This window comes from Typopeltis vanoorti, chromosome 24 (assembly GCF_054136105.1).
Source record: "Typopeltis vanoorti isolate ZY-2024b chromosome 24, IOZ_Tvanoo_1.0, whole genome shotgun sequence".
Lineage (NCBI taxonomy): Eukaryota > Metazoa > Arthropoda > Arachnida > Uropygi > Thelyphonidae > Typopeltis > Typopeltis vanoorti.
Window position 1 is genome coordinate 35,286,241 of NC_143572.1, and position 120,135 is coordinate 35,406,375.

The window sequence follows — 120,135 nt, forward strand, 5'->3', positions numbered from 1 at the left end:
ACTGTCAGCATGGGGATTCCCAATGCTGTGCTGAGTCTCCGCCAGATGCGTTGGGCTGGTGGGCAAAAATAAAAGAAGTGGTCCACCGTTTCCACGTCCCGGCAGACATCGCAGAATGGGTCGCACGGGTTAGGTACATGCCGGGATTTCACCAGTTTCACCGGGAGCCGCCCGTAGGCTATTCTCCAGGCTAGATCCCGATGAAAAGGCTGTCCCCAGCTATTTTTGATGTTTCTGAAGAGAATTTCATTATTTGTACTAAGATTGGGTGTATCACGCCTGGAAAGTTGGAAGAAATCCCAGTATACTGCTTTGGGTTTGTGTGTGAGGATTGCTATTCCTCTGTCTCTGAGTGTTGTGATCGATTTCACTACTGTACGGTACCACTTGGGCACCCCCCTTGCGCGGGGTCCAGCATAGTCCGTGATCCCAAAGAGGGGGAGGAAAAGTCCTATAAAATATCTAATTAGTAGGCCAGAAATGTGGTTGGAGTTTAAGGCCTTCCGTACGGTTTTGAACGTGTTTGCTTGTAGCAAGCTTCTGTGATCGGGCAGAGCATAACCCCCTTCTTCCTGTTTGAGTTGTAAGTATTCTTTCTTTACTTCGCGTTTTCTCCCATTCCAGAAGAAATCCAGGAGTTCTTTGGTTAATTTATTTTCTTGTGCCAGTGTGATGCCTGTGATATTGACAGTGTGCATCAGCATTGGGGTGACGATTGTTTTTATTACTGTCGCTCTGCCATAAAAGGAGAAGAAGGTTGGTTTGAACAGCCTTATCCTTTCCCTGCTTGTCTCCTGCAATTTTTGGATTGGTAGTGCTAGGGTGTCTGAAAAGGGCACGCCTAGTATAGTTAGAGGCTGTGTCTGTAGCGTTAAACCGTAGGGAAGTCCAGTGCTATGGAAATTTCCGAAACTTTTGATTTTGGTTTTTTGTGCGTTAACGCGAAGACCACTGACTATGCTGAATTTTTGCAGCGTGTGCAGATAGATATAGATGGACTCAGAGTCTCTGAGTGTAGCCACTACATCGTCTGCATATGCCACTATTTTGCATTGTCTGGAGCCTTGGGGCAGTGGAATACCGTTAATTGCGGGGGTGTTATCAATTCTTTTGATTAGGGGTTCTAATACTAGGGAGAAGAGGAGGGGGCTTAGCGGGCAGCCTTGCCTAACCCCTCTCTTTATGCGGATTGGTTCTGTTAGAAACCCATTAATAGATAGTTGGGTCGTGGCTTCCGCATACATGTTTTTAATTGTACGCCGAAGTCTCGGGCCCACGCCTGTTTTTTGTAGGATGTTCTGCAAGTACCTGTGGTTGACGCTGTCAAACGCTTTCTCCAGGTCGGTGGAGAGAAGTGCCAGGGGGTATTTTTTCTCTTTGGCCAGTTTGATCAAGTCTCTTAACAAAAAGAGATTGAATTCCATAGATCTACCAGGGATCCCGTAGACCTGTGAGCTTGTTATTATTTTTTCGACACCGCCCTTAAGGCGCGTACAGATAATTTTTGCAAAAATCTTGTAGTCTACGTTGGTTAGGGAGATTGGACGCCAGTTGTTCGACAAAGTCCGATCTCGGTCTTTCTTGGGGATAAAGATGGTGTGGCTCTTAACGAATTCCTCGGGGATGTTTCCCGAAGTGAGGAATTCGTTAAAGATGTTTATTAACGCTGCCAATGCAAATTCCCAGATAGATCTATAGAATTCTATCCCCAGTCCGTCTGGCCCTGGGGTCTTCTTTGTTTTCATCATTCTGCACGTGGCCTTTAATTCGGCTGCAGTTATCGGCCTGTCCTGCAGGGCACTAAGATGATCGGGAAAACGTGTTGCGTCCCACTCACTGAAGTCATCCGTGCCCTGCCGGTCAGAGAAGATACCGATATACTGCTGATGAAAGTGACGGAGTATTTCGTGGGTTGAGCGTAAAATCTGGCCCTTCTCCTCGATCTGGTGAATCGTTTTCTCATCATTAGCCGCCACCCGTTGTTGGTTGTAGAATACGGCGGAAGGTGTTTCCAAATGTCTGAGATAGAGTCTCGTTCGAAATCGAGGTCCTCGACTCTACTCTGCCGCTCTTGCTGCAGTTCTATTTCTACTTGTCTGATGAGATCTCCGCAGGGAACTCCGCTCCGTTCGTTTGTCCGGTACCAGCCGAGTTCCCTGTAGAGATCCCTCAGCCGTTTGCGTTTTTGGTAGGCCCTTTCGCGTCCACATTTTTGGAACAGTTCCCTAGCCTGCCTCTTGAAGGTCAGCCAGTTTTCCCAGTCCCAGTTGGTGTTTGTCCATCTGTCACAGAGGTTCTGTAGCTGGTCGCTGAAAAGACTGGGGAAGGTGGGAGGGAGCCTCCAAGGACCTCTGGCTGTTTCCATCACCTCTGGGAGCGTGATATTTAGAATGACCATCTTGTGGTCGGTTGTCAAGTTATGCACTGCGGTGTGACGTATCCTCTGAACATATTGTTCCAGGTTTTGGGACACGTACACCCTGTCTAGTCTTGTCGATATCTTGCCGCGGCCCCACGTAGTTCCTACTTTGGCGGGGTTATTCCGCCTCCAGATATCGACGAGGTCAAAATTTATACAGCATCGATTTAAAGCGGCAATGCCGCCAGTTCCGTTGTTTGCGTTCCCGCCTATTTTGTCTAGACGTGTGTCTTCCACACAGTTCCAGTCTCCTGCAACTATTAGGTGTTCTGCTCCCAGGAGATAGTTTTCAAGGGCAGAGAAGAAACCACTTCTGTGGTATGGATTGTTCGGGGCGTAAACTGCAGCAAGTCGGATGGTACGGCCACCGTACTTCCAGTCCACCGTTACTAGGCGTCCTGCGGCGTCTTTTTGGACGTTGAAGAACCCCCCCGCGATTGGGGGGAGAATTAGTATCCCCACCCCTCGCGAGTGAGCGTCCCCGAAGCACCAGTAGCTGGTGACCGGATAGCTTCTTGAGAAGTTCTCCACGTCCCAATGCTTATAGAAATGGGTTTCTTGTATCAGGAGGATATTAATTTTGTGTGTTAACATTAGCCTCCAGACAGCGCTTTGCGCAAAGGGGTTGCGTAGTCCGTTAGTGTTTAAAGTTGCGATTTTAACTTGTGCCACTTGATCCATTACTGGGGGTAGGCTCTCTAACATTGTAACGTCATTGTCGAGGGGCTTTGCGCCTATTGTTCGACGTTGACCTGTGTTCTCTGTGTGCTCTGTTTCGTCCTCCGATGACATCATGCTGCTTTGTTTCGCTTTTTTCTTTTCCTGTGATTCCGTTTCTCTTGCGCGCTTTGTTGGGGCGCTAGGTGTGACCTCTTCCTCTTTCCTGCAAGCTTCATGGTTTGCCACATTGATGCTGGTGATGTTCTGTGTGTGGCGGCTTGCCTTGGGTATCTTTGGGGTTTTCGTTTCCGTTGCTGCTTCCTTTTCAGCCTGCTAGCCGAGCTCCGAAAAATTGCTCCTTGATATTTTCTCAGGGTTCCCGATGGGCGTTGCCCTAATCGGTGTTATGGTCCCTCCTATTGCTTCTGAGTGTGTCTTGTTCGGACATGTGTCCAATTTGTGGGTCAGAGCCCCACACTTAATACAGGGTTCTGTACAGCTTTCCATTTTATGCTTTGACGATTTGCAATTTCTGCATTGTATTCGAGGGCAATCTGCCCCAAGGTGTTCCTCCGAATTGCATCTAAAGCACCTTTTTTTCACACCTGGGTAGTTCACCATTACCCTCGTTCTCCCAAAAAAAACAAAATTGGGGACTTCTTTTTTCATGTCAATCAGGATTTCAACGTCTCCTGTTTTCCATCCTTTATAGTCGGCGTGCTCAAGTGCTTTAATCTCATGGATTTCCCCCCATTGACTGAAGAATTTCTTGACTTCAGGTTCATTCTCTAGGTATTCTAGAGGAAACCTAGTTATTTTTAGCACCCCCCCCCCCCCCCACCCCCCCCCCCCCCCACCCCCCCCCCCCCCCACCCCCCCCCCCCCCCACCCCCCCCCCCCCCCACCCCCCCCCCCCCCCACCCCCCCCCCCCCCCACCCCCCCCCCCCCCCACCCCCCCCCCCCCCCACCCCCCCCCCCCCCCACCCCCCCCCCCCCCCACCCCCCCCCCCCCCCACCCCCCCCCCCCCCCACCCCCCCCCCCCCCCACCCCCCCCCCCCCCCACCCCCCCCCCCCCCCACCCCCCCCCCCCCCCACCCCCCCCCCCCCCCACCCCCCCCCCCCCCCACCCCCCCCCCCCCCCACCCCCCCCCCCCCCCACCCCCCCCCCCCCCCACCCCCCCCCCCCCCCACCCCCCCCCCCCCCCACCCCCCCCCCCCCCCACCCCCCCCCCCCCCCACCCCCCCCCCCCCCCACCCCCCCCCCCCCCCACCCCCCCCCCCCCCCACCCCCCCCCCCCCCCACCCCCCCCCCCCCCCACCACTATTGGATGGAAGCTTTATGAATTTTAAGAAGTCTATAAATCTGAGAGTAATAGGATCTCAAAATTTGTTTAATTTTTTATAAACTAAGTATACGGGCAATAAGATCATTAGTTTTAGTATATTATGCCAAGGCAAGATCATTGTCCATCTTTAAATTGGTAGAAGGGTCAGATAAAATAACAGATTTTGACATCCTAGACAGATGTGTCCATGATAACTGGGGTACCATGATAAACAAATAACCATCATTTAAGGATGACCAACTTTTTTGCACACACACACACACACACACATATATATATATATATATATATTTAGCCATGAAATATGGAGCCATATGGAGCCATATGGAGCTCAATATTTCATAGCTCTTTCAACATTTACCACAACATCAATTTTAGGAATGCTACAAGTGTTACTGCAAATCCAATGCTTATCAAGAATAGCAGTCTGGGTAGTTAAGTTGGTACCTGGAAAAATAATAGTGGTATCTCTCGCTAATCCAAACTAATAAAAACCGTGCTCGTTCGGATTAACGAAAAGTTCGAATTAGCAAAATTTTCACCCAAGAGACAACAATAACTAGTGTTTAAGACAAAAATAATCAGATTCTAATGGTACATCAATTTAATTCTGTAAATAAATGTAGTATCTGATAGAAAAAAAGCTACTATACTGTAATGTAATGTAATGTAAAACTTATTATTATTATTAAACAAGACCTCATGGAGTCAAAGACTCATCTAGGAGGTCCTTTTATCTCACACACATCTCATCATACCGGGCCTTAAACACATTCAAACTCCTTGCAGACAAGGCATTCCAATCATTCACAACTCTGCACGAAAAAAACCTGCCTCTCACTCCCCTACTCACACCCTCTTTATACAGTTTCCAGGGATGACCTCTGGTTCTCCCCTGATCTCCCACTATTCTCTGTAGAACTTCTCCACCATTGATCCTATAACAACCCCTTACCAACTTGTAGGTCTCTATCATATCTCCCCTCTTCCTTCTCTATACTAGACTCTGCAAATTACATCTTTTCAATCTTTCCTCATACTCGACATTCCAGAGGTCAGAAACTACCTTAGTCAGTCGCCTTTGGACCCTTTCCAACATCTCTTCATCCTTCTGAAAACCAGGTGACCAAATCTGGGCACAATAGTCCATGTGTGGCCTAATCAAAGCCTTATACAATGGAACAAGAATCTCCCTACTTCTACATGTCAGTGTCCTCCTCATCATTCCCAGAAGTCTTTGTGTTGTCTTCACAATTTTGGCGATGTGTCCCCTCAATTTTAGATCTTATCCACTATCACCCCCAGATCTCTTATTTCCTCTACCTCCAACAATATATTCTCACCAAGCATAAATTCTGCATCCCATCTTTGTTTTCCATGTTTTAAAACCTTACATTTTGCAACATTGAACTCACATCCCCATTTGCTTGCCCAATCACTCAATTTATTCAACTCTTCTTGCAAGGCCACAACATCTTCACTACTCTTTATGGTTCGTCCCAACTTTGCATCATCTGCAAACAACTGAATATCTCCATCCAAATCTTCGCCAATATCATTAATATACAAGTTAAATAGTAATGGCCCTAAAACAGATCCCTGAGGCACTCCACTAGTGACTTTCCTTTTCCTGGATATTGCACCCCCATACACAACTTGCTGATACCTATCAGATAGCCAGTCTCCAATCCAATGCACTAATCTAATATCCAACCCCATCTGCTCTAGTTTGACTGTCAACTTATCATGAGGTACTCTATCAAAAGCTTTTGCAAAATCCAAGTATATTGCTGTGTATCCTTCTCCTCTGTCCAAGGAAGCAGTCACTTTATTGTAATAAGTAAGTAGATTACTAAAACACGACCTCCCTTTAGCAAATCCATGCTGTCCATCAAAGATTATACCATTGTTGTCAACCTAACTCTGGATCCTAGTTCTCACAAGCTTCTCCAACAACTTAACCACAACACCTGACACACAGATAGGCCTATAGTTTGATGCTTGAGTTTGATCACCTCCTTTATGAAGTGGCACAATCTTGCCCTCCTTCCACTCTTTAGGGACTTGACCAAGTGCAAGACTCGTATTAAAAAAATATGTCAAGGCAAGTGTCAACTCTCTGGCACATTCCTTCAGAATACGCGGTGATATATTATCAAGTCCCACAGCCTTATTTACATCTAGTTTACTCAACTCCCCAAACACCTCTTGCTCACTTACAGTCAGTCTCTCCTCCCCATCATCAACTGCTCTTAATCTCTCCATGAAGTCACATTCACAAGATTGAAAGATCTTTATGAACTGCTCATTAACCACCACACATTCTGCAACAGCTGTCTTTATACCATTTCCTCCAATCAATGTCATCCTTCCATAATCATTCTTTCTTTTGCTGGCTACATATCGAAAGAACTCCCTAAGATTCTTTTTAGCTTCATTAGCTAACTGCTGTTCATACCTCTCTTTAGCTACTCTCACCAACCAAGTCACTCTCCTTGCCTGGTCTTTGTAGAACTCATGAAATTGGTTACTTCCACTTCTCTTATGCTGCCTCCACAATGCCCTTTTTCTCTGTATTGCATGCTTAATCTCTTTATTCATCCATCTCACACCTAACTTATTTAACCTTCTCACCCGTGGTATACATTTAGACATTGCATCCACTAAATATTTTTTGAAAATCCCCCAAGCTGCATTGATCTCTTTTCCAGCTAACTCCTCATTCCATGCTACACCTGCAAGCTGTCTCCTGAGCTCTTCATAATCACCCCCCTTGTATTTCCACATATACCGTTTTTTCACAGGGGTCCTTGCTCTGCTGGCAACCACCCAAGTAATCACCTCATGGTCACTTTCACCAATTGGTGGATGATTTGATACCTCATTGATAATTACATCCTCCGATGAGATGACCAAATCCAAGACCCTTAATCCTCTTGTGCCCTCTGTTACATACTGTCTGAGGTAGTTATCCCTCAAAAACTCAAGAAACTCATTTTCTTTACTTCCAGTTGCTATCTCTTCATTCCAGTCTATATTGCCATAATTAAAATCACCCATAATGATCACCCTTTTCTTATTTGCTTGGCTTATTTGACTATACATTTCACTATCACCACCATCCACATTACCAGGTCTATAACAACATCCCACCAAGTATTTGATTCTATTCACCTCTATCTCACACCATACTGCCTCAAAACCACTGGCCCCATTTCCCTCTTGCATCTCTACCTTGTATGGACATAACTCTTTCTCTATCATCAATAGCACTCCCCCTCCCTTTTTACCCCTTCTATCCTCACGAAACACATCATACCTTTCCATCTCTATTCCTGTCAGGATGTCATCCTCATCTAACCATGTCTCACTTATTCCGACAATCTCTGGGTGCACAGACGCAATTAGTGCAACCATTTCATCCGCCTTGTTTCTTATACTTCTAGCATTGGTATACAAACACAACAACTCATTTCTGGATCTACAACTAGTTCCACTGATACCACTCACTCGATGTGATCTCTCCATGCTGGACTGGGGCCATTTCCCTTTCTGCTTCTTCATTTTAGAACCCTTTGCAATTCCATCTGTTTCCTTTTGATTCCTGATCATCCCATTACTTTCCTGCTTACACATTCTCTCACCTCCTCTTGGAGCATCCACCTTTCTCACGCTGTGTATCCCTGTCCACCCTGAGCCTCGCCGTTTCCCTGCTCCTCTTGCACACCCATTCTCTCATTATCTATACTCATACCACTCACTTCCACATTCATTTCCACTCCTTCAATCTCTCCTGTCTTACTCTCCTGCTCTTCCACATCACTCTCCTCTCGATCTGATTCATTCTCTCTATTCACTTCTCTACCTTCCAGCAGTAGTCTCTCCAAGCGACTCACACCATAACCACTCCAATGCAGTCCATCGCTCCCATACAGTTCACTTCGTCCCTCAAACTCATTCCACACATTAACAAACTGTACTCCCATCTCCTCACACATTTCAGCCAGAATATCATTCATAATCCTTGCTCTCCACCTCATTTCACCACAATCATACCTAGGCAACACACTGACCACCCTTCCTGTCACACTATTCTCCTTTATCTTTCCAAGCAGTCTCCTGACATTCATTTTGACATGCTCTTTGTTCTCTATCAAATCATTCGTACCAATTAATACAATTAACTCTTTTGCTCGTTCCCGCCTCATATTCAATGCCTCAATCACTCTACTCATTTTACCGCCTGGAAAACATACCTTGTGCATTTTATCCTCTAGCACACCTTTAATAATAGAGTCGCCATACAACGCCACTCGCTCATCTTTTGTTATCTCTTTCTTGCCATCATGATTTATTTTAATAGTTTTGACCTGAATTCTCTTAATTTCATTCCGCATCCATTTCATTTCTTGCTTCATCCAATCCAATTCACCTTCTGAACCTCGCGACACATTCACTCTATCATTAAATCTTTCTAACTTTCTAACTCTCGACCCCCTCTTCTCACTTTCCCTCTCATTCATCCTTCTTTGTTTCCGTACTTTCGGTCCAACATACTTCCAACTTTCACTATCATTCTTCTCACTTTCACTCTCACATATCTTTCTTTGTTTCCGTACTTTCGGACTAACATGCGTCCAACTTTCGCTATCATTCTTCTCACTTTTACTGTCATTCATCTTTCTTTGGTTCAGTACTTTCGTTCCAACATGCGTCCAACTTTCGCTATCATTCTTCTCACTTTTACTGTCATTCATCTTTCTTTGGTTCAGTACTTTCGTTCCAACATGCGTCCAACTTTCGCCATCAGTCATTCTTTTTTCGCTATCATTCATTCTTTCGATTTTTTTTACTTGCTATTTCTACTTTCATTCGTTCTCTCAATTTCGTTTCTTTCCGCCTCACTTTCGTCCCTTTTAACATCCGTTACGGTTGTCAAATCGCTCTTTTTCTTTTTTCCTGATTTTTTAACATTTTTTCTCCTGTCTTTCTCGCCATCCACTCTTTCAAACGTGCACTCGCGACACAATCGGTACTAGCACTTTCTGTCATCAACTTCATATTCGTATTCATCAATTCCTCGTTCAGGTCACATTTCGCACACACCCTTCTTCCATCCGCACTAAACATCCACAAATCATTTATGTAGTCGAAGGAATACATATAACAGACCTCACACTTAACGAACCGACTGAAATCCAAATTAAAATCATGGAATGACAATGCCGCCGCCATTTTTTTTTTTTTTTCTCTGCAGGTTACTAGGTCTAATATTAACGTTTTCGTATTTAGTTTAAGCAAGAAAAAAAAAAACCCACACTAATAATATCGGTAGCGTACAACGTTTACAGCCGCTCTTACTTAAACAATTACGCGTATATACTTAATTATTCCTAGTAAAACTTATCTGAATCAGGAGCTCTTCCAAACACGTTCGTAGCGCTTGACCCACTAGCTTGACCCAAAATAATACAGTACACAAGTTTATTTTAGTAAAAAATTTAGTTTGTATGTACCTGTATTGTTGAGGATTCTGATTTAATAAAACTGCAATAAAAAACTTTCAGTACATAACTTAATTTGTTTAAAAAATATTACTTTCTTGTACACAACCCACAAAATAAAGTTTCAAAAAATAACACAAAAAATTTTTTTTTAATTTCTTTGTAAAAAAAGTGGGGTGCTTAAGGGTCAAAGCTGTATAACGGAGAGGAGACCTCCACATAGCCTTTAAAGGAATGCGGAGCACCGACCAGGGCTTCTGACCTAATGTCCAATCCTCACCTTCTCGTGGTGCACCCTGTTGGGTATCTACTTTGATACTGAACGAACGAGGATGGGCTGGCAATTTGGGATTTAGCCGACCAAATTGTATTCTTATTGGTTAAACCAAAATAAAAAATGATGGTACAACATGACAAAATTTCATGCCGGCTGGGGCGTCGCCTGGTTAAACAAGGCCCCCGTTGTTTTCGCCAGGGAACCAGGGCGAACAGCGAAAAGTCAGCTACTGGAACAAATCTGAAAACAAACCCCAACTCAACATCACCAGAGTTAAAGATCGGTACTATCAACGTAAGAAGCCTGAATGGCAAAGAAATGGAGCTAGCTGAGGAATTAGATAACTACCAGATCGACATAATAGGGGTGACTGAAACAAAAAAGACCAAAACTGGTGAGATCTTTCTGAGCAATAAATACAAAATGTTATATTCAGGCAATGACAATCAAGGAAAAGAAGGAGTAGCCATAGTATTCAACACAAAATACGAGGCTAATCTTCTTGAATGGCAGTCAGTCTCAAGTAGAGTAATGTGGGCAAATATGAGCATGGGGAACTGGACAATGAGACTTATTTGTGCCTATGGTCCCACAGAAGGTTCTACTAAGGTAGAAGTGGAGGAATTTTTTGAGGCTTTAGAAAAAGCAACTGACACAACAATGAAAAAGGAAAAGTTGGTCCTTGTTGGGGATCTAAATAGTAGAGTAGGAAATGATTGTGAGACATACAAAAATATTTTGGGAAAATTTGGAGAAAAGAGCAAAACTAATAATAATGGCAAATATCTGTTGGATTTCTGCTCAGGACATGGACTGGTTATTACTAACACCATGTTCCAACATAAAAATGTGCACAAATTCACATGGAGAGAAGAGGCTAGGAATAAGAAAAGTCTCATTGACTATGTTATTGTTGATAGTGATGTTTTCTCCCTGGTGCAGGACACCAGAGTGTACAGAGGATTTGAAATTGGAAGTGATCACTATTTAGTCTTGAGCAGGATAAAATTGAATTTCATATTGAAAAGAATAACATGTAAGAAAGTTTTAAAGCGAATAAAAGTTGAGCAGCTCTCAGATGTGAACTGTAGACTAAAATACAGAAATATTATTGAAAAGAAAATGAAAGAGTTTGAGAACAGGAATCAAACCTTGGAGATTCAGTGGCAAACTCTGAAGGAAACATTGATTGATTCTGCCAGAGAGGCATGTGGTGAGGTTGTATGCAAGGATAAAAAAATCAGAACTCCTTGGTGGACACAGGAAGTTAAAGAGGCAGTGAAGGAAAAGAAGAAAGCATATCAAAAGTTCCTGGCAAATAAGTCAGCTTTTACTCTTACAGAATACAGAGACAAATGTAAGAAAGCTAAACAGTGTGTAAAACTAGCTAAACAAAAGTCATGGGAGGACTTTGGCAAGAATATAGAAAATAAATATCAAGAAGGTGGCAAAATATTCTGGAGGTTGTTGAAGAAGCTTAGGAATGGAGGAAAGAGTGCTGTAAAAGGAATTAGAGATGATAAAGGTGAAATGAAAACGGTAGAAAAAGATATCCTTGAAGTATGGAGTAATTACTTTGAAAAACTGCTAAATGAAACAAGCAGTGATGACAGCACAGTGATAAAAAACACTGACCAGGCATGCAGTCAGGAATACATATTCATACTTGAAGTAGAAAAAGCCATCAAAGGCTTGAAATGTGGAAAGGCAGCAGGAGTAGATGATATTCGACCAGAAATGCTGAAGTATGGTGGTATAAGAGTCTTACAGTGGCTGCACTGCATAGTTCAGAAAGCCTGGACAGAGGGACAAATTCCCGATGATTGGAGTAGAGCTCTCATAGTACCCATATATAAAAAGGGAAATAAAACTGAATGTGAGAATTACAGAGGTATTTCCCTACTGAGTGTTCCTGGCAAGATCTATGCAAGTATACTTGAGAAACGGTTGAGAAGAATTGTGGAAGAAAAGCTTGGTGAAGAACAAGCTGGATTCAGGCCAAATAGAGGCTGTCAGGATCAGATCTTCACTTTACGACAAATAGTCGAGAAAGCATGGGAATATAACAAAGATCTGTATTTAAGTTTTGTCGATTTGGAAAAGGCATATGACAAGGTGCCAACAGAGAAGCTATTCAATACGCTGCAGTTATATGGTGTCAATGGGGCATTATATCAAGCAATACTTAGTCTTTATTTGAGTTGTGAGTCAGCAGTTAGAATTGAAGGAAGTACAGGAAGATGGTTTAATGTTAAATCTGGTGTGAGACAAGGATGTACATTATCCCCTCTGTTATTCATTATCTATATGGATCACATTATGAAGGAATGTGGTATTAAACCTGATATCAAAATTGGAGATGTTAATGTCAGCTCTTTGCTTTATGCAGATGATGTTATACTTCTAAATAAATCCGCTACAAGTCTGCAAGATTCTCTGACCAAATTGAATAGCTGTTGTAATAGATATGGTATGAGGGTCAGCAATAAAAAGACAAAGACAATGAAAATAGGCAGAATCATTGAAAATGTCAACTGTGTTGTGAATGGAGAACCTGTGGAACAAGTAAAACATTTCAGCTACTTAGGCACAATTTTTACTGAAGATGGTAAACTAAATATAGAAATAGACAACAGAATCAGCAAAGCTGGTATGGTGGGAAGTCAATTGAATAAATTCATATGGAATAAGAAAGAAATTAGTCGGAACACTAAATTAGCTGTATACAAGACTGTGTTCAAACCAATTTTAACTTATGGATCTGAGAGCTGGGTCAGAAGTAAAACACTTGACCAAAGACTAGAGACCGCAGATATGAGAGTCCTGAGAAAGATTAGAGGCATGAACAGATGGCATCAATGGCAATATCATATTAAAAATGAGGATATTAGGAAAGAACTTGACATTGTCAGCATCCAGGAATGCGTTAGCAGAGCTAATCTCAGATGGTATGGTCACTTAAATAGAATGGGAGAGGAAAGATTAGCAAAACAAGTGTTCTCTGCCAGGTTGGCAGGAAAACGACCCAGAGGAAGACCAAGATATAGGTGGATTGATACGGTACAAAGTGCCTTAGACGATAGAAATATCAGATCTGATAATGTTGGACTCTTGACAAGTAACAGACTGATTTGGAGGAAAATTGTAGATAGGAAGTTAGTAATGATGTAATTTTCATGTAGTACTGTCATATCCTGTACACCCCTTGAGGGTACATGGCAGGAATTTGATGATGATGATGATGATGTAAAAAAAGTCACTGCTTTTCTTTTGCTTCTTGGAAGCTAAACTTTTTTCGAATGCTTCTTCTCGGAGCTGCATTAGCAATAAAATTTTGTGGAATGGCATATCATTCTGCTTAGCCCATTCTATACACATATTAAAACTGTTAACTGCCTCTTTGTGTGTTACTTTTTTCCATTCCGTAACATCTATTTGTGAAATTTCAACATCCGGATTTATATTTTTAACCAAATTATGCACGTTTTGAATTTCCTCTTTTTGTGTATCACCATAGTTATCTTGGTAAATTCAAGAAGGCCACAGTTTTTTCCATGATGCTCGAATTGCTCCAGGTTCGATGGCTTCCCATGCAAACGTGAACACACAATAAATCAAAATATACCTACTGTATAACCGTACAATCGACAACGTGAAAAAATACTCTACTGTAATAATAATAGTACACAATATAATAATACGTAATAAATAAAACTTTTTTTCTTTCAAACCCAAGTTCGGCTTACTGGAGGGTTCGGACTAAAGAGGTTCGGATTAGCGCGATACCACTGCATTTTCATCTTTGGTATATGAAGCATACTTTTTTTTTTTTAAATAATTTTCTTAATTAATGATTTTATACACGCACACCCACAATGGACAAAACATTAGAGATACCTACCTAATAGTGTGTCGGTCCTCCTCCTCTAGAGCGAATAACATCCCATACTTTCTGAGGCATCGACTCCACCAGATGCCAGAGGGTTGCTAGAGCTAATTCCAGCCATGCCTGTTGCAGCATTTGTCAACAACTGTGCCTCAGATGGTCTCAGATACATGGATCTGATGTCTCACTCTATGGCATCCCAGGAGATTCTATTGGATTTAAATCTGGGGACCTTGGGGCAAGTGGATGGTCCCAAACTTAGATGAGTGTTCCTCGAGCCATGCCTGGGTGACTGCAACCTGGTGGGGAAGCAGTGAAAGAGCCCATCGGCTGCAGGATGCGTGAAGGCCATGAAAGTGTGTAGGTGATCAGCCACACATTCCAGCAGCTTGCAGCATTTAACGACCTCTCCAGGCACAATAAGAGACCTAATGTGTCACATGAAAAGACTCCCCCAAACCATCACATAGCCAACCTGGCATGGCAGGGCCATGGCCTTATGCTGTCGATGCCACATCCGTCAGCTCAGTAAAACTGATAACAGGATTCATCAGACCACACAACTCTGGTCCACTCTCTGCAGAGGTTCAGTTTTGATGTCCTGACATCAGATGAAGCACAATGACTGATGACGAGCTGTCAACAGTGGTACACAATTAGGGCATCAGCTCCAATAGACCATACCATTCCCTTGCTGATGCTGCTTGGACCTTCAACATTGAAACTGGATGTGATTTGAGCCACTGTTGTTCTACTGCAGCTGGTCTAGACAGTCTACATCGACTCCGGTCATCAATGGCATGTGGTCGGCCACCACTTGCTTGCTGGTCATTGGTACATCCATTGATGGTATCATGGTAGACCCTTGAAACGGTTGCCCTCGAGAACCCTAAGAGTTTAGAAGGGTTCTTGGGCAATAGAAATGACCCATCAGTCTTGCACAGATAACACATTTACGATGAAAGTTGCTAAAATCGCCACATTTACTCATGTTTGTCGATTGCAACGCACCGTTGGGAAGCCCTGATTTCTGCCTTTTACTATCCGTGTTCGGTTTGGGCATGTTTCACTCTGCATGAGGGATGCCAGTGTCAACTTCCCATAACCCCTATCTCTAATGTTTTGTCCATTGAGTGTGTGTATTTGATTTAATATATATATATATATATATATATATATTGATAGCCTATCTTTTACAGCACTTTTCTATATTCCTTCTCCTTTTACATCAGAGGCTGTTCCTGACATATATAGCTCACATTTCACAAAATGTCAATATTGCATCCTTCAAAACTTCTGATGGTCCCCTAAGACAATGTGCCATTCCAAAAATATCCCTACCTCAGAATTTTGCACATGAGTAATGGCAAATATTTGGAAGGGAAATCCAAAATGATTTTACTCCTGACATTCAGAATATTTTTTCAATTCAGCTTATTGAAATGTGAACACCTTGGCAACAACAGACAAAAGGAAAGATAAATTAAGCCATATACTCCACAGACCACAGCAGCATAAATTGGCATAATCTACTATAATGCCTTACATGAAAGACAATCTCCTATGAAGGACTTGAAGTCGTTCATACAATTAAGCATAATATCAAATCTTCATTACACAAGCAACCATATAAAAGCTAGACATAACAATGGACTGCTATGCTGAATGGACTAATATGCTGAAATTCAAGTGGTTAAGTATTTACTATTGTATTTAAACCACTTTTAAGTTGGAATGCCATTCACATCTCTCTTCCAGTCAGTTACAGCAACTATGATTTCGACTCCAAATTTTTAAATACAAAGCAGTTATAGTGTAATTCAGCTCATTGAAATTACTGGCACTCAGGTGTATGCAGTCTTTACAAAACCATTACTTGTTATCGATAAACTGATCCCACAGGAATTCAGAAGGTCAGATTTTTTTTAACAGAATAACATCACCAGCATACAGTTAAGAGTTAAACTTAATATCTTCAATTTTTATATCAGGTACTTTCGACTTTGCTACTTTCCTTCATGAGCAGATGAACAGTGGGAATAGAATACACTCATCTTACATCTCAGATTTTACTCGTGACATCCAGAATATTTTTATCTTCAGTATTTGTTATCACTATCATCTCCAATTCGTCTGATTCTCTCCGCATTTAAATGCTTTTTCAATAGTTTTTCCAGTGCATTCTGGAGGATATTGAATATACATGGCAAATCTCACTTTGTAATATTTGCCTTCTATATTTTCCTTTTGGTTTTCCCAACTTTTGTTTAGCAACTTTTACACATTGCTTTTTTCCCCCCCATTCTTCTTTCTATTCTCTAAGGGCACTATTGACTTACTTGCTATATACTTTATTCATTTATAGACCTTCTAACTTCCTGAGTCCACCATGAAGATCTGATATTTCCATCCTTGAAAAGATTTTGCTTCGCAATTCTGCAATGGAGTCTAGGGTTTTGTTCTTGCTTTCAAACCTTTTCATTTTTTCTCGAATAATATTGTGTGTTTATATATATATATATATATATATATTTATATATATATATATATATATATACATACACACAATATATATATATATATATATATATATATACAGGGTGTTCGGGATAAATTTGACATATTTATAATTAATTATATTTTTCCGTAAGTTACATGTATTAACACACACTTCTCTTCATTTAAAAGTTTGGACCCTTCTTCATTCATATACAAGATGTCAGAAAGGATGGATAGCTGGAACCCACCTGAATCATGGAAGAGAATAACTTGTATCATGATGATTCGTGCCCGCCATCAAAATAAGGATATTACGACTGCTGCCCAATGCTCCCTGAATACAGTAAAAACAATCAGGCATGAACTAGAGACTTGCAATGGTGACTACGAGGATGTAGCAAGAAGAAAGATCCCTAGCAGACGATCTGATTGCGTTCGTACAGCAGAATTCCTCACAAATCTGCAGGAACAGGTGTTGAAGAACCCTGGCATTGGAATTCGGGCTTTGTTCGTGGAGTTGCTAACTGTAGTCAAGCCCTGGATAACAAGGGTAGCCAATGGTAGGCCGTATGTATGGCAGCAGGATTCGGCCCCTTGCCACACCTCTGGGAAAAGTCAAAAATGGTTGTCTGAAAATTTCTACGACTTCACCAGTCCAAATGTTTGGCCTCCAAACTCCCCAGACCTTAACCCCATGGATTATTTTGTATGGGGCGCAGTTGAAAAAGACACCAATCGCACTTCCAGTAATACAAAAGCCCAGTTAATGGATAAAATTAAAACAGTTTTTGCGGCCCTTCCCAGGGAGACTGTAGCATCAGCTTGTTCGAGGTTCCGAAGCAGAATTGAAGCTGTGATCGATGCTAATGGTGGTTATTTTGAGTAAATCTTGTTGATAGCATTGTAATTAACTCTGCCTGTAATGTTTTTTTGTCAATTCATTAAATTTAATAGATACAAAGAAGATTTTCTTTTTCCTTACGAAACTGTCAAATTTATTCCGAACACCCTGTATATATATATAAATATAAATAAATATATATAAATCTATATAATTATATTATAATATATATATATAAATATAATATATAAATATAAAAAATATATAAATATATATATATATATATATATATATATATATATATATATATATATATATATATATATATATATATATATATATATATATGTTAAAGATACCAAGCTATTTTAAACCTGGTTTTACTCCATTTCCCAAGTAAGCAAACAGACAAACAAGTCGAGTTTGCGCCTTCAAGTGTTGCAAGTCTAGCTGACCCTGCACATAGTGCAAGACCAAGGCAACTCATGGTAAAAGTATCTTTGGAAGTGGAGTGAACAAGGATCCGTTCCTTAATTAGCCACCCAAAACCTTGTCATCATCAACTCAAATACCCTGGCGTATATAAAATATTATGTGACTGCGATATTCCTTATTTCGGGCAGACAGACAAATCTGTCGAAATGCGTATGGAAGAACACATGAGAGACATTACTTACAAGAGACAGCGAGCAAGTGCATTATCAAGTCATATCCTCTTCTCGGCTAATCCTAATGATGATAACCAAAGTCACAAAGTCTGCTGGGAAAAATCTACAAACATCTTCCGTTGCAGTGACGTAATAGAGAGAAAAATTGTGGAATCGAGAGAAATCATCTTCAATCCTGTTCATTTAAATAATAGTCATTCAGCTGTAATCATGTACTGGCGTTCACGTGATGCAGCAAGCACGCACTCTCCCAACAATGCAACAAATGATGTAGTTTCATAAAACTGTATATATATCAAAAAACGCTTTATTATTTCCATATATTAGTATATTATATATACTAATAAAACGCCTCCGTAGCGCAATTGGAAGAATGATGGTATGTGCCCTTCGATTGGAATAGGCCTAAGTTCGATTCTCGTCGCAACGGGAGGAATCTTTATCTGGACAATTTCAATCGAAGGTGAGTTAGCCGATTTTATACGGAGTTAGCAGGTTTTTTTTCTCCCAGAAGCTCGGGTTTTTCATCCCGCATACAGACAAATCGGCCCTTCAGAACACACGCAATTTACAGACAAAAAATACTAGTTGTGGTGGCGGGGGAGGTGGACGGTAGATGGCGTTGATAGAGATGATTCGTAGTAGAGGTCCGGTGTAGCGGTTGAAACAGTTGTAGGTGTCTTCCCACGATGAGTCTTCGGACTCCTTGGAGGTATCAGGAATAATAATAATTATTATTATTATGTGGCACCTCCGTGACAGGACTCAACCTGGACGGTCATTTTCTGCACTTGCTTCCTATTCTTATGAGAGAGAGAAAAAAAGAAAAATCGAGTTTCCGCAATAGGGAAAAACCTCCTATCTCCATAAGTAAAACCGAGTGTTTATATCACAGATATCCCCCCCCCCCTCGAAAAAAAAAAAAAAAGAAGAAGTACTTCACACTGCTCAATCTGATAGCGACAAGGTTAATAAACCCAAAAGTCAGGCTGTAAAACGATTTGGATTTATTTATCGGATGGCAATGGCCAGAATGGCTTAAAAGTTGCAGAATTTGCCATACATCCATAGTTAATTATATGTCACAAAAATAATTATATTTAATTCTGTATATCTAATAAAAGAGCTTATTCTTGATAGCAAAATGACATGCGTATTGTTTATATTTGAACACTTTAGAATTTTTTAATTAGTGTTAGAATGAATGTAGAAAATCGTATGATGCCTGACCTTCACCTTAAGAATTAGAACTTGGACATACGAGTATATCAGCAAAGTGAATGGCTAAAAAGCTGCAAAGCAATGTACCACAAATGACTGGTTCAAAAAGTTTAAGGTTGGCGACATCGCTCTCGATGACCTGCTTCGTTCCCGACGACTATTCTTAACAGATCCCGAAGTATTTCTTCAAACAGTCAAAGCAGATCAGCCAGAAATATTCATAGATTGTCAGCTTAGTTCAGTACTCACTCTGAGGGAAGCTGTTTGAAGTCATCTTCACTTGCTTGAAAATTTCATCAACAGGTGTTGTCGAGATATTCTGCGAGAACTGACACCAGAATATGCTCAGTATCACAATAATGTTTTTTTAGGGAATCGATTGCTAATCCTAATCCTCGCGACAAATATTTCACGAAACTGATATCGCCATAAAAAACATAATAAAGAAATAAAGAAATGGGTCCATAAGAAAGATTCCGGTAATTGGACCACATGTTTATTACGATAAATAACAATAAAAAACAACCCGACAAGTTTCGTAAGACTTACATCTTCAGGGGTCAAAGGTAATTAAAAGTTAAAACACACGAAATGAGAAATTACTCAAAATAGTTTTCATTCTATGCAGTTGTCTAACTGTTCATTAAATTGAATATCCGAATGTAGATTCAGTGCAATGCTAAATTTGAACAATGCTGGATGCTGTCACGTTCTGTTGTTCATATTGTCCGAGGTCTGACTTGGGTATAATTTTTATCAATGCTGACCAAACTTGGTGTAGAATTAGGCCCTGGCTTTTGTTGTATTGCGTTGGAATTCTAAGCATGTTTATAGCTTTTTTAAATTTCATTATGAAGCAATTTTTTTCAATGTAAGACATGTTTGTTTTTTGCCAGAGTACATTATGGCCAGTGGAAGTTGTATGGTATACTAGGCCTGATTTGTGTTCTCTTCTTTTTTACACGTGTTTTTGGTGTTCGTTCATGCGAATTTCCCCTGATCTTCCCGTCTGACCTACATAGCAGATGCCACAGGAACAATGAATATTATATATATATATACTTGGTTTTTTTTAATGGATGATGTGGAGGTGTTGAGATGTAGAGATCTTGAAATTTTTTCTAACGGTAGAAAAACCACTTTGATGTTATGTTTGTTTAGTAATTTGGCCATTTTGTCTGTAACATTCTTGATGTATGGAAGCGTGATTGTTCTTGAAATCTTGCTTTTGTGAGATGATTGTAGGAGGTGTTCAGGATTTTTTTTTGATAGTTTTCAGGTTCATAACCATTTTTTTTTTGAGGATCTGTGTTAAATGTTGAAGTTCTTCATTTCTTTGTTTTTCTGGGCTTGAAATATTATAAGCTCTGTCCCTTAAGGTTTTAATTAAACCTATCTTTTGCGAGGGGTGGTGGTGTGAGGCTGCATTAAGAAATCTTTCTGTGTTGGTGGGTTTTCTATAGATGGAGAAAGATAATTTATTATCTTTTTCATTGATTTTTTCTATTAGGATATCAAGAAAGGGGAGTTTTTTATGCTCTTCTTGTTCCAAAGTAAATTTTATGTTATTGTGTATATTATTCAGGTAATCTTTGAAAGCAGTTAGTTCCTCTGTTGTTCCTGGCCATATGATGAACATATCGTCTACATAGGGTAGCCATATTTTCTGTTTTTTATGATAATTGTTTAAAGCATTATTTTCAAAATGTTCCATATATAGGTTAGCTAAAGCCGAGGAGAGAGGGGGGAGCCCATAGCCAGTCCTTCTTTTTGTTCCCAAAATTTATTTTGATACATGAAAAAAGTATTTTTATGCAATATTTATAAAGTTCTACGATGTCCAAAGGAAAAAGGTCTTCAAGGAGATTCACTGTTTCATTTCTAGGAACATTTTTAAACAGGTTGATTACATCCAAACTTGCTAAAATGTCTGAAGGTGCCATGCATATATCCTTTACCTTCTCAATAAAATGTGTACTGTTCTTAATGAAAGATGTTGTTTTTCTTATGTGTGGTAAGATCATGCTGGTGATGTGTTTTGCCAGAAATGGGTGTTTAACAATATGAACACAAATTCAATCATCAACATGATGATTGAACGTTCCATGGGGTTTGCCATCGACATTGGCCTCACCCCCTACTTTGCGTGATTGGTATCCTAACGATACATAATTGTTTGCAAAATATGAAAACAGACCACAAATTATAATGACATATTTTTATGAATCATGTTTTCAGGTGGAATTTCATAAAGCTTTAGGAAAAAAAATTTCTAACATTTTAAAGTTTCCTTTTGTATCATCATTATGTATAAATAGATGTTGTTTGAGATGCGATTTCCGAGATTGAAACGTTTTAAAAACATGTATAGCCACTCGAAAATGCAACGAACGAACTTCTTGGTCCTTTTATTGATGCTAATTATGATTAGTGATAAGTATTACATGCAGTTCTGCTGGTGAATTGAATTCTTCTGAAAAGAAATTTCTGAAGATGTGAAACCTAATTTAATTTTGAGAACGGAATGTAAGAAAAATGATCCGCATTTATCACCTCTCTCCGTCAATCCTACAGTGCTACCTCATCGTGCTGAGAGTGTGAACAGGCAATATGAACGATGTATGCTGGTAATATTAACTTCCAAAAGGGCCACCCTTGGTATGAAGATCACACCAAACCAACACGCACGGCTAAAGCAGGAGTCATTAACAAGTTGGGCCACAACCAGCTTGTATGATGTGAAAATTAAATATTTGAAACGGAACACAGTAAAGATTGGAAGTTGGAACATTCGTTCCTTAAATCAAAAACAAGACTTAACAGAACTATTACATATGGAAAATATAAAAATAGCATGCATATCAGAAACCGAACAAAACAACAACAAGAAAATGAGAAAGGAATGATTAAATTAACTAAATATCACAATTTTTCAGTAGAGTAGAAAAACAACAGAGAGCTAAAGAAGGTGTAGGAATAATAATACATGGGGATTTTCAAAATTAAATAAAAGAACTGGATTATGTATCTGAAAGGATCTTCTTCTTCTTCTTCGCGTTATTCCCGCTTCCTATGCAGGGTCCGCGTGTTACTTAGATGCGACTACTTGTTAGTACTACTCCCAACCGACCCGTCGCCTGGTCTGCCGTTGGGGGGGGGTATATTTTTGACTGTAGAGGTGTATGTTCACGGGGCCGGTTTTGCCTGTTTGCGGGATGAAAAACGCCAGATAAACTGGCGGAAAAAACCCTACTGACCACGCCCAAGACCGGCTAACTTGGCTATGCCTGAGGAAGATCCTCAAATTCCTCACGTCTACAACGGGAATCGAACTTGGGACACTCCTTCCCCAGTCATATGGTTGCGAAGCGCAAAGCCACTAGGCTAACCGCGCGGTCATGTATCTGAAAGGATACTGAGAATAAAAATAAAACTCTAGATATAATCGGTACCCATAGCCAAGAAGAAGGAAAATGTCAAAACAGAAATTGAAGAATTTTATGAAACGTTACATAGAACTGTTACAAAAACCTGTTATATATATAACAGTGTGTGTGTGTGTGTGTGTGTGTGTGTGTGTGTGTGTGTGTGTGTGTGTGTGTGTGTGTGTGTGTGTGTGTGTGTGTGTGTGTGTAAGAGTCAACACAAAATTACGAGGAGAGATAACAGATCACAGATGTCTATCACAGATTATATGATAACAAATAGAACAGTAAAACCAGATGAAATATTTGATATTATAGAGTTCTAAAATGCACAGACATTGGAAGTGATCGTGGACTATTGATGGGAAAAATTTGACTCCAACAGAATATAAAAAAAGTGAAAAAACGAAAAAGAAAAAAAAAGGAAATCAATTTAAGATGGAATTATTACAAGAAGACAGCATATAAATATTTTACGAAATCAGAGGAAAAGAACAGTATCAAGAAAATTATATAAGTATAGGGGAAGATATAGATTCTCATTAGGATAAAGTGAAAACCAACATTAAACAAACGGCATAAGAACCAATTAGGACAGTAACAAACTTGAACAAAACAAGATGAACTGCTTTGTATACCGAAGAAATAAAAGCACTATCAGAAACCATAAATAATAGAATTTAATAAATATTTCCAAGATAAGACTAATATAGCCCAATATGAAGAGTACAGAATAATAATAAATTGAATAAATAACAAAATAAGACTTGAAAAGCAAAACTATTGGTAAGCTTCTCTAAACAACTGGAATGTGACTTTTATGGAGTACAGAAACAAATACACTTTTTTTATTTGATTTTTATGGCGCAAAAGACATCGAAGGTCATACTGCGCCAGGACACAGGTCACAACAGTACATAGAATAATTGCTTAGTCGTATAATCACAAGGATCCATGCCCTTGGAAGGATTCGAGCCCACAGCCTTTGACTGGAGAACGGATACGCTAAGCTGGCGAAACAACTATAGAGTGATCCGAAATCGAAGGAAAAAAATCTGTGAATACATAAATATACTGAGGGGGGGGGGAAGCTCCTTCACTCTGCACAAAAATGCATGCTTTAGTTAGAACTAAAAAACGGCCTCGCCTACTCCCTAAGAATAAAAGGCGTTTACGGATTTATTTTTCATTAATTTTATTTTATAAATATACCAGTCAAAGAAAGAGAACAGTGGGAGAAACTACTTTAGTAAAGTAGTTTACTAAGTTACATGAAGGCGAAAAAGAAATAAAAAAAATCTCAGAAGTACTACAAGCAGAAAACACAGATGAAATTGAAATAAATAATAATTTAAGAAAGCAGTCATCTCAAAATGGAAAAGCAGAAACTCGGATAAAATTAATGAAGTTCTCGGTAATTTAATAGATTTGAACACATAACTGGATGCTTTTGGAACGTCCCTAGGGATAATAACTAAAGACTTTGCTTAAAACTGAAGAGTAGGTTTTCAGTAATATTATAGTTTGAAAATTTTAATACAAATTTCTTAATGGCAATAAAATCAAAATAATATCTTCACTTAAACACTTCACGAACTGTCTTAGAATAAAATCTTAGCTCATTCATTACTTTTTAATTTATTTAAATCATTAATTTATTTTTTAAGTATTTCCAACTATGCAGAACCCAGTAGTTAAAGCATTATAAATTGTCTGGGTGTTAAGGGGGATAAAAATCCCTTATTGTTTTTCAGCCAGTAAGCGAAACTAAGATCGAAAACTACTATCTGAACGTTTCATGCCGACGAACTGTCGGCGGATCCAAGCGAAAGTGACCACTTTACCCCCCCCCCCCCCCACCCCCCCCCCCCCCCACCCCCCCCCCCCCCCACCCCCCCCCCCCCCCACCCCCCCCCCCCCCCACCCCCCCCCCCCCCCACCCCCCCCCCCCCCCACCCCCCCCCCCCCCCACCCCCCCCCCCCCCCACCCCCCCCCCCCCCCACCCCCCCCCCCCCCCACCCCCCCCCCCCCCCACCCCCCCCCCCCCCCACCCCCCCCCCCCCCCACCCCCCCCCCCCCCCACCCCCCCCCCCCCCCACCCCCCCCCCCCCCCACCCCCCCCCCCCCCCACCCCCCCCCCCCCCCACCCCCCCCCCCCCCCACCCCCCCCCCCCCCCACCCCCCCCCCCCCCCACCCCCCCCCCCCCCCACCCCCCCCCCCCCCCACCCCCCCCCCCCCCCACCCCCCCCCCCCCCCACCCCCCCCCCCCCCCACCCCCCCCCCCCCCCACCCCCCCCCCCCCCCACCCCCCCCCCCCCCCACCCCCCCCCCCCCCCACCAGATAGTAATTTAAGCTGGAAACTGCATATCACCGATGTCGTAAATAAAGTAAGGATTATATTAAGCAGACTTTACTACCTAAAAAGATTCTTAAATTTAAATATGCTAAAAATATATTCTGCCTGGATTCAAAGCACACTACAATATAGTATATTCAGTTTGGGAGGAATCTCTTGCACTACACTGAAACCTTTAGTCTCGTCTCAGAATAAAGTAATTAAAATCATAACTAGAAACAAATATAAGGATACTGCAATGCGTAATAAATACACCATACTAAACATACTACCCGTTAGATATTTATACGTCTATATGATACTATTATTCATAAAAAAAACGACAACGAATACGTAAATATCAAAAAAGATACTTTCCTTAGTAGACATAAAGGCTTAAAATATTTAATTTTCCAAAAGCAAATAAAGAAGCAATACAATTTAGCGCCAAAAGTATTTTCAACACACTACCTTTAACAATAAGAAATGAAACTAACCAAAACAAATACAAAACTCTAATCAAAGAGTATTTATTTTCCCACAGAAATGAGGAAGCTCCGTTCAAAATACTTGTACAAATTATTGGCTTTTAGCATATTTGTATTCAAAGATTCAGTCTTATGTGTAAAATTTAAATGCTATTAACTGCTTTGTTTTATTTTGTTCCTAATTAATTGTTATGCAACTTTCTCCGTATGATGAAATTTTATTTTATCTGCGATTTTATTATGTAATTATATTATAATAATATGTAATATGTATATTCATATATGAATGTACATATGTATATATAATGAAAATGCATTACATAAATTTTTGTAACTTTATGCATATCGTAACCTGGATGATCTGTTGCTCTTAGATTACACATATGATTGTTCAACATATTGTACTATTATGGGAAGCTTACAAATAAACATGATTTTTTGATTTGAAAAAAAAAAAAAAAAAAAAACGCTTTTTGCAATAAAATCTTGTGCTGGAGTTTTCTTTTTTCGAGTTACTAATTCGTTGGGTGTATATATGTATATATAATGAAAATGCATTACATACATTTTTGTAACTTTATGCATATCGTAACCTGGATGATCTGTTGTTCTTAGATTACACATATGATTGTTCAACATATTGTACTATTATGGGAAGCTTACAAATAAACATGATTTTTTGATTTGAAAAAAAAAAAAAAAAAAACGCTTTTTGCAATAAAATCTTGTGCTGGAGTTTTCTTTTTTCGAGTTACTAATTCGTTGGGTGTAGCCCATGTTTGCTTCATGTTGTCGTTATATTCCATGAATTTTTGGAAATAGTATCTTTTTGCCCTTTTTGTTGTAGTTGATTTCTTGTGTTTTTGTATAAGGTTTGTAATTATTATTATTATTATTATTGTTATTATTTTAACGGTGTCTCCATGGAGTCAAAAGACTCATCTCGGGAGACCCGACATTGACACACTAACCATTATTTACACAATACCTGTCATACCTATCCTTAAATTCATTCACAGTTGAAGCATTCACAACCAGTTCTGGCAAAGCATTCCACCCATTCACAACCCTCCAAGTAAAAAATCTAGTCCTAACACCCTTGTTAACCACACTCTTACACAATCTCCAGGGAAGGCCCCTCGTTCTCTCACATCCTGCATTGGTCTTAAGAATATCATCAGTATCAATCCTGTAAAATCCCTTTAACAATTTAAATACCTCTATCATGTCTCCTCTCCTACGTCTATCAGCTAGTTTTTGGAGCCCACAGATCATCAATCTATCCTCATAGGGAACATCCCACAGACCTGCAACAATCTTTGTAACCCGCCTCTGAATCCTCTCTACCACTTCCGCATCACCAAGAAATCCTGGCGACCAGATCTGTGCACAATAGTCCAAATGCGGCCTTATAGAGTGGAACAATAACTTCCCTATCCCTGCTTGTTAGTGACCATGTAATTTGATGTGATGTTTTGGCAATCTTAGCAATATGCCCTTTAAACGTAAGTTCTCTGTCCACAATAACTCCCAAGTCTCTTGTCTCATCAACTTCCTGCAGTTCAGTTCCGTTAATATAGTAAACAGCATGCGATGTCATCCTCCCGAAGTGCATCACCTTACACTTAGCCACGTTGAACTGACAGCCATTTACCTCAGTCCATAGCGTCCGCCTATTTGTCATCCTGTAAAATATCCACATCATTTGAATTGATTATCGCTCTTCCCAATTTTGCATCATCAGCAAACAAGTGGATATTTCCATTCAAGGTATTTCCAATATCATTGATGTACAAATTAAACAATAGAGGACCAAGAACTGAGCCCTGAGGTACACCACTAGTCACTTGCCTTTTCCTGGACTCAGCTCCTCCGTAAACCACTCTTTGATATCTGTCCGCCAGCCATCCTTTAATCCAAATCACCATCTTCGGATACAAACCCATTTGCTCTAATTTATGTAACAGAGTTCCATGTGGAATCCTGTCAACAGCCTTTGCAAATCAAGCAGTATCACTGAGTAAGGATTTCCTTTATCCAACTCCACTGTTACTTTATTATAGAACGTAAGCAAATTACTTAGGCAAGACCTACCCTTCACAAAACCATGTTGCCCCTTATAAAGTATCATATTGCTGTCCACCCAGTCCTGAATTCTAATTTTAACTAATTTCTCCAAAATCTTAACCACCACTCCAGATATATTGATTGGTCTATAATTTGCAACATCAGTCTTAGAGCCTCCCTTGTGCAATGGAACTATTTTCCCCTCTTTCCACTCTGTTGGCACTTTACCAGAACTGAGGCTTAAATTAAACATCCTGGTCAGAGGAGTTGCTAATTCTCTTGCACATTCTCGTAACACATGGGCCGATATGCCATCTAACCCAATGGCAGTGTTAGCATTAAGGTTCTTTAATATATTAAGCACCTCAATTTCATCTATCTCTATACTCTCATCAGTCAATGGCACATCTGACACTGCACTATCACTACGAAGATGGTACACTTTTGCGAAATGAACACTAAGCAACTCAACTATTTGAATAGCTTCAGTAATTTCCTTACCGTCAACACTTTTTAAAGTAATCTTTCCATGGATATTCTTCCTTTTGCTAACCACATAGCGAAAGAACTCTTTAGGGTTTCTTTTGGATTCATCAGCTAGCGTCCTCTCATAATTAGCTTTGGCTTTCCTTACCATACAGGTTACTCTCTTTGCCTGTACCTTATATTGCTCATTGGAACGCTCATCACCTTTTTCTTTATATGTCTTCCACAACCTTTTCTTTATCTGCAACTCTTGTTTAATAGTATTAGTCATCCATTTTACTCCTACTTGATTTCTCCTTCTGACTCTGGGAATACAGTCTGATACAGCTTTCTTCAAATACTCCTTGAGAATCTCCCACGCACCATCAACATCTCTCCCCTTGAATTTCTCATGCCATAATACAGCTGAAAGCTGACTTCTCAGCTTGCCATAATCACCAGCCTTGTAATTCCACATATACCCATTCTTAATAGAATATTCAGTACGTCTTTCAATCTCCCAGGTCAAGACCACATGATCGCTTTTCCCAAGTGGAGACATTGTAACTAAATTACTTATTGATATGTTCCCCGATGTTATGACCAGATCTATCACTCTAGAATCTCTTGTCCCTTCCATCACATGCTGTCTCAGGTAATTATCTCTTAGCAATTGTATAAACTCCATTTCCTTTGTTCCTTGTGACCATTCCTTCCCCCAATCTATGTCCCCAAAGTTAAAATCCCCCATAATAATTACTTGACCTTTACTCATCGTGCTAATTTTCCAATACATGCTATCTACATTCTCCCTTATTCCCCTTGGATTATAGCAACAACCGATTACATATTTCGCCTTGTTAATCTCTATCTCACACCAAACAGCCTCTAATGAACTGCCCTCTACATACCTGTCACAGTGAGGTACTTCTATCTTTTTTGGCTTTAAGGTTTAGTATATCATTAATAAAACCCCTCCCCCATTCTGTCATCTCTGTCCTGCCTGAAAATACTGTACCCCTTACATTCAATCCCAATAACTATATCATTCTTGGATAACCAAGTTTCGCTAATCCCTATAATTTTTGGCCATGTTGTACTAAGTAATGACAGACATTCTTCACACTTATTCCTAATACTTCGAGCATTGGTATACATAAACTGCAATCTCCCTTCCTCCCATAATATCCCTGTGTACGAATTACCCCACTCTGTATACTGTTAACATTCTGCGAACAATTAATTGTGTGACTTTTTTTAGTTTTTTTCCATACATTTTCTTTTACAGTAATACTGTTTAGTATGTCGCCATTTATTCATGGATTGTTGTCTGTTTATCGCCTCGTTTGTGTAGGCTTTGTTGCATATTTCTGTGACCTTTAGATGAAAATTCTCATTTAATGTTACAGGGTCATTTATTTTAAGTAGGCAATTCCAGTCTGTATTTTTTTACATGGTTATCGACAATGCTCTTTAATATGATCGAGTTTTGTCGCCTTTTGTGGTTTGTTGAGGAGGGGGGGTAGGTAACGTAATTAAACGAAGTAGTGATCAGCAATTTTGACGTTAATTACTGATGATGTGTATGTATGGATGGGAGTCCGTATGTCGAGATGATCAATGCATGATTGTGTTAGGTGAAATGTTGTGTATTTCTTCGCGTGTTGGTGAGTTAATGGTAGAGTTTATGTTGCACTGACTTAGTATATCAAGGTATATGTTAGTAGTTGAAGAAGAATCCATTTGGCATTCCCTACTGATAACAAAAAATAAGCTAAATATAATTTGTAAATTAAAATGAACTGCAGATTGAAATATAAATGGAAATTATAAAATACAAAAAAGAATTATATGTATATTAATATAAAAGTATTCCACATCCAATATTGTTAATATGAAAAATAATAAAAATAATAATAAATATTATTTTCTTTTATTCCTTTTTAGGGAGTAGGCGAGGCTTTTAAGCCATATCTAACCTCTGGAGTCTGAGTGGGCAGTTCACTCTCTACCGGTAGCCAATCAGAGATAGTTGGTCCATGTCTCTCATTAATTATAGGCAGCCACCGATGAAGAGACCAGCAAACACGTTTTGCCATCTCTTGGTACCAAAGCCTAACAGGACATGTTACTCTCTGAAATAATGTGGGTTCTACGGTCGATTTTCTTGAGTTTTCGGGGTTAAAAAACTAGTTTCTGGGAGAAAAATCCCTCTTAGAAAAAGATCTTCCAGTCGGCGACTAGACTCGAACCATAAGTCTATCTTCGTGCGGCCTAGCGCAGAGGATGCAAGCGGCACTGCCACATATTTTAGACACATATTTTTCATATGAAAAATATCACTCTCTATTAACGCATTAAATGAATGGGAAAAAATGTAAAATACATTGTTAGTATTATTATTGACACACATTTAATTTACTTAATATTACATTTAATTCACTTAACATTAAGTACTGAATATTTGTAGTGAACAAAAATGTAATAGTAACTCTTCAAATGAATATTTGTAAATAACCTGCATATGTGAAGATGATAATAAACTTTTTCAAAAATTATTATTATTATTATACGGGAATAAAAAAAAATCAGCCAACGCCTTTTTATTCCCGTATACGGGAGTAGGCGAGGCCATTTAGCTCTATCTAACTTTTGGAAATTGAGTGGGCAGTTCAATCTCCACTGGTACCCAATCAGAGACAGATGGTCCAAAGCTATCACTAATTAAGCGGTACGCAGTGAAGGGAGACGGCTCAAATGTGCCGCCATCTTGGTCCCTAACCCTAACACAATATATTTAATGTCTGAAATAATGTGGGTTCTACGGTCGATTTTGTTGAGTTTACAGGACGAAAAACCCGAGTTTCCGGGAGGAAAAACCTGCTTGCCCGTGCCAGAGATCGACTAACACGGGAACCGGTCGAAAAAAGGCTTAGAAAAATTTCCTCTAGTCGCCGACTAGACTCGAAACCAAGACTTCCTTCGTGCGGCATAGCGCGATGGTGTGCAAACGCCACATTCACTGAGCTACACAGGCTCTCTCGAAACGAAGTCTTCCTTCGTTATACGGAAATAAAAAAAGGCGTTAGCTGATTATTATTATTATTATTATTATTATTATTATTATTATTATTATTATATGTAATTTATCTGAGACATAATAAAGTGTTAAAAATATTTTTAAAAAATATTATTGCCAACAAACTTTTATGGCGTCAAGAGTCGCATCATAGGAGGTACCACTCTCACGTGCATAGCTCATCATACCTCGACTTAAATGCATTCACTGTTCCATGCACTCACCACATTCCTAGGCAATGCATTCCAATCACTCACCACTCTCTATGAAAAAAAAAATTTACTTTCACCCCCTTGCTCACACCCACATTATTCAGCTTTCAGAGATGACCTCTTCTTCTCACCCTTTCTCTAGATATTCTATAAAAAATCTCATCCAAGTTAATCTGGTATTGCCAACTTGTATGTCTCCCCTCTTCCTTCTATCCACTATGCGCTGTAATTTGCATCCTCTCAACCTAGTCTCATATTCCACATTCCAGAGGCCAGAGACCAACTTAATCAATCGTCTCCCAACCCTCTCCTACATCTCATCATCCTTTTGAAAATCTGGAGGCCGAATCTGTGCACAGTAATCCATGTGCGGCCTGATCCAAGTCTCGTACAATGGATTCAAAACATTCCTACTTTTACAAGTCAGTGTTCTCCACATAATTCCCATAATCCGCTGTGGTGTCCCCACAATTTTAGCAAAATGCTTAATTTTATAATTTCTTTGTTTGTTTTCTTACATAATTTTTGTTTATTATTTTTCATTGGGGGCTACATAAAAGTTACATTTTCATTATAGTCATCATCAATAACCATGGGTCCAATGCCCGTAGGTGTCTGATGCCATCTTGATATGATTCATCTATTTGCATTCTATTTTGTGCAAGATGACTCAGTTTGTGTATAGAGTTTCTGCACCATTTGACAATGTCATTCCCCCCATTCCCTGTTTGGTCTTCCTTTTTTGTTCTTTCCTTCAATCATCCCAAACAGCAGCAGCATTTTTATTTTCCTATCATCGTTCAATCTACATATATGGCCAAAGAGGCGTAGTTTTCCTTTGATTATTTTCTGAATCAGGTTTTCTTTTGGTTGTATCCGTCTGTAGATTTACTCATTCTTCACATTCTGGATCCAGCTTATTCTCAAGATCTTTCTATAGCACTTCCTCTCAAATGCTAATGTCCTCCTTTCAGATTCTCTCAGGAGTATCCAGGCTCCACATCCATAGAGCATGCTGCTGAAGATACAGGTTTTTACAATGCGCAGTTTAGTTTGCATCTTTCTCTTCCATGGTTTTTAAAATAGTTGTTGCTCTGACTATTCTAATTTTTATCTCTTTTTTTTTGGGGGGGGTCCAAGTCATGCGTCATGTGTCATCCAAGATATATGAAGTGTTCCACATTTTGCAGTTGAAATCTGTCTATGGTAACTCTGTTCAGTAACTCCTGTTGTCCAAATATCATTGTTTTAGTTTTTTCAAAGTTGACATTTAGTCCATATCTGTTTCCTTTTATGTATAGTGTTTGCAATGTCTGTTCCAGCCTTGCTGCATCTTCTTCAATCAGGACAAAGCAGAGGAAGTTTATTCTCATGCCATTTATTGAAATGCCCTCCCCTTCTTTAATCCTATCTAGTGTTCTTCCCAGATGTGCGATGAAGATGATAGGTGATATTGGGTCCCCTTGTCTTGTGCCTTGACTAGTGGCAAACCAATCTCCAGTCACACCTGATATACTGATTTTTGCTTGTGCTTGGCCGTTTATATCTTTCAGCAGGTGGATCAATTTATTGTCCACACCATAGAATTCCAAGACAGCCCATGTTATATTTTGATCAATATTATCAAATGCTTTTTGAAAGTCCACGAAACAGCAGTATATATCTTTTTGTTCTTTCTTCGAGCATTCTCTGCTATTAGTCTTAGTGCGAGTATTTGTTGCACTAGTTCGATCTTTTCGAAATCCGGCTTGCTCATCAAAAAGACGTGCCTCCATATGATCCTTCAGGCGTTCTGTTAGTATTTTCATTAGCACTTTGCCAAGATGACTTCTGTAATTGGTGCATCCTTAAGCACTGCCTTTCTTATGAACAACCAAGATCGATTTTTTCCACTCTTTGAAGGCATACCCCTAATCATCATATTTCATTACATAGCACTTTTGCAACTGATTCTCCCCCATATTTTAGCATCTCGCCTATTTTGTTTTCATCCCCAGAACTCTTGCTGTTCTTGAGATGTTTTATAGCCTTATTCACCTCCTCTTCCAAGATGTCATTTTCAAAGATCTCTGCTGGTGGAGAGATTGCTTTTAGTTCTTTGATTACTTCTGTTGCAGTATTATTTAGTTGATTTTTATTTAGTTAGCTGCAATATCTTGTCCATCTGTGTATGATTTCGGTCTTGTCCATCAATACTTTACCATCTTCATCTTTGACTGCTACTGATCTTGTCTGCCACTTCCTATTGACATTTCTAATAAGTTTGTAGACCGCTCTAGTTTTGTGTTCTCCGTAGTACTGTTCAATATCTTTGCACTGGTCCTCCAACCATTTGTCTTTATCAGATCCTGGTGCTTTTCGTACTTCATTGCACTTTTAACGATATAACTCATCTGCTGCCTCTGAATTATCTCTTTTAAGTTTCAGTTCTCTTTTCTCTTGTACCAATTTTAGGATTTCCTGAGTTATCCATTTCTTGTTGATCTTTTCTCTTTTAGGAATTACTTCCTCTAGTGCTTTTTTTAGCACTATAGTCAGTCGTTCTGCTCTTGTATTTATATTTTGTTTTTCACTTGGGATCTTAAGCTTAGTTTCCAATATGTTCTGATATGCTGTTCTTAGCCTGTCTTCATTTACTTTTGAAATGTCTCTAGCTTTTTGGAACTTTCCTTTGTATTTCTGTTTCAGTTTTAGTGTTACATTCACAATTTCTAAGCTGTGGTCCGAATTAATACCAGCTCCTTGGAATGAACTGCACTGTTGAACTGAGGTTCTCCATTTCTGGTCTATTAATATCAAGTCGATCAATTCCTGTGTTTTCAATCGAAGGAGCGGCGTGTCCATTTACGACAATCTTTTTGTTGGAATTTGGTATTGAAAATCATCAGGTTGTTTTCCGTGGCAAATTCCAGAAGCATCTCTCTACGTTCGTTCCTTTCTTCATATCCAAATTTTCCCATCCTATGTTATTTTTACCAATCTTTGCATTACAGTCTCCTCCAATGATGAATATATCCTGTTTCGGCAATCCATCAATTTCTAGTTGTAGATCCCTGTAAATTCTCTCAATGCTTTCATCTGCACTCTCTGCAGTGGACGCATATATTTGAATGGTAGTGATATTAAATGGTTGGGCAGGGCACTGAATCTTGCAACCATTATTCTTTCACTAACTGGCTTGTATCCTATCATTGCCTGACAGGCCTTGTTACTTAGCAGGAAACCTACTCCTGCTTCATACTTACTTTCATTTCCTGACCAGAGAACTCTTCCACCATTTGATTCTCCTGACAATGTCCTTCTCATTTCTGAAATACCCAATATATCATATCTGTATTTCTTCTTAAAGCAACTGCAATTTTCCAGTTGCCCAGAGTGTACGGACATTCCATGTACCAATTGATATTCCATCCTTTACAGGCCTGAGTTTGATTTTTTTGTCTTTGTTTTCAGTAACTCATTTTTCGATTCAACCCTGATTACTCGATTAGGGACGCGGACCTTGTTTGACCAGGCGACCTCCAAGCTAGCATCAGTCTTTTCTCTTGTTACTTGACATCAGATTTCAATTGTGTTTTCTTTTTACTGTCGGCACATCGACATTTATCTGACAAACCCTTAGTCTTCCTTGAAGAGCTTGGGAGAGATGCAAGAAGGAGCATATAGATTAGGCTTAGGGCAGCCTAAGGTCGCCTTGACGCAGTAATGTCATTGGGCTTCTGTGGCATTTTATAGAGTTACTGGAGTCCACTAACCCACCACGTCTTGTTAGTACTGCCGCTTCTTGTACGGGACTGCTTATTGGCTATTCGCCAATAAGTTATGTTTTAGATTTTAGAATATTCCTAATATTATATTTATTTTTATTTTTTTTACTTGTTTGTTTTGGATACCATGGGTTGTGTGATGGCGCTTTAGTATCTCAGAGTTAAAGACAGAAACATGCTCGTTTACCGTTGATCTTGTGGTGATCAAAATGAAGTGGTGTGTTGATTGTTATGGAAAATATGGTGAAGTATTAGTGTTATTAGCATTGTTTATCCTGTGCGATCGCGGGGTCGGAAATGATATATTAGGATGTGGAGGTTTCGTGAAATCGGACGTTGGAGTTAATTATTCAAGAGTAGAAATTAAATTGTAAGTATCCGAAGCTGAAGTTTCTTTAAATACCTGTTATTCAACTGGAATTGTAATAGGGAAATGATTTTGGTAAATCGGATTACATTCCCATATCTAATAAATTCCAAGAGATCACTGCAATTTGTTTTGAGAAATGTTATGGCCGGCCTGGTAGGGTAGGACGAGTGGTTAGCGTATCCACTCTCCAGCTAAAAGGCTGTGGGTTCGAATCCCGCCGTGCGCATGAATGTTTGTGATTGTCTGTGAACATACTAGTGGTGGTGGTGGGAAGTAGATGGCGTTGGTGTAGATGATGCGGTTAGCTGTAGTTGGTGGAGACGGAGAGTTGTAGAGTAGGTGCCCTCCCTCCATGAGTCTGAGGATTCCTTGGAAGCAGTGGTGTAGCTAGAGCTTTCGTCGTCCCTCTCAATACACACCAAAAATACTATAAAAAGTCAAAACGACATATAGGGAAATAAATTAAAACGCTATGTTTATTTTTGAAGTAAAACTTTAATTTCAACATTCTGAAATGTTATATTCTTGCTTTTCTGTTAGCGAAATCATTGATGGCATTGGCGAAGTCTATTTCATAGTAATGTAGGTAATTCTTAATCCATATCATTTAGAAAAACTCCTCTCACAACTAGCAACACTTACAACAAATATGAGGGAAATTCGCAGTTGTATTACGATATTTGGAACTGAGTTCTCGAGACTGTATTTTAGAATTAACTGCAAAAGTTTAAAAAGGTTCCAAGTGCTGCCCGGGACAAACCTTCCCCCCCCCCCTCTAACTACACCACTACTTAGAAGTGTCACATAACAATAATGATAGTGAAAATAGTTTTAAATGCATTCATGTGCACTGTTAACTGAAATTGCACCCCATATGAAAAGAGCCTAAATTTTAATTTTTCAATTTCACCTAAGAGATTTATCAATCGACTGCTGTTTTATATAGCATAGTAAGCAAGTGATGTTTGCCTTTGAAACTTAATATCAATCATGGTAGGCATGATCCATGTCTTTTAAGCATGCAGTAACCAGACAGCACATACAATTTATGTACATAAATCGTGGTATCCCGTTTGGCCAATAACTGCCCATGCATGCATCTTGTAATAACCAACCCATTCACACTCAAAATCTGAGAAAAATTGAGTAGAAAGTGGGTAGACATTCAAATTTACTTGCAAAGGGTCATATGGTAGCACTTAACAGGATAAAAGGCAGCACTAAGCAAATTGTGTTTGAAGGGAGCTGTGGTCTTCCTGCCACCCTCTGTAATTGTAGAGCCAGCTTTCACTCAGGTCATTCTCTGGGAGTCATGGTGCATGTCTCCTCTTCATGTTTCACTACCAATGCTGGAGTGCCTGAAGGCTCTGTCCTATCACTCATTCTCTTTCTCCTATGCATAAATGCTGGTCTGGTTGACAGAATTGTTAGAGTATCTACTCTCCAGCCATAAGGCCACAGGTTCAAATCCTGCCATGGTGGTGGTGGGCAGTAGATGGCCTTGATATAGATGATGATTGTAGTTGGTTGGTGAATTGAGTCGTGGAGGCAGAGAGTTGTAGAGTAAGTGATGAGTCATTTAACTTCCTGGAGGTGTCATGTAATAATAATAATAAATGACCTACTTACAGTCACCACTAATCTTATCCATAGCTTTGTAGATGATAGTACTCTCCTCATCCTACTTATTTGACAAACCGTGCAGTACTCTGACATCCCAAGCTACAAGATCATCTATGACTAACATATTAAACGTTGATCTACGTACTATCTTCAATTGAGCAAGAACAATCTCGTCATATTACTTCCACCAGAACACAGTCTTGCCTTCTCTCTCAAAGGAGATCTCCGCCCACCTACCCTTACCCTCAGTAATACACAACCAGACAAGATCAGATCTCTCTGCTTTGACTAATGTTTACCTCCAAGGGTAGGTGGGCGGAGATCTCCTTCGAGAGAGAAGGCAAGACTGCGTTCTGGTGGAAGTAATATGACGAGATTGTTCTTGCTCAATTGAAGATAGTACGTAGATCAACGTTTAATATGTTAGTCGTAGATGATCTTTTAGCTTGGGATGTCAGAGTACTGCACGGTTTGTCAAATGAGTAGGATGAGGAGAGTACTATCATCTGCAAAGCTATGGATAGGATTAGTGGTGACTATAAGTAGGTCATTTATTATTATTATTACATGACACCTCCAGGGAGTTAAATGACTCATCACTTACTCTACAACTCTCTGCCTCCACGACTCAATTCACCAACCAACTACAATCATCATCTATATCAAATAGCCTCATCAGCATCCAAGAAACTAGGCTATCATTTAATATTTCATTTCAAGAGGCTGTTTTATACCAACTAAACTCTTAACTATATACAAATCAAAATTCCACCCATGCTTAGAATACTGCTTGCATGTTTGGAGTTGTTCACCTGAAACTTCCCTGATGTTCTTCAGAAGCAAGCATTTAGGTTCATAATAGAAGATCCCTCTTTTACAAATTCACTTCCACATCTGTATCACAGATTTGTTTCAGCACTGTATCCATTGTTGCAGGTACTTCCATGGTCACTTGTCTACTGAATTGGTAACCATCATTCCACCACTTTCTGTTTCACTTGATAATACAAGAGTGAGCTGCCCACCATCCCAAACGCGACAATCCTGCTTCTCCTCTTCCTCTTTTATTCTCCACCTGTGTCCTCTGGAACAGCCATCCTTATGAAGTACTCCCAAACAACTATAATCTGCTGCTGTTCAAAAAAAAAATCAATTAAACTATCTCGGTCATCATCTTCATCCCATACATGGCACTGATTGACATTTACGTGTAAACCTGCTCTTCACCGTGTAGGTATTCAAAACTAAATCTGTTGGAATAGATTAGTTAATCCTTATTCCCAAAATGTCCTAGCTGTAGGTAAACACATGCAGTATAGCTGTATATTGCATGTTCTGCCAGTCCTTTTTGCCCATTTTGACAGTTGAAAAACTCAATTCCGGGAGAGAAAAATCTCTCCATCTCCATATGAGACTGGGTAACTCGCCATTTAATTGAAAACACCTAGTAACACTTTCCCATGTACTAGACAAGATTCAAACCTAGGTCTTTCCATCCAAAGTTCTCGTCTATACCAACTAAGCTATGGATGGATGCTCTATGAAATCAATATTAAAAAATTCCCTAACATCATGTGTTATGTATTCCAGCTTTTCATGAGTGAAATTGCCTTAAAAATTGGAAAAAAGAAAAATGTTAATTTTGCATATTCCCAGACTACCCTGTATGCAGAAAAATTGTCATCCCCCCCTCCATCTCCTTAATGCTATTAAGGAGATGGAGGGGGAATTTGATAGATAGCCTCAGATAAGGACTTTTACCTTATCTCAGACTATCTAGTAAAGTTCTTCTCCTCTCTTCTCTCCTTCAACTTCTTTTAATAATCTTCCTAGACTACTCTGATGAAATCCAGTCACTAACTTAAATGTTTCTTATCATATCACCTCTTTTCCTCCTATCTACCAAACTCTGCAATCCACATTTCTTCAATCTCCCTCTTCATAGTCCCATTATTGTCCTAGTCACTCTTCTCTGGATCCGTTCCAATATTTTCACACCACATTGACAACCAGTTGACCAGATCTGAACACAGTAGTCCATTTGGTCTGACAGTGCTTTATACAGTGACATAACCACCTTATTCCTATATGTGAGAGTACTTCTTATCATAGTGGCCAGTACAATAACGAGGGTATGAAGTGCCCGTGGCAAGTGTCTAACTTGCACCCCCCCCCCACACACACAACCCAAAAATGACAAAAATTTTGAAAAATTCAAATGTAACAAGTTAAATTTTACTAAATGCAATATGTTAAATACTTACTATTAATCCAATCAAAATGAGTTGCAGTGTGTCGCAGAATTTGTGTGTCTAAAGCAGTGTATTGCCAAAATTTAAAAATACAATATAAAATAGTGGACTTTTATATCTATTTATTTATTTTAATTTTTTACATTTTGCGCCACATCCCCTTCTTGGAGATGTGTTTTGGCATTAAGGGTAAATATTAAGATTAGTGATCAGAACTTGCTCCACCTTTACCACGAGTTGCCTTGGTTTTGCACTACCTGTGGGATCAGCTAGTCTTGCATCAATTGCAGGTGCAAACTTGACATTTTGTCTGTTTGCTTACTTGGGAAAAATGGAGTAAAACCAGGTTTAAAATTGCTTGGTATCTTTAACATAACTATACCAAAGTTAAAAATACTTTCTACAGTAATAATTATTATTATTATTTGACACCTCCAAGGAGTCCAAAGACTCATCAAGGGAGACAACTTGCTCTACAAATTCTGTTTCAACCACTCAATCCACCAACTGACCACAACTACACAAATGCCATCTACCTCCAATCACCACCACCACTAGTATTTCCACAGACAAGCACAAATATCCAAGCCCATTCGAACCCATATCCTTTTGGCAGGAGAGTGGATACGCTAACCACTCGGCCAGCCTGGTTGGCCGAGAGGATAATGATCTGAAAAACTGTAAACATATACATCTCTCACATATGAAGCTAACTTCTGATTAGTAATGATATAATCAATTACAGATCTTGTTCCTCTTCCATTCCAAGTATATTTATTTATATTCCTTTTTTGAAAAAAAAAAGTATTGGGTATTTTAAAATTATTGAACGTATAGAAGTCTAATAGTTCTTGATCATTGTTATTCATGCAAATTGCTCCATATTTTCCTAAGATATTTGGGATTGGATTATTTCCAATTTTAGCATTATTCCTGCTATTAATATATAGTCATTTTTATTACATTTATTTAACTGTTTTTTATAGTTCCTCATAAAATTGTTCAGAATCCTCTTTCCTACCTTCTACAGGAGCATATACTCCTATGATATTTAAGTAGTTTCTATTTGTTTTTAATTTAACTGTTATAATTCGATCATATACAAGATTATACTTTTGTATTATATTTTTCCATTTATTATCGATTAAAATGGCCAGACTACTAGACGCTCTAATTATGTTGATCCACTTTACTATATAGCATAGTAAAACCATCTATATCATTCGTTCCCTTTAATTTCTTTTTTGCTTCTGTTATCATGGCTATATTAATGTTTTTAGTTGTTCATGTGGCTACTTTTAAAATGTCATGATTCCTAATTATTATTATTATTTATTATTATTATTATTATTATTCGTGACACCTCCAAGGAGTCCGAAGACTCATCGCGGGAGGACACCTATTGTACAACTCTCTGTCTCCACCACTACATCGAACCTCTACTACCAATCATCACCTTCAGCGCCATCTACTGCCCACCACCACCACAGTTAGTAATTTTTTTGTCTGTAAATTGCATGTTCTAATCGTTCACCTTTGTTCTTTCTTGGTTGTTTTCCATTGTTTCAGTCTGAATTTTGATATCGGGTTTAATTCCACTTTTCTGAATGTTATCCATATAGATATATAATAATAGGGATTATGTCCAACATGTCTTACATTGACTTCACATCAGCTGCCTTTCAACTTAAGTACAAGCTATATACAGGGTGGTTCAAAATTCCACGTACAAACTTTGAGTGGGAGGTAGAGAACATCAAAATCAACCATATTCACATAGGAAAGCATGACCGGAAACGCCACCGGAAGGTATTAACAGGGACACAAAGATACAGAAATAACACAAGGCAGTAAGTAGTGTAAAAAAACTTTATTAGGCGTAACTGAACAGTTCAGTAGTTGGATACACAATATGGTTTCACATCAGGTGCTCAAAGTTACGACCATTAGCAGTGATGCATGCCTGACACCGACGACTCATTGATTGCCGTACATTTTCAAAAATACCTAGAGTTTCCTGGATATTAGCAGCTGCGATGGCGATTCTTGCCATGAGGTCCAACAGGCGTTTCATACACCATGGCTTTAAGGCCCCCCCCATAGAAAGAAATCAATGCTCGATAAATCAGGTGAGCATGGGGGCCATGTGACAGATCCACCATGCCCAATCCATCGAGCTCCAAAGGACCTGTCCAAAGTACTGATGCACAGAAATGCCAAAATGGGCTGGAGCCCCATCGGGTTGGAACCACATCTGTCAAAGCATAGTCATTGGAACATTGTTCAATAAATCCGGCAGAACTTCTTCCAGAAAGGTCTGATACTTCTGGGAGTCCAGTCGGGGTGGTAACAGGGGTGGGCCAACTAAACAGTCAGCGGCGATACTGCCCATACATTAATGGTGAAGCGTTGTTGTGCAGCATGTAATCTCACAGCGTGTGGGTTCTCATGGGGCTCACACATGAGCATTGTGGTGATTGAAGACCCCTTCACAGGTAAATGAAGCTTCATCCGTGAACAAAACACAAGTTGGAAAATCAGGCTCTACAGCACTTTTCTGCAGAATCCACTGGGCAAATTCCACACGTTGAGGATAATCTTCGGCCATCAGTAACTGGACCTGTTGCAGATGAAATGGAAGTAAGGACTCAGAGTTCAAAATGCGCAATGCAGTTGTCCATCGCATGCAACACCTCTTCCATGGTGGGATTTCATGTTGATTGTGGCTGCCCACTATCATGCCTCCGATTCCTGAATGATCCATAGTCTCACAAATTCTGATGCAAATGCGCAAACATTTGATGATGCTGTACACATCTGTTTGGGTACCTTTCATGATACTTCGTATAGCAGCTTGTCCATTACCGTCAGCTAACCCATAAACGAGGTGCATGTCTGCCATCTCAGTGTTCATAAAACGATGCATGTTCTTCGACCAACATCGAATGCTTGAGTGAGGAAGCCCCAGTTGTTCACCTGGAGCACTGGCGAACAGCACCACCTATCACTTTCGGGTGGCGTTTCCAGTCATGCTTTCCTATATGAATATGGTTGATTTTGATGTTCTCTACCTCCCCTCAAAGTTTGTACATGGAATTTTGAAGCACTGTGTGTGTGTGTGTGTGTGTGTGTGTATACACACATTGCTCTGTATAATTTATACCATGCAATTGTAACATTCTGAAATCTCTTCTCTTAGCACCTGATATGCTTTTCCTACTAAAACTAATTGCAGATAACATAATCCTGCAATAAAAGTTGGAAGTTAGTTGCAACTACCAGTGTTATTGGTTGAAATGCTTTAAGAAAAAAAACATAGTGCTGTATCTTAGATGTTCAATAGAACATTAATAGTACAAGAAAGTGAAAACATATCTCTCTTGTGGAAAATTAAAACAGATTTAAGGATCTTTGGAGGAGAATGTGAATAATGGATATAATCATTGAATCTATATGACTATAATCCTTGAAGCAGTTAGGAAATCATTAATAATCATTTTCTGTGTGCCAGCTTGATCTAGGGACATCTAAGGGACTTCTGCATGTTGCTTGAAAAGGGTCTCTGAATGACTGTAAATTAGCAGAAATTCTAGACAGAAGATTTTGCTGCATATTACCTTCAGATCAGTACATAAACTGTCAACTTTTTTTTTGCCTACCCTGAAGGATAAATCACTGGCTCTTTCCTTTCATGAAGTCTTCCAGATTCCAGCCCTTGCTGGTTGTCTTATTTCAGCTAAACAGGATGCTCAGCCTGACATGTGAATCATAGGAATCAATCATTCAGTAAAAGAATTGATCAATAATCATATCCAATTCCAACCATATTGTATCCCTAAAACTGACACTCAGATTCAAGGCTGTTTGCTTCAATTTTATCTGTGGCAATTTATATTATATAATTTTATATAATTTGAAGATAGTAGCAGTACTGAAATATTGTCCTAATCAAAATAATGATTGCTGTATTATTAACCAAAAATTTAGAAATCTATTTCATGATTATTTTCATCTCAACAGACATGTAGCTCTAGTCCTAGTTGAACAGTTACAATGACTTCTTGCTTTTTTACAACAATTTGAATTATTTTTCCATCACTATATAATAGGCTGTAATGCTTAGATTTTTGACAGGCACTTTTCCGCTTAGTGATGTGGTTTAAATTCTGTGAAATATCAGTAGTAAAATATTTTGTTTTAATGTGGTGTTGAGTTAATATGGTTAAAATAGCTAATGATAGTGAAAATCCAAGCTTTTCTACATGTTCATTCATTAGAAATAGTGATATTCTTGTAAACTATAATAATGAGTTTTCAGCTTGATGGTTATTTAAATATTTCTTAAGTAATCTTTGATTCTCGAGGAAAGCAAAACACATCTCATAATGAAATGTTTTGTTTCTATCAAATATTTTTATATTTGTAATATATAATTATTGTTTTACAGATATACAAAACAGGGAAGCCTGAAATATCAAACAGATTGTGCTCCAAATAATGGCTATTATTTAATTCCTCTTTATGATAAAGGAGACTACATTCTTAAAGTTGAGCCACCTAATGGTTGGAGTTTTGAGCCTAGTAGTGTGTCATTACATGTAGATGGAAGTACAGATCCATGTAGTCTGGGTCAAGATATTAATTTTACATTTAAAGGATTTTCAGTAACTGGAAAGGTATAGTATTTACACTGTTCTGTATTTAACCATGTGGAGGTCGCGGCTGATCTGACAGATACAAACAAATTGTTTAATATAAATATTCTTACACATATCCGGTGCCCAGCTTGAAGGTCATGAGAAGCTACGCATGCATATATTACGAGTGATATTCCACACTGTTTATGCGGTCAGTTTTGGTTTAACTTGTGTTATGTAAAGGTGTGTGATATTTCATAGTAAATTGTATCTGAGAGATACCGCGACCTCTGATGTCAGTATAGTATTGGTTTAGGTTTTTTTTTTAATTTACTTTGAAAATGGCTGGAAAAATATATCGATTGGATAATCCATCAGATGTTGAAGAGATTCAGTGATTTTGTTACTCGAGTCCAATGATGAGAATGATCAGAGTCGAATGCGAAAATGAAATCATCATCAAATTCCTGATATATACCCTCAAGGGGTGTACAGGATATGATAGTACTACATCATTACTAACTTCCTATCTACAATTTTTCTCCAAATCAGTCTGTTACCTGTCAAGACTCCAATATTATCAGGTATTATATTTCTGTCTTCTAAGGTACTTTTTACTGTATTAATCCACCTCTATCTTGGTCTTCCTCTGGGTTTTTTTCCTGCCAACTCGACAGAGAAAACTTGTTTTGCTAATCTTTCCTTTTCCATTCTGCTTAAGTGACTATACCACCTGAGATTAGCTCTGCTAATGCATTCCTGGATGCTGACAATATCAAGTTCTTTCCTAATATCCTCATTTTTAATATGATATTGCCATTGATGCCATCTGTTCACGCCCCTAATCTTTCTCAGAACTCTCATGTCTGCGGGCTCTAGTCTTTGGTCAGATGTTTTACTTCTAACCCAGCTCTCAGATCCATAAGTTAAAATTGGTTTGAAAACTGTCTTGTACACAGCTAATTTTGGCTAATTTCTCTCTTATTCCATATAAATTTATTCAGTTAGCTTCCTACATACCAATTTTGTTGATTCTGTTGTCTATTTCAATATTTAATTTACCATCTTCACTAAAAATCGTCCCTAAGCAGTTGAAATTTACTTGTTCTATAAGTTCTCCATTCACAATGCAGTTGATATTTTCAATGTTTCTGCCTATTTTCATTGTCTTTGTCTTTTTAATGCGGACCTTCATACCATATCTATTACAACATTTATTCAATTTAGTCAGGGAATCTTGCAGACTTGTGGATTTATTTAGAAGAATAACATCATCCACATAAAGCAAAGAGCTGATATTAACACCTCCAATTTTGATATCAGGTTTAATACCACTTTCCTTCATAATGTGATTTATATAGATAATGAATAACAGAGGGGATAATGTACATCCTTGTCTGACACCAGATTTAACATTAAACCACCTTCCTGTACTTCCTTCAATTCTAACTACTGACTTACAACCCAAATAAAGACTAAGTATTGCTTCATATAATGCCCCATTAACACCATATAACTGTAGTGTTTTGAATAGCTTCTCTCTTCGCACCTTGTCATATTCCAGATGCCTTTTCCAGATCGACAAAACTTAAATACAGATCTTTGTTATATTCCCATGCTTTCTCAACTATTTGTCGTCAAGTGAAGATCTGATCCTGACAGCCTCTATTTGGCCTGAATCCAGCTTGTTCTTCACTAAGCTTCTCTTTTCTCAACCGTTTCTCAAGTATACTTGCATATATCTTACCAGGAACACTCAGTAATGAAATACCTCTGTAATTCTCACATTCAGTTTTATTTCCCTTTTTTATATATGGGTAATATGAGAGCTCTACTCCAATCATCTGGAATTCGTCCCTCTGTACAGGCCTTCTGAACTATGCAGTGCAGCCACTGTAAGAATTCCAGACTTTCGCACACTCTTTCATTTTATAGCTTGAGCATTTCTGGTCGAATATCATCTACTCCTGCTGCCTTTCTGCATTTCAGGCTTTTGATGGCTTTTTCTAGGATATTATTATTATTATTATTATTATTATTACCACGGGCTACTCCAGGAGTCCTTAGACTCATCGAGGGAGGCCCTAAACATCATGTTCACACAGCTGTTCAACATTCTCACAGTATCTATCATACCTTGCCTTGAACTCGCTCACTGTCATAGCACCCACAACAGACTCTGGCAGCTTATTCCACTCATTTACCACTCTAAAAGTAAAGAACCCAGCTCTAACACCCCTGCTAACCACGCTCTTGCCCAGCTTCCATGGGTGTCCCCTAGTTCTCCCACCACCAGTCCTGATCTCAAAAATATCATCTGAATTAATCCTATAGAATCCTTTTAGCAATTTGAATGTCTCAATCATATCTCCCCTTTTTCGCCTATCAACTAGTTTCTGCAACCCACAAATCTTCAACCTGTTCTCATATGGTTCATTCCATAGACCTGCTATCATCTTAGTCACTCACCTCTGGATCCTCTCAACCTCCTCCCCATCAAGAAGGAACCGAGGTGACCAAATCTGGGCACAGTAGTCGAGATGAGGTCTTATCAGGGCTCGGTACAGAGGTACAATAACTTGTTTTTCTCTGCTCGTCAAGGTATTTTTCAACAACCAAGTGAGTTGATGAGCTGATTTAGCTACTTTCGCAATGTGCCCCCTAAACTTCATCTCCCTATCCACCAACACTCCCAAGTCCCTGGCCTCATCAATCTCTTGGAGTACAGTTCCACCAATGTGGTATACTGCTGCTAATCTTTTCACTCCGAAATGCATAACCTTACATTTTGTCACATTAAATTGACATCCATTCTCCTTAGTCCAGAACTCCAATCTATCTAAGTCATCTTGCAAGACTTTGACATCTTCTGCATTCACTATCGCCCTACCCAACTTTGCATCATCAGCGAACAAATGAACTGTCCCACTTAGACCATTCCCTATATCGTTAATGAACAGATTAAACAGCAGTGGTCCAAGAACAGAACCCTGTGGCACACCACTAGTCACAGGCCGTTTTTTGGACTCTACTCCTGAATAAACTACTCTTTGATATCTCTCCATCAACCACCCAGCTATCCATCTCACCAACCCTATATCCATTCCCATATGTTGTAGTTTACGGATTAGAATTCCATGTGGTATCCTGTCAAACGCCTTTGCCAGGTCCAGCAGTATCACTGTAAACCCATTTCCCTTATCCAGTTCAGCCGTCACCCTGTTATAAAACTTGAGCAAGTTACTGAGGCATGATCTACCCTTCACAAAGCCATGCTGTCCTCTGTACAGTATCTCATTTTCATCAATCCATTCCTGTATTTTTCCCTTGACTACTTTCTCCAAGACCTTGACAACGACTCCTGATATGCTGATCGGTCGGTAATTTGCAACCATAGTCTTGGATCTTCCTTTATGCAGTGGAACTATTTTCCCCTCTTTCCACGCCTTCGGGTCTAAGCCAGACCTGAGACTCAGATTAAACAACATGGTCAAGGGCACTGATAATTCATTAGCCGCTTCATGCAAGACCCGTGCCGGTATACCATCCAATCCCACAGATGTATTCACATTAAGGTTCTGTAATAGACTATTCACCTCCACTTCATTCATCACAATTCCCATATAAACTAATGGTTCCTTAATTTTTTCAACGTCACCACCTGGATGATATACTTTTGCAAAGTGCGCGCTCAGTAACTCCACTATATCGACTGGTTCAGTGAACTCTTTACCATCGTCATTCCTTAAAATCATTTTGCCATGTACAGTTTTTCTCTTGCTTGCAGCATATTGAAAGAACTGTTTGGGATTCTCTTTTGCTTGCATAGCTAGTTTCCTTTCATAATCGGCTTTTGCTGTTTTTACCACACTCGTTACCCTTCTAGCCTGTACTTTATACCGTTCGTGTGCCTGCAGGTCACCCCTTTCTTTAAATTCCTTCCATAGTTGTTTCTTTTTTTGCAGCTCAAGCTTAATGGTGTTATTCATCCATTTAACCCCTCCCCAGGAGAGTTGAGAAAGAGAGTGCCAGGGGAACGGTCGTATTTTCAGGGAGCTCCCGAAAGCTAAGTACAATTTTGAATGGAAATTAGAATAAATGTTAAAAATCATAACGTAATATTGTCTAAATTTGGTAGCTTGTTGTGTCTGTGTGATTTTGGTGTAAATTCCGTAAATTAATTTAGTCTTTAACGATACGTTTCATATATTTGAATATGGCACCAATGCGACGTAAGATATTGGCATCCAAAAATACGACGCCATTGTTCAAAAACTGTAGTGTCAGAGAGTTTGTCCGGTGTGATGTGTGTGGAATGTATGCATTCCCGAATGAGTCTGGAGTATGGGTTGAAAGTGATAGTGGTGGGAGAATGTGTAGAAAGTGTATGCAAAGTGAGGAGTCTCACTTTCTCACACCAATCCGAAACCAACCTTCCCAATATTTACTCCTGACTGCATGCCTGGTCAGTGTGTTTTACCACTGTGCTGTTATCACTGCTTGTTTCATTTTGCATTTCTTCGAAGTTATTATTCCATACTTCAAGGATATCTTTTTCTCCTGTTTTCATGTCACCTTTATCATCTCTAATTCTTTTTACAGCACTCTTTCCTCCATTTCTGAGCTTCTTCAACAACCTCCAGAATATCTTGCCACCTTCTTAATATGTATTTTCTATGTTCTTGCCAAAGTCCTCCCATGACTTTTGTTTAGCCTTTTTTACGTAGTGTCTGGCTAAGCAGAGATCGGAGTTTAATACACAGTGGTAATGGAAGATCTTGAAGCTTGTAATGATTATGCACTTACAAGGTTTGCTAACTGGAAAGAGGAATGAAGCACATTTTCATCAGCAAAGCTATGAATAGGATTTTAGGTTAGGTCATTTATACAGTGTGATTCAGAATTTTTGGGCCAAACTTTAAGGGGTGATAGAACACACATAAGCAAGCACTTTCCGTCATACAATGCATGGTCCGAACTCAAGCGGTGAAGCACTAGAGGGTGCTTTCCAGTGAACACTTATAAGTGCTGGTTTTTGCGGTCATCGTTACTTCTACCGTGGAGTGTAAAAAGGATGGATTCTTTCACAAATCAGGAGAAGGCTGACATGCATTTCATTTACAGAGCTGCGGACGGGAATGCGAGGGAAGCACAAAGACTGTACCGAGAGTGCTTTCGTACCAGACGCGTGCCTGATCGTAAAACCTTTCAGCAATTGCACCGGTATCTGTGCGAAATGGGCTCCTTTGTCAGCAGCATACAGGATACATCGCATACAAGGAGTGTGAGGATGCCACGTGTTACAGAGGAAATTCTACGTAGGGTTGTAGATCGTCCCGAATGTAGCACACTAGCAATTTCTCGTGCTGTACGTGTGCCCCAATCGACAGTGTGGCGAGTTCTACGAGACGAACGATTACACCCCTACCATGCACAGAGGGTGCACGTTTTGACACCTGCAGATTACCGGCTTCGTGTGGATTTTGCACAGTGGTTCCTGCAGCAGACTGCAGTGCAGCCAGACTTTGCACATGTCTTATTCACTGACGAATGCACCTTTACACGTGAGGGCATTTTTAATACCCACGATTATCATGTGTGGGCGAGCAGAAATCTGCACGCCACACATCCACATTCATACCATTTGCGTTTCTCCATAAATGTTTGGGCTGGAATCCTACATGACCATTTGATGGGCCCATACTTTCTGCCAGCATGATTGAATGGGAGAATGCACCACGTATTTTTACAAGAGGTCTTGCCAGAATTACTGAACACTGTTCCAGCAAACATTCAAACACGTATGTGGTTCCAACTCGACAGAGCGCCACCCCATTTCAGTGTAGATGTGCAGAATGCCTTGGATGCAACATTTCCAGGACGATGGATTGGTTGGGGTGGTCCCATCGCTTGCCTGCCACGATCCCCCCATCTCTCATGTCTAGACTTTTCCCTATGGAGCCATATGAAAAGCTTGATCTACCATAGCCCCATCGATTCCAATGAGGACCTTATTTCCAGGATTTCTATTGCCGCTGTGCGAGAAATGCCTGGTGTTTTCGCCAATGTACACCAATTACTACGTCGAAGGTGTGAAACCTGCATTAATGTTGGTGGTCGCTTTTTTGAGCAGTTTCTGTAATTTGTTCAATAAAATTCTTTAATTTATGTTCTGTAATTTCTGCAATTGTTTCAAATCTCCTCTGTCATTCTCGTGTTTCTTCATTTCCTGACACAGTAGTTGCTAACCCCCTAGGTGCTTCACCGCTCGAGTTCAGACCATGCATTGTATGACGAAAAGTGCTTGTTTAGGTGTGTTCTATCACCCCTTAAAGTTTGGCCCAAGAGTTCTGAATCACCCTGTATACACAAGGAAGAGGCAAATGAAAGTAACAGAGCTAGTACTCTCTCCAAGAACTGTGGAAATCTGAGAGGATAGAATAGATTAAAGATGGTAGTCCATTGAGCAGGCATCAGTGCCAAGCCTAATCAGATGTCCTTAAAATGTCAAGAGTGACCTTGTCAGTTTCTCTAAACCTGTTAATGGCCTGTCTCCAGAATCAGGGGGAAGATAGCTTATACCTGTGGATGGCAAAATACATATTGCTGGTCCTTAATTATCAGGATTTTAATTGCCTTTGTTTTTAAATATAGGCTTGTTACCATGTAGCAAGATAGATGCCAGAAGTAGGAAAGATTAAAAAAAAAAAGACTTATTTAGGATGTGTCAGTTCTAAAGCACAAATATTTAGTATAATAGGAGGAATACCATATTAAGGCTATTCAGGATTTCTCTACTTTCTTTTTGACAAAAGACAAGAAGCATGGAGTGAGCTGTTCTGAGTAATGTTTGAAATAATTTGCCATGGTTACCCATACAGGAGTTGGAGGAGATGAATGATGCCAAAAGGCCCTCTTATCTCTTGGTCATATTGCATTGGTGTACTATCAGGATGAATGAAAGGTGAAAGCATTAAAAGAAGAAGTTATACTTCTGGCAAGGGATCCAGAAGGCTTGAACTGCTGTTTAATATGAGGTTAGATATATGCATGTGGTCCTTTCAAAATTAGATTTTTGGATATGTTGATGGCTTTCTGTACTTATTGCTGGCTTCATTATAGGCTGCTTTAAGCTGGAGCTTTAATATTGAGCTACTTAATATGCTGTTTTTTTTTTTTTTTTTTTTTTTTTTTTTTTTTTTTTTTACTGCTTTGCCACAGTCTCTTTGGAGGATGGCAGGAGCTGAGTTTGTTTACCATCTCTTCAATAATGCTTAAGAATTTTGGGAATCCTTCTCCCCATTCTGATCAGCTCATGCATACATTTGTTGTATATTTTAGTTGAAAGAGAACTGCCTTATATATATATATATATATATATATATATCTACGAATATATATACTACGAATCCCTCTAAGGGCTGTCGCCGCTAGAGGGATTCGTAGTGTGTAGTGTTCGTGAAAGCTCCGGATAAGATAAATATTATTTTCAGTTATCATTGATAAATTTATTTAATATTGCATAGTTTTGTTTGCCTTGCATCTCTTAGTGCATCTTTTTGTGTGTTTTTGGTGTGTTATAATTTATAATTTGATAAAATACGTTGCAAGTAAGTATGGCGGCCAGTAATGATGGTTCGCCATCTTTATCAAAGAACGGTAGTATAAAAGAGATGATTCAGTGTACTAGCTGCGAAATGTACACTTTGCGGAGCGCGGTCGGAGTGTGGTTAGATGATAATAAAGGAGTGAATGTGTGTAGAAAATGTAGGGAGAATCAGAAATCGAAGAGTATTTCGGATCGTGAGTGTGATATTTTTGTCAAATTTCAAAATGAAGAAAATAGGGATATGACAAGAAACGGCGAGGTTGTACCAGAGAATTGTGAGAGTGTGAATGATAGTATTAATGGTTTTACTGAGAATAAAAAAGATGAGATAGACGCAATGAGTGAGATCGCGTTGTTGAATGGTGCGATACAAAGGGCAAAACAGCAGCTAGAGCGTATGAGCAAAAGTCGACTGAATGAACCAGCCAATAATAAAAAGTATTACAGGAAAAATAAACGTATGAGTGTGAACATGAACAAAATGAAGGGTAGAGTGCTGTATGGAGACTCGTTAGTACGAGGTGTGATAGTAGAGGATTTGACAAAATCGTACCAACCTGGTGAGGATGTAACCGAGTCTATTAGAGAGCAAAAGGAAAGGGTGAAAGAAATGATTGTTGTGGCAGGTACAAATGATTTGAAAGGAGACAAAATGGAAATGATAGAAGACCTGAATGAATTGTTTGAGGTAGCAAAAGAAAAGAGTGAGAGAGTTAGAATGATTAGTCTTTTGCCACGGTATGACAGTGAAATGTTTAAAAGGAGGGCTATAATTGCGAATGACTTTATGCGTGGGTTATGTATGACGAGTGGTGTGGAATTTGTGGATGTGTGGAGTGAGTTCGATGGGCGAAAGGATCTATATAAGATGGATGGCTTGCATTTGAATGATTACGGTGTAAGAAGACTTGAGAAAGTGTTGCTGAATGTGGTGGATGTGCAAATTCAGGGAAACTAGATTTATTAAAGGGGGGGGGGGAGTAAATATACAGTCCTTAGGGAGGCAGTTGAATGTAAGAATGAATATAATACGCCCAAGCAAATAAGGACAACAAATCAGAGTGGGATAGTCAATATAAGGCATCAAGGTAGGGTTGGGGCTAATCTTCTTCTGCAGCTTCTCCCACTTAAGTGGGATCACTGTTTGTAATGAGTCTCCTCCACACCTTCCTGTCTTGGGCTGTCACCACATCCAAGTTCTTCATCTTCAAGTCCTCTTCTACCAGCTCCTTCCATCTCTTCTTTGGCTGCCCATGCTTCCGCCTTCCTTGCACATCCATCTGCATGACCCTTCTTCCCACATATTTGTCCTCCCTCCTCATCACATGACCAAACCATCTCAACCTTGCCTCCTGTATTTTCGCTCCTAAGTTCGTAACTTTCACTGTTCCCCTGACATAGTCATTTCTCAGACGATCCTTTCTGGTCACACCGCACATCCACCTAAGCATTCTCATCTCTGCTACTTCCATCCTGCTGATGTTATTTTTCCTCAGGGCCACAGTTTCTATAGCATATGTCATAGCTAGCCTCTTATTGCATAACACTCTAGCCATCTCCCTCCAGTTCCTCCAACCCGCTTGTATCCTGCATCCCACTTCCTTCTCAGCTCCTCCATCTTCTTCCACTGTTGAACCTAAGTATCTAAAGTCTCTCACCTTCCTGATGACATTTCCTTCCAGCTCCAGATCTGTCTCCTGGCCGCCGCCACCGCCCACTGCACAACACATATACTCTGTCTTACTTCTGCTCAGTCTCATACCTCTCTCTTCCAGTACTTTTCTCCATCTTTCCAGTTTAGTTCCCGCTTCTTCTCTTGAATCTACACACAGCAAGATGTCATCAGCATACAACATTGTCCAAGGCGCATCTTCTCTCACCTCCTCTGTTACCACCTCCATCACAATATTAAACAGAAACGGACTTAATGCTGACCCTTGATGCAAGCTAACTGTTACTTGAAAACTTTCTGTCTGTCCCAAACAGGTCCGAACACTTGTCTTCACATTTCTGTACATTTCCCGCACCAACCTGACATATTTCTCCGGCACCTTCTTCTCCCTCAGGCACCTCCAGACTTCTTGCCTTGGCACTCTATCGTATGCTTTCTCCAGATCAGTAAATACCAGATGTAGCTCCCTTTGTTTCTCTCGATATTTTTCCATCATCTGTCTTAACCCAAAGATAGCATCTGTTGTTGATCTACCAGGCATGAAGCCAAATTGTTCCTTTGCAATCTCCACCTCCTTCATCAATCAAGAACCCTTTCTAGGATTTTCATTGTGTGGGACATCAACTTTATTCCTCTGTAATTTTTACAGTCTTATGCATCCCCTTTATCCTTGTAGATGGGAACAAGAGTACTCTCCCTCCATTCCTCGGGTATGTTTTCCTGTTGGCAAACTTTCATGAACAGGTCCCACAGCAGGTCAATTCCCTCTTCTCCCAGTGCCTTTCATGCCTCCACTGGAATTCTGTCGGGGCCCACCGATTTTCCATTCCTCATCCTCTTCATGGCCTCCGTCACTTCCATTCTACTGATGTTCTGCACCATCCCCTCAGAAGGCTGCCCATCTCCTCTGTGAGTCCTTGCATTTTCCTCATTCAAAAGTCCCTCAAAGTATATTTTCCATCTGTTTCTTATGTCCACATCCCTCCATAATACTCTTCCTTCAGCATCTTTGATCTGCCTCACATGTAAGATGTCCTTTGCTGCTTTATTTCTACATTTTGCTAGTTGGTAAATTTTTCTCTGTCCTTCCTTTGTTTCTAATTAAAAATGGGGGTCTTAAATTCATGTACACTAATGCTAGGAGTATTAGGAACAAGAAGGAAGAGTTTTTGGCCATGGTTGGCACTTCCAGACCACAGGTTATTGGTATTAGTGAAACATGGCTGACTGTAGATGATATAGCTAGTGTGATTGAATATGATGGGTATAGTGTGTTCAGGAATGACAGGGAGAATAAAATGGGGGGGAAGGAATATTGTTGATGATAGCTGATGAGCTGCAGCCAAGGAGAATAGAAGTTGAATTGCAGGATAGAGAAAAGAGCAGCACATTTGAGGCCATTTGGTATGAGATTGTGGCTAGCAGAACTAAATATACAATTGGGTGCTGCTATAGACCAGGTGATGGAAAAGATGGTGGTGACAGTATGCACAAGCAAATAGAAGAAATGAGTGGAAGGAGGGTGATTATTATGGGAGATTTCAACTATGGTCACATTGATTGGAGTGAGGAGAGGACACACGGGAGGAAGGAATTGGATTTTATGCGGTTATTAAGGGATAGCTATCTGCGACAGCATGTAATGGAAAATACTAGGGGTCAGAGAGTACTTGACCTAGTAATTACAACTGAGGATTTGGCTGTAACAAATATGACCACATTGCCACCAATTGGTGAGAGTGATCATAGGGTCTTGACTTGGGAGGTGGCTAAAGGTGTAGAATTTTCAATTAAGACAGGGTACATGTGGAATTATCGGGCTGGAAAGTATGACAAGCTTAGGAGTTTGATTGGTTCAGTGCCATGGCATGTATAACTGCAAGGACTAGAAGTCGATAGTGCATGGGAGGTAGTTAAGAAGTGTTTGCATGAAGCAATGGCTGACTGTATACCTAGAGTCCGAATAATAAATCAACTAGGGGTTAAATGGATGAATAACACCATTAAGCTTGAGCTGCAAAAAAAGAAACAACTATGGAGGGAATTTAAGGAGAAAGGTGACCGGCAGGCACACAAACGGTATAAAGCGCAGGCCAGAAGGGTAACGAGTGTGGTAAGAAAAGCAAAAAAGGATTACGAAAGAACATTGGCCATGCAGGCTAAAGAGAATCCTAAACAGTTTTTTAGATATGTAGCAAGTAAAAGGAAAAATGTACATGGCAGAATGATTTTAAAGAACGCCGATGGTAGGGAGGTAACTGAATCAGTTGATATAGTTGAGTTACTGAGTGAGCACTTTGCAAGAATATATCATCCAGGTGGTTACATTGCAGAAATGAATGTACCAGTAGATTATATGGGAATTGTGGTGAATGAAGTGGAGGTGAGTAGTCTATCTATTGCATAACCTCGATGTCAATACATCTGTGGGATTGGATGGTATACCAGCTCGTGTTGTACGAGAAGCAGCTAAAGAATTGTCAGTACCCTTGATCATTTTGTTTAATTTGAGTCTCGGGTCTGGGTTAGTCCCGAGGGGATGGAAAGAGGGGAGGAAAATAGTTCCACTGCATAAAGGTGGTTCCAAGACTGCTGTTGTAAATTACCGACCGATTAGCATATCAGGAATCATTGTCAAGGTCTTAGAGAAATTAGTCAAGAAAAGAATACAGGATTGGATAGATGAAAATGAGATATTGTATGGGGGACAACATGGTTTTGTGAAGAGTAGATCATGCCTCAGTAACTTGCTCACGTTTTGTAACACAGTGACAGCTGAACTGGATAGGGGTAATGGGTTTACAGTAATACTACTAGACCTTGCCAAGCCTTTTGATAGGATACCACATAGAACCCTAATCAGTAAACTGGAGCAGATGGGGATAGATATAGGGTTGGTGAGATGGATAGGAGGGTGGTTGAAGGAGAGATACCAGAGAGTGGTTTATTCAGGAGTGGAGTCTAAAAGATGGCTTGTGACTAGTGGAGTGCCACAGGGCTCTGTTCTTGGACCACTGCTTTTCAATTTGTTCATCAATGATGTAGGAAAGGATTTGAGAGGAAGTGTTCACTTGTTTGCTGATGATGCAAAGTTGGGTAGAGCAATTATGAGTGCACAGGATGTCAACATTTTACAGGATGATTTGGATAGTTTGGAGGACTGGACTAGGAAAAATGGATGTCAATTTAATGTGCCAAAGTGTAAGGTTATGCAATTTGGGGTGAAAAGAATAGCAGCAGTGTATCGCATTGGTGGAACCGTATTCCAGGAGATTGATGAGGCCAGGGATTTGGGAGTGTTGGTGGATAGGGAATTGAAGTTTAAGGGACACATTGCAAAAGTGACTAAAACAGCTCACCAAATCACTTGGCTTCTGAAAAATACTTTAACATGCAGAGACAAACAAGTTGTTCCTCTGTATCGAGCCTTGGTAAGACCTCATCTGGACTACTGTGCCCAGTTATGGGCACCAGGGTTTCTTCGTGATGAGGAGGAAGTGGAGAGGATCCATAGACGACCGACCAAGATGATAGCAGGTCTGTGGAATGATCCTTATGAGAATAGGTTGAAGATTTGTGGGTTGCAGAAATTGGTCGATAGGTGAAGGAGGGGTGATATGATTGAGACATTCAAATTACTGAAGGGTTTCTATAAGATTGATCCAGAAGATATTTTTGAAAATATGATTGGTGGGAGGACTAGGGGCCATGAATGGAAGCCGGGCAAGAACGTGGTTGACAGGGGTGTTAGAGCTAGGTTTTTTGCTTGGAGAGTGGTGAATGAGTAGAATAAGCTTCCAGAGTCTGTTGTGGGTGCTACGACCGTGAATGAGTTCAAGGCAAGGTATGATAGATACTGTATGAATGTCGAATAGTTGCTCTTGACATGATGTTAGGGCCTCCCTCGATGTGTCTGTCGACTCCTTGGAGTTGCCAGGAACAATAATAATAATAATATATATATGTATATAATTGGTTCATTTTGACTCTTTTTGAGTTTTTTTTTCCCCACAAGATTTAATTGTAAAAAGTGTTGTCCTAGTATATGTATAGATATCAATGATTTCTCAGAGAAATTAAATAACGGTGAAGAAAAGATGTGTAATAATTGTCTTTGTATTTAAATTATCCTTAAATTAGCTGTTTTATTGAAAGTTCAACTGTGTATGTATAGAGATAAATAGAACAGTTTAAGCATCTTTCTTTCTTTCTTTACAGGTCATTAGCCAAAACAAACCTGATGGTCCTCCTGGTGTAAAGATAATCTTGAAGAATTCATTAGGTGAAGTAGTAAAAGAAACTTATTCTGGTAGTGATGGACAATACAGTTTCACCCATATTCTTCCAGGAGATTATGTCGTTGAAGCTTCACATCCAAAATGGTTACTTGAGAAGACTTCAGTTCCAGTCATTGTATTCCAGGATAATGGAAAGGCTGGTGATGGAATTGTGGTTGCAGGTTATGATGTTAGGGGACAAGTAATTAGTGAAGGAGAATCCATTCATGGGGTTCATTTTATTCTTTTTTCCAAAAGCAAGTTCCTGCAGACTCTAAAAATTCCAGATTGCAGTAAGGAGCCAGTCAAAGGCTTCAATATTCAAGTAAATCTACCTTATATATGTTATGTTACATCTGGAGATGATGGTAGCTTTCTCTTTACATCTCTCCCACCTGCAGAATATAAACTGGTACCCTTTTATAAAGGGGAACATATTGAATTTGATGTTTCTCCACCTGAAGTTGATTTTGTTGTCAATCATGGCAGCATTGTATTTTCAGAAAAATTTCAGGTATAATTACACAGCATTTTTTAAATGAATTTGTCTTTCATATGCAAACATTGTTATAGTTATTTGATTCTATATATTTTACATTTCACTAATTTGAGTGTATTATTATTACAAAGACACTTCCACAGAGTATAAAGACTCAGTGGAATGTCCACACTTATCATTATTTATAACATGCTTATCATACCCCTCCTTGAACTTGTTCAGTGACAAACCATGACTACCTGTGGCAACCCATTCCACTCATTTACCACTCTCCAAGCAAACGTTCTAATTCTGTTGCCTTTTTTAACACTCTTACACTTCTCTAGGGGCAACTTCTTGTTCTTTCTCTTGCATATCCAACTATCCTATGAAATCCCTTTTCGCAATTTGTATAGCCAATTTTTATAACCCACAAACTAAAGGTGATAGAAAGATGAGGAGGAGAAGAAGGATTAGCATTAGTATTATTGATTGTTTTGTGGCTAAACTGATTGTCTTTTTTGATGCTTTACCTGCAGAATCAGCTTCAGAAGATTGAGATCTCTTAGGAGCCATGAGTTTAATTTTACGATTCTTTCCTAATAATAACGTAAAATGAAATCAGAGGTCACCAGACACAACCACTCAACAAAATGCTTAGAGAACAGCTGACTAGACAGTGGTGTTTCATGCCTGCCTTAACCAGTCATCATATAGGTCTCAAAGGAGCAGTTCATGAGTGATGTGGTAAACGGAGTAGGTGATGATGAAAAACGAATGCACGTAGGCCAATGGAAACTTTGGCACTAAATGAAAATATGTAACTGAGTGGGACATTAAAAGAGGCTCGACTGTATTCATTTTTCCAACTCTCCCACATCCAAATGGGTACTGTTGTGACAGCTCTAAAACAAAGCTGACTTATTGACATCATTATTCTTCTGCACTGACAACCACGTCAAAATATTCCTCCACACTTAAACCAGGAGCAGCCTAGAGATAGAATCAGATGAATCCTGAATGGCTTGGATACCTAGAAATCTTCTGACTCTGATGATATCCCCATCTCTGGTCATATTTTAAATTAATAGTCCTCCTATATTGTATACTCTTTTAATTCATCTGGCAACTATCTTACAGCATAGAAACAAGCCTGTTCAACCCATTCCAAAGAAAACATATAAAAGCCAGTCATTATGTTGTTGTTTCATTGTACTCACCCTACTTCTAAAAAAAATATTGGTGAGAGTCATCTGTCAACTTCATCCACCTTTTAATAAGTCCACTAGTTAATCAATAACCACCAATATAGATTTTGTTAATCTTGATCTGCAGTGGATATGCTTGCTAACATCACTCATCTTTGGACAGAACTATTGAAAAGTTTGGCTTAACTCATGATCACACTAGACATTTTAAGGGAATTTGATTGTATCTAGTACAAAAGCTTGCTTAACCAAATTATCATCTTATGGTCTACTGTTCACCCATTGTAAGTGGATTTGCCAATTTCTGCTCTAGTTCATTTCATTCCTGTTTTTCATTTGAAATACCATACAATACTCAGATATCCCAAGATACAAGATCTTTCATAATCAGTGCCTTGAAATGCTGATTTCCTCGTTGTATTTCTTAGATTAAGGACAACTTTGTTAACTTCCATTTTACTAAAATGCAGTCCTGTATTTTCATGCAAGAAAAATCACACCACTTCACTTTTAATGCCATTATCTCCACTTCTTGGGCTAACTTGCTTCTCACTTTTCTTTTCGTAAGTATTTAATATCCATAGCCTCTGCCTCCAAAAAACCAGTTGCCTTTTCCATTCAAGACATTCTTATGAATTTTAAATCTGCCTTACCTTAAAATGTTCTCACAATTTTGGTGGTGTGTGCCAAAACCTCCCTAAAATACTTGATACCATCCAGAAGTGAACAGTATAGTCTCTCCCCCCCCCTTCACACTCACTCCAGTCATTTTCTCATAGATATTCTGTGATTCATTGTCTGTTCTGTAGATATTTCATGGGTGATATTCCATTGTTTCTCAACTTTCTTGATTCTGTAAACACACAAGCAACTGCTGAACATCTATTCACTGTCTAGCTTCAATTGTAACAAACTAACTTCTCATCTTTCTCTTGCATCCCATTCCATATAGAAGTATATGAAATGGGATGCAAGAGAAAGATGAGAAGTTAGTTCGTTACACTTGAAGCTAGACAGTGAATAGATATTCAGCAGTTGCTTCAAAATACAAATCAAGGTAGTTTTCTTCTTCTTAACCATTTGTCCATATTGATGGCATTGATGTGCTGTAGGTTTCCCAACTGATTGGTATGGGAAATAAAAATTAAATCCTCTGATGCCTTTTATTTCTCGAAAAGGAGTAGGCTAGATCATTTAGCCCTAACTGTTTTGAAGATAGTGGGCAACCAATGCCACCCTTATCCATCACTGATCATAGCTATCAGTGATGTCATAGTCATCCATGATGGAGAGTATGGGATACAGTAACCACCATCTTATGGTCGCAAATGCTGCATATTATTGTCTGAAATAGTGTGTTCTATAGTCAATTTTTTTTTTTAAAAAAATGATTCATGTTTGCAAGACCAGGTTTCTATATTTAAATTTTCATTGTGATCATTAAATTCTTGACTTATATATTTTTTTTTTGGGGGGGGGGGGGGTACAGGATAGTTACTTGGTCATACTACATGAAAAGTTTACGTTATTACTAAGTTCCTATCGACAGTTTTTTTCCAAATTAGTTTTATCTGTCAGGACTCTAATATTGTCTGATCTTATATTTCAGCTGAATATTTTATTTGTGATTATTATTAGTTTTAATTATTTATTTTTTTATTTTTCCTATGTGTACTGCTTTAAGAGCCTCCGTAGCTCAGTCAGTATAGACAAAGTGCTTTGGTCAGAAAGACCTGGGTTCGATTCCCATCAGTGACGTGCAGAACCTTTATCTGGTCTCTTTCGATTAAAGGTGAGTTTAGTCGGTCTCATACTGAGGTAGAGGGTTTTTCACCCCGGAAACTCAAGTTTTTTGTCCCCCAGAACAGGCAAACCGTCTCCGCGAACATGCTTCTTCAGCCATAGGACACCTCCAGGAATAAGGAGTAACCAACCTATTCTGTAGGATTTCAGTTCCGAATGCCTACACGGTAAAATGTGTAGGTCTTCACGTGAGCATAAATTAGGATTGGACTGCTTTAAACTTAAACAATGGGAAAATATGGTCTCAAGTAGTCCTTGTATCAATAAAACTTAAGCCAATTGGTCAGTCATCTCCAGTGCTGGGCCCAATTCCTTTATGAAGACCTAAAGGAATTGGACTCTTCATAATGGAATACTCTTCATTGTATCTACTGATGATTAACTTTACAATGCAAACTTTTCCCCAAAATGATTTTTGACAATTGGTCTTTGCCTAATTCTGTTTTTATTTGACATAAATTTGGCATGTTGAATAGCATAAGATAGTACAAGATTTTCTGAAATAGCATGTGAAATTTTTGTTGTTGCCACCAAACAGGTAATCTCAAGGTGGAAAAGAAGTCTTTGTCTATGTTCTCAAACATTAGAGATCAGGGAAAAGAAGAGAGTAGCTATAGTATTTCACACCAAACATGAGAAATTTCTTAACCATGAAACCGAGATGTGAACAACTTTCAAAATGGGAAATTGACAATTATTAGTGCCTGTCATTCCATATAGAAGATGCCAATTTGGAATAAGTGGAAAGAGCATATGACATAAAGGTAAGGTTAATCCTTGTGAAAGATTAAAATGGAAAGTAGAAAGTCAACACTAAGAAATACCATGAAAAAATTTGGAGAAAAGAACAAGGCTACAAATTACAAGATACTTACTGGGTTTCTGCTTAGAAACTGGGTTATTGTTATGAATGAATGCTATGTTCTAACATAAAAAGGTGCAAAAATTGATATGAAGAGAATACAGAGAATTTGCAAGAGGAAGTGACCACCATGTGGTTTTGAGCAGAATGAAAAATCGGTATTCTATCAAAAATCAAAAATAAAAAATTTAGTAGTTTTTATTTTATGGAAAAGAATCATAGTTAGACATCTCTCAGTTGGAATTGTTCAGATGTATAAATCTTGGAGGGTGTGAAAGAGTTTGAACGAAAAAAGGAAAATTGAAATATTAGAGACTGACTGCCAGTATCCATATCCAAAGAAAATATTAATTCAACTAAAGAGACATGTAGTGAAACTTCTGTGCAAAGAAAAAACTATAGTTGACACAGAAAGTTGAAGTAGGAGTTCATAAAAATTAAACCATTTTCTATTATTATTTTACGGTATCTCCATGGAGTCCAGAGACTCATCATGGGAGACCCAAATCAACCATCGTATACACAAATCCTATCATACCTCTCCTTGAATCCATTCACTATCAGGGAACTCGCAACCAATTCTGGCAATACATTCCACTCACTCACCACCCAGCAAATCTGGTCCACACATCCCTGCTAACCACATTCTTACACAACTTCCATGGATGTCCCTAGTTCTCTGACTATTTGTCATATTGTCAAAAATTTCACTTGCATCAATTTATAAAACCCCTTTAATATCTTAAAAGTTTCTATCATGTCCTCCTCTTATGAACTAGCTATAATCCACAAACCTTCAACCTATCTTAATAGGAGATACTTCACAGATCTGTCACCATCTTGATCACTCGTCTGAATTCTTTTGACCATCTCCCGATCTCCAAGAAACCCAGGTGACCAAATCTGTGCACAATGGTCAAGATGTGGCCAAATCATATCCTTATAAAGAGGGATAATACCTTCCTTGTCTTTACTTGTTAGCATGTCTTTCAACACCCAAGTAATTTGTTGAGCTATTTTACCAACTTTTGCAATATGCTCTCTGAACTTCAACTCTTTGTCCACCATTATCCCGAAGTCCCTAGCCTCATGAATTTTCTGCAAACCAGTACCATCAATATGATACAACATATGCAACTTTTTCAACCCAAAATGCATAAAATTACATTTTGCAACATTAAACTGATAATCATTATTCTTTGCCCATAATGCCAATTTATTTAAATCATCCTGCATGATATCTACATCACCTTTATCAACTATTGCTCTTCCCAGTTTTGCATCATTGGTAAACAACTGAATATCTGTTCTTAAATCTTTCCATATTTCATAGATATACAAATTAAAGAGTAGTGGTTCTATTACTGAACCCTGAGATACTCCACTAGTCACCATCATTCTTCTAGACTCCATTCATCACATACTACTCTCTGATGCCTGCCCATCAACCATTCCTATACATTGCTCATATCCATTCCCATTTGCTCCAATTTTTGGAATAGTTTTCTATGTGGTATTCTGTCCAGTGCCTTGGCAAAGTCGAGCAGATCATAGTGTAGCCATTACCTTTATCCAATTCTGCAGTTACATTTATTATAAAATGTGAATAAGTTACTAAGACAGGAAGCTTTCACCAACTTTTCCAATACTTCAACAACCACTCCCAATATATTAATTGGTCTAGTTTGCTACCTCTGTCTTGGAGTCACCTTTATGCTATGGTACTATCTTACCCTCTTTCCACTCCCTTGGAACCCCCCAGAGCTGAGACTTAGATTGAATAGCTTTGTCATGTGCAATGCCAATTCTCTTGCACATTCATGTAGTACATGGGCTGATATGCCATCTAGTCCAACTGCTGTGTTCACATTCATATTTTTTAATATGCTGAACACCTGTTCATCTACCGCAATGTTGATTTCATTTCAGACAAATTATGGAGACTACAACTGTGTTAGAAATAATTATTTTAATTTCCCGACATTTCGACCTTCATATTGCCAGCCTGGTTGGCTGAGTGGATAGCGTATCCGCTCTCCAGCCAAAAGGGCTGTGGGTTCGAATTCCAACGTGGACATGGATGCTTGTGATTGTCTGTTGAAATACCAGTGGTGGTAGGCGGTAGATGGTGTTGGTGTAGTTGTGGTCAGTTGTGATTGAATGGTGGAGACGGAGTTGTAGACTGGTGCCCTCCCTCGATGAATCCTTGGACTCCCTGGAGGTGTTAAATAATAATAATAATATTAAGGTCTTCATCTGGAGTATGTATATATATATATATATAAATAAATAAGAGTAAAAAATTTTTAGGAGTAAAAATAACCAAGTTTATAAAATTACTTGGTAACCCTAATATATATATATATATGTATTCCTGAGCTTCTACTCTGTTGTAATGGTACATTTTAGAATAATAAATATTTCATTAAATATTTATTCTTTAAAATATATATATATATACACACACAGAGACAAGCCGTATCACATTTCACATAGTACAATATGTTAAAGAGACAATGATATGATCAACAGTTATTCTACTGGCCTGACCTCTAGTGAAAAAAATAAAATAAAATAAAAATAAATAAATGAAAAAGATAAAATAACTATCAAAGCTATATTCTGTTTATGATGACATCAGAGAAAATTTTTTTCTCATATAGATAGTTTTATTACAACAAAAGTGATGTCCTGATTTGACATGAGAATTGTTATATTAAATTTAAGATCCTGGATTACCTATAGTCGTATATATAATTAACTCTTAGGGATATAATATCAGAAGAGAAGAAAACACCAACCTATCAAAACTAAAAGATAGCTCAAGCAGAAGTCGATTTTTAGAACAGATGTGCTTGAAATTAAAACCCTCCATCTTCCAGAACAGCGGAAAATACTGGGAAGAAGGAAAAGAAACAGTGTTATCAATTGCAAAAGACACTCTAGGTTCCAAACCCAAAATAAACAAACAGTGGATAACCTAAGAAATCATAGCTACCATAGAAGAGAAAAGAGGCCAAGATACTTGTAAACCAACAAAACAATGAAGAGAATAGAGAAAAATACAGAGCACTAAAAAATAAAGTTGATAACCTATGCAAAAAAGCCAAAGAAAAATGGTTAGAAGAAAAAGCTAAGAAATGCCAAGAAGCATACCAACAAAACAACCTAAAAGTCTTCCGTGATACTGTAAGAGAAATTACAAAGGAATTCTCAGCAAAAGCAGTAACAATGATAAACAACAAGATGACTGAAACCGGGAATATTGAATATATAAGAAAAATCTGGTCAAACCGTTTTAAGACTATCTTCCACCAAGGAAACAAAATTACAATGCCAACAATAGAAGAAAATAATGATCACCCAAAAATTTTACAAGAAGAAGTTAGATACGCAATAAAAAACAGATGAAAAACAATGAAACACCAGCCATTGATACTACCCCTACTGAACTGTGGTCATATGGAGGCAGCATATCAATAGAATATTTAACAATCCTATTCAATAGGGATAGTATCAATGCCTGGTGCTTTATTGTTTTTCATCTGTTTTATTGCGTATCCAACTTCTTCTTGTAAAATTTTTGGGTGATCATTATTTTCTTCTATTGTTGGCATTGTAATTTTGTTTCCTTGGTGGAAGATAGTCTTAAAAGATCATCCCAATATACAAGAAAGGAGACAAAAGAGACTGCAGAAATTACAGACCAATCAATTTACTCCCTCACACCTATAAAATATTCATAAGAATTATACAAAATAGATTAAAAAACACCTACGAAGAAATGATAGGCATAGAACAAGCTGGTTTCCGAGGAAACTATTCAACAATAGACCAAATTTTCACATTGCACTAACTAGCAGAGCTCAGCTGGGAAGACCATAAAGAACTATATTGTTGTTTTGTGGACTTTAAACAAGCTTTCGACAACATCAACAGAGAAATCCTTCTTAAAATTCTATTAGAAAAAGCAATAGACAAATATATAATACAATTTCTGATAAAATATTACTCTAAGACAAATGCAATAATTAAAAAGGACACACTCACAACAGAACCCATAGAGATCCAAAAAGGAGTAATGCAAGGATGCCCATTATCCCCATGCCTATTCAACATATATCTAGAAGAAGTTGTAAAGAAGGCAATAGACAGTGAGCCTGGAATCAATGCCAACGGTTTAAACACAAATAATATCAAATATGCAGATGATCTCGTCCTTCTTGCAAGAACCCCAAATGAACTACAAAAGTTGATCAACAAGCTAAACGAAACCTGTAAAACATATGACATGATAATAAATATACAAAAGGCAAAAGTGATGAAAATAGGGAGGAACAGAACTACCATCTCAGCCACCCTAAATGGAGAACAAATAGAACAAGTAGACAACTTCATATACCTTGGATCAAAACTAACAGAAACAATAGATGAACTCAAAACAATCAAACACAGAATAGCGATAGGATGGACCACCATGGGAAAATTACAGAAAATCTGGTAAACAAACAAGATATCTAAGCAAGCCAAAATCAAATTATATGAAGCAATAATTATACCAACAGTCATCTATGGAGCAGAAGCATGGACAGTTAAAAAAAAAGAGAGGAGAAAAAACTGCTGGCATTTGAAATGAAATGTTTAAGAAAAATGAATAGAACAAATTGGATAGAAAAGAAAACAAACATCACAGTCAGACAAGAACTATTGCATAAAAAGACAATAATAAAAAAAAATTAGAAAACAATAACTGAGATGGTTTGGACACACTGTACGCATGGACGCAGACAGACTTCCTAACGTCCTAATCAATACTTTTCCAACTGAAAAAAGAAGACCTGGAAGACCAAGAATTACCTGGCTGAAATTAATAAAGAACATCTCGGGATGCAGAACATATAAGGAACTTTTTCGAACAGCAAGGAATAGAGAAGACTGGAAGATCCTGCTCAAGAGAAGACTCAACCCGTCTTAGACGGAAGAGAAGAAGAAGGATAAAGGTTATTCGAGTAGAATATGTGCTTTCCATATTCTTGGGATTTTTAGACCATCGTTATTGTTAAAATTAGAGTGGTTGATAAGAATTTCACAGGCTTCCTTAAATTTACGTTCATACCAAATTTTGATGTGATGTAAACAAGGTGTCTTTCCAGTCAATTCTGTGTAGCATATTGGGTGTGATCAGAAAGGCTGGCTTTACTATAGTTATTAAATTTAATATGCCATTTATGTTCCTTTTTTCTGATAGGAATTGTGCATTCTGTTTCTCCTATATAGGGCAAATTACAGGTGCAATGAATACAGTATACTGCAGGATGGGCCAGTGAATGCCATATAACTGTATATCGTATTCATTCAGCCAAGGGGCCAAATGGCAAATTAGATTATTTTTAAAAATTTCTTATATATCTGTCTTTTCAGTATGATATTCAGTATTATTCTCTCAAAAACTAAATAGTGATCACTTCTTCCTATTTCAGATCTCTATAGTTTGGTGTCCTAACCATTGTGAAAATATTGGTATCCACACTACCATAGACATTAACACATCTTATTATTTTTCTTATTGTAGATGTCTGGAGTAATTACTTTAAAAGACTGCTAAATGAAACAAGCAGTGTCAGCATGATGGTAGAAAACTCCCCAACAGGAATGCAGATACTTGAAGTAGAAAGAGTAATCAAAAACCTGAAATGTGGCAAGGCAGCTGGAATAGATGAAATTTGGCCAGAAATGCTCAAATATGGAATATAAAAGTTTTACAGTGGATGCATTTGAGATAATTGAGAAACCTGGTCAGAAGGTCAAATTCCAGGGATTGGGATTGAGAGCAGGTCTCATAATACCATCTATAAAAAGAGAAATAAAACTAAATGCAAGAATTACAGAGGTATTTCCTTACTGAGTGTTCCTGGTAAGATTTATGCAGGTATACTTGAGAAATGGCTAAGAAAAATTGTGGAAGGGAAGCTTGGTGAAGAACAAGCTGCATCCAGGCCAAATAGAGGTTGTCAGATCAGATTTTCACTTTAAGACAAATAGTTGAGAAATCTTGGGAATATAACAAGGATTAGTATTTAAGTTTTGTTGATCTGGAAAAGGTATATGACAAGGTACCAAGAGAAACCTTGTTCAAAACACTGCAGTTATGGTGTAATTGGGACATTATATCAAGCAATACATAGTCTCTATTTAAGCTATTTGTAATTGTAAGTCAGCAATTTAGAATTGAAAGAGGTACAAGAAGATAGCTTGAGGTAAAATCAGGTGTACGACAAGGGTGGACATTATGTCGACTGTCATTCATTATTTATATGGATCACATTATGAAGGAAAGTGGTATTAAATCTGAAATCAAAATTGGTGATGTTAATCTTAGTTCTTTACTTTATGCAGATGATGTTATATGTCTGAATAAATCCAGTACAATTCTGCAAAATTCCCTGACTAAATTGAATAACTGTTGTAATAAATTTGGTATGAAAATGTTGAGAGGTAGTTACAGGGTTGACACTGGGTTTTTTTTTTTTCACTTGGTGGAGCTGGGGGAAGGAGCGAGGACAAGGGGGCCTTCCCTGGAAGTTACAAAAGGAAGTGAGTAAGAGGGTGAGGAGTGGTTTCTTTGCATGGAGGGTGGTCGAACCATGGAATGCATTGCCTAATAGAGTGGTGAGAGCATGAATGGTCATTGAGCTCAAGGAGTGGTATGACAGACTTTGTGTTTTCTAGGAAGGGCCTCCTATGATTAGTCTTTCAACTCCATGGAGGCCTGAGTCATTATCATAATAATAATAATAAAATCAGTAATAAAAATACAAAGACAGTGAAAATAGAAACATTGAAAACATCAACTGTATCCTGAATGGTCGACCTATAGAACAAGTATTTAGGCACAATTTTTAGTGAAGATGGTAAATTAAATATGAAAATGGACAACAAAATAAGTAAAGATGATATGGTAGGAAGTCAGCTGAATAAATTTATATGGAACAAGAAAGAAATTAACAAAACACTAAATTAGCTGTATAGATGACAATTTTAACTTATGGATCTGAGACCTATGTTAGAAATAAAACACTTGATGCCAAGAGAAAGCTCTTGAATGCTCTAGTTATATAGTATGGATGGGATATATATATATATATATATATATACAAACACACTGTTAGTCAGCAGTCAGAATGGACTGCTGACTAACAACTTAAGCACATCAGCCACATAAATGATGAACCAAATTATTAAGGAAAGCAATGCTAAATGTGATATTGGATATATTAAATTCGGCCCTTTACTTTAATGCAGACTTATTATTATTGCATGACTCTTCCAAGGATTCACTAAATTAAAAAATTGTAACAAATTGCTGTGAATATTTCTTGAGGAGGATAGAATCATCATATCAGAAATGATAACGAGAAGAGGTTTCTGTTCTGTTTCTTATAAACGTTTGCAATTTAATTATAGAAAATTGTTAACGCAACCTTTAATGAAATCATAATTTTAGACTACTTTAGCAGTGGCTTAAAAGCATGAAGCACTTGTTTGCTAGTTTACATTAATTATTAGTAATATATATATAGATATATAGATACATAGTTTTGAATTCATCATCATCATCAAATTCCTGCCATGTACCCTCAAGGGGTGTACAGGATATGATAGTACTACATGAAAAATTTACATCATTACTAACTTCCTATCTACAATTTTTCTCCAAATCAGCCTGTTACTTATGAAAACTCCAACATTATCAGATCTTATATTTCTATCGTCTAAGGCACTTTGTACTGTATCAATCCACTTATATCTTGGTCTTCCTCTGGGTCGTTTTCCTGCCAACCTGGCAGAGAACACTTGTTTGGCTAATCTTACCTCACCTATTCTGTTTAAGTGACCATACCACCTGAGGTTAGCTCTGCTAACGCATTTCTGGATGCTGACAATGTCAAGTTCTTTCCTAATATCCTCGTTTTTAATATGATATTGTCGTTGATGCCATCTATTCATGCCTCTAATCTTTCTCAGGACCCTCAGAACTAATTTTGAATTGCATGACTTAAAGTGCTGGTTGATTTTCATCGCTTGATATGAGACCATCACATGATCTCATTCTAAGTGAGATCATGGGATTTCCAGAAGTGGAATGGGGGGAAAAATTCATCTTTCGTGACTAAAGCAGAATTCCCAGTTTATCTGACACTTAATCACCAGTACTAATATGTACTATAGACAGAGCAAAAAAATGCACTCGTCTGCTCCACAGTGACGTGACAAGTGAGGATTTTTAGTTAATAAGTAAAAGAAAAGAATAGGAGTTTCTGTTTTATCATTAGTTTTATTTACATAATGTTGATTCTGTTTCATGTTGTAAACAGTGTTTTGTATGCTTACCCTACTTATCTCAACTATTTGGAATGCTGGTCATTCAAGTGCCTGTTTTGTCAATTATACTGATTTTCTCATTATGAAATGACTATTGAGAGGACAGGATACACACTCATCATTTTATTTTTAAGGAGCACTCAGTTGTACCTTGTGGTAACCAATTAAATGCAAAATGGCAACCTAAAATAAGTATTGCACTGGATAGCTGTAATTATCTTATTTCTTACTCAGTCATGGAATATGCATTAATAGTAGATATTAAAACTCTTGGAAAGTGTTAGGAAAGAAGTATTTATTTTCCTACAGTATTTTTCTATATTGATTCTGACTTTTTTTGAGTTGCCTGCCATGTCCTATCACAATACTGACCCTGTCCATCTACAATGTTTTGGAACCAATCAGAATTCAGAAATACACTGATATCATTATATGTGTAGACCTAAGGATTTTTTTTCTGTTGAGTTTTTTTATGATACTGAATGTTTTCCAAGTTTGTTTATAATGTCAGGGAAGAATTTTATTATTTTTTTTCCGTCAGAGTGATTCAAGACTCATAAGTGTTATAAGTGAAAACATGGCATAAAACGGTATCATTAATGAAAATAAATAAATAAATAAATAAATAATCTTGTTTCACTTATAAAATCCATGATTATTTTTCACAGACCGACAAGCCCATTAATATATAAGTAGTTAATATTTGCTTCAACCCTAGTAGTTAGTTTTAGCATAAAAGTTAGCCATATCATTAACAAAAGCTTATAAATTGATTATATCAGGGCTAAAACATGTAGCTATGATATATTAATGTGACCATGGTAAGATTAACATCTGACTAGTAGGATGTTTACCTGACTGATGAGCCAGCAAAAATATTTCCAGCCCAGGATATAAGTTTATAATCTTTTATCGGTAGGATTCTTAAAAGTGTACTGACTAGACTGTTTGGCTGAATGGACAATGTTATGCTCTCCAACATAAGTCTTATGCTTAGAATTATGGCTGAGGTAACTAAGATTATAAAACTAGTGTTGTGTCCTCTTACCATTTGTCTCGCAATATTGTGATGTGGAAATATTGGAGAGGGTCCAGAAACAAGTGACTAAGACAATTTCAGGACTCTAGAATGTTGGTTATGGAGAGAGAGAGAGAGAGAGGTTGAAGGAATGTGGATTGCAGAGTTTGGTGGATAGGAGGAAAAGAGGTGATATGATCAAGATGTTTAAGTTGGTGAGGGGATTATAAAGGGGCAGAAGGCTAGAAGGAAAGAACCACCATCCTTTGAAGTTGTGTAAGAGTTGGTGAAGAAGGGTATGAGGAGTAGATTTTTTACATGGAGAATTGTGAGTAAATGGAATGTATTACCAAATATGTTGTTAACATGGGGAGTGTTTAAGGATTTTAAGGTTCAGTGTGATAAATATGTTGTCAGTTGAATGAACCTCCCACAATGAGTCTGCTGACTCCATCCATGGAGTCATCCTCCAGGGTATAGTAGTAGTAATAATAATATGGAATGAAAAATTCAAGTTTCCATGAGTGGAGAAGTATGCATACTTCTCCACTCATGGAAATTTGAATCATGGAATTCTAGTCCTGAATTAATTTGATCTTCAAATTAATTCAGGACTAGAATATTTAAATAATATATTAAGGAATTTTTAACCATTCCAGTACTTTCCTTACTGAGTGTGATAGGTAAGATTTATTCAAGCCTACTTGAAAAGAGGGTAAGAAAAATTGCCGAAGAGAAACTTGGATAAGTGCCATTTGGGTTCGAATAAGGATTGGCAGGATCCAGTGTTTATTTTTACTTTTAAGACAGATTAGTTGAGAAATCATTGAACTATAATGAGGATCTCTGTAAGTTTTGTAGATCTGGAAAAGGCATATGACAAGGTGCCTATTCAGGGTGTAGCTGATGTAAAACATTTCAAATATTTCAACAGTTATTAGTGTAGATAGTAAATTAAATAATGAAGGATAATAGAATAAACAAAGCTGTTTAAATGTTTGCTACTACATCTAGGTCTTAATTTTAAATTAAGACCTAGGTGTAGTATCTAGGTCTTAATTTAAAATTAAGACCTAGATACTACATCTGTCTAATGATATCTTTAATATGATTTTATAAATTAAGTTTTTTGTATGACATTGTAAATTTATATATGTAATTTATTCTGCACTTTTATGTTTACCTTTCTTCAGTGAAATGATATCATGATTAGTGATGTAACATCATGTGGCTCATTCTAATTTTGAATGATCAGTTGTTTGTATTCTATTGTAAAAAACTGTTTTTGTCAAGCCACTGATGATAGTTTGTTATTTTCAAACTGAAATATCTGGCAGTATATTAAATATACTTTTCTTGTGCTAACATGTAGATAATTTTTAACAAATCTGTTATTGTAAATGAATTTATATGGAAGAAGAGAGATATTAGTGAACAGATTGCATCAGTAGCAGAATAATATTAAAAATGAAACTATTAGAAAATTGACATCGTTAGCATTTAAGAATATGTCAGCAGAACTAATCTCAGGTGGTATGGTCACTTAAACAGAATGAAGAGAAAAAGTTAGCAAAACAGGTGTTTGATACAAGGATGTGAAGTGAATGATTTAGGTGTTTGTACAGTTAAAAGAACCTTAGGAAATCAAAGTATAAGAATCTAATGATATTGGAGGTCTGACAGATAATTTGGAGAAATTTGTCAATAGGTTAGCAATAATGTAAACTTTTCAAGTAGTATTCCCATAGCATTCCGTACACCTCTTGAAACAAATCAGGAATTTGATAATGATGATGCTGCTTCTTCACAGCAAGTTCAAAATGTGAGACTTTTTTAGAATTTGTGGCTGTCCTTAAAAACCAACCTCATTTAATCCTTTCTTTTAAGCTTACATGGTGATCCGAATGCATTTTTGAAAATTATGGAGACAACTACCGTGTTTGAATAAAAACTTTAGTTTAATATAACTAAAATCTACATTCGATGTTTCGACCTTTATGTCAAGGTCATCTTCTGGAGCATACAACTATACACAGAAAACAACCTACACTACAATCAAACTGGTTTGTTAAAGTTACTGACCAACTGCTACAACAATTGTTGGCCTGACCTCTGGTGGAAAAAAAAAATACATCAATGCTAGAATCCTATTATTAGTGTTATCTGTTGGTTGTAGACATACATTGAGCACAACAACATCATGATTATACATTTACATTCCAGCCAGTTGGTATGGAATGGTTTCTAATACTAGCTGAAGATTGGCTAGAGTCCTGACTTATGCTGGATCTTATATATTAGGTGGGCTGAATGTGTGCCATCCAGATCTCCTTGGAATTTTCATGCCATCTTTATTGTTGATATTTGGGTGGTTTATCAGGATTTCGCAGGCTTCCTTAAATTTCCTCTCATACCAGGTTTTTGTGTGGTGTAAAGAGTGGGTGCTTTTCCAGTTGATTTGGTGTAAGGTGTTGAGCGTGTGATCTGAGAGGCCTGCTTCATCATAATGGTTATATTTAATGTGTTCTTTCTTGTGTATAGGGATTGTCTGTCCTGTTTCACCAATGTATGGTAAGTTACAGGTACAGCAGCAATGAACAAACGACACGAACGCATAAAATTTACCATCGAAATCGAAAATCAAAACTCGCTTCCGTTCCTTGACACACTAGTCACACGTCTTCCTTCAGGCAGTCTATCCTTCATGGTCTACCGAAAACCGACATACACTGGCCAATACATACATGCTAATTCATACCACCACCCATCACAAAAATATGGAGTCATTAACACCCTTAAAAACAGAGCTACAACAATTTGCTCTAACCAGCAAGCCCTGAAACAAGAACTAAAAATCATCAGCGACACATTCATAAATAATGGATATAACAAAAATACTATTAATAAAATACTCCATAAAACAACAACAAAAACGAATCTAGATTACAGTAAAACCATAGCCATCCCATACATTAAAGGGTTATCAGAAAAAATCAACAGAATCCTACAACATTATAACCTTAATGCCACCTTTAAACCACACTCAACTTAAAACCATATTCAGCTCCCTCTAAGGACCCTCTCCTCCCATTGGCACATGCTGGAGTCTATTGCATCCGCTGCACCTGTAACTTACCGTACAATGGTGAAACAGGACGAACAATCCCTATACGCAAGAAAGAACATTAAATATAACGATTATGGTGAAGCAGGCCTCTCAGATCACGTGCTCAACACCTTACACCAAATCAACTGGAAAAGTACCCACTCTTTACACCACACAAAAACCTGGTATGAGAGGAAATTTAAGGAAGCCTGCGAAATCCTGATAAACCACCCAAATATCAAAAATAAAGATGACATGAAAATTCCAAGGAGATCTGGATGCCACACATTCAGCCCACCTAATATATAAGATCCAGCATAAGTCAGGACTCTAGCAAATCTTCAGCTAGTATTAGAAACCATTCCATACCAACTGGCTGGAATGTACATGTATAATCATGATGTTAATATATGTATATAGATAGATACATGGACTTGTTATGCCTAATGTATGTCTACAACCAACAGATAATACTAATAATAGAACTCTAGCGTTGATGTATAATTTTTTTTTTTTCATCAGAGGTCAGGCCAACAATTGTTGTAGCAGTTGGTCAGTAACTTTAACAAACCAGTTTGATTGTAGTGTAGCTTGTTTTCTGTGTATAGTTATATGCTCCAGAAGATGACCTTGACCTAAAGGTCAAAACGTCAAATGTAGATTTTAGTTATATTAAACTAAAGTTTTTATTCAAATACAGAAGTTGTCTCCATAGTTTCAAAAATGCAACCTAATTTAAATAAAAATTGTTGTGTTAACCTCCCATTTCAGAAAAAGAAGGGGGGAACAGTAATTCTTAGGCATCCTGAGTAACAACTTGAGATTCCTGTTAATGCCATATAGGGCTATGTTCTCCCCAGGAACTTTTGAATGGGCAAACCGCCCAGCTAATTAATGTTGTGAATTGACATGGCTAAATAATGAGCAAGCATGGAAAAATAATTTAAGAAATTTTTTAATTAATAGTGATGAGAAATTGAGCCGGAGAGTCTCAATACTCTTGAGACCAGCTCAATTTCTTTCATTGCAAGCCAATCTCGAGAGCTTCAGATATTCACTTTGATGCACACCAATCTGTACTCGGAAGAAGACAAAAATCGGGATCTTGAATACAACAGTATCGGTTGCAAAGAAGATCTTTTACGAAAGAGACATAATTTTGATGTTTGAAAGAAATAAATTGTGAAAATTGAGTGAATTCGAATCAAAGGCAAAAATTGATGTTAAAAATCTACATTTATTTTTCTTAATAATGGTTTTTGTCCGAAGATTGTGAGTCAAGTATTTAATATTTTATTTTGTAAAAGAAAATAGGCTTGTGCATCAAATATAGTTGTGATCTCGGGGAATTCTTGAAACTCTCGAGGACCATGACGTCAGTCTCGAGTGATACCAATTCCCATTCCTAGTAATTAATACTTATAAATAGTAAAATTGCAACATAATGTGCGTTATGTGTCTCATTGTTATATGCACATGTAATAATGTGTTATTACATGTGCATAATGCACATGTAATACCCGTCTACATGACGGGTATTACATGTGCGTTATGTAATACCCGTCAGTAATCTGATGGGTATTACTGTCAGTGCACAATTCAGTGATTTGTTCTGATTAATTTAATAACAATGATATTTTATATATATTAAATTACCCCATAATGAGTAAAAAGTCAAGTCAGAAAACCACACTCTTAAGTTATTTTAAGAAAGATGAAACATAGTAGCGAAGACACCAAACCAACAACAGAATCGTTGATTTTTACAGTCTCTTTCAAATGTAAAATATACATCTAAACACCGCTTATTGGGTATTAACAGTGAGTGGTTTAAAAAATCCCATTGGTTAGTGGTGAAAGATAATGGAATGATAAGGAAAGAGACGACCCACAAACAAGGAAGTGACTTGGGTAACTATGCCATGCACAAGACTTAAAAGAAAGCTTGGTTGACCATGAACAAAGCAAGTTACACACTAATTCTTGTTCAGATATAATTGAAAACCGTATACTAGAAGAAACTGGAATAGGGCAAATTGAAAAGTCTATTTCAATTTTGAATAACTTGCAATGAGATGCTTTTCTGGGCGCTTTAAGATCTATATATTGATTAGCGAAAAATTAGTTACCACATACTACATTATTTGAAAAATTGCTTGAGCATTGCAAGACTATGGGCTGTTCCTACTTAGAGCATCTTAATGTTGGTAAAAATGCACATTATACCTCAGAAAGAATAATGCAAGAATTAATTGATATTTTGCATCAGAAATTAGATATGAAATACTGAAAAATATACATTCTGCAGATTATTTCAGTGTTTTATGTGATGAAACTACAGACATCTCAGTTTTAAAACAGCTGATTGTGTATGTTAAATATGTTTGTCAACTTAGAAAAGAGGTCAGAGTTAGTTTTGTATCAACTTGCAATATCATTGACGGCAAAGCTGAGACTATAACAAAGTAATTGAAACCCTTGACAGTGTAGGCTTAAAAACTTGTAATCTGGTGGGCCTATGATCTGATGGAGCAGCTGTCATGATTGGAAAGCAAAAGGGAGTTGCAAAACTGCTCAAAGATAAAACAGATGGACTCGTGGTCAACTCTCATTGTATAAACCACCGACTGGGCTCTTGCTAGTGCTCAAGCAGCTGCTGAAGTGCCTTATTTAGTCATGTTTAATGATATCTTAAGGCAATTGTTTTTCTTCTTCCAAAATTCCTTAGTCAGGATGGCTGGTCCCCAAATCCAAAATATACTGAACAGTCCTCAGATTAAACTTAAAATGGCTAGTGACACTAGATGGCTGTCTCATGATTCTGCAAATACAGTCTCTAAGAGAATGCATGGTGAGTGTTATAGCTGCATTGGAAAGAGAGACCACTGAATAAAATGATATCACAGCTGAAGGTTTAAGTAAATATATCAGAACATACAATTTCATAGCTTCACTAATGATGCTTTCAGATTTGTTACCGCATTTATCTAACTTGTCTAGATCATGGCAAAGGCAAGATGTTGACTTAACTGAAATAGAGCCGGTCTCAGAAGCCAGAAAACTATCCATTATGGAATTGAAAGACACTCCTGGCAGTTATTTTAAAAATCTTCATCAGCATCTTTCAGGTGAATGGTCAGACCTTCACATTGATTATTCAGATTCTAATGTTATTACGTTTAAAACTACAATATATGAAAAATACATAGGTACAGTTATTAAACATGCTAGAAGCAAGATTTCCAGATATGCCAATTATTTCCTGCTTTTCAAGACTTTTCAATGCAGAAAGTCATGATCAACGTGAGGCTTCTGAGATTCTTTTTGATTATTATTCTAGAAATGGAAGTCCTGCAGTTTTAAACTACGAAAGTACTAAACTAAAATTGGCAGTTGCATCAAAAATGATTAATGGACAGTCATACAAAAATCTTGATCCAAGACAAATACTGTTGAAATTAGCAATAACATCTGAGCTCAAAGAGTCTTTTCCAAATTTAGCAAAACTAGCTGCTGTTGTTGGACTGGCCATATCTGTGAGCACAGCTGAATGTAAAAGGGGTTTCTCTGCATTAAAAAGGATAAAAACCTGTATGAGGAATCGCATCATTCAGAACACTCTAAATAATCTGATACTGATTTCACTGTAGGGACCAGATCCAACAGATTTTAATTACGAAAAAGCTGCTGACAACTGGGCTTCTAAGAAGAAGAAGAATTAATGTATAGAATTTTAGCTGTGAGCATTACAAGGTTTTTCATTACTTAATGAGAAAATAAGAAAAATCCTAGTCTTGTTTGTTATAATTACTATATAAAATATTATCCTTGTTTGAAGTAATTTCTAATAAAATTACTATTTTAATTTGTTATGAAAAAGGGTCTTTCTTAACTCATTCAAAATTTTTGTGTGCCCTGCTAATGCTTCATTCCACCTGGCTGGTAAAAATTTCTGGGGAGAATACTCTAGGGTGTCCCACCTAGCTAAGGAGTCTACTATTTTCATTTAATTTTCTTAAACCCTTCTGTGAGAGTTGCAAAAATTACTGCGAGTAGCACAAATCAACTTTTATAGACCTCCTTTACATTATTTTTTGTCTTATTTTTACAAGTCTATAAACATATTACTGATATAAGATGTTCTCTTTTAAATGTGTATGAATATGTTTATCAATTTAAACTTACCTTTTTTTTTTACTTGACTCCCACCCAAAAAGTTGTGAATCTATAGTACATGAGTGGGAAAGATTTTTTCTATTTTATTTATTATTTTTTATTTTATATTTTTATTTTTTTACATAATCTGGAACAACAGAATAATTAGAGCAATTGTCTTGCACCATAAAATTTACTAAAGAAAACATAAAAGTCACTTTAGAACTGGAGAATAACAAAAATTACTGTTCCTTGACATCCTTCTCAAAGTATCTGAGGATTCTTACGTGCTTTTTCGTTCCACCATCCATTACAAAAGAAAGACATGATAAAAATGTTACAAGACAGATCCCACAAAATCTCCAGTATCTTAGTAAAAATGGAATACTTGAACAAGCATTTGTTTTCTTTCTTAAAAAAAGGAACTTAATGTGTTGACTCCAACATTTATATCATTCCTGGGAATATCAAGGCTTTTTTGTGACATGTATAAGAACGTATGAGAAGAGAAATTTTCTATCATCTTATTTGATAAGATGACCTCTTCATTGAATACAGTAACTGAGTTTATCCCCCATTTTTATATTAGACTTGATATCACTTTCTTTAATGATATAGTACATGTGAATTATAAATAACAGCAGAAATAGTGCATGTAGCTACAGATATTACATATTTGATTTGTGTGACTGGTAAGAGCCCCATATATATATCGAGTAGGACTCAATATTGTTTCCCTCCAAGATTTTAAGAGACATTGTGAAGGTATTTATAAGCATTCATCCTTGTTTAAGATCACATTTGTTATGCTACTGATAATGCTGCATTTTCCAGTTTCCATTGGTTTGTTATGTCATCTGGCACTCTTTACATGCAGTACCTTCTTCTTTCAGACTTCTCCACTTGTCAGCAGCTACCTTTCCTCCAATGTCACTTTCAAATGTTCTTTCTCCTGACAAAAGCCTCTCGTCCCCTTGATATTCTACCTTATCCTCATATAATAAACCTTCATAATGTCTCCTGAAATCTTGGAGGGAAATAATATTGAGTCCTACTCGAGATATATATGGGGATCTTACCAGTCACACAAATCACCAGGCCTCGGAAGAGTGATTATACTCCACCAGGTGTTCGATTTCACTGCACTTTTTTCCCCATACTTCTGTAGCCTTAAATTACTATTCTTTTCACTTGTCTCTTAATATTGTTGTACTCTGTTCTGAAAGGTGATACTGCTTAACAGTCTCTTATATGCTCTCTTATTTTCTTCCATCTTCTCCTTCACTTGACTTACCCATTCTGTATTTCCTCATCTCTTACCTTCCAAGGCCCCCTCTTTAGCAGTCTCATCGACACGTCTTTAAATGGTCGTGCAACTCAAATGCAGGATCCCTGCCTGGTTACATCCAATTTCTGCTGAAGACTTTGTATATATAAATCCCACATACTATCATCTTGTAACAGTTCTATTTTGTATCTGAGGAACGTAATAAATCTACCATCATCATCATGCAAAGCATTTGGTCTCCTAGAATTAACAGGACATACAATATTACTATTACCATATAATGATCTGTCCTACCTTCAGCTCTACAGAACACGCACATCTTTCACTACTACTATTCATTCCTGTCTAGTTGGTTGGTACATGTAAGCTTATGTATATGTTTATCCTGATAATAACCATTAAGCACCTGAATCAATCTGTGCACATCATTAGCATGATCTTCTCCATAACGTTCCACCACACAATGATTATTATTCAGCTCAACTCGACTATTAAAGTCTCCTGATACTAATAATTCCTTGTGTCTGCCCGCTGATTCAATCATTTCTCTGAGATCTTCAAAATATTCTTCCTTTTCATCAAGTGAGGCATTGTCACATAGGGCATTAGTTCCAATAATGAAAAATTCCAATCCGTGTACTTCAAGATATACTTTTATAAATCTTTCATTTACTTCTTCCCAAGTTTTTACTTGGTTCTTCCATCTACTTTTTTTAAGGATGGACACAGCTTTAGCTCTTCTTTTATCCACTCCATTCTGTATATATAGATATTTATTCATAATTTTGAAACCTTTAGCTTTCTTCTTTGTTTCTATTAGGTCCATAACATCTACTTTTCATTTTTCAACTTCCTGAATTATCTCAGAATATTTAATATTTAGGATTTGTACATTCCATGTCCCAAAAATTATTGTCCGTTTATGCAAAGTCATTGCTGAAAAGACCCACCAGTATTTCCTTCCTTTCTGAGATTCAGAGCAGTATTATTTTTACCCGGACAGGAGCTGGCCTGTCATGGAACCCCCCCCCCCCCCCCAACATGTTGGACCAGAGTTCGAGTTCATAGTTACCTTCTCTTAGGCATGTCACTGACCAAGGCTAAATAGTCATATCTACTCTATCAGAAATTAAGTCAGAAAAGAAAGAAAGAAAGACCCCCCCCCCCATCCCTTGATTACTTTAATAGCAGGGTCAGAAGGAAACAAGAGTTGGTCAAGAAAGATTAAATATGACAGATAAAAGGAGTCTGACTCAAAGTAAGTGGAAGAGCAGATCAGACCTAGCTAGAGCACCAAGGGGTAGCCACTTCCCTTGCTATCCTTTTGATAGCTCTGTTTGTCCATGGATCCTTATTCAATATATTTGGGCCATGGGTGGGATCTGCTACCCGGGGAGATGTACCCTCTAGAGGTTACAGGGTCCCTGAGAGACATATAATACCATGATTTTAATTAGGAGTTCTGTTCTAATTTAGTTACTTTCTTTGCCATTCTTGTATTACTGATCATTGTCTTATAGAGGCAGTAATGCTGCATTTTCCAGTTTCCATTCGTTTATGATATCATCTGGTATTCTTTACATGTAATACCATGATTTTAATTAGGATTCTTTTCTCATTTAGATACTTTCTTCGATCACCGATCATTGTTTCTTTATCTTGTAGATGCAGTAAATATCTTAGTAGGAGCAATCTTTTGGTAGCATTTTTAATTATTAATAAATATTTCCAAACTTATGTAACAAAATGTATATGGATGTAATAATCCATTTAAAAAAATATATATTTTTATGACTCAGAAGCAATATATTAAGAAATAATAAAAGTATAAAAGATAAGCTATAAAAAAAAGTTGCTATAGATTCACATTTGCAGAATGTAAATGTGGCATGCCAATAGCAAATTCATTTATGGCATTATTGAATCTGTAAACAATTTGTTATATGTTTCTAAGTACTCGTGTATTCACTTCTGAATCATACCAGTAAAATTTCTTTTTTTTTTCTCTCACTCTCCCTTTCCTGCATCATATTAAACATGTACATGCAGGCGCACTTCAGTAACAAAGATGAAAACAGGAAAGATACAGGGAGACCTAAAGTCCTGTGATCTTATGAAATAAATATGGTTGTATCAGACTACCCCTTCATATGGGAAACCCTCGTTCCACAGACAGTCAATCCAATGGCCAAAAAACACCCAACCAAAGCCAATCGGTGGCTTGATCATAGGACTTTAGGTCTCCCTGTATCTATCCTGGAAACTAGGATATCCTGTTTTCATCTTTGTTACTGAAGTGTGCCTGTGTGCACGTGTTTAATATCATTGTATTTATCCCTGAAGATGCCAATTTAACTTTATCAAAATATAGAAATAATTAAATATTTTTAGTTATTATCAAGTCTATGTTCTCAATTTCCTTAAACAATATATGATGCTTTAATATTAAAAATAAATAAATAAATATATAAAATGAAAACATTCTTCAGCGATATTTGCTGAAACCTTGTAGAGTTATATCACATTCATTATAGAGGGTATTTTACAGTGAACTGTAAAAATATATTTGTACATTTCTAAAATTAAATATTTTTTTTAAACTGCATCTGTGTTCATATTAATTTGCACCAGGGTGTGTGTATACACACGCATGCACAGAATTGACTCACTGCAGCTAACACTATTGTAACACTCATGTTGTAATGGAGAAAAAGTACACTAGAGATAATAATTACTAAATTTATTTAGCTAATAAATTACTATGCCAATATTTTGTCTTGATCACTAAGACATCTTCAATGGGCACAAAAAAATGCAACTTAGCACGTACATGCAGACACATTGGTAGGCAGGCAGACAGCAAACGTAGACATATGAGGTGCAGGATCCTACATTCTTACCTGGCACCCTGCATGGGTGCTGTGATGGAAACTCACTGACAGTCTCAAAATAATGGCAGCTAAATTTGTTCAGGTTTGAATGCTGTAGTATGTGGCAGATTCTAGAAATAATCTTTCTGATTTGTATCTGTACCTGTATAAAAGGGAGGTTTCTTCCACTGGATCCAATGATTTGTATCTATGGCATTGTCTGGTATTCTAGAATAGCTGTAGTGCAAGTAATAGACATAGTTTCTGTGTTCCTCCAGTAGATATTGGTTGTTCTTCCTGTTGTCCAAAATAGGAAAGTTTACAGGACTAGGGGATGCTGTAGACCCCAGGATGGTCTAGATGGAGAGGATTTTGGGATAAACAGATAAGGGTAGCTAGTTTTTCATATAGTATCATTGTCATATTTTCAATTAAATTAAATTATTTTCCCATTTATAACCAGAATTTGTCTTTTAGGTCCAAGGTTTCAGTGTGAGTGGAAAAGTACTGTCATCACCTAATGGAAAGGGATTGAAGGGAGCCAAAGTGTACTTGGATGGCAAAGAACAGGCTGTTACAGGAGAACATGGTATCTATCATCTTGAAAATATGCAAGCTGGCACTTATAACCTTGCAGTCAAAATGCCAAATATCAGTTTTCATTCTTTAACAGTGAAAGTAACTCCAAACACACCTCACTTACCAGAAGTTATTGCTGCTGAATTTACTGTGTGTGGAAGTATTGTTATTGATCAGATGCCTCTGGTTACTGAATCAAAAACTGAAAGATCTGTTTCTATGGAAGATTTAACAAGAAAAGTTGTAAAAACAATATTATCAGAAAGTGGGGGTCAGTTTTGTACACAACTTATGCCTGGGCAGTATACTGTAAAGCCAATTGTGACAGATCAGGAATCTGCAGCTGGATTAAGATTTTATCCACCAGAAAAAATAATTAAAGTCTCAGAAGAGCCAATACTTAATATTCAATTTACACAGTTTCGAGCAAAAGTGCAAGGAAAAATATACTGCTTACAACAATGTGAAAAACTCCAAGTAACATTGTCATCTGTGCCCACTAAAAGTATTATGCTCGAAACATTCTCTTCAAAAACAGGACATTTTTTATTCGAAGAATGCTTACCTGGAAAATATGAAGTTTCAATAATCAAGGAAGGTTGGTGTTGGAAGAAAAAGACTCTTGATTTATTTGTATTAGATGAGGATATTAAGGACTTAGAATTTCACCAAACGGGCTATGAAATGTCAGTTATATCATCACATGAAACTGTTATTGAGGTGACATGTCCATCAGGTTCTTCCAAAAAGTTAGAATTAAGAAAAGGTATAAATGCCAATTGTCTTTCTGAACCTGGTGTTTATAGCATTACCCCAGAAGGATGCCACATTTTTAAGGAAAACAATCTCGCTTTCTCTTCTGAGCATTTAAATGTTCTAACGCTAATTGCTTATCAACACAAAGTATCCGGAAAAGTGTTGGCTGAAGAAAACACAACTGATATTATAGTTGCCATTAAAAAAAAATATGAAGGTAAACAAGAGACAGAATCTGTGCACTTAGATTATCCAAAAACTAAAGAAGGAAATTTGTATAAGTATGATTTACCACTTTGGGTTCAGCATCATACTACTCTTGAAATACAGGTTTCATCTGGTCAGCTTTTATTTAGACCAGCAGAAAGTGAAGTTAAGATTTTAGATGAATGCAAAAATGATGCTTTCAGTTTCATTGGTAGAAAAGGTCTGTTTATAAATGGTCAGATCCATCCTCCATTAGGAGAAGTAAAGATTATTATTGAAAGCGCAGATGGCTCATTACCAGCAGCATATACTGATTCGAGTGGCAAATATGTAGTTGGTCCTCTAGATAGTGAAATACAATATAAGGTAGATGCAGAAAAAGATGGATATGTTTTTATGAAAATGGAAAAATTTGGTCATTTTAAAGCTTCAAAACTTGCAGAAGTAATTGTTCAAGTAGAAGAGGAAAACAGAGATCCCCTTTCTGGAGTCTTATTGTCATTGAGTGGTGGGATTGATTATAGAAAAAATAGCATCACACATAAAGATGGATATTTATCGTTTACTGGATTGAGTCCTGGAGAGTATTTTCTGAGACCCATGTTGAAGGAATATCAGTTTGATCCAGTAACTAAGATGATAGAAGTTTTAGAAGGAGCAACAGTAGATGTAAAAATCAGGTATGCCTGTGCTATAATCATTAAGCATAGTTTTATTTTATATTTATTCTTCACTATAACAAACTTAGAGGGATTGAGAGAGTAGTTTGTTATAATGGGTAGCTTTCTGTAGTGAATGCCTAAAAATAAAAATTGATGCTGTAGTATTTAGCTAAGTGGTTGTGTTTGTTATAGTGAGTGAGACATGATTATAATATTAATCAGATATTAATATAAGTTAGACATATTAAATGGAATATTCAGCATCAGTTATCAACTATTATACGTTTGGCAATGAAATCATAATTTCTGTACAAATAAATGCTTAAAAAAGTAGTTTATTAGACATAATTGGTTAAGGGTGGGGCTATAACCTCATACTGTAGTTGGTAAGGTGCATAACTGGAACGAAAAAAAAAATTCATTGTCTAAGGGACTAATTGTCTAAAAGATTCCTTTTAGCCTTTCACATGGCTAAATTAGCTGATTCCAGATACATATTCGATCTCAGTTTGAATGTTTGTCAGTACTTTGTGTTTTGCAAGGAAGAAGTACTTATTTTTCAAGTACTGCAGGTGTTTCTCTCAATAAAATGTAGAAATCAGCTTTTGGAACATAATTATTATTACATGGTATCTCCATGGAGTCTCAAGACTTATTGTGGGAGGTCCTCACTAACCATTGACACAGTACCAACTGTATCTCTCCTTGAAGTTGTTCACTGACAGCACATTCACAATCCTGCTTTCCCCCAGCTCCTTTTCACTCATTTATCAATTACCACTCTTCAAATTAAAAAAAGTCCTTTTATCCTTGCTAATTTTTACTCTTACACAACTTCCAGGCATATGACCCCTTGTTCTCTCCTCTCTAGTCATGCATTATTGGAAAATTTTTATTACTATCCATTCTAAACCCCTGCGTAACCTATATGTTTCTATTATATCCTTTCTCTCTCTGTTAGGTAAACTTTGCAACCTACAACCCTTTGATCTGTCCTCATAGGGAGTGCTCTACAAACCAGCAACCATTTTGGTTACTCATTTCCAAATTCTCTCCACCACTTCCATATTCCCAGGAAACCCAAATCTGTGTATAGTAATCTAGATATGGTTGTATCTGACCTTATAAAGAGGGATAATGATTTACTTCTCAGTGTTTTTCTTAACGCCCAAGTGATCCTTGGAGATATTTTGTCCATTTTTACAGTATGTCTTCTGAACTTCAACACTGGCTACCATTACCCTTAAATCCCTCTTCATCAATTGGGAAAATGGTGATGGACATGATCTGTGCAGTATCTTGTCAAATGCCTTTGACAAGATTTAACACCAGCATTATTTCCCTTATCCGACTCAGGTGTCACTTTATACACTAGAAAGTGAGTAAATTATTAAGACAAGACTTTCTCTTCATAATCCATGATGTATACTCCACCTAGTGTCATATCCCTAATCTACCCATTCCTGAATTCTGCCTTAATTAACTTTTTCAATACCTTAACCACTATTCCTAAAGTATTAACTGGTTTGTAATTTGAAATTTCAATCTTGGTGTACCTCCTTTATGTGATGGAATTATTTTCAGTCCCTAAATACTACCAGTTCTGAGAGCTTGGTTGGATACTGACATTTCTCCTGCACTTTCTTTAACACACAGGCTGATTCACATTGCAATTTCTTAATATCCTGAATGCCTCAAGTTCATTTATCTCTCTTGTGTTGATCCCTGTCACATTGGTCAATGTATTATCTCCACCTGGGTGGAGATAATACATTGACCAATATATGACCAACATTGATACTCATTTGCAGAGTAATTTCTCAGTAATTTTAACATTTCTTCTGCTTCTCTCACCTGCTTACCATCAGTATTCATTAAAGTTATTCTTCCATAATCATTCTTCATTTTGCTTGCCAGATAGAAAGAGCTCTTTGGGATTTTCTTTGGTCTGCTTGGCTAATTTTCTTTCTTATTTGATTTTGCTTTCCTAACCATGTTAGTTACCCTTCTTGCCTGTGCTTTGTATTACTCATTAGATTACTATCACCTTTCTCCTTATATATTCTCCATAGCATTTTCTTCTTTTGTAACTCCTGCTTAGTGATGATACCCTTTCATTTAACTCCCACCTGATTTACCTTCCTAACTCTAGGTGTGTAATCTGATATTTATTTCCCATGTATTACTGATATCCTTCTCTGCAGTTGCTTAAGCCATGGTACTGCTCCAAGTACCATGGCTTAAGCAACTCTGCCTCTTTAGTTTTCCATAATTGCCATTGCCAGCTTTGTAGTTCCATACCACTTCTTAACTAACTGGCATAACATATGCTAACATCATGTGAAAAATATTGAGAAGTTGTCATGTAGAGTGATATTAATCTTGTCCTTTAATTAAAAGAAAGTACTTTCAGAATGATATGATAAAAAATTAAATATAAATGGAGAACTTGGTATTTCTTTTTCAAGTTATATCCACAATTGTCATGTTTCGTGACCACTGTCAATGTAACACTGGTTTAAAGAACAGAATAACACTTAAAAAAAAAACCAAAAAAAAAAAACCATAGACACATGTTACATATATGATGCATTAAAGATTAGAAGAGCTCATGAGATTTTTTCCTTCTGTAAATGCAAGTTTTTCTCCTTACAGAACAAACTGCCAGAGAATACAAACACATTGAAGATGAGCAAATATTGCTACATCTTCAGTGTGCTTCTGTTGTTGCCAAAATAAGGATAAGCCAAATTTACTTGCCTATTAGACCCAGTCCACTGGGTTTAATATGTAAAGAAGATTTACAAATACTATATAAATCTCATTTATACTCTGTATAAATGAGATTTATGTCAATTATTACATAAATAAAGAAGATAAAGTATGAAATATTATTATCATCGTTATCGGAGACCTCTGGAGAGTCAAGGACTCATTGAGGGAGGCCATAGATCACCCACATCAGCTATCATGCTTTCTCTTAAATGCATTCACACTGATGAAATGACTACTTCAAAACGCAAACTAAATTACTGGGTAATTTAATTCCACTTACTGCTCTCTGAGATAAAACTAGCACTCACCCCTTTCTTACCTGACACAAACTTAACTTCCACAGATGCACCCCCCCCTTGTCCTCTTCCATCTTCCATATAAAAAAAAATTTTTCATCAGTTGATAACTTATATCGCCCTTTCAGAAGTTTACAGACCGCTATCATATTGCCCTGCTTTCTCCACATACATTCAATCTATCCTCGCCATAATCTACATTCCATAATTCTGATATCTTTGTTACTTTTCTTTTCACCTTTTCTATGCCTTCTTTATTCCCTCTGAACCCAGAAGACCAAATCTGGTCTTCTAGGTTCAGAGAGAATGGTCCATGTGTAGTCATATCAAGGCTTTGTAAAGAGGCAAAATGACTTCCTTATCCTTATATGTCCATGTTCATTTTAACATCCCATTGCTACATGTTGTATTTGCAGTTTGCAATCTGACCTATGAAAATTTTATCCACCATAACTCCAAGATTCCTATCTGCATCATTTTCTTGTAGCATAATCCCACCAATATAATATGCCATATGAAATCTCAACATTCCCAAGTGCACAGCACACTTACTAACATTGAATTGACAGCCACTATCATTCAGGATAATGATATGTTTATTTAAGTTAATTTGATGTGTGTTTGAATCTTTAATATATTATAATGAATATTTCAAAATCTTAGTTGTACTAATACAGAACATTTCTGAAATAAACTACATGAAATTGGAAATGCAGTGCTAAGTTTAATAATTAAATATTCAAAAGTCATTGTTTTATTAGTTCAAGCTGACATTACCAAATTATGCATATTGCACATTGTAATCGGATGCTGCCAACTAGCATTAGCAAAATTAGTGCATTTACATAATGAGTTTAGTTATTGAAGTATAGCATTCTTAGTTTTTTATGTGGTTTATTTCAGAAATACTTCATTTCCTTCTCATTATTATATGACCACATCAGTGAGAATGCCTTAAGAAGACAGTATGCTTACAAGATTTGATTTTGAGTAAATTAATTCTAATTGACAGTTCTTAAACTTTTTTTTTTAATTCATTAGTGGAAAGCGTGTAGCCTTCAGCTGTTATGGAGTAGTCAGTTCCTTAACAGGAGAAGCTGAGCCTGGAGTGGTTGTGGAAGCAGTTGGCACCAGTAATATCCAATGTTCACAGTATCAAGAAGAAGCTATCAGTGAACAAGATGGCACCTTCAGAATTAGAGGCTTGCAGCCCAAGTGTGAGTACAATATACAGCTGAAACAAGGAGCTGAAATAAATCAACATATTGAACGAGCTGCACCTAAAGTGAGGATTATTAAGGTGCGTATATGTTCATCTATACTTTCAACTTAAGTTTGTTTCATTAAGTAGAGAAAGACCTCGTTGCAGTGTTATAAAGCATGATACATGCCCAAGATCAGGAATGTGTATTTAATGAGAAAATAATGTCCAAAAAAAATTGTTCATTTTGAAATAAACTAAATAGTATTTATGTTCTGTTTTAATGGATAAAACAGTTACCTTGAATATTATAATAACTATTTAACTGTTGAGTAAAATTTACCAGATCTTCATAGACAGATTGCATATACATGCAGGTATTGGAAAATTGACTTAAAACAAGTATGGCTAGTTCAGATAATCTCTTGGAGTTTTAGTATATTTGGTAGCCATCCATATTTAATTGGGGGGGGGATGCTTAGTTTTTTTTTTAGCTTTATTTCTTAGTTTTATGTGGTTTATTTCAGAAATACTTCATTCTCTTCTGATTATTTGACCACATCAGTGAGAATTCCTTAAGAAGACAGTATGCTTACAAGATTTAATTTTGTGTAAATTAATTCTAATTGACAGTTCTTAAAACTATATTGATTTCAAGAACAGTTTCTGATTTAAATTTGCATGTGTGTGGTAGGAAAGTTTTCTTCTGCTTGATTTTATTCAGTAGAAAGTCTACAGTACTTAAGGCTAATAGTTGTACTGAATGGATTTTTGTACTAAAATGTTAGCAGTTTTTATTGTGTAGGCAGAAAAAAAAAAATCAGTCTGCAGAATCATGCGTATCCCTCATGAAGAATCCCTCGAGTTGTTACTAGCCCTTTTCATTTTTTATCATGTTTCTATTCTTGTTTTCCTATATTCTTCTACTTTACTTCTCATTTTTATGTTCCTATTCATCAGCCCGCTGTCACTGAGATTCAGTACCCTGTAGTATGTCTTACTGTTGCATACCATCACAAAAAAGCACTGGCAATAACTATACATAAAGCAAGTTATATACCAAGGCAAGTGATGAGAACTTATAACACCTTTACCACGAGTCACCCCAGTCCTGAAAATACTTCAGGTGCAAACCTTGTTTGCTTACACTTCGATAAAGGATTAAACCAAATATATAATTGGTAGCCTTTTACCAATTTTAAAAAGAAAAGAATAATAAGAACATTAGGCTGGCAAATTTTCATATATGGAAGTGAGACCTGGATATTCAAGAAGAGAGTAAGGCAACAGATAATGGCCTTTTGAAATGTGGTGCTATAGGAGAGCTCTGAAAATCCCATTGACAGAACATGTGACAAATACAGATGTCCTACTGAGAATGACAACACAGAGATCTTTATTACAAAATGATCCAAAGAAAGATGAGATTGGTAGGACATGTACTGAGAGGTTCAGCAGGACGGAGGATACTAACAGTTTTAGAAGTAGGAAAAATTATGGGGAAAGGATCAAGAGGCAAAAACCAAAGGACATGGCTTGAAGATATAAGATCATGGACAGGATCACATGGCTATGCAGAAACAAAAAGGAACGCCACCAACAGAGAGAACTGGAAGGACATTGTGCTGCACCCTCTCACTGAGGAAGCTACATGAAGAAGAAAAGTGAAAAAACTTTAGCCAAGTGAAAAAAAACTTCAATCAACTTATCTCTAATCCAGAGAATTTTAATAATAAAGTGTGACACCTTTTGGCAACTGGTATAGGTAAATATGACTTCTCCATTACTTCCATTTTAGTATCACCACCTCTGGGTCTGGCTCCCACATGAGACCTCAATAAAGGTTGAAACCGGTCTGGGTAGTGGCCCTTCCCTTAATGCATAGCATTATACCATGTCCACAAGGAGATGTGCTTTGCATTATGGGAGATACTAAGGCAAGTGATGAGAACTTATACCACCTTTACCACGAGTTGCCCCAGTCCTGAAAATACGTCAGGTGCAAACCTTGTTTGCTTACATTTGGATAAAGGATTAAACCAAATATATAATTGTTAGCATAGCCAAGTGAAAAAACTTCCATCAACTATACATAAAGGATTTGGTGGGTATACAACAAAGGAAATTGTACATCAATGGCAGGACAAAAAGATTGGCAAAAAATAAATGCAAGGTACATAGAAAGATAATTCAAAAAAGTACGAATGCCAACAATAATGGGAGACATAGCAGAAAGAGGAGAGCTTTTAGAAAGTATGAAAATCAAGAATTGATGTTTACATTTTAAACCATTGCTTTAGCTAAAATTAATGTCACTTACCTGAAATAAAGATATAAAGAAATCTTCATAATAAACTAAATATGTGCACTCTGTACCATTAAAATCAAAAATAACCTGCAAACTTCAGCAGTCAGTCAACTTTATAATTGTTCACCTGAAGTTACAAACAGGGAAAGAACACAATTGATGAACATTAGCCTGCATTAATCATTTTAAGGAGTTAAGCTTTCAATCTCCTGTTTACTGTTATCTCCTGAAGAGGCATGAAGATATCATTATCCACAACAGGGATGGCCAACCTATGGCGCATGTGCCAAAAGTGGTGCACTAAACCCCAGAGAAAAATTTGAAAAAATTTTGTATACGATTTATACATATATATAAACACACAATTAACCTACCATTGAATTCTAGAGTGAATAATATATGCACGTAAACACAAGAAAGATATTTAATTAACCAAATATTTTGTTCTGGAAATAGCAGACCATCTTCAGTGTTAAAGGGAATATTTTTAAGCAGAGACATGATTGAAATAAAGATATTAATTAATAATATTAAATAACAAAATTAATATGAATTAATGAGTTATCCTGATTAGACTTTCCCAGATTTTTGATATAGATATACAGTCATTCCGATTCAGGTTAGGACGATGGAGTAAGGCCTCTACACTTTCTTTGAATAAACATTCAAATTTATAATGGGATCTATGTAAGAGGCGAGTTTTTGATCAAAGGATGTTGTGGTTAGTTTCAATCCCATGCTGAGCCAATCCAGATTTTTCAGGTTTGTTGTGATGAATGGAGGATTGATGTTCTTGGATTCTTTTTTCAAGAGAACGTCCAGTTTGTCCAAAATAGGAGAGATCACAGATGCAGGGAATTTGATAAACTCCAGGAAGAGATATAGTTGAGCATTTGTCTTTAGGAGAAGGAAAATGGGAAGATAATTTGTTAATAGATGAATACGTAGCTGTTAACTCATATTTCTTCAGAATTCTTGCGATAGGTTCTGAAATCCCAGAGATGTAAGGAATTGGAACTTGACGTATTGAATCTTCGTTGTTTTGTGGTGGATTATAAGAATCGAGAAGATGTTGAGTACTCTTTTCGGAAAAGCCATTGAGTTTCATGTGACATTTTCAAAAATCTGGATTGGTTCAGCACAGGATTGAAACTAACCACAACATCCTTTGGTCAAAAATTCACCTCTTACATAGATCCCGTTATAAATTTGAACGTTTATTCAAAGAAAGTGTAGAGGCCTTACTCCATCGTCCTAACCTGAATCGGAATGACTGTATATCTATATCAAAAATCTGGAAAAGTCTAATCAGGATAACTCATTAATTCATATTATTATGTTATTTAATATTATTAATTAATATCTTTATTTCAATCTTGTCTCTGCTTAAAAATATTCCCTTTAATATTTAGTGATATGACATCACACGGCTTGTTCTATTTTTAAATGATCTATTGTTAGTATTCCACCTTGTTTTTTGAAACTGTTCTTGTAGTGTCACTGAAGATGGTCTGCTATTTCCAGACCGAAATATTTGGTTAATTAAATATCTTTCTTGTGTTTACGTGCATATATTATTCAGTCTTTATGTCACAAGTATCCTTAAAACATCAAATCTGAATTCTAGAGTGCGCACTTATTATACTTGTTTGATCTTGAAGCAGCAGGCACCAGCAAATGCTGACATGCGTCACCAGTTACTCAATCAGTTTACAGCTGACTCTTGTGTCATAATGTTCGATGAACTTCTGATTCGATGTGAGTGAACAGTTCTTTAAGTTTAAGATAAGATTTCTGTTTTCATGAAGGCTTAATATAGTTCTGTAAATTTAAAAATAAATTTTTTTATTTTGAACGCATATGTCAAGTTCTTGCTTGCTTTCCTAATTTGCTGATTACTGAAACCTGCAATTATTCAGTGTATTATGTGTGTTTTTATGTTTTTTTTTTATACAATATCTTTCCTTTTTATTTACGTATAGTAGGTTTATTCCTAAAATTTTACTGATCATCGGCAAAGCTTTCGTAATGACAATGTTTGGGGTTGTGTGTGTGTGATTGTCAGCTGATCGACTGTTTTATGGCAGGAAGCGATCTCATATTTCATTGGACTAATATATTACGAGAGAGACACGAAAACTTTCTATGAAAAAAATATATATATATGATTTTTAAACTTATAGAGCTGTATTAGGCCTTCATGGAAACAAGAATCTTATCTTAAACTTGTAGAACTGTATATTGTTTGTGAAAGCACTCTCTCAGATAATAGAAGACATGATCTTAACAGACACTATAGAAAACATCAAACTGAATTAGAAGAAAAAAACTGAAGTTAGTTCCTGAGTCTGAGTTGCAGAAAGAATATGTGGTTAAGAAAAGGAAGAAATAAAAAAGAGACAAAATATATTTGTGAAACGTTGTGAAAGTGTGGCTGTGCTGGAGGTGTCTTATGAAATTGCCTTTGTGTTGGCTAAAAAACACAAGCCTTTCTCTGATGGAGAAGAAGTTGTTAAGCCCTGTCTCAAAAAATTTGCAAAATGTCTTGGTGATAAGAATGTTGAAAGAAAAGTAAACCAAATTGCTCTGTCCAAGTAAACAATTACAAGATGCATCAAAAAACTTTCCCATGATGTTACTGAACAATTGAAAGACTATGTTCATGCTTGTTCTTTCTTTTCTTTAGCCTTAGACGAATCCGCTGACATATGTGATGTAGCCCAATTTAGCATTTTTATAAGAGGAATTGACGATAATTTTAACATCTTTGAAGAACTTATTGGTCTTGAGTCACTTCATGGAAAAACGAGAGGGTCAGACATATTTGACAAAGTAAAGTCATGTCTAGAAAATCAACAACTAGATTCTAGTAAGCTCATCAGTGTTTGCACTGATGGAGCACCGTCAGTGGTAGGTAGAGTTTCTGGGACTGTAACTTTACTTGAAAGGTTTTTAGGTCGTTCTCTACTAAAGTATCACTGTATTATACACGAAGAATCTCTGTGTGGAAAAACTCTGAATTTGAAGCATGTTATGATACCAGTTGTAAAGTTTGTGAATAAAATTAGAGCAAGAGGGTTAAACAGAAGAGAATTCAGAGAATATTGTGAACTTCTAGATATGGAATATGGTGATCTCATCCTTCATTGTGGCTTTCTAAAGGACAAGTTCTCAATAGATTTTGGAAGCTGAAAGAAAGTGTTTGTAATTTTCTGGAAGAGAAGGATGAGCTGCATGAGGAAAAAGCCCTGTTGTGTGATGAGAAATGGCTATTTGATTTAGCATTTTTAGTTGATGTTACCAGCCATCTCAATGATCTAAATTTGAAACTGCAGGGCAAGAACAAATTGTTTCCTAGCTTAGTAAATGACATCAGTGCATTCAAAATGAAATTAAAACTGTTCATCTCCCAGTTAGAAAATAGGGATTTAAGTCGATTTCCACATTTAAAAGAACATAGTGAATCTGTTGAAGGTAATGGCAACTTTACAGAATATACTGAGAAACTCAGATTATTGCAAGAGTCCTTTAACAGTCGTTTTAGCTATTTTGATTTTGCTGAAGAAGAAGACTGCATACTTGCATTTATAAATCCCTTTTCACTTACTGAACAAAAAATCTTGACAATGCCTAGTAACATACAAATGGAACTTATTGATCTCAAAACCAATTCTTTATTGAAAATGAAATTTAATGAACTTCCATCACTCCCAGATACTTTTGATATAATTAATTTCTGGCGATCGTTGCCCTGTGAACATTTTCCAGAACTGAGAAAATTTGCTCACAGTTATATCTGTCGTTTTGGAACTACATGCAGATGCGAACAAGCATTTTCATCAATGAAAATTATTAAGAACAAACTACGGTTGCGACTGACTGATTCAAATTTGAAAAACTGTTTGATGCTTTCTGTAACTGATTTAACTCCAAACATTACAAGCTTAGCAAAAGCAAAGCAATTTCAAAAGTCTCAATAAAATAATTAATGTTTATCTTGTCTTTATATGAAATCCTTTTATATAAAACTGCTAAAAGTGTCTATATTACCATATATATAATAAATAATTTTATGCATAACTTAAATATATCCATATTACCATATTTTAAAAGGGCTGAAAAGTGGTATAAGTTTGTATGGCGCATCTTAACTAAAAAATGAAAAAATTGACGCATGAACTATAAAAGGTTGGCCACCCCTGATCCACAATAATTAAGAAATTTCCTATTCCTTGTATCTTCTCTTCATGTAAAATTTGTGCACATTTTTATGTTGGAACATAGTGTTTTGTGATAACTGGACCATATCCTGAACAGAAATCCAGCAGCTACTTACCATTTATGATCTTTGCCTTTTCCCCAAATTTTTCCAACACATTCCTGCATCTGGTATTCATTTCCTACTCTGCTGTTTAGATTTCCAACAAGGATCAAATTTTTCTTTGTGTTAGTTGACTTCTCAAAAAATTCCTCCACTTTCGTATATTACTCTCATGCATGAGAGGCAGAAGGGCCTATAGTAAATAGATGCCATGTGTGTGCAAAGATCTGGAGCAGGGTAAATCTACTCCTTCCTTAGCATAAATCTTCTGTTGAACCATAACCACAATAAATCCTCGTTATGCAATTCTCCATTTTAACATTTTCTTACATTACTCTACTTTATATTATCTTCCAATCAAAAAAATTATCTTCATGTCTGGTGTTGAAGACTACAACTACTCCTTCCTTTTCCTTATGATTATTACCAGAATATAATCTCTTATAGTTGGTATTTAGTCTTACCTGTTTTTGTCTTTTTTTATTTCAATAACGCCAATTGTTTTGATGTAGGACTTCTCTAATTCTTCTGCCAGTTCTTTCTTTTCTGATGTTGAGTTTGAATTTGTGTTTGTTCCAGTAGCTGAGTTTTTGCTGTTTGCTCTGGTTTCTTAATGAAAACAATGGGCCTCATTTAACCAGGCCAACACCCATAATCTTGTTATGCTATCATTTTCTTGGGGTTAAAGCCAATATAGAATAATTTGGTCAGATAAACCCCTAATTGCCAGGCTGAAATCTCTTCATAGCAAATAAATGCAATGAAGTTACCTGCATGATGACATAGAAATGCCATGTGGATACCTATTCGCACCATGAATAGGTGCACTCCATTAGCACAGGTATTTACAATGAAAGATGAGGATTGGATATTAAGTCAGAAGTGCCTGAGTCATTTCTGTGCATTATGTAAAAGGCCACTGTGAGGTCTCCTCCCAGTTATCTAGCTTTGATCCTTAAGCTATCCCCCACAGCTGATACTTCAGTTGTAAATCAACAGTTACAGTTGATGGATATAGGAAGAGAGAGATTGATAAGTCAGAGATAACGTGCTCTCCTGCCATGATCTCTGGAACAGGCTCTTTTTTTTCAAGCATCTTTAACAAAATTAAATAATTACTATGAAAAATTTGGCATAAAAATAAGCAGGAAAACACAGTATCAGTATTGAACATATAAAACAGATAACATATTTTAACTGTTTAACACAATTTGTATTGAATTATATAGTCAAATTATATAGGCAATAGATAAGGCTGCTATGGTTGGTTGAATAAATATATAGGAACAAGACAGAAACCAGTCAAAACACCAAAGTAACACTATACATTGTAGTGTTCAATGCAACTTTAACGACTTGATCTAAGAGTTGAATTAGGAATAAAACAGTGGATCAAACATTAAAGATATGAGAGTTCTAGGAAAAATGAGCATCAACAGAGCCTTATTAAAATAAAATATTATAAAATAATTTCAACACTATCATTTCTTGATACACACACACACACACACACACACACACACCTCCAAGAGATATCTAATTCTTGTAGAAAGGTTTATACATTGATTATACATGATTATTAATTAACTTAAGGAATTCACAACGTACACTAGAATATAAATTAAATTAAACTTTAATATATATTTCCAATATTTCGGCAACGTCACGTTGCCATCTTCAAAGGAACTTAAAATAAAGACACAGGCACTACACACAGTAAAAGACTTACTGTGTGTAGTGCCTGCATGCATGTGTCTTTATTTTATGTTCCTTTGAAGATATTGGAAATGTATATTAAAGTTTAATTTAATTTATATTCTAGTGTATGTTGTGAATTCCTTAAGTTAATTAATAATCAAGAGATATCTAGGATACTACATATTTCATCATCATCAAATTCCTGTTATGTAACCTCAAAGGGAGTACAATAATAGCTCTACATGAAAAGTTTGCATTATTGATAACATCCTGCCACCAATTTTCCTGTAAATTAACACTATCTGTCAGGACTCCAATATTGTCAGATCTCATACATCAGTTTTTCAGTCTTCTAAGCCAGTTCTGACTGCATCAGACTATATATATCTTAGTCTTCCTCTTCATCCTTTCTCTCCCATCTTGGCATTAAAAGCAATTTTGTAATCTTTCCTTTACCATTCTGTTCAAGTAAACCATACCACGTGAGATTAGCTCTACTCACAGATTCATCAATGCTAACAATCTCAAGTTCCTTCTTGATGTTTTCTTTATTTATATCATTTCGCCATTCATTTTATTTCATTTCCCCGATCTGTTTAAAACATTCATATCTGTTTTATATTTGAATGTGAATACATTTCTTGCGCAAAACAATGTTTTGCACGTGAAATATAATCATGTCTGAGCTACTTGTATATAGAGGCTAATGCCTTCATATCATTTGCCTTTGTATTTATCCCATAATACAAAGCACACCCCTTTTGGACATGTATAGTATTATGCATAATGGGAAGGACCACCACCCAGACTGGTTTTGACCTTTACTGAGGCTAGACAGATGTTGAAAAAACTTTCATCATCTGTCTCTAATACAGAGTATTTTAGTAATAAGGTGTGACACCTTTTGACTACTTGTATATGGAAATATGACTTCTGCATCACTTCTGGATCTGGTTACACTGATGATGCCTCAATAAAAGTTATATTATAAATTATACATGTCTGTAAGGATATGTACTTTACGTTATGGGATACTAAGGCAATTGATGTGAGGTCATTAGCCTCTATATGTGAAGTGACTTCACATGCAAACTTTGTTTACTTACACTTGGATAAAGATTTAAACCAAGATTATAATTTCTTGGCATCTTTAATTTATTTTCTATGTGAAGTAATGATATGTACTGATTGGATTGCATTTCTGTTGAATATTTTGTACCACTGTGCTGCAAGTGCTTATTTTATTTGGCATTCTTTCAAACTACTTACTCCAGACATTTAGAATGTCTTTATCTTCACTTTTCATGTCATTTTTATCATCTTGAATTCCTTTTATAGTACTCTTCCATTTCTAAGCTTTTTCAATAGCCTTCCTGGTATTTATTTCCTTTGTTCTTACCAAAGTCTTCCCATGACTTGTTTTGCTAGGTTTACACACAGTTTTGTTTTCTTACATTTTTCTCTGTATTTTCTCAAGCTGACTTACTTATTATTATTATTATACCCTCCATGGAGTCGACAGACTCATCGTGGGAGGTTCATTCAACTGACAACATATTTATCATATAGAATCTTAAAATCCTTAATACTCCTTGCATTAACAACATGTTCTAGTAATGCATTCCATTCACTGACAATTCTCCATGTAAAAAATCTACTCCTCACACCATTCTTCACCACACTTTTACATAACTTCCAGGAATGACCTCTGGTTCTTCTCCTCTCACCTTCTACTCTTTTTATAATCCCCTCTGGATTAATCTGATAAAATCCTCTCACTAACTTAAATGTCTCTATCATATCACTCTTCCTCCAATCCACCACCAAACTCTGCAATCCACATTTCTTCAACCTCTCTCCATAGCCAGCATTCCAAAGTCCTGATATTGTCTTAGTCACTTGCCTCTGGACCCTCTCCAATGTCTCCACATCACGTTGAAAACTAGGTGACCAAATCCAAGCACAATAATCCAAGTGTGGTCTGATTAGTGCCTTATACAGCGGCACAACCATTTCCTCATCCTTGCATGTTAGAGTACTTCTTATCATAGCAGCACTACGATGTGCAACACTGAACCCGTAATGGGGGGGGGGGGTGATTTTTCTATTATTGTAGACACCTCACCACATGCTTCTCTGGCTGAATATGTCAGTATTTTCTTCAATGTTTGCCACTGAATCTCCAAGGTTTGGTTCTTGCTTTCAAATTTTTCATGTTTTCTTGAGTGATATTTGTGCATTTGAATCTGCAGTTCACTTCTGAAAGCTGCTTTAATTCTTTCATTCTGACCAACTTTCATTCTTTTTGAAACTTTCTTATAGACTTTTCTTTTCACTATGATATTCAATTTTATCCTGTTCAAAACTAATGGTGATCACTTCCAGTCAGCAAGAATATAGTCAATGAAACTTTTCTTATTTCTTGTATCTTCTCACCATGTGAATTTGTGCACATCTTTGTTGGAATAGTGATGACTAGTTGTATCCTGAACAGAAATACAGCAGGTACTTCCCATTATTATTAGTTTTGCTCTTTTCTCCAAATTTTCACAAAACATTTCTATGTCTGGCAAACATTTCCTACTCTGATTTGTAGATCTCTAACAAGAACCATCAGCTGCCTTCTCTAATGTCTCAAAAAAAATTCCTCCATTTCTTATACGTAGAACCTTGTGTGAGACCACAGGCACCAATTAAGTCTCATTGTCCAGTTCCCCATTCTGATATTTGCCCATTACTTGATATTATCTGCCATTCAAAAAAGATCATCCTCGTATTTAGTGTTGTTTACCATAGAAGTCTCTTCTTTTCCCTGATCATTATCTTGTACTTTTTGCTTAGAAAGAGAGTTCATATTAGTTTATATTATACTTACTACTTTTAAAATTGCTATTAATAATGATAAATACCTACTGGATTTCTTTTTATAATCCACTAATTTCAGGTGCGCAGAAATTTCCATGGAGTGAAAATGTAAGAAACAAGAAAAAGTATTACTTACTGTTATTGTCGATAGTGATATCTTCTGAATACAGGGACATACAATGGATATGAAATAGGAAGTGATCACCATTAAGTTGTAAATGGGATGAATATAAGCATTACTGAAAAGAAAAGTATGTCTGAAATTTTTAAAATGAATCAAAGTTGAGCAGATTGAGAGATGAACTGGTGATTCATATATATATATATATATGACAGAATGATCATTAACTCAGTTAACATACATAATTTTATGAAAAATTGAATGACTAGAACCGAGATATAAGTAAAAAGGTTTTAATATAAAAACACTATTAGTTTCGGCCTGTAACAGCCTTCTTCAGGTGACATCATAAAAGAAAGAAAAAACACTAAACATTGAAGGTTAAAAGACTATGAACAACATGGACAGTCTCTATACATAATATTGTATATATGTATATATATATATATATGTAGAAAGTATTTTACCTTGGGTATAATAAATGTTAAAGATACCAAGCTATTTTAAACCTGGTTTTACTCCATTTCCCAAGTAAGCAAACAGACAAACAAATAGAGTTTGCACCTGCAAGTGTTGCAAGTCTAGCTGACCCTGCTTTTATTCTACTTTTACCATGAGTTGCCTTGGTCTTGCACTACGTGCAGGGTCAGCTAGACTTGCAACACTTGCAGGCGCAAACTCGACTTGTTTGTCTGTTTGCTTACTTGGGAAATGGAGTAAAACCAGGTTTAAAATAGCTTGGTATCTTTAACATATATATATATACAATATTATTGGAGAAAAAATGAAAAGGTTTGAAAGCAAGAACAAAACCCTAGACTCCATTGCAGAATTGCGAAGCAAATTCTTTTCAAGGATGGAAATATCAGATCTTCATGGTGGACTCAGGAAGTTAGAAGGTCTAGAAATGAATAAAGTATATAGCAAGTAAGTCGATAGTGCCCTTAGAGAATAGAAAGAAGAATGGGGGAAAAAAAAGCACTGTGTAAAAGTTGCTAAACAAAAGTTGGGAAAACCAAAAGGAAAATATAGAAGGCAAATATTGCAAAGTGAGATTTGCCATGTATATTCAGTATCCTCCAGAATGCACTGGAAAAACTATTGAAACAGCATTTAAATGCGGAGAGAATCAGACGAATTGGAGATGATAGTGATAACAAATACTGAAGATAAAAATATTCTGGATGTCACGAGTAAAATCTGAGATGTAAGATGAGTGTATTCTATTCCCACTGTTCATCTGATCATGAAGGAAAGTAGCAAAGTCGAAAGTACCTGATATAAAAATTGAAGATATTAAGTTTAACTCTTAATTGTATGCTGGTGATGTTATTCTGTTAAAAAAAATCTGACCTTCTGAATTCCTGTTGGATCAGTTTATCGATAACAAGTAATGGTTTTGTAATGACGGCATACACCTTCGTGCCAGTAATTTCAATGAGCTGAATTACACTATAACTGCTTTGTATTTAAAAATTTGGTGGAGAAATCATAGTTGCTGTAACTGACTGGAAGAGAGATGTGAATGGCATTCCAACTTAAAAGTGGTTTAAATACAATAGTACATACTTAACCACTTGAATTTCAGCATATTAGATATAAGCAGTCCATTGTTATGTCTAGCTTTTATATGGTTGCTTGTGTAATAAAGATTTGATATTATGCTTAATTGTATGAAAGACTTCAAGTCCTTCATAGGAGATTGTCTTTCATGTAAGGCATTATAGTAGATTATGCCAATTTATGTTGCTGTGGTCTGTGGAGTATATGGCTTAATTTATCTTTCCTTTTGTCTGTTGTTGCCAAGGTGTTCACATTTCACTAAGCTGAATTGAAAAAATATTCTGAATGTCAGGAGTAAAATCATTTTGGATTTCCCTTCCAGTTGGGCAAATATATGCCATTACTCATGTGCAAAATTCTGAGGTAGGGATATTTTTGGAATGGCACATTGTCTTAGGGGACCATCAGAAATTTTGAAGGATGCAATATTGACATTTTGTGAAATATGAGCTATATATGTTGGGAACAGCCTCTGATGTAAAAGGAGAAGGAATATAGAAAAGTGCTGTAAAGATAGGCTATCAATATATATATATATAAAATCAAATACACACACTCAATGGACAAAACATTAAAGATAGGGGTTATGGGAAGTTGACACTGGCATCCCTCATGCAGAGTGAAACATGCCCAAACTGAACACAGATAGTAAAAGGCAGAAATCAGGGCTTCCCAACGGTGCGTTGCAATCGACAAACATGAGTAAATGTGGCAATTTTAGCAACTTTCATCGTAAATGTGTTATCTGTGCAAGACCGATGGGTCATTTCTATTGCCCAAGAACCCTTCTAAACTCTTAGGGTTCTCGAGGGCAACCGTTTCAAGGGTCTACCATGATACCATCAATGGATGTACCAATGACCAGCAAGCAAGTGGTGGCCGACCACATGCCATTGATGACCGGAGTCGATGTAGACTGTCTAGACCAGCTGCAGTAGAACAACAGTGGCTCAAATCACATCCAGTTTCAATGTTGAAGGTCCAAGCAGCATCAGCAAGGGAATGGTATGGTCTATTGGAGCTGATGCCCTAATTGTGTACCACTGTTGACAGCTCGTCATCAAGCATTGTGCCTCATCTGGTGTCAGGACATCAAAACTGAACCTCTGCAGAGAGTGGACCAGAGTTGTGTGATCTGATGAATCCTGTTATCAGTTGTACTGAGCTGATGGGTGTGGCATCGACAGCATAAGGCCATGGCCCTGCCATGCCAGGTTGGCTATGTGATGGTTTGGGGGAGTCTTTTCATGTGACACATTAGGTCTCCTATTGTGCCTGGAGAGGTCGTTAAATGCTGCAAGCTGCTGGAATGTGTGGCTGATCACCTACACACTTTCATGGCCTTCACGCATCCTGCAGCCGATGGTTTCTTTCACTGCTTCCTCACCAGGTCGCAGTCACCCAGGCATGGCTTGAGGAACACTCATCTAAGTTTGGGACCATCCACTTGCCCCAAGGTCCCCAGATTTAAATCCAATTGAATCTCCTGGGATGCCATAGAGCGAGACATCAGATCCATGTATCTGAGACCATCTGAGGCACAGTTGTTGACAAATGCTGCAACAGGCATGGCTGGAATTAACTCTAGCAACCCTCTGGCATCTGGTGGAGTCGATGCCTCATGTTAATAACATCCCATAACATGGGATGTTATTCGCTCTAGAGGAGGAGGAGGACCGACACACTATTAGGTAGGTATCTCTAATGTTTTGCCCATTGTGGGTGTGCATGTATAAAATCATTAATTAAGAAAATTATTAAAAAAAAAAAGTATGCTTCATATACCAAAGATGAAAATACAGTGGTATCACGCTAATCCGAACCTCTTTAGTCTGAACCCTCCAGTAATCCGAACTGGGGTTTGAAAGAAAAAAAGTTTTATTTATTACGTATTATTATATTGTGTACTATTATTATTACAGTAGAGTATTTTTTCACGTTGTCGATTGTACAGTTATACAGTAGGTATATTTTGATTTATTGTGTGTTCACGTTTGCGTGGGAAGCCGTCAAACCTGGAGCAATTCGAGCATCATGGAAAAAACTGTGGCCTTCTCGAATTTACCAAGAAACTGTGGTGATACACAAAAAGAGGAAATTCAAAACGTGCATAATTTGGTTAAAAATATAAATCCGGATGTTGAAATTTCACAAATAGATGTTACGGAATGGAAAAAAAGTAACACATAGAGGCAGTTAACAGTTTTAATATGTGTATAGAATGGGCTAAGCAGAATGATATGCCATTCCACAAAATTTTATTGCTAATGCAGCTCTGAGAAGAAGCATTCGAAAAAAGTTTAGCTTCCAAGAAGCAAAAGAAAAGCAGTGACTTTTTTTACAAAGAAATTAAAAAAAAAAAATTTTGTGTTATTTTTTGAAACTTTTTTTTGTGGGTTGTGTACAAGAAAGTAATATTTTTTACACAAATTAAGTTATGTACTGAAAGTTTTTTTATTGCAGTTTTATTAAATCAGAATCCTCAACAATACAGGTACATACAAACTAAATTTTCTACTGAAATAAACTTGTGTACTGTATTATTTTTTAAGTTTTACATTACATTACAGTATAGTAGCTTTTTTTCTATCAGATACTACATTTATTTACAGAATTAAATTGATATACCATTAGAATCTGATTATTTTTGTCTTAAACACTAGTTATTGTTGTCTCTTGGGTGAAAATTCGCTAATTCGAACTTTTCGTTAATCTGAACGAGTACGGTTTTTATTAGTTTGGATTAGCGAGATACCACTGTTATTTTTCCAGCTACCAACTTAACTACCCAGACTGCTATTCTTGATAAGCATTGGATTTGCAGTAACACTTGTAGCATTTCTAAAATTGATGTTGTGGTAAATGTTGAAAGAGCTATGAAATATTGAGCTCCATATGGCTCCATATTTCATGGCTAAATATATATGTGTGTGTGTGTGTGTGTGTGTGTGCAAAAAGATGGTCATCCTTAAATGATGGTTATTTGTTTGTCATGGTACCCCAGTTATCATGGACACATCTGTCTAGGATGTCAAAATCTGTTATTTTATCTGACCCTTCTACTGATTTAAAGATGGACAATGATCTTGCCTTGGCATAATATACTAAAACTAATGATCTTATTGCCTATATACTTAGTTTATAAAAAAATAAACAAATTTTGAGATCCTATTACACTCAGATTTATAGACTTCTTAAAATTCATAAAGCTTTCCATCCAATAGTGGATTGCCTGAGTTCACCATCCTACCCTCTCTCAAAATACTTTTCCCATTTCTAAAGAGCCACATTGATACAGATGCCTTCTTAAAAAAAAATCATCACGTAATATACATATACATTTGTAGAAAAAAATATCAACGACCCTTCCTTCTGACATTTTAGCTAGTTCATATATGTTGTCCTTATTCACAGATGCACTTGTTGAAGAATCCATTATTTATCTAGATCTATTTCCACTAGATACTATAAAGAGTTTTACCAACAATACCTTCAGCATTTGCTCTCCATTATCTCCTCCAGTTGTTAACTTTTACAAGGAGAAGTTTGAGGAGAAAGATAGCTACTTTGAAATTATGTGTAAAGTGGAAGCACGTGGATATTTTTATTATTTGGAAGCATATCATAAAAGACTTCAAAATTTTCATTTGTTTCTTAAATAACCTCCATTCAAAAATTCAGTTTACATTGGCAAAAAAGGTATAGGATGATGTATCTGAATATTTATATGAGACCAGTTCACACCATGAGATACCTTCTTCATAGCAGCTTGTTCCATCCAGAGCAAAAATTTAGAATCATTACCTTTAAAAAAAAAAAAGTTGTTTTCTGAGACACCTACACATATAGCATATACCACCAAAGTCAGATATAAAGATCCATCGCCTTACTTTATTGCCTTACATTGCTGGGGGTCTCCAAATGTGTAGCTCATATTATGCAAAGTGGCAATATCAGAACTGTTTCAAACTAGTTCATACCCTTTAAAATTTCTTATGGTATCCAAAAGATGATGTTCCATTCCAAAATGCCTAATGTATACAAGATCTTTTGTTTGTGAAGCAAAGCTTGCATTGATCAAACCAGATGAATTTTGAAAAATCTGAAAAAATGAATGCCTCCATGATATCAAACATGAAAGGAAGGAAAAATAAATCAGGCCATACAATCTGTCATCTTCACAGAACTGTATGACATGAATTGATCATTGGCATTAATGCCATGTCTAGAAGACAACCTCCTATTAATGACTTTCAAAGAATCCAATGAAGTTTATGCTCTCATGGCACTCTATCCTGCATGATATTTATATTATGGAATACAAATGTGTAAGTAGTGAACATAACTATAAGGAATTAAAATACAAATTTCACTTGGCATTCCCTTGTCTCTTTAGCTGTTTATCTTGAAATTGGTCTTGAAATGAAACTGAAAATGCTGCTCATTATGAAATAATTAATTTCCAATGTCAGTGAATTCTGTATCTGAGTTTCTATCTACGTGATATTTGGGAGTTTTTTGTATGATTATGTGCATAATCATAACTAGTCTGTATATTGGAGCTTTCAGCACAATTCGTTTTTTTTTTTTTTTCATGTCTTGAATATTTTAATCACTTGAAATGGGGTCTTGGAGCTGGTGCCATGGCTCCAACTAACTTGGTCAATCAGGAGGAAGATATATGCATATGTTTGATGCTTCATGGTGCAGTTTTCATTTTCCTGTTTGTTTTTTTTTTGTTTACTATTTTTGTTATGTCTAAATTATACTATATTTATAATATATTTTTATTATGTCTAAATTATATTATATTTTATAATATATTTTGTAATGTATTAATTACATATTTTATAATATATTTTGTAATGTATTAATTACATTATATTTTTGTAGTGTCTAAACCAGTGGGCAGGTTTCGAATAATGCATTTTTTCCCCCCAGAAATGTCTAGTAGTTGCATTGCCCTCTACTCAAGTCAGTGTAGAGTTTATTTTCAGCTTTAAAATCATTAAATGATATTTGAGAGCATCAGTGAAAGAGGACGTGCTTGGACCAATCTTGTTCTTATGGACAAACTGTTATACATAATTAAAATGTAAAAAATTCAGTTTTTAAAGGAATTAAAGTTAATTTGCATGTTTTAATACGGCAGAGAGGTCAATTTTTATAATGCAATAAGTTGTTTTCAATTCATAATTCATCATTTTGGTTCCTTTTGTTCATCGGAATGTGAACATCATTCCGACAGCATTTTCATTATCAGTTAGGTATGATCATTGCTCACTTCAACAGTTCAAATATAAATTAGGATTTTTATAAATTAAAGAAGCCTGAGATAGAGCTGCAAATTTTTTTTTCCAACTCTAAACAGAACATGGCATATTGGAATTTTTAATAAAATATACAAGTGAATTCCCATAATTATTTAATCTATTTGTGTATCTTTTCCTTTAAAAACATACACCTGTGGCTTCCAGAAAGCTAGGTATTTGTTTCCAGTGTTAGTTTTCTTTTAAATAAAAATTAATCTTCTACTAATTTTACAGAATATTCCACCTGCATTTTAGATCATGAGCTTTAATCATTCCCCATATCTCCACAATGAAACTCAATGAACAGATAAATAACCACTCCCTCACTGATTCATTTACCTCATAGACATTAATTTCTGTTATTTTTCTTTTTTTATAGCTATTTACATATTCACTGAAATTGTCATCTACACTTCCATTACCATCCCACATACTAATGAGAAGACATGTAAAAAGTCACTAAACTAACTTTCCTTCTTTGTCATTTATTTCTTTTACTTCTGTTATTTGGAAAACAATCTTCATATATATTTTATGAAATTACAGTTAATTTTTACAAGGTCTGTGCTAATAAGTTTTGCTTTTCAACTTTTAGTTTACACACAGTAAGCACTAAAGGAATGCTAAAGGAAAGGAAGAGAGAGAGAGAGAGAGAGACCTATAGATCTCTCTCTCTCTCTTTTCAAAGGGGATTCTCTCTCTCCCTCTTTAAAGTCTTTTTTTCTTGTTCTTCCTGTTTGTCAGTAATCCAGCTCTGTGCCGTACAGTACCACTGGGAGGATCATTGAGTTAATTGAAGAGTCTTGTTTTTTTTTGTGTCTCCATATTTTATTCAACTTGTTCATTGCTGACCATCCTAGACTAATTCTGTATTTGATAGTGTGTGTGATCATCTTCTATTTTTGTTAATGTCTTCTTTAGAAAACCAAAAGATTTAATTTCAAATATTAAATTAAATCATTTTTGTTTTTAGAGAAACTTGTGCCATAGTTCTAGACAATATATAATATATACATGAAAACACATAACTTAGATATTCAGTGATTAATGATCTGAGATAATTGGTAAAAGATCTGAGAAAAGTGCCTTTTCATTCTTATTGTAATATAGAATTTGAAAAATATGATATGAAAACATGCCTCAAATGTAAAATTATTTATTTTACAGATAACTTCTGGAGACATTACTGGAATGCGAGTAATTGTATTCCGCCGCCTCAATCAAATGGACATCAGTGGCAATGTTGTGACCTCTCAAGAATTTCTTTCTTCTCTGAAGGTTTGTTATGAATTATTAGTAACAATCTTATGTTTATATATATATATATATATATATCATATTTCTATGTGATTATACACACACACAGTGTGTATGTGTGTGATCATCTGCTGTTTTTGTTAATGTCTTCTTTAGAAAACTAAAAGATTTAATTTCAAATATTAAATTAAATCATATTCTTAGTTTTGGGAAATTAACAAGATGATTAATACATTTAAAACCTGAACAATAAATGAGAATGAATCTCATAAATAAGGTTCATTTTGGATGAAGACAGTAATATTACTGTCTTCATATTCTTTTCTGAACTTTTCTGAACTGACAATTTCAGAAAAGTTCAGATTTCTGATAATGCCATTATTAAGATATCTCCATTAACCCCATGTACAAGAAGTTGCAAAATCTATAGAACATCCATGGCAGGCATGTTTGTGTGATTAAGAAGAAAGAAGGAAGGAGCCTGTCCAATGTATTGTGTAAACCATTGGAATTATTCCAGAAAATAGAGGTAGATTGAATAAAAGAGGAAAGTGATAGGTTTATTTGAAGATGGACAGTGAACAGTTCTTGATCAACAGTCACTTGTGTATTTTAAAGTCTTAGTGGAAAATGAGGAATGATTCTTGCTAGTTTAGCAAAGTGTCTGTGAAAATACCTATAAGAAGAGGCATAAAGCATCTCTCTCTTCTAGACAGCATGAAGCATTTTTAGCAAGATTTTGGGTGCACCACCCCAAATAAGACAATGCTAAGGCTGAGCAGATTTGGGATTTATAAGTGTAACAAGTTGTCAGGTGAGTGGTATAGTACCTTGAGGGAAAGTGGTTTTTGAAAGCTAATGAAATTATGGATATTTTTTATTCCAGGAGGGGTTATCTCAATGTGGAAAAATCTGTAATTTGTAATAATTTTGTCTAGAAATCTGGATATTTTCAAAAGGTTAGGTGAAGTCTTTCTTGCAACAAATAGACAAGGATTTTGCTTTGGTAGCATTGAAGTGGACAAGCTCATCCTTATTCCATTGGTTGGCAGGGATAAGAGTGTTTAAGCCATTGGTTATGGAAGCTCTAGAAACTTTGAATAAAGTACTACAAGGCTTCTTAAATGAAGAAGAAGATGACTGTCATCAGAAAAACTATGGAAAGGATTTCAGGTGAGAGAAAGTCATTTTTATATAAGTGGAAAATAGTGGACAAAAGTATCAAGCCCTTGGATATTCTGGCATTGGCAAACTCTAAAGGAAAGTAGGTATTCGTTAGGTCTCTTATACAAATCTGATCAAACTGTCCAGGAAAAATCAAGACCATGAGTTTCTCTGAACCTTTCCATGGGTTTTCTCTGAAGATGGTTGATGTTGGCTAGGAGATCCTGAGTTGATAGAGTGATAGAATTCATACTGTTTGTCAGTGATTAATTGGTGGGCATCAGGTGGTGGTGGTGGTGGCAGCCCAGCCATAAAAACGGTGACAATTGATGGCCTTCTCCATTATTTTAAAGAGAATTGAAGTGAGAGTACTAGGGGAAATAGATTTTAACCCTTAATTAGTCACACCTTTTTTTTTTGTTACATAATTAGTAGCATCGGGCCTATTTTAACTCCAAAATTAAAGTTATATTTCTTGAATTTCTCATGAAATGTTTTTATTTATTGGAAGGTTGATTATGCGAGTAAGATGAAATAAACAAGTCATTAATATTGCTTTATTTTTATATTAATTATTAACATTTTTTATTCAGTCTTAATTTTCCATACAATTATTGCATCTTACTGAAGAATACTCATTGCAACAAAAGCTCAGAATTTTTCGCACTTTGGCCTTATTTTATGATCCTTCAATCTTGGATGTATTACACAACAGCCCTGGGAATATCCATAAGTGCTTGGTTCTGGTTGTGGAGCTTTTGGAATAACAAGTTTTCTCATAGCTTTTTCTGGATGTTTCTTGGTACTTGTGGAAGACCTAAATGCTTGCTTTGAAATGGCCTGGTCAATTCCATGGATAATTTCTTCAGAAAGTCCTGTCTGCTTATTTTAGAACTCTTAGGTAGTCCAAAATTATACAGAACATATGCATTTATTGTAGATACATTAAAAAAAATGGAAGAACAGCATCAATGGCCATCTTTTGGTTATGGAAGCTCTAGAAGCTTTGAATATTTAAGTACTACAAGGTTTTTTAAATAAAGAAGAAGAGCATACTGTCATCAGGGTTATACTTCATACACATTTTATCGTATGTATCAACACCTGCTTTTGTGGAATTAAAAAATTTTATTATTTTGCTTATTTTCAGGACATTCTTCATCAATTTCAGGGGTATTGTGCAAGGAAGCAATAAGAATTACAACTTTGGATTTTGTGTTTCCGTATATCGCTCACTTCTTGCTTAGTCTCACTCTCATGAATACTCAGTATTTCAACATCCAATTTATCCTCTGAAATCACCAAAGTTTGAAGCAGGAGCTTCAAAATTTGGCTGGATTCAGCTCTTGCTCCTTGATTTTTTGATATGCTATGGTTGCCAGAAACAGTTATTACTGTAATTTAAATTAATAGAAACATCATTAAATTAGGAATTTAATGATGATGATGATTCTATTAATATACCCTCAGGGATGTACAGGATATTAGTATTGTTGTTATTTTACGCCATCTCCATGGAGTCCAGAGACTTATCGTGGGAGATCCAAATTAACCATCATACAGACAAATCCTATTACACCTCTCCTTGAATCCATTCATCAGGAAACTCAGAACCAATTCTGGCAGTCCATTCCACTCACCACTCTCCAAGCAAAAATTCTGGTCTGCACACCCTGCTAACCACACTCGTATACAACTTACACAGGTGACCCCTAGTTCTCTGACTGTTTGTGATATATTGAAAAATTTCACTTCCATCAATTTTATAAAACCTCTTTAATATCTTAAAAGTTTCTATCATATCCCCTTTTTTTCTGACTATCAACCAAACTTTGTAACCAACAAACCTTCAACCTATCCTCATAGGGAGTATTCCACAGACCGGTCACCATTTGGTCACTTATCTCTGAATCATCTCGACCACCTCCTGGACCCCAGGTGACCAAGTCTGTGCACAATAGTCAAGATGTGGCCAAATCATAGCCTTATAAAGAGGATTAGTAACTTCCGTCTTTACTTGTTAGCATGTTTTTCAACATCCAAGTAATTCGTTGAGCTATTTTACCAACTTTTGCAATATGCCCTCTGAACTTTATCTTTTTGTCCACCATTATCTCAAAGTATCTAGCCTCATTAATTTCCTGCAAACAAATACCATCAATATGATACACCATGTGCAACCTTTTCAATCCAAAGTGCATAATTAGCTGGTTTGGTTGGCCGAGTTGATAATGTATCTGCTTTCCAGCCAAAAGGCTGTGGGTTCAAATCCTGCCATGGGCATGGATGTTTGCGATTGTCTGTGGAAATACCAGTGGTGGTTGGCGGTAGATGGTGTTGGGCTAGTTGCTTGCAGTCAGTTGGTGATTGAATAGTGGAGATGGAGTTGTAGAGCAGGTGCCCTCCCTCGATAAGTCCCTGGGCTCCCTGGAGGTGTCAAATAATAATAATAATAATCTTACATTTTGCAACATTAAATTGACAATCATTATCCTTTGCCTACAATGCCAATTTATTTAAATCATCCTGCAGGATATCTACATCACCTTTATCAACTATTGCTCTCCCCAGTTTTGTGTCATCAGCAAGCCACTGAATATCTGTTCATAAATCTTTCCATGTGTCATTGATATACAAATTAAAGACTATTGGCCCTAGTACCATACCCTGAGGTACTTACTCCACTAGTCCCGATCATTCTCCTAGATTCCACACCACCATATACTACTCTCTGGTATCTTTCTGTCAGCCACCCCCTCCCATCCATGCTACTAGCCTCATATCCATTCCCATTTGGTCCAGTTTTTCTAATAGTTTTCCATGTGGTAGTCTGTCAAATGTCTTGGCAAAGTCAAGCAGTATCATGGTGTAGCCATTACCTTTATTCAGTTCTGCCTTTATTCAGTTACTTTATTATAAAATGTGCATAGGTTACTAAGACAGGACCTACCCTTTACAAAGCCATCCTGCCCACTATAGAGTATTGCATCCCTATCCACCCACTGTTGTATATTACCTTTCACCAACTTTTCCAATACTTTAACAACCACTCCCGATATATTAATTGGTCTGCAGTTTGCTACTTCTGTCTTGGAGCACCCTTTATGCAATGGTACTATCTTTCCCTCATTCTTTTCCCTTGGAACCCTGCCAGAGCTGAGACTTAGATTGAACAACTTCGTTTGGGGCAATGCCAATTCTCTTGCACATTCATATAGTGCATGGGCTGATATGCCATCCAGTCCCGCTGCTGTGGTCACATTCATATTTTTTAATATGCTGAACACCTCCTGTTCATATACCTCAATGTTAATATACATTCTTTAACATCAGCGACTGTAAAATCACTGAATGGTACCCTCTTGCAAAATGATCACTCAGCAACTGAACTCTTTTGGTTCAGTCACTTTCCTACCATGAGTTTGTTGAGCTTGTTTAAAGTCATTCTGTCAGTCATTTTTCCTCTTACTTACTACATAACAAAAAACTCTTTTGGGTTTACTTTGGCCTGTTTGGTTAATTCTCTCTCATAATCTGATTTGGCCTTCCTTGCTCCACTAGTCATCCTTCTTGCTTGCACTTTTGTACTCTTCATGAGTATGCTGATCACTTTTTTCCTTTATATTTCCACAATGTTTTCTTTTTTGCAGCTCTCACTTTATATCCCTACTCATCCACATAATTCCAACTTAATTTATTCTCCTTACCTTGGATATGCAGTCTGATACTGCTACTTTCAAGCAATCTCTTCCCACTTTCCATGCACTACTGACATTCTTTTCTTGTAGCTTCTCAAGCCATGGCACTGTTCCAAGATTATTCCTAAGTCTTTCATAATCACCAGCCTTATAATTGAACATAAACTCCCTTCTTGACAGAGAACTCTACATGTTGACAACATTCCAGAACAAGACTATATGGTCACTCTCCCCAGTTGGAGACAGGGCCTCACTCCCTTGTGCAAAACGTTTTTCAGCACCCCCATAAAATAAGTTTCCATGAAAAAATTTTGCGAAAAATTATACTTTGTTAAAAGTACAAAACAGTTTATACTCATACATAAAATTAAATTTTATTTAACAGTAGTAGAACATTGTAATCACTGAAATTCATTAATAAGGAATTTTTAATAATAAAAATTTTCAAAAATGTTTATTCCTTAATATATAAATACAACAGAATATAAATATATATATATATAAACAAAAATTACATTTATTTTAATATAAAAAGAAATATTACATAACAAAGATAATTTGGAGATATGCTTTTAACTATATAACAATTAGTATAAATGTAGATTTATTTTGCATATTTATCCATTTTGCTTTAGCCGCCACAAAATTTTTAATAATATCTTTAATGTCTAATGAATCCAGAATATTATTTTCAATTGATATAACTGATAAATCATTTAGACACTCTCCAGACATTGTCTGCAAATAATTTTTTTATTAGTTTCAGTTTTGAAAAACTTCTTTCCCCTGCTGCTACGGATATTGGTAATGTTAAATAAATACGCGTCAGAAACGCAGTATTCGGAAACGTGTTGGTTAATTTATTTTCGTATATATAATTTAAAACATCCTGAGGAGCCGACTCTTTTTTAATAAAACATTGCAAAGTTTTTAATTCCTCAAATAAAGTCATACCATCAATATCGCGATTGTCGGAATTTTGATTGTCACTCAGTTTTAAGTGCAAATCTTTACAATGTTTCATTAAATCTTCATCGCTCCAATCTTTTAATTTGCTAATGTCTCTTATAACTTTAAAGTCCTCACTATGTTGTTTTAAGAGTATGAATCTTTCCGTGACTGAAGTTATTGTCGTGTCTAAAATTGCGAAGAAAAACTCTATTTTAAAATTTTGTTTAGGATCATGCGTTGTCTCGTCTGATGCTTTGTAACCAAACATTTTTGTTTTTGTTCTTCTGCAAATGTCTGGAAAAATAGGATCAATATTAAGATCGTTTGCTACTTCAAAATATTGGTCTGTTCGGCGAGTATTTAATTCTTGTATAATATAATCAAGATTTTCTGTAATTTTTCCTATATCAAATGTCGGATTCTGCAATATATTGCTTGCAACATTTACAAGACTTAAGATTTCGTACCAAACATGAACAGAGCAAATTTATTTATTTATTCCTATGGCTACATGAAACTGGTAAGTGAAAAATGCAATCACAATTTCCAGAAACAAATGATTAAAATCTTAACGTATAAAAGTTCATTACATAAAAGGCACAACCTTTTATGTAATGCTTACTAAGTCTTTCTTTTAAAAAAAAAATATATATATATAAAGCAAAAGTAACTTGTCATAATTAAGCCAGGGACAATTATCGTCCTGCTACACCAAGTATGATAAGACTGTATGTTTTCACAACACTTCACAACATAAAAGTGGCTGTATCCAAGGTTTAAGTAGAGAGCAGTTGTGTCTTGTGTGAGAAAACTTGATCCATTAGAGGAAGCCCATTTCACACTGCATCATCATCTTCGAACATGAGGAGTTCTGCTGATACTATGACGAGGACTATGAGAGTGACTACTAGAATAACGTCTTCGTGGTGAGATGGGACCGTGATCTTCTGTTTCCTCCATAACCACCATCACCACCATACCAACTACAGGTCAAGGTCCAAGAAAGCCAATTCAAGGCCTCATCCGTCACCTTGTGGATGTACTGTAGGCCACCACCGTGAAATTTGACGCCTTGGGCAGTCGTACGCAATATGAGTAATCGTCTGAGCCACGGGAGAACAATCACAATAAGGGTGATCTGACAGCCCCCATTTATGTAGAAGATAGCCACATATGCCCTGACTAGTTCTGATCCTGTTTATGGATGACCAAATCTTCCTAGGAAGACCAAAACCAGGTTGCGGAGCACAGGAATCTTCTACCAGGGAGCCGTTTGTTGGGAGATTGTTGGACCAGTGTTCTCTCCATATGGCAGATATTGATGGCAGTGCAGCTGAAGAGAGTTCATCCATGGACCAGAGAGGCTTTCTAGATTTTAGGCAAAGACTATATGGATTTATGAGAGTCTGGTGTAGGGGTAGGAGTGGGTTGCTCATTGCTTTATTAAATTCCTTAATCGAGGCTTGTCTTCTCCGTATGTGTGGTGGAGCAATATTAGATAGAACAGGCAGCCAGGAGAGAGGGGTGCTTCTCACTGTCCCACTAATTGTGTGTATGGCAGAGTTCAGCTGGATGTCGATAATGTTAGTGTGTGTACTTCTTTCCCAGACAGAGGCACAATATTCTGCTACAGAGAATGCGAGGGCTAGTGCAGGCGACCTTAGGACTTTTGCACCACAACCCCCAGGTTGTTCCAGCAAGCCTTGAAATGATGTTATTTCTGGTTTTAATTTTATTGAAGAGGTTGATGATGTGCCTTTTATAGGTTAGGCTTCTGTCAAGGCTCACTCCAAGGTATTTTGGATGAGGCTCGTGTTCTACCATTTTTCCACAGAAAGAAAGATTGAGTTGTCGATTCACCTCTGCATTATACAGGTGAAATACTGAGGACACTATTTCCGTTGGATTTGGCTTCAAGTACCACTGCTTGAAGTACTCTTCCAGAGTGTTCAGGTCTGTGTTCAAGGTTGATTCTAAGTTGGTAAAGGAGGTGGATTGATGTAAGATCGCTAGGTCATCGCCGTACATAAACTTGCTTGATCTGGTATGAGGTAGATCATACATATAGATGTTAAAAAGTATAGGGGATAACACAGAGCCCCAAGACCGTTGTGAAGGAATCTGGGCCTGCTCTTTTTTCTGCCAATATGGACCCGGATTTTTCTGTTGGAGAGAATAGATTCAAAAAGTTGTAGAGTTTTTTTACATTTTATAATATTTCCTAGTTTTTAGGAGGAGGCCCCTGATCCAGACAGTGTCAAAAGCAGATGTTAGGTCAATGAAAGTGGCTCCCGATTTGTTTCTTCTGGAAGCCTGCTTCAATTTGAGTTGTCAGGGCCAGAACCTGGTCACAGCAACTTCTTCCTGGCCTGAAGCCAGCTTGTTCAGTTGGGAGTGCTCTTTCAATGAGTGGTGAAGAGCAAATAAATTTAAACGAATAAATCTTTGAAATTAAGTTGTCTGCCTGAACTCTAGAATCGATATCTTTAGTTTCATCTTCCGTAATATCAAAAAAGGCCTGGTAAATTTCTTTGATATTATTTTTAAGTGGCTTTATTGCTTCTACTCTACTTTCCCATCTAGTAGCAGAAAGTGGATTCAAATTTAAAACACGAATATGTTTTTTTAATATAGCCCAACGCTTCACAGATATTGAAAAATAATTATATAATTCCTGTATTACCCCAAAAAAATTTATGGTTTCACAGTGTTAAGTTCTGAATTAAACAAAAATTAAATTAAGTTTCCTTCAGACTTAACATGGGCTTGCAATTTTGAATTAATTATTGTTGTATCAGAATGTACTATACTCTTGTAAATTTCACTAAAATGTTACTAAGCTGAGAATCCTTCATTTAATATGTGATATTATAAAGTATTTGAGAATTGCTAAACTGCTTAAGTGTAAGTACTTATAGATTGCTGGGAGAAAGAGATAATCCGATTAAATAGAGATGGCCGGAATCGAAACACGTGCATCAAAGAGTACAGGTGCACCCTTTTGTAAGTAAGTAAGTTCCCCCCTCCCACCCACACACACTCATACGCCCAGAAGAGTAGGCTAAGATTTCCGTGTGGGGCGCACAGTACTGGGTGACGTGAGGTGACGCTGAGAAAAATAGGAGGAGTAATCGATGACGTGAAGTGAACGTGTGGGGCGCACTTTAAAAAGTCGTGCAGTGCCTCTTGTGCTTCTGAGGCTGAGTTTTATTCTTACTCTTGTGTGGAGTTAACCTCCAGAGTTTTCAGGCGGTCTTGCTGATGTGTATTGAGCCTCCTCGTGGCGTCCCCTCGTTCCCTGCGGATTCGAGACAGTGATGGAGGCACTTTGCCGTAGATTTCCCAACAATTTACCAGTCGGCGACCAGCCCAGCAGAAGGTATTCACCAATGCTTACAGAGATGTTGTTATGATGTTGAACGAGTTCACCAGAGAAGAACATCTACCTATTTTCGGCGGCAGAAGTAAGTGCAGATTGAACCTATGAAGAATGCCTCAGAGAAAGCAGAAGGAACGTGGTGTCGAAAGTAATTGTCCAGACGAGATATGAAAAGTGGCCAGACAATTCCCCAGCAATTGGTAACGTACAATCCATGTTTTATTATGTGTATATATGTAAACTTTAGGAAAGTTTACATATATACACATATATTCAAAGAAACATCTCTAGAGAATGTTTCTTTGAATGATAAAGTAATAATGAAAATTTTGAGTATTTTGTTAAGTAAATTAATTGAGAGCACGTGGAGCCTGAGAATTGTCTTTTAAATGATAGAAAAAGTTGTGAGCATTTTGTGAGAAGAAATTGTATAAGAGCACATGGAGCTAGTTTAGTAATTCAGCTAATAATTGTCCTTAGTATTAATGAATAAGTGTAATTTTTCAAGTGCAGATTGTAAACCTTAACTGAAGTTCTTTGTCGTGCATGCTAAGATAGATATTGAGAATCTAAGTAAATTAGTACTCATTCATTAGTATTTGCAGATTATATATTAAGAGTGAATTCATAGTATGTACAATGTTTCAATTGAATTAAATGTTTTGTTCTTTTTGTTTAACTGATGACTTGCCTGATTTTCTTCTCTGTTGCACTTGCTCATAAATTACGGACCACAGCAGGAGATTAATTTATAGAGAGGCTACGACTGCATACGTAACTCTTAGTAACGTCAGATTGTATGCTAAACTGTGTTCTGGTTCCTGGATTCTACACTATCTGTTAATTTAGGATTCTTGGTGGCGCAGTGAAAAAATAAATTTTCCTTGAATCCGAAAAAGGAATTAGAACCAGTGTGAGACAAAGGAATAGGTATCCGCCATTAGTAATTCCTTTGTCCCACAAACCACTAGCATCGTTCTTGTAAGTATAGATTGGCCAAGAGAGAGAGATATTGAAGTTAAGAGAATTAAGATTGAAGATAAAGTTTTAGTATAATTAAGAATAATCAAGAAGTAAAGATAAGAGAATATAGACTAAATATAGAGTAAAATAATAAGAATAAAATAAGAGAGAAAAATTTTACAACAGGATATCTTAGCTGCATCATTAACTACCAAATTTAATGAATGAGCAGCACGTGGAATAATAAAAGCCCTTGAATTTATTTCAAGGATTTTTTTCTGCAGTCCATTATGTTTGCCTCACATGTTAGAACCATTATCATAAGCTTGGCCACTTAAATCCGAAATGTTAATATTCAATAATTTTTTATAAATTGAAATAGTCTTTGCCCAGTGGTATCTTCTACAGATTGAAAACCCAAAAATGTTTTTCTGGTATATTTGTATCTTTATTTTGATTAACAAATCTAATAACAATAGATAATTGTTCTGTGTGGCTTATATCTGGAGTAGTGTCAAGAATTAATGAATAATATTTCGCCTCTTTAACCATTTCTAAAATTTTTTGTTTTATAGCTTCAGAAATTATATGGATGATTTCATTTTGTATTTTATCACCTAAATAATGAGCAATGTTCCTTTTTTGTGATGTTTGGATGCGATGCAAGTGTTCTGCCATTATTGAATCAAATTTAGCGACAGTTTCTACTAACTTTAAAAAATTGCCGTTATCATTTTCAAAATGTTTTTGTGAAGAACCTCTAAAAGCTATACACTGTCTTGATAAATATTGTATTATGTAGATTAACCATTCTATAACAGATTGCCAATATTTTTTCTCAGTTTTGTATAATCTTTGTTGTGTGCAATCAATAATGCATTTCTTAATCAACGACATTTTAAGTTCGCTGTATTTTGAACAGTTTTTAATGTGCACAGAACTTGTCTCATGTATTTTTCGTATATGATTTAAATGTTGCCAATTGTTACAACCTTATTCGTTAGAAAGTTGGAAATTTTGACTACCAAAATATTTTGTAATAATAACAGAAAACTGAATTTTCGTGATTCTGAATAAACTAAATAACTTCGTAAAAGTTTTTCTCCATTTGCTAAAGTTTGATAATAGTATGAATCAGAAAACTTGTGGCCAGATTCATCTTTGGGAAATTCTTTATTAACTACTTGGCACGGGCAATGCTCAACTAAACAATCTCTAACTTTGGTAGTTATATGATTCGGCCAAGTACTTGGATCATTAACATTAAAATTTAAAGTAAAATTTG

At 36.9% G+C, this 120,135-nt stretch overlaps 1 protein-coding gene across 1 annotated transcript; it reads left to right on the top strand.

The window, feature by feature from the left end:
* Positions 1–35,373: 35,373 nt before the first annotated feature.
* On the top strand, positions 35,374–119,566 carry LOC150093100 (BOS complex subunit NOMO3). Its single transcript, XM_090414154.1, has 7 exons — positions 35,374–35,534; positions 43,857–44,085; positions 57,546–58,118; positions 83,252–84,996; positions 89,091–89,349; positions 108,606–108,716; positions 119,426–119,566. The coding sequence occupies exons 1-7, from the start codon at positions 35,374–35,376 to the stop codon at positions 119,444–119,446; spliced, it is 3,099 nt and encodes a 1,032-aa protein (XP_090270280.1). The 3' UTR covers positions 119,447–119,566.
* The last annotated feature ends 569 nt before the right edge of the window (positions 119,567–120,135 follow it).

Excerpts from the sequence above, each read along its gene's own strand:
- LOC150093100 (XM_090414154.1), top strand. The coding sequence starts at position 35,374 with ATGAAGTGGTGTGTTGATTGTTATGGAAAATATGGTGAAGTATTAGTG. Across the intron at positions 58,119-83,251 it reads TATTTTCAGAAAAATTTCAG|GTCCAAGGTTTCAGTGTGAG; the intron begins GTATAATTACAC and ends TTTGTCTTTTAG. Across the intron at positions 84,997-89,090 it reads ACAGTAGATGTAAAAATCAG|TGGAAAGCGTGTAGCCTTCA; the intron begins GTATGCCTGTGC and ends TTAATTCATTAG.